Source organism: Argopecten irradians, chromosome 5 (assembly GCF_041381155.1).
Source record: "Argopecten irradians isolate NY chromosome 5, Ai_NY, whole genome shotgun sequence".
Taxonomy (NCBI): Eukaryota; Metazoa; Mollusca; class Bivalvia; order Pectinida; family Pectinidae; genus Argopecten; species Argopecten irradians.
The window spans coordinates 19,423,499-19,549,039 of record NC_091138.1 but is presented as its reverse complement, the minus strand read 5'-3'; the positions used below and the strand labels follow the sequence as shown (position 1 = coordinate 19,549,039).

Sequence of the window (125,541 nt, the reverse complement as noted above, 5' to 3'; positions counted from 1 at the left end):
TCATGTACCTGTTATTATAGAGATGGTGACAATGCACATCTTCTCAACTCCCATAGTGCAGAAGACTTAAAGTACAAAGTTAATAACTATCATATTTTTTCCCAAAACAAATTTACTAAAACAGAAATCTTACATTGGATAATTTGGAACGTCACTGAAGTCGTAGACAAATGAATGTTTTCAAATGAAAAATATCAATTTTTAAACATTAAAAAAAAGGATTGCCAAGTAATTATTCCCATACATTATATGTATAAAAATCATATAAATCAAATGAGATGTGGATGCATATACCTAAATATACAAACAACATGTGAATAACTAAGGCATGTCTTTATCATATAAATATACAAACAACATGTGAATAACTTAGGCATGTCTTTATCATATAACTAAATATACAAACAACATGTGAATAACTTAGGCATGTCTTTATCATATAACTAAATATACAAACAACATGTGAATAACTAAGGCATGTCTTTATCATATAACTAAATATACAAACAACATGTGAATAACTAAGGCATGTCTTTATCATATAACTAAATATACAAACAACATGTGAATAACTAAGGCATGTCTTTATCATATAACTAAATATACAAACAACATGTGAATAACTAAGGCATATCTTTATCATATAACTAAATATACAAACAACATGTGAATAACTAAGGCATGTCTTTATCATATAACTAAATATACAAACAACATGTGAATAACTAAGGCATGTCTTTATCATATAAATATACAAACAACATGTGAATAACTAAGGCATGTCTTTATCATATAACTAAATATACAAACAACATGTGAATAACTAAGGCATGTCTTTATCATATAACTAAATATACAAACAACATGTGAATAACTTAGGCATGTCTTTATCATATAACTAAATATACAAACAACATGTGAATAACTAAGGCATGTCTTTATCATATAACTAAATATACAAACAACATGTGAATAACTTAGGCATGTCTTTATCATATAACTAAATATACAAACAACATGTGAATAACTAAGGCATATCTTTATCATATAACTAAATATACAAACAACATGTGAATAACTTAGGCATGTCTTTATCATATAACTAAATATACAAACAACATGTGAATAACTAAGGCATATCTTTATCATATAACTAAATATACAAACAACATGTGAATAACTTAGGCATGTCTTTATCATATAAGTAAATATACAAACAACATGTGAATAACTAAGGCATGTCTTTATCATATAACTAAATATACAAACAACATGTGAATAACTTAGGCATATCTTTACCAACAACAAAGAGATACTTTAAAAAATGAAAGATTGAAGATCTTACAATGTTGTACTTATTTGTTATAAAATGTTAACGGGAATTTCAGTTGTTTGGTAAAGAATATAACGTTAAGAACACTGTCATTTTACATGCATTAATGGAACTATAAAAAAAAACCATAAGGTGGAGTAGGTTTTTCATAACAATGTCATTTTCACTGAATAATGATGCGAAAATATCATGGGAAAAATAATTGAAATTTGCAAGCATACTTTTCAAACGAGAATGCCTTTTTGTAAAAATTTTAAATATTCTCTACTGAAATTTGAGCTTGCTTACAAATATACTTTAAAAACCATTCAATTCCTATCTAGCTTTTGCAACGTCTTCTAACAATAACTAACATAATCGTTTTCATAAAATAGCTGCTTTAAATACACTTACAAGATGGTAAACATGTTCCTAAAAGCATTGAATAAAAAGGAATTATTTTTTTCATATTATATCAAACAGTCGCCGTAAACTATAAAGCACGATTAAAGAGATGTCGATATCATATTGGATGGGTGTCTTTTTTGCCGAATTTCTTATGTTGTTTACAAAACAAAACTGCAAACCTAGTTTTAACGAGATATGCCCTCCATAACAACACTCAATGTAAAAGAGATCCCCTTATCCATACCAAGCGAGTGTTGATGTATACTAAACAACTCCTCCCGACATTTCCATACCCATCCCCCAAACCAATTGAGTTTTGTTGGTGTGGCCTGGACGGACAACACTTAATGAACCAACTTTACTAGACAGGCGTCTCGGTAGGCCCACACCGGTACTTACTTCATTCTGTTGCGCCCGTAGACTCAATATTATGTTTGCAGTAGACGCTTGTGTCAGCCGTCGTGCACGTTGCTGACAAGGAACCGATGATCGATTATTGTCAATTTGTGATAATTTGTCTATGCATTGTTGTGGCCAAGGTATATTTATGTATTATTCAGTGGTATCATTTTACTAAATAAGCTAATGATTGCTATTCTAACTTATTATCAGCACTTACAGAAATACTTATTATATCAATTGTTGCGTAGAATTACCTTTTTTTTTTTATTTCAATGACGTTTTGACTCCAGTGTAATAAACGTTATTCATTCCCTTGGGTATTGTTTTTTGCAACTGGTGTATAGCAATTGTTCATTCCTTTACATAATGCTAATAGTATGTATACTTGTATATTTTTTCATTCTCATTTAGTATATAGGTATGAAATTATGATCTCGATAATTTTTGAATTTACAATAAGAAAATAGTGCAGTAAATGCCAAGCTCTATGTTCATATTGGTTATCTTTTTCATACATCCGACATTTTTGTCCTTATATTTATCACTAAAAGCCTGCGAAATGAAATATATGGCATTCAGCGTTTTCGCTACAAGATATGAAGTAACGAAGAGATATCTCAAAAAACATTATCGAACGTTGGAAATATCATTGATATCTTTATTATTTCTCTAAGATAAAATTTTTGTTTATATATGATATGATAATTCATCTTTTATTTAATCAGGCTTAGTAGATTGGGTAAACACAACTACAAAAACATACATTGATGCCATGATTCCTTTATTCCTTTCTTTCCATTTTAAATATTTCACACGAAAAATCTGCTCATAAATATTTCTTATTATGTGAATATTTGATAACATACAGTGTAAAAAATATAACATAATTTACATTAATTTCCAATAGTGTATTACATTATTCATACAAAAGTGTTAAATAGGTTTCAATGTTTTAGAAGTGATTGACAAAGCGTTGCTATTATCACATGTTTGCATTCTCTAACACTAAAATGAATATCAAATCTTTGGTTATGGGCTATTCTTTCCTGTTTAAAACGATAACATTGCTCAATAAACCGATTATAAAAAATAGTAGGATCACCTTTGTTTTCTCTTAGGACTGAGCGTTCAGCTGTTCCGTTTTGACTTTACTACAGTGATAAGAACATACTCTATCTGTTATCCGTCCGTTTTTATCTCTGTGCCATAGCCTTACATTTGTATCAGCATTCTTAGACTAATATCTAATGCCAAGGACCGTTCAATTACACATTTTTCTCACCGTAGGACTCATCAGGGATGTTACGGAACCCTTGACCTGTTTTGTCTTTCTACGACTCATCAGTGATGTTATGGACACCATATATTTGTGCCAAGGACACTATGAAAATTCCATAACCCTAGGACATGAATGGTACTTTATTTCACAATTTAGTGTTGCGTTGAAAAGAAAGTATATGTATACATATACTTTGAACTTATCAACTGAATAATCAATGTCAATAAATAAACAAAAGCTTAAATTACGTCAAGTGCTTGTAGTCTTATTCAACGTTTCTAAAATAACAATAAAAAACATAATTAGCAAATAATTCAATTGGGGATGGGTACTTAGATATTGTCCAATGGAATAAAATTGTTCCTTTTATGTAAGTAAAATCACACCGTGAGATAACGTAACTATTGTAGGGTACATGACATTTCGTTAGTTCTGATACAGAACACCCCGACCGAGGGGTCCAGGCTAGTATCCGGACAAGTCTCAGCAGTAATGTTATAAAATATGTAGATATTCTAACCCCGATTTTAATAAATCGTGTTTAACAACTCATTCTATCGAAAATTATACTGTAAATTTCTTAGTAGTTATATAAAATAATACATTTTAAATCATTTAATTTTGGTCGTATCTTGATATTATGTTGCTTTTATCAAACTCTAGTTCAAAGCATCAAATATGTAATTAGATAATTATTATAGAATTGTTTTAACGCGTTTCATAAAAGGAATTAATGCGAGTTGTTTGATTATTTAAGTAATCGTGTTAGTAATTAAGTGTTACCATGGACGGAGATATCAAATGTTGGTGTTAAATTTAGGTTGATTCATTAAAACGTGCTTTTAGAATTGTCAAATTAGCAAATATTGCACTCTAAAAGATGTTAAATACGCTACAAAAAGATACTAATTGTCTATTGAAATAGCGTTAACCTTTGCATGTTGCGTTATGTAACAGTTTTTTTATATCTGTTGTACATATCACTGGAACGTTATAATAGGAATTTCTCCACGAACAAAGGATAGACACATTTAAGTGATGGATCTACAGCAGATGCATCATTTTAGTCACGCCTTCGTAGTTTCTAGAGACGTTTTCATACTTTAAAGGTGACTAATTCAATTTATTTACCTGTTTGAATGGATACTTTTTTGTTCGTTTGTTTTAAGTCAAGTAACTAACAATCCTTATCTTTCCATGGTTGCTAAACAAAATTGTTTTTATCAAAGGGAATTCCCTCAAGATTATTGAAAATTAAAGTTTATAGGTCGCCATGCATGGCAATTTAATCAATGTTGGTGTTATGTCAAATTACTTTCAATTTACAAAATAAACCAACGACGGAACAAATGAATATATCTTTTTCATGATTTTCTGAAATGGATATCAACAAACTGAAAATTAATTAACATTTTGTGTAAAGAGGGTATTATATAACATGCATTGCACAGCTGTACATTGTACCATATACTAAATATGGTGAAATGTTCAAATTGTACTGTCTGAAAGAAATATAAGGGATATTTTCACAGAAATTTGACGTGACAATACATAGTCACATTGCCATGTTATAATTGTCATCTGAAGTAAAATTGTCCATTTGTAGAAAAATTCTTTACAAAAATCTGTAAATTGAACCTTTATTTGGAAAGTTTAGCAGATGAAAGCCTCACATTGGAAGTGATATGAGTGAAAGGCAGAAATCCATCAGCAAGCTAAAGCAGTTTAAGTACATACACAAGACATTGGGTTTCACTTGACTAGACTGTTTTAGACACTCTAAAGATAAGCCCTCTGTCCGTTTTAGCCCTTGCCATTTGATATAATTTATAAACTTTTAGCCAAGAAACCATCATTATTGTACATTTCATTGTGTGAGATAACATGACTAAACTAAATAACTTGACATCTTAAGTTAACGTTCAATGTGTCTAGTCTAAAACATCATGGAACAGCATTAAAATACAACAGTTTTAAAATTTATATAAAAAGGTCATACCAAAGATTGAAAAGAAATATATTAATGATGGTTTCAATGGAACCGATTAGCCATTTATTTTCTTTTTATTAAAAGGTTTTAATCCTCAGATGATAAATCAAAGGCATGTATAAAGAATAGCTATTGCAGATAAGCAACAATTATATGTATACATTATGCAGTTAATCTCACATCATCATCATCGATGTATAGCGTATATATTTTCATTTTTCATATATAAAGCACGGAATCTCCTTTCTGTTGTAGCTTATGTTTAAAGTTTTCTAACACTTTTCTTTTGACGTCCAGGTGTGAAAATTACAGGTATCAACAAATGTAACATGTGGATACTTTATACGATAAAATTTATTTCACTCGCACTTTTTACCTGTCACTCCTGTTTATTTTATTTAATGGTTGATATTTCACTCTGATAATCAGATGCCTCGTGAATGGAAGTTCAATTATATTTAACATGAAAGGCCTGGATTTAATTATACGTCAACCCAAGTGTCCATATAGAGCATAGTTATTAGGAAAATTTTGGAATTATCGTAATATTTAATTGTGAACATAATGAAGGGTAAAAAAGAAATTAACTGATAAAATTCAATAAATGTGTTTCAAATTACACCTGTGTACAGTCTATGGAGGTACAACTTCGTTAACACCTTAGGTTGCTGTGATCAAACACGTTTATTTTTAAGGAAAAACCATTAAAATTTATGAGCCAAATCCTCAAATACAGTTAAGTTGAATACATGGTAAAACGTTAAAATCGCTAAAAGACCACCAGGACTTATATCTACAAAACGATTTTCATACAATTTTATCAAAACTTATCGGAATAATCTTTAAAAGTTTTCTCAGTTCGACAGAATTCAAGTAAATGCTACAATTTTAATTTTTGATATCAAACATCCAACATGTTCAGCAACTTTTCATTCTGTGGTTTACTGAAATCGATACATCATATATGAATTATTGTGAATATTTAATCTATCAATAATTGATGAATAAATTTGCATTAATCAGTAATTAGATATTCAGTAGATTTATTAAACCCATATTTACAATAATTATCAATGTAATCTAATGAAAAAATTGTAGTGTGCTCGTCAAATTTAAACACTTTCATATTTTCATTATATTCAGATCCTGTCATAATATCGGCATAGTTACTTTAATGTAATAATTGTTATATAAATATTTAGCATTATGTTCATATTAATAAAAAACTTATTTCATTAATCTGTCAACTTTAATCGAATGATACAGTGACATATTTCCCAATCTAAATAATTTTAATTTGGTACATACTGTATCGTAAAAGTTTATTAGTCTGTTATAATTAGAAGCTATTGTTTTACAACATATGTGCTTTCCATATGCAATTATGTTAGGTAATTTTAAAAAGTGACATAATCATAAAATATGACAATAAATTAAACTACTTACTCTCCATATCAACTTTCAACAAAAGATGCCAGATTCTAGATTTAAATTATATTTATATATCTAATTGTAACCATGTAAGCAGTGATGTTTGACCATGTTGCACCATCCGTCATGATGTAGGATTAAAGGTTAAATGAGGTTATAATGATACATTTGTTAGAACTAAATAAAAAAATTTAAAAAAAATCCTTTTGATTATGATTTTAATTATTTACGTTTTTTATAATCATTTGGTTTCTTCAGAATTTAATTATTAATATATTCACACAAAATCATGTAATGTCTAACATCACATATGTTCCATTCCTTGCTAAATGCTATCAACAAAGCACTTCACAAAACTCAGGAAAGCGTAACTTTAATTCCCAAACAGGGTTATAAGATACGTTTAGATATCTGATTGTCAATTGCTTGTGTCTTCTCTCTTTGTTATTTTCACACACTGTCCTGGATTCGTTGATTGGCTAATTAAGTTTGCAACGTCACACATCCTATGACCTTTACACCTCATTAACGTAAAGTACCATAACACGAGCTTTAAATTTATTATGGCATAGCCTCATTAGTACCAATTAAGGAAATAATTGGAAGGCATTCCCTTCATTACCGGCATCAAGTGACAAATTAAAATTAAATCAGGCAATTTTCTTGATGGAGTATGTCATAATCTTATTTTTTACTCAAACAGATAGTTTAAATGTCATATCCTGACACAAAGTTAAAAAGTAAACAGCTAATTTTCTAATTAAAGCGAATTAACGAGTTGACAATATCAGCATGTGATAAAAATCAGAAATATTCTCTTGAGAAAATTTGTATGTTATGGAGTAGGTGATATAATTATTTGATAACTGAAACATTACACCTGTGGCATATCTTTTTGTTAACGCCGGAGGAGGAAGTGCTTTAAGGTGACCTTCACCGGACTCGAATATTTGGACCATAGAATGCATTAATTTTGAAATATGTTCAGGAAAAAAAACCCATTTTTCTTCAATTAAAATTTGTCGCAAATGTCTCTATAAAAGCTTACGATATTTCTTTATTTTAAGGTAATTTATTTTCGTGTATGTCATGATCAGTTTGTATCTTTTGTTATGATTAACCAAATCACTAACTGTCCGAAAGATAAAAAAAATTATGGTTTCAACACTAATTATGTATACAATAAACATATATTTTACAGATATGTAAATTACAGAACTGTCTATAAAATCTGAAAGTAATAGTATATATATAATCAATTTAATATCTTATGGGTACATGCAACAAAGCCCTATTAAAAAATCACAGAAATTTTCCGCGAAATTGCCAATGGGCATAATAAGTTGCAATGATTATGCAATATTTTATACCTTATACCTCTCCTGGAGATATGAATTGCGGTAAAAACATCTGGTGTGGCTCCGATTTATCACAGTAAATGTCATCAATTAGTTAGATGTCTTATCGATTATCGCGTTACCTTTGTAATGCTAACATCCTTTCGTTTATTACAGTGAGTATTAATTCAAAACACGGCTTATTACGACTTTCTTAATAGCTTTGATTTCAAAAAATGAATATATCGATAGTTTTGTTTAGATCTATATTTCAGAAGTAGAGTCATGACTTGCCAGCACAATAATTGTATTTATATTTCCCCCATACCATACACAATGGTCTAAGATAATCTAACAAACAATGGCGAAGACAAAATTGCATAAACACTGTCCAAACATTACAGAGCAGGATGCTCTCTCAGAAGCAGCGTTTTTAATTTCAACGACTACGCTTATCATACAAATCTAAGTCAAAAATCAGCAATGGCAACAGGCCTTTACGATTTCAAATGAAATTTTCGATATACTTATACGGATGAAGCAGAAACATAACAAGCTGGCTTAAAAATTGCTTATATGAATATCTATTATCATACAAATAAAAAAACTGGGTAAAAAAGGGTTCTTCTGAAATAGCAATGGTAACAGATCCGCAAAAGGGGAAAAGAACATCATTAAAGAAAATGTGTTTATTTTTAAAGGTTTCTAACAAACCCTTTTCAAGGACTATAAATGACCCTTAGCATATCTTAAATAATGACATGGATAAGTCATGAAAGGAGCTAATCGGAGTCGCATTCCTTCTCATAGAATACTTAATTAAATTAAAAACGAGATTTGTCTTTTCCTAGAAAAACACTTCTTGTTTCAAAAGAGTGACGATCAATTCGTTTTACAGCTATGTCATTTTATTGCAAAAATATATCTATACCAATAATATTAAGTTGTATACACCCGTTTATAAACCACGTGTTAGATTCCTATAAAGTTTGTGATTTCACTGAAAGTAAGACAATCTATGCAACAACTTTACCATGGTTCTGCCCTAATCTATTTGGACTTTGTTTGATTGTTTTTTATTCATTAACCTTATGTTCATTTAAGAAAATGTCAGAATTCGATGGTAGCTAAACACTGGTGCTCCTGGAGAAATGAAAACTAACTGCTGTCCTATGATGACCTGGAAGTGTTCTCAAAACTAGACATCCTCTCATTCGTTTATCGTATATATGATAATTTCATAAGTGTTCTCTGATATTTATTTCTATATAGTTCAAACACCGGGTATATATAGTAGAAAAATAAGCAACACCTACTATTTAAAGTAACTTATTTTGTCACCTTGCCCATCACTATAGAACTGGTAAATATTTGGAGCAAATTTCATTAAATTTCAAAGTCAAAACATGAAAGACTTCCGTGTTCGCTAATTATGTTAGCTAATTTGTGATATAAATATCTCTTCATTTCTATTAAAACTTTTGCGATTAACAGAAATACCTTTATTGGTGGTAATAATCGACCCCCAAACGTGAAAATTGCCGTCATCTTTAGACCTCATTAAAAATAGATAAACATAATAAATTCAGTCCTGTGTACGAATATGTATACAATTAAAAAGGTTCAATGTCATAACAGATCTTATAAAGTGAAGAGTTTCTTACATGTAAGGTATCCTTTTACTAATAAGGTAACATTTGGAAATTTTAATTGCCACTTAGAACGTATAATGGGGTGTGAAAATCACACGAAAGTCTATAAATTAGTTTTAAGACAAGTAAAATTATATGTATACAAGGGTAATTTAATTTTGTTTATTTTAAAATATCTTTTAATAAGATATTTGATCAAGATTGACACCATGATTGGATTCATTAAAATTCTAGACCAAATCTCTTTAATTTTCCTCACATGAAATATTTAGTTCTAACACCAATATCACTGCACAAATCAATCAAACCAATCCATTTGTCAAGGTTTTTAAATCTCATAGATATCTATCTATCTTTTCAATTCTGAGTAAATGCATCATATTATAAACAGGTAAAATACCCCCATGGAACAACCTATGACTTTGTGAGGAAAAATTCTATAATGAAAGGTTCGCAATTAGGATGCTTCAAAACTATCTAAAATAAATTGATAAACAGATAATGTTATCGACGAAATGTCGAAACACTAGCACTAAGGTTGGCTTACGTGTGACTTTGAACAAGATAATCACATAAAGATATGTTAAGTATTTGGGTAGGTATCATGTTTCAGATATGTGTAACGTACTGCAACTTTTCAAGTTTTAAAATTATTATAGGGGTAGGTTTGAATTTTTGGGAAATTTCGAAAAAAGCAGATAAGTAAGAGAGAATGAAAATAGTGAAATTAAAACAATAAGAAGATACTAATATAAAATAATGGAAAATATAATCATTCAAAACGTAACACAAATGCTTTAAGAACTACGATTTGTAAACATTACGTTGTGCCACCATAATTACAATAAAACACTTCTTTTCACCGCAATAAACTGCAAGCAAACCTGTAACATTAAAATCACTGTTTTGTGTTCGTTTCTTGACTGCATTGAAGTTGAACAATTTATTGACAAAGAAGCTATAAATCCAACAAAACCTTATCTAAAAAGTCATTGAGTACTACCCGACATCCCCGACAATAGTCCATAAGATAACAGCTTGCATATGTATTCGTTATCATCAAAAACAATAGAATGATATTTCACCATAAATCTTTAGGGTCGTAACGTTACTATGACATATTTTATCTGTGTGTCTTTGTACAGATGTTAAATATACATGTACTTGTGAAATCAATTTATCAAAACGAAGAGAAAAATATTCTTCAAAACCTAGAATTAATTGATTGTAGTATTTTCGAAGCCACAGCGGACGTCGAAAAGTTGATTTTAATTACAGATGAAAGGGGATAATTATGACGTTGATTTTTTAGATAAGACTACGAAAAGATATTCGTGTACTTGTTAAAATAAGGAAACCAATTGTTTGAGCTAAGTCCTATACAGTTTCATCAAATTTAGTGTAAAAACTTTCTCACGAAAAGTGTGCTTCAGAAAGGAAGCCGACTTATATAAGAAAACCATCAATTTCTCTCCATAGGAAATTATCAAATACAAAAAAGATAAATAACTCTAGTAAAACATGTAATGGCTGTATGGCCAACGTCTGTTTCTTCCATCAAATGACATGCTTGTATGATGCATGAATACCTTATGAAGAGCTCAAGTTATATTTTGAAGAAAACAACAAAAACATGTCAAAAGATCAAACTATTATCGTTTTGAAAACATTAATATGTGATATAGAGGTATGAAAACTTCCGAATTCACTAAATGACCAAATAAGTTTTTGCATGAACAAAAGGATCACCTCTTTGAAAATTATGATTATATTGCTATCATCGTCATACCTCTACATATGGAGGATAATTATTAAGTGATAAAAAAGATGGTCTTTTTGTGCAGATTTGTGTACAACAAAACTCGTTGCATATGACTTAAAATTTGCTGGTCGAAGTATAGTTCAATATAAGTGCATATCATTTGTTTCCTTACTTTTATTCATTATCATTAGTTATCCCGCTGTTGATTAACAAAAATAGCTTAAACTTGTGTTTTTATATACGTATGTTTCCTATTTCTACCTTAAAGTTTGACTCGCCAAATGCAATATGAACATTTCGGGCAGTACGTCTGCCGAGGCGTCCGCCAGTTCGGCACAATAAAACACACTGTTCAGATTGATCTTACAGTTTTATTCCCGGTTTCCATCAATTTAGCGGCTTATATTGTAGAATTATCCTTCTGAGACTTTCGAGCTATACATCACACCCCACATCATAAACCTAATATAAATTTGACAGAATCTGGCTGATTCCTTCAGTACAATATTCGATTATGAGATGGAGGTCAACTTCGTCGACATAGTCGAACGCGCCTGAATGCTAGCCATAATAGATTCGGGTTATATCTCGTTAAATTAATATCAAAATGTCGCTTAGATTTGTATGCTGGGTCGTGGTCGAAGGCTTAAGGTCTCAGAGCTTAGATAGTTTTTCAATGTTAATAGGCAGTTGTTTCTATTATTCTACGATCCATTTGAGAAAATAATTTGGAACGAGACATTTTTTAAACAATGCTTGAAAGACAAATCGTCATTACATGATACCGTTAGCCCCATAAACCATGCTTCAGACTGTTCCATCGGCGGAAAGGGCTCTCGCTTCATCTGTTGTGATTTCCACTCATCCTCTGTCTGCAAATCATCTCTTTGACTATATACGTCTGCTGGTGAATTGCAATAACAACTTCCGGAAGTCAGACTAATTTATAGTAAATCGACATCCGGTTTCACCAAACACCACACAAATAAAGAAAACTGCAAAAATAATCAGTGGACTGTGTAGAAAGATAAATAAATATAGACTTCTCACTCGTTTTGTTGAAATTATGACTAGGCTTTGGTTTCTTCTGCGTTCCTTTTATTGCTTTTCTTTGTTTTGATTAGATAGCCAATATTTCTCATTACTTAACAGATTTAAGATGCTTTTTCTTCAATTCTTTGTAAAAAGGCCGGTAAAGGCAGAACTTGGTCCAAAAGAATAGTAGAAGGAAGTCTATTTTCAAAATAATGAAGAAAGCATGAAGACGTGATCTATAGAAATACACAATTATCCAGTCGTTGTCTTCCGTTGTCTATCTGTAACTTTAAATGCCGGTCATCAAAAGGAGAGGCCATTACCATGTTTTAAAGTATATATCAATACTCACTGCAAGAGGGCAAAAATTAGAATACATCAAAGTCATTATTTGACAGACGGAAAGTGTTTTTAATAATTGTTTGTAAATTCTATCTTGTCAAAAACAGCATAGTCACCTTATAATATTCACTGCTCTATCACGCTCAGTTCTAAAGTTTGTGAGGAAATGAAAGAAATCAGAAATATTGATTTTGGTATTCCACGCCTATTTATATATCTCAGAAATTTCCGCTTTATTTTAAGAGAAATGAATGAAGTTCTAGCCCGACTCTTGTTGTTAATCTTTGCCAAATGCAAGCCTATTTCATACTTACTAGAGTGAACAGTGTTCTGTTTACAATATATCTAGAAAAGAGAGTCAGTATGTAGTTAATCATATCTGACCTTATATTTCAATAGTTATGTGTTGGAGGTGGTCAATGCGAATTCGTGAATATAGCGAATATATAGCGTATTTGTTGAATGAGAAAAAACTAGACAAGAAGTCTTTAAACATACATTATTGTAGATAAACTACCCTAGTGCTGTATTGAATTCTAAAAGACACCTTCGATTATTGCCTTGTTTCACATTAGTGTAAAATCAAGAAGAATGAATCAATAACATAATGAACACTATTTATAAATGTCGGATGAAAAAATTAATATAGGAAGACATTCAGAAACGATCAGGGCTGCAGATTTATATCATAATGGGATATTGGTAGATATCTTTAATTGATGACACATTGTCAGTATAGAATCTATTCTTCAGCTGGAATTTTCGATAAACTGTAAATACCAACTCAATTTAATCCGGAAAACTGCAAATATGTCCACCGTATGATTGTTACGTCTCGATAAAGCTATCTCTGATGTTTTGAATTAGTTTCTTTCAATCAAATGACTTGGAATAAGTCGCCAGCTTAGCCAATTTACGACTTGCCATGGAGTTTGGTTTGTTAATGTAAGTATGGAACCCTTGTCAGACATGTAAGCACCTTTGCCAGCCGGGGCAATGATACGGTTTAGCCGTTTACGGCGCGACTACAAGTCTGTAGAAAACGGAGTACATTTCTGTGATTGATTCATTGGGGTCCGTCCGCGGCGAGGATTAGGCAGAAAAGCCCCGTAAATGAAACGACACAAACAATAATTAGCTTTTTAATAGATTTCTTCTCGGAAACCGTTATTTTATATGTATCGTAATCTCGGGGATATGAATTGTATTAAAGCTCGTGAATTATTGAAATGTTGACTAGGAAATATTGTCTAGCGAACTGCATTACCGGGAGCTTCCTATGACAAAAATCTGATCACAATATTGGAAGGTAATTATTTTGGCTGTCACCATCTGGGGAACTTCCGTCCCAGTCGGATCAGCCCTCTAAGAGTAGTCTGACAAATGGACCCTCTACGCCGATGTGATACGACAAAAATCAATGTGAAGTTAAAACAATAACATGTTTGGTACTAGCCTCTCGGGTCGGGAGACGTACACACGAAAAATCCTCTTTGACAGCCAAATAGAATAGCAAATTTGAGATGTTGAGAGATAAAAGCTTCGACATTAATTCTGGATAAAACCGTCGTGTTTTCGTTTCCCAAGCCGATTTTGTCCTCGAGGGAGTCTGGCATTACTTTCTTCTGTTTCAGCTACAGAAGTCTTATGGGAGACGTGTAGCCGTTCTTAACAAGATATGTTTGTATTTCAGTTGAGAAGACGTTTTTACGAACACTCTTTACTTTTGTACTTTTGTAGGCGGGAGGTCCAAAATATTTTCTGAAGATGTCATTATTGGTTCTATGACAACCCGGTAACGTTTGGAGGCTTGTCAACTTTGATACAGGCTCGATCCGTGTCGTAATATGATAATCAGACACAAGGCGTGGGCTGTACGTACCAAGGATTGACGAAATATGTCTTACAACCTTTCCGACTTATTAATCATTGCCAATCAATGCACGCTAGATACAAAGAAACAGAGTTTTGACAAATATCTTCATTTTATTCCACATAAAGTGATAACATATATGATCCAACCCATTCATTATAATGGCATCAGTTTCATACTTACATTTGCGCCAGAACCCACTTTTATCAATATTCTTCATCGTAGGAGTTTCTCAGCATAAAATTCTTCATAGGAAAGCATTAAAGAAGTTAAGGAAAGTTCCTTAACATTTTTCAATTTTTCCGATGACTTTCTAAGAAGAATGCCAAGTTAAGGAATTTCTTAATCTTTTGGAATATTGATGAATCTGGGCCTTGGTGCAGAATCGTAAAAGGTGTCTAAATGATGGATTATATATTTAATTTCTTTCTTAATGAATCATCTTCCTAACGTGATGACAGTGTTTTAGTTATGAGCTGATGTTACGTCCAGGTGAGGAACGCTATTAAATCCAATCCTTTGTTGAGACACATTTAAAACGACATAAACGTAGTTTAGTAATCAGCATAAAGTGAGTTTGGGACTGGTGGATGCAATGTCGGTATAATGTGACCGTTTAGTGTCTTTAGTAGTATGCTTCAGTGAGAGAGCACTATAAAAGGGTCCTCTATTATCAGTCGATACGACAAGTATACAGGAGTTTCCCAAATCATACAAGGACGCCCACCTTTTAACATCATCTTAGCTGTTGGTAAGGTGTAAAACAAAATCAACCAACTATCGTTCGCAATGCTATCCTTCACGTGAAATGTTGAATGATTTCTGCTGTCTTATTACGTAAGTGGGAAAAGGCGACAAAATTCCGGATAGAATACTTCGTCCTAACGTCTTCCATTTACAATGCTTCATATTTTCACATCGACCTTACATGGAAGGATCGGACTTTTGTCTGCTGTCCGAGACACACCATGGTCTATAAAAGCGAAATTTCTGTTTCTTTTTATTTCTTTTCTGCTTGAAATGTAAACAAACACCGTCGTCTCAAAACAGGTTTGACATTAGGTATAGACAACGGGTGTTGATAGCTGTGTGATTAGATTGTATGTCCTGTAAACTGCGAAGGTTATTTGAGGACGGCTTCCCATGCATGCAGTGTGTTTCGTTTTTGACTGTTTGTTTTGGGAGGCTGCCGTGCCTTGTTTTGGTTTGATGTCATATTGCCAGCTAATGTCATTGTTATTTTTGTGTTGTTTCCTTGTAATAATGGATTTTTTGTGTTTTTTATAGTAATATACTACCAAATACAACCAATAACAGGTAAACCAGTCGTCCCACTCTTTTTATGCTGAGCGTTTGGCAAGAACAGAAACATATGGATGACACTCAACTGTAGCCAAGAAGTGCAGCGATATCAACGAAGATGTTCAGAAGAAGGAAATTAGTAAGTAAAACAAGAAAAGATAATATTCAATATCTAGTCGCCTTTTAACGATATAGCATCGACAATTTTATCGCCCTACCCGCAGGAGAGATAAGTAGATTGATTAAAAATTATGACACACTTCATATTCGACCGTCGTAGAGGGTTTCTTAAATAGCGTTGGCTACGTGTAATGTTTGATAGCGGTCACCCAGACACGTTTTGATTATGTACAGTGATAGACAGCTTGCTTCTGAATCGAGATTATATGTAGTTATAGACATGCCGTCATTTAAACGGATTTGGTATATATATCCATAAGTAGTCTTCCAGACAGATTTAACTGTAATCTTACACATGGTGTTTCCAACACGGTGGAAATGAGATATTTTTTACAAGATTTGACTGGGTGAAATAATTCATCTTTTTATATATCTTTCAGTAAAACAATTATCCGTAAGTTGAAAAGGTGACGATAAAAATAATTTGTATTTAACTTGAGGTAAGTGACCACATTGAAAAAAGAGAAGATCTAAGACGCTCTATACACATGAGGTTAATGTATTTAGCGGATACTTACCCATTTCGTAGATATGTTTTAATTGCACTTAAATGTCTTTATTTAGTTTTACTGAAAGTGACATCAAGTTATTGTGAAATTGACAACAGCCCCTTGTCGCGTGATCACGTGGGATACCAATGAGAGTGTCATCGTGTTTGTCTGGGGCTTGGTGAGATGGCACCAGGGTCTACTCAGGCTGATCAGTGCAGTTTGACATATACTCGTATTGTCTTTGCATTCCAATAAATCTCAATGTCATAAATTGTATAAATGCATAGGAAGCTTGCGTCAAAAGCTTGAATTATTTGATAATCTATTTTGCAATACCTCACAAGAGTTCTTGTTTTCACAACCAAAATACTACACCAATGTATAATTTAAACATTAACAAAATGGGTATTTAGAAATGATTTAATTGGAGTTTTAAATGATTTCTTCTCAATAAAGCTTCTTAGTTTCATTTGTAACATAACGATTAGTTACTTGGTTTAATTCGTACATACCGGCTTTAACAATTCTCGGACAAGAGAACAAAACTCCGCCACTACGACCCTCCGCGTATAATAATATAATGAACTCATGTCCGTTGAATTAGGTGTCACTAAATAAACATATCGGTCTCGAGTGCCGGTGGCCAATTATCCGGTTTCATATTATTTAAAAATGGATGGTAATATTGACTTTATACAAGCTTGAAAGAAGGAAAAGTGTGTCGCTTTGATATCACCTGCTAAATATCTTTATACTGTCAATTCAAAGTAACAAAATAGCCATCACCTGCAGCCCTTTATAAAACTTCTAAACGCGGTATGTAAATATTCATTTACGAAATTTAATAGCGAGGTCCGGATAATCTGCCACCGTCTTTGTTTCTATCTTTTATTTGAAACGTTGCGTTTCTGGCCCTAATAGACAGCTAGAGCTTCATTCCGGATACAGCAAGATTTCTAACTAAAAGGCCAAATGGCTTTCTTCGGTCACAATTCAAATGGAATAACTATATCAATATTTGTCGCTAACAGTTTATCAATTGATACTTTTAACAAAGAGGTTTACACCCTCTCCTATCCTAACACTGTTTGAAGAACTTTCTGAGAACCTGTCCATTAGTTCTGAATTGGACATACTTCCGACGCGCTCGAAATACTGTTTAATCAGTGGCCAGGCATACAATATGTGTTTGATATAATTAGACCATTATTGTGTTTGACAATAGTGTCATTTGGAACCAGAGAAAATATAAATCAGTGATTCAATAGTTGGTTAATCAAAGCTTCTCCAACTTGCAGTAGATGAAAATTATATAGATTTGATATAAATACACCTTTAATATTCAGATGAATATGCGATAAGTTTGAACAAATTGAATCATGATGATTTTCAAACTGTCCAAACCAATTGGATATTTAGGCGAGCATTTATTTGGATCATTAAGACATTGTTGAAAGTTGCGATGTCTTTTGGCACCAAGGCTAGAACATCATAGCCTATTTTTAATGAACTCTGTGATACAGCATGATTTACCTCCCCTTGGAACTAGTGATGAGAATTTTATCTTACCCATATGATAAAATTAATTTGACCAACCAGGGAGGCACTATCGGCTATCGTTGTCGGTGAATTTCCCTGGTGAGGAACAAATATAGATTTATCTCCTTAACTGTTTCTTTGTTTCTGTGAAATTAAATTAGCAGAATTGTTTAAAGACTCCCGATTATCAGGTATCACGCACAAAGTAAAATACATTTAGGGCTGTCTTGTGTTGCTACTCAGTCTCGTTTACTCGAACAATTTAGCTGTTTTGAAGTGCCTGACCATTTTACTATTATATGTTCAAGTCAATCAAACTCGAATGCTTTAATAACTCGATTTTTTCCTTGATTATACCAAGGTTTTGTTAGAAGCGGAACATTCAAAATATGTAGGTTATGGTCAAAGAAAACTTGCAGGCATTAGAGACAATACTTTTCCATGTGTGGAAACAATAGTGTTAACTACCATGGGGATCAAAAAATAAAGCAAAGCAATATCCTCAATACGATGGAGTCTTATGATCTTTACACAATTACTACAGTACAGCGGTGGCCGAGTGGTTAAGATGTACCGACATATTACCACATGCCCTCCACCTCTGGGTCGCGAGTTCGAATCCCATGTGGGGCAGTTGCCAGGTACTGACCGCTGGTCGGTGGTTTTTCTCCGGGTACTCCGGCTTTCCTCCACCAACAAACCTGGCACGTCCTTAATGACCCTGGCTGTTAATAGGACGTTAAACTAATCAAACAGTACAGTTTATTCGTACGGCGGTCATCTATCATAAGTGACATGGTTTGAGGCTAAATGCTTTGTTTTACAGTAAGTGAAATGAGTAAGTCATTGTTTTATTACAATAATGTACAATTGTAGTTATTCTACATCATTCAAAAGATACGAGACAAAATTGATGGTGTAAAGCTATTCTTTAAAATTTCATAATGACTTGATATTTCAAAGTTAATAAGTTGATTTGATTTGACCTCAGCAACTTTCACCTCGTATTACTTGCAAGTCCACCCCAATGCACTGATAGTGCATAACGCCACAACCAAGGACGTTTGTAACACATACATGCAAAGTTCCTTCCGTCGTTCCCTGGCAGATAGAATGATCGTAGGCGCAATTAGGGGCACCCATTATCATTATGTGGAATCGTAATCTAACAAATTTTAGTTCATTACCGCTCCTAATTGGTGCTTATTTCGCACATTATCTCGTTTCCCAACCAAAGTCCCCTTCTCGTATTACATGAGCGCTTTCAATGAAATAAATTGGTGAAAAGTTTACAAACTTTAGGATTTAACGCTCATAAATTTTCCTCGTGAAAATATAGAAAAAAAGCTTCTACTCTTTTCTTCACGGCAGATTTTTTTATTCTGGTTTTAAAAGAATTTGTTTATTTTCTTTAGTTTTGTTCAACCAGCACAAGGCTATCTGTTCTTCCATCATACATGCAGGCGTCCGCCAAGGTTCTCCGTCTAGGCCTTTCTGGTTTTAAAGGATTGTCAGCTTTAAACACTCGTGTGTAAATATTACAAACTAATTTTTGCACATTTAAAAATTAATTATCATTTGATAACGGTACTTTGATATATCTTATGTTTTATTGGGATTTTGTAATAAAAGTATTAACAACTATACCTCTTGTGATTTCAAGGGAATTTAAAATCTCATTTTAGACAAAACAAGGCTATTCCACTGTTTCCAAGTCCACCGTTAACTCAGAGTACACTTTAAATCCTGATGTTTCTTTACGTAATGGAATCCTAGTTGTTAAAGAGATGCTATCGAAACCCTGAATCAATTAAACCGTTTCTAATCTGCCCAATTGTCGACATCTTCTGTTGTAATTGAAAATTCTTGACGAACTTTAGACGGTGTCCACGTATTGAATGCCCCTGTGATCTTCCAAACACCAAAGGGCTGTGATCCCATTGTTTAACCATATGCTGCAAACAGATAACATTGTGTAGAGTTCAAACATGGCTGACATTGGATATGGCAACAAAAAACAACTTTCGTATCTACGAATAAAGTGATGGGAGAATTAATTTCTGCTATCTAGTCTTGAAACGATTAATTAATTATTTACGGTGATTGTGGTTAAATGAAAAATACTGTTAATGTTTACTTCAAAGATACGTGGAATTTAAGTGGATTCTCTGGTGTCTAATTTAGATAAAGATTAAATACATAATTTCAAGTTTGAATATAACTTTAAGTAAACAAATTGCATTAACTCTTCATAACAAGATGTCACATCGATTTACCATATATGAGCATGCGTCCGTTTGTAATTAATGATGATAAATATGATCTATTTATAACATGTTAAAAACACATTTTCTATGGGTTTTTTTCAAGAATTGTCCGCTGAAAAAGATATTTTTATTTAGTATTTTCGTATGTATTCACAGTTTTATATTCTATCGCAACAGATTTTAAACCAACATCAATATGACGTTCCTTTCACGTATCAATGCACTCTCCAGATAGATTCCTTTCAAATACAAAGATTGTATTCGTGGGAAAGAAAAGGATATCTCTTTATTTTAAATAGATTTGTCTTTTTTATGGTAGATCAAGACAATTACTTGGTACAGATGTTTTTAAAAAAGAAAATGTCCTGTTTTTTCTAGACCTAATCCCACTTGAATTCTTCTTATTTACATATACGGCATTTTAACGGTTAGTGGATTTTTATTCCATTCAAATCAAATCAATTTTCTATTTTCCTGGAATCTCGTCAAACTGCACAAAGCATTAGATTTCTATCATGGCAATAGAAAAGCTGTTTTTCTATTTTATTATAGATTTTGTAGTACCGCTGCATCGATTTAAAGTTGATGTTTCTAAAAACATGGGAGCTCTTAATTCCAAAGATCCCATTCTATCGATTGTCTAATGTGAACAAAGACATACAAAATGACCGCAGTGTAATTTGAATTAATAACCTCTCGCCAGAATCAAGCGTACATGTACCTATACAACATTTGTATCATTGCTATCTAGTCTACTGTTCTTCAGGTCCACAGTATCTTCCTACTTAACGTCTATGTTAACTTAAACAAAATGCGTCAGTAAAAGATATATGTTATTTTAAGTTCAACCAAATAGACTATATTTTCCAAAGGTGCTTGTAAATCTACAGTTCGTAGATGCAATGCAATATTATTTTCATGTATTTCAATGATATCAATCAAAATGGCGTTAATGATGATTCCAACAAAAATTATAAAAAAAAAAATAAAAAGACAATAGTTTGTCGCCTTATATACGCAGTTATAGTTATTTGTTTGAAAAGTTAACGTTTCTGATAAATAACCTGTATCATTGTGTAACCTGCATTGACCTGCAGTTTCCAAGTTAACTGCATATGTATCTTTGAACCTGTATGGTGTATTTCAATGAGGTAACATCACAATGTAAATATTGTTGTGATAAGGAGACATCCTAAATACACACATACATTGTTGTCATAAGGAGACAACCTAAATACACATACATTGATGTGATAAGGAGACTTCCTAAATACACACATACATTGATGTGAAAAGGAGACATCCTAAATACACACATACATTGATGTGATAAGGAGACAACCTAAATACACACATACATTGATGTGATAAGGAGACAATTTAAATACACACATACATTGATGTGATAAGGAGACATCCTAAATACACACATACATTGATGTGATAAGCAGACATCCTAAATACACACATACATTGTTGTGATAAGGAGACTTCCTAAATACACACATACATTGATGTGATAAGGAGACATCCTAAATTCACACATACATTGTTGTGATAACGAGACAACCTAAATACACACATACATTGTTGTGATAAGGAGACAACCTAAATACACACATACATTATTGTGATAAGGAGACAACCTAAATACACACATACATTATTGTGATAAGGAGACTTCCTAAATACACATATACATTGTTGTGATAAGGAGACTTCCTAAATACACATATACATTGTTGTGATAAGGAGACTTCCTAAATACACATATACATTATTGTGATAAGGGGACTTCCTAAATACACACATACATTGATGTGATAAGGAGACAACCTTAATACACACATACATTATTGTGATAAGGAGACTTCCTAAATACACATATACATTATTGTGATAAGGAGACTTCCTAAATACACACATACATTGATGTGATAAGGAGACAACCTTAATACACACATACATTGATGTGATAAGGAGACAACCTTAATACACACATACATTATTGTGATAAGGAGACTTCCTAAATACACACATACATTGATGTGATAAGGAGACAACCTTAATACACACATACATTATTGTGATAAGGAGACATCATAAATACACACATACATTGATGTGATAAGGAGACATCCTAAATACACACATACATTGATGTGATAAGGAGACAACCTTAATACACACATACATTGATGTGATAAGGAGACAACCTTAATACACACATACATTATTGTGATAAGGAGACTTCCTAAATACACACATACATTGATGTGATAAGGAGACAACCTTAATACACACATACATTGATGTGATAAGGAGACAACCTTAATACACACATACATTATTGTGATAAGGAGACTTCCTAAATACACACATACATTGATGTGATAAGGAGACAACCTTAATACACACATACATTATTGTGATAAGGAGACATCATAAATACACACATACATTGATGTAATAAGGAGACAACCTAAATACACCATACAATATCGTGATAAGGAGACTTCCTAAATTCACACATACATTGATGTGATAAGGAAACGAACAACATACTAAATACACACATAGATTGTTGTGATAAGGAGACTTCCTAAACACACACATACATTGCTGTGATAAGGAGACAAACAATATCATAAATACACACATACATGGTTATGATAAGAGGACTAATTACAACCTTAATACACATATACACTGTTGTCTGCTCTTAGTGTCATTACTTTACTTTGCTGCGCGCAAAACAATGAAACCCCTAATCATGTTTACTAGTTGGCCGAAAAATTCAAGAAGCTATCCGGAAATGTCGACAGATAATGGTCGGACAGGTAATTTTAGTGACTGACTAGTAACCATCACTATAACAGGAAAAGATATTTTGGGTACTGTTAATTCTTGAGGAAACATCTGTTTAACACTACACTATAAATTTATACGTTATGACGATGATCGCTTATCATAATTAAGTATGATCGATTATCATTGAGTAAATCTAATTAGAATAGCATGAATATTCATTACTTCTAAGAAATGTGATAGATTGTGATGAAACAAATCTTTAATAACTTTGGGATGAATATTTATTTAGCATTGATGTTCTTTATATGTTAATACGAGTATATTTGGTTATGTTTTCTTTTGAAATAATATTTAAATGTACTTTTAAAAGTGTTTTTAAGATTTTATTATGTTATTAACCGACAAAATTGAAATCAAAGTGATAGAAATGTATTGGTTTAGTTATTTAAACGACAAGATGTCGATGCAATCATTATCAATAATGATACTGAGCGAATATTTAAGTGAGTGAGATTTGAAGTTTAAAGTATCAAATGACATGTTTTTGTCTTTGAAGCTATTTTTGCAAATTAAAATAAAATGAAATATGTTTTTGCAATAACGAACAAAATGAATTATCTGTAGTTGCTGCCTTTTTTGTAGGATTTGGATATGTTCATGAAACAGAAATTAGGTTATAAACAAATCTCACAGAACAAAGTTATGGAACTAGCTTCAATATCCTTTTTATTATCCTTTTTTCAGTGATGACTGAATTCTTGATCTTCAAAATTCAGAATATTCATTGAAGTAATATAAAATGATGTTAATCGCTATGACATGAGAATGATCACTTTGTCTCTATAGACATTTTGCAAAGTCAATGACCTTCCTTGCGTATTTATTGTTAGAGCAAATGTTATGTGGTGAGACCACGTACTGTTCTGATCTAGCTGCATAGTTTATAAGGTTAACATCTTACACACTTTGTACTGTGGCTGATCGGGGTGTCCTGTTCGGTATCTTTGGAGACATTCTTTGTGAGATAGCACTATAAAAAGGGGTAAGAGTTCCATTATTACAAAGAAACACAAGACGAGTAAAACGCTATATCCCAAAAAGTAGGACGGATCACATCCTCCGTGTTATATCAAATTCACATTTGCTATAAGTGAGAGATCGCACTCTAAATCCCTGATAAACAACTGTGCGTACTGTACGTGTAATCGGACGCTTAATGATAATTAATACGAATGGATATGTTAAATATTTAATGAACCATCGATAGCGATACATAAACAAATTAGGGGTAATTATAATTAGACTATATCAACTGATATGTTGTCGTAGGTATATATCACAGTCGATATTATGAAGTATCGATGTGTGAAGAGAACTCGTCCCGACTTAAGGTCAGCTTTGATGTGATATAGATACATGTACTTTAGGTACTGTGTGATTTGGTAGGTTGTGGTATATAAATTTTCTCTTCTTATTTTCAGCGTTTCCTCAATGCTTGGCATCCAGACTACGATACACGCTAAATTATGATCCTTCGGTACTGGAGAACCGCACCATTAATAAGAAGGAAACAGGGTTTACCATATATTATGTAGAAGTCACCGACCAAATGTAATTTGAAATAATAACGAGGACATCACCTTCATTTCAATGAAGGATGTCGTAGGTCAGGTAATAGACTTACTCTTCAGGAACGTATGGCTCTATTAGTATTGCACCCGTTCAAGTATCTAAACCCAGTTGTTTATATTTTACATGTTTTTTTTTGTTTTTTTTTTTTAAATTAAGGTTTATTTTTGTCTAACATTTTTTATTATTTCGACAGTCATTTTCCTTGAATTGTTCTTAATGTCTGGTTCGTTTCTCGTTTCTTTCATTACGAATACTTTTTTTTTAAATCAATCAACAATTGAATTCATATTCAGATTAAGGCTCGGCATTGTCTGTGTTATAATGCTTTTATAAAGAGTAATAATTTTAAAAGTAATTACATCGAAATTAACTACTTAATTGTGATAAAATACATTTTTGTATCTAATTTCTTTTTGTGCGATTTTAGCAAGAAATCTATTTTTTTCAATATGTACAATTCATTTATTTGGGGAGCTCGATTTGCACCACCCAACTTCATCGTATATTGGGTAACATGAGGAACGTGCACCTGTTCATTCAGTAATGAACATCCTTTCTTTTGTTAAAGAAACAGAAATAAAATCAATTTCTTTTCAGAGTGTGTCACTCAGATGACAGACTCGTAAGCAGAATAGATTTGCTTGTGTAATATCAATACGAACAGTATTTTAAACAGCACCTATGACACTTTCTAAACATGTAGCACTGTGCTGAATAATCGGTACATTACCGTGCCACCGATTATCTCAATAGTAAATCGTGAGGTTTGGCTGTTTACCGGCATAATATATATTACATTCTATTAGTGAATACCCACCACACATAGTGAGCTTCAGAAAATTAAAACATGCTCTCTCCAGCTAATGTTTAAGCATTTAATTGACCGCTGACACATTCCAATGTTTTTTAATTTCGAAACCTAGATATACATATAATCCAAAATTAGAACGATGTCATTTTTTATCATTTGTTTAATTGTTTTCCAATTAAATCGGAGAAAAAGAACGTGTCGTCGACAAATACTTGATAAATTCAATATATCCCCTACTTCATTATACCGGCGAGGAAATAGACATCTCCGTATGAAAAAGACATCGATGTGAGGTTGACAGCTACCATTCATGGGGATGTTCCAGGGCTTTGTTTTCATACCCAGTATCTTGTGTGGTACGCCGAGACAAGACTTAACCAAGTAGTCATAAGTTTAAAATGTAAATATTTCTGACAGCGAAATCAAATATTTGAAGTATCTGACGTCTGAATAGATTTAGTAAATCTCAAGTTCTCTGTGTTTGTCAGATTTATTAATTGTCCTGAATTGTCTATTTATGCATCCGTTTTAACACTCTAGAAGGGATTTAATTCAATTAATGACACTGCTCGCAGTGTGTAGGTTTAAGTTTGTACGCTGATCGTGCCACAATCATATCTCTTACATGTATTTGTTAATCAAAGAGGTCACAAACAAACCCGAACCGACCCAAATCTACTGAAAGAGGTTATTGAACACACAATTACCAGCTCTAGAGAAAAAAAAATGACATTCGTATTCAAAGATATTAGAACGTAACTGCAAAGTCCCAAATACCTCCAATTATAAGCTAGGAAAATGAAACTAACTTCAATGGTTTACGCCAAAACAGTATGCATTTTTTTAATATTGACGAATGGTTTTAATTCCTTACCTTAGAAAGACATTACCTATATAATTATTGAAGTATATTGAATGTCTGTGGTTAATTAATGAATTGATTGTTGATATTCTAGTTAATCTCCCAATAATATTAAAGATACATGTAATTAACTAGGATCCTTGTCAAGGATACATTTTGAGTGGACCAAACATTGCGCCTTACTGTCAAAATATTAACTGGCACATATATACATATTTCAAGTGTCATTCAGGTTTCAAATTAAGATGAACGAAACTACCTTGCATTTGAGGTAGATCTCCTCCAATATTTTGATGAAAATCCTATTAACTGTTTAATAACCACTTATCATATATGTGACATAGCTTGTTATCAATATGTTTATAATGTATAGCTCAGTAATTAGAACATTGATTTATGAAATGAGAATATCATTTTTAAATGATTTATGAATGGGGAATACACAGGAATTAAGTTACTTGATATGGTTTTAATTCCACTGCAATTTCTACTAATAACTCACTCCAAAGTCAACCAGTGTTGTTATCGCAATATATCAACGTATAGTATGGCATGTCTGTAAATAGAGCACGGAATGGTGATTCTTAAAACACAGTGGGAACTAAAACTCTTCACCTCAGATTTGTTATTGGATAGAACCTAGCATAACATTGCTTTACTATTTTAATGTAATTATAATAAATGTAGATATTACCATAAAGATTTAAATAAAAAAAGAAGATAATAATACTGGATACATTTACACCATTTCTACCGACTTTAGCCATCCTTGCCCGACTGTTCACTTTAAGGATAGGAGGCTCTCATATGTAAAACCATGATTTTTATGAATTTCGCGAAACATTTTTTTGTGTGTGAATTTGGATGAATCTGTGAATTAAGTGAAATTAAATCCTTCGCATATATCAATAACTATAGAGTGTATAGTGAAATATTTCTTGATAGTTAGAGGTCCAGCAAAACCAAAGCATTAATAGAAAGGTGAGATTAAAAAAATAATATGTATGTTTTTTATTGGAAAGACGAATTCTAAAATTATGATTGGATAATGCTGAATAAGCATGCTTGAAGTCATCAAGTTAAGCTTGCCATGCTTGTAGTCTTGTTAAATCTGATACTTGTTTTTCAACCTTACAGGTACATGTAAATATTTACCGGTAGGTTTGACACTCGTTATAACGTTTTCCTCCAAGTTTGATCGGACATGTGTGTTTCCATTGTAATCGTTCGATAGGTTTATGCCTTCTAACCTAGCAATGCTATACAAATAAAAAAACATTGAATTTTACACTGAGATAGCAGATGTTGTTTTTGTATTTAAATTAAAAAACTCACACAATTGACCACAATACGGTTTGCCGTTTTAACATAACATTATACGCCTGAACAATTCGTGTTTAAATTTTAACAATATAAATGAATCACTAAAACTGCATCTGGTAAGATATTTATCTAAAATATTAAATATGACTAGCAGAGCTTAGCATTGGATACCATAACGTTATTTCTAATATGTAGATACCTTTTTGCATTCAAACTTATGTATTATGATCAAATGGGTTTTCTCTGCAAATTATTGCATTTTATAGCAGGAGAATATTTTTATTTCCTCCCACAAAAATGGGACAATCTCCCGCGGTATTCTAAATGTTAAAGATTCCCTTTCTTCTTATCTTCAAATAATTGAGTTATCAGCATTTTATATAAATTTAGATCTTATCATAATGTATATAATTTTATCGAGAGTGTGAAAATGTTTTTTTTTATTCTTTCATACAAGGGTTGTAGGATTTTACCATCAGATTTAGATAGAGATCTTTTATATTAAAACATCTACATTTGTAGAAAAGGAAATGTAATTTAGATAAGAGGTTTTCTCGGTACGTTTTATGATATCAATCAGAATGCGAAGTAACCAGATTCAAATTAGATTTAAATTAGCCAAAATTATGATGCGTTATTTGTAAAATATGTCATTTTTCATTTACACCTGACTAATTGAGACATTGCTTTGTCCCACTATTTTGCTCAATCTTGATCAGAGTTTTGTTGCCCTTCTGCAGCTAATTTTACGACCTGAAATGGAATTAAAGTAAAAACAAATATCATTTACTTAATTAAGCACGTCCAGAAAAGGCGATATCTGAACCATTTTATGCGTTTATGCACTTTTAACGAGACTGTGAATTAAAAGTAAGCATGTACTATAACTCATAAACATCTCCTATCGACTGGTCAGTGTGTCATGCCTGGCTGAACATGCTTGGTAACTTGTTGTTACTGTCAAAAACTATGCTACACGCACGCGTTTTTTTAGACAAGTATGCATGGCGATGTTTTTTATTCGGATTTTATTTTTGCATTCAATAACTCAACGAAATGAATCCCTATCCAGCTTTCTCTCCCAGTGCCCTGGTCAGATGTTAATTATAATGCCTTTGGGCCAAAGCGAACATTGGGAGAAAACTATAAGGTTACTGCATTTAATGACACGTCTTTAGGGTCCGCTATTCGTTGCCTGAGGCGCTGTTCTAATAGATTCATCAGCGATTTGCAGAAAGACTGGTGTTATATGATGTCGAAAGGAAACAAGGAGCGTGTTGTTGTTATATAGAACATTTGCTTTAGTTTGATGAACCCACGTTACTATAGCTACATATTTATTAAGTTGTATGGTCTATCTTTCGTTTAAGTGTTATACATATTTTTCTCCGTCTCTCCGAGGTTTAAACTTTCTAATTTTATTACTTTTTATAAAGTTGCAGCACTGGAAATGTTTTTAAATATAAAAGTAAAAAAAAAAATTAACGTGTACACATAAAAAATAGGCTCGAAAGATGCCGAATCATTTCGAACTCTTCCGACCATCGTCGCGACAATCTCGAGGTAACACTAGAGTTGTGAAACCAAGAGAAAATGTCAACAACTTTTCATAAACAAACATGTACCGTCGACCTCAGCAGACTGGATCTACAAAGAAAATAATGCTCGCACATTACAATATTTAATACGCACAATATTTTACGGCAGTTTGTGAATTAGATGTTTCAAATTTGCTCATATTAGCCAGAAGGAAAAAGTAAACAAACACATGTGCGCTGACGCTAGTTACCTGGCTCACCACGTGCAGGTCTTGTCGACGGCAGTCACGTGATACGATTCGGAATTCCGACAAAACACGAAGGTACTGAACATGGCGGTGGTTGAAGGCGCTTTATTCAAAACCAGGAATATATGATACCTATATTTCGGCTCTCTTATATGCCGACATATGCTTTTGGGATGCAAAGTCATCGAGTTACATGTCCATGTTCAAATATCAAATGTTTAAACGACATATCGTTACAGCGAAATTTGCAGGAAATATAACTTTAAAACAGATATCGATAATTATATTGTGATAAGCTTTAGAGCTAAGCATACTATTTTGGAAAAGGATATCTTAGGGTTAGCTACATAATACAGAAAAGTTATTTTCTCATTTGTTATATGCTGGTCTACTCTTGGCCATCTTGACTCCCAAAGACAAATATGTACGGATGTGGATTAAGTTAATTTTGGAAGAGTATCTGGTAATATGGGAAAATCATCCAAAATGGTTTGCGCCATTTCTCTCAATTCATTATTACTTTTAACAAGGAAGGGCAGACCATAATATTTTCAACATACGTTCAATAGTCCCAATATGTTATCAATAAATTTCCATGAAACTATCAATTTAAAGTGATAAAGATAGAGAGCGTGTCGTTTTTAATGATCGTTATCTTAATCTCCCATAGTGATCGTCTAAGTCCTTTAGGTATATAGATGTCATTCTTCAAAGTTTAACTAATAGTTGTGGTGAAAGGATTGAACCCTGCCTCACACCGCAGTACGCAAATAAAAGCATTAACGACAAATATATCACACGGTGAGTTTAATGATTAATTAATTTTCTCGATTATATCCTGTCGATTTGGCCAACCACAGGATTGTTAAGGCCTGATTGTGGGTCATCATGAATCCTAGTTTATATTTTGATTTATTAACGTAAATTACAAATCTGGTTTCAAGAGTCATCTCCGCCCACTCCGTCTAAGTGAAAAGGTGGGAGGCATCGCTAACAGAGGATAATAATTAGACTCCGCTACAAGGGGACAATCACAAGCGCTTGACCTACCCTGATGCATCCTGTTAATCGGGTGCTTTGCAGTTTGGATTTTGCAACGTGTCTGTTACACTGTGTGAAATACGGCTATGTAACGTGATCGCCTGCCCTGTTCTATTTATGTGATGGTTCAGTGACTTAGAACCCCGTATTAATAGTTAAATCTACTACAGATTCGCTTTTGATGTAACGATAACGTCCATTGGCTACTAATTGGTCATAGCCTCCGCTTGATCGTTCAATCCACCGGTGCTTATGACCGTAAATTGTATAAATATGGAGGCTTGTTATCCCCTTGCCGTACTAAATAGACGGAGCGTTACACCATATATAATCCTCCGATACTTTTACTGCAAGCAGAGCTGATAATACCCCCTGATCGTACTGTGGTTGACACTATTCATACCCTATCGATTTCCTCAAAACTACCCCAAAATTGGCCCCTTTAAAGCCACTTAATCCTTGCTGAATACTTGAAATGAACTTCGAATGAAAAGGAACAATAGAAATTCTATACACCATTAGCATAGTTTTAAGTATGATTGTATGAGCTTCGTTTTACGCATTTTACTAATAAATTTGAGGCTTTAGTGATCGTGTATCAATTTGTAAATAATTATCGCTGCTATACTATAGGTTTGTTGTGGTACAGTTTGTTTGTCTCAGGCAAAATCAACTTCCTTTTTTAATGATAGTTTTTGTAGAATAAAAACATGCTATCCTGAAAAAGACAATAACATTTTGCTCTGTTATATGTTCTTACAAAAAAGACATTCTTTGTTTCTTACATTACGAGAATCTTTAATTTTTGTTATATTAACTATATAAGTATATATATGGATCTAAGCAAGGCACATACACCACAATAATATATATCAGATATGAAAACTTACTAATATAAGTAAATAGATAGTTATAGAGACCCGTTAGGGTATTCATATAAGGATGCGAAATACGACGTACATTTATGATAAAGTAAATAATACGTGTCTAAACGTTAAATATTTTAATCAATTTTGAAACGAATTATGGTTAATTTAATGTGCATTACAGCAGCAGTCGGTTTGTTACTTTGAATTTTAAAATAGATTAAAGCAACCCATACATTATGAAGCGGGAACAGGCCAAAATCTATATCGAAGAAAGTCCAAGTGGATGAAGACATATCAAACCATGCGTTTATAATGTAGTTAATTATTGTGAAAGAGGAATTTGTAAAAGAATGTTGAAAATGTAGACTCCCTAAATTTCACTTAGCACGAAAATAATTATCTGGGAAACGTTCTGCTCTCTTAAACAAAGGACAAGAAACATTATTAAAATGTACTGTTTTTGCCTACAAAATGACCACAATGTTTTAATGGGTTTTTTTTGGACAAAAATGTAATTGACATATGTCGCCATATACAATTGCATATTTAACGCGATCTGTCACATGCGTCATAAAATTGCTGTTATACATGCGCATCTTTCATTATAATTAAACAATAAAATTGCATCAATTATATATCCCTCCAACTGAGGTGTAAAGGTAGGGGATAATGATATCATAGTTTATACAAATAATTTGAAAATGTATGCTAATTATATGCATAATTACGAGCGTATTAAAATAAAAATCGTCTTCATTAGTGATTTCTTTTTGTTGTTCTTACCATTGTGCATAAACTGGTAATTCTAGTTTTGCACACAATATTGATGCAAACAACGGTACCTCTTAACCAGAGAGGATAATTTGGCCAATTTGTGTGTCAATTTCACAAAAATAATTATGTTTTTACTCATTGGAAGACGAGATATATCAATATGATTTAACCATGCTGAAGTAATTATGGAAATTAGCACAAATGAGGGCAGACTCTTTTCATAATTTGTTATAAAATTGGCAATTTTGCGTGTCATATCTGTCTTGAAATCAGGGCAATGATAATAGGCGGATGCGTGTCTGTGTGTTTACTATCTAAGCGTCTGGTGAGTAGCAAACAAACCAACAACAACAAATGAAAACTTCAAGCGTTCTTTAATTGATGCCACGTGTTGGAATGGAAAGCATCATCACCCATTAATTAAGAGGTACATGTTATTGTTTAGATATCACAGATCAATTACAGAAATAATAACAGATAGAAACAGTTTGACCCTGGCTTCTGAACACTGATGTAATGAACAGAGTAGGTTCATGTTAAATTGGCCAAACAAGAGTTTTTCTTTAAACTTCCTATTGATGGTCGATATAGATTCGAGTATAACAATCACATATACTTTGGTATACACAGATTGAGGAAGTAGAGCGCTTCATTCAACCGCCAAGCCATAACAGACTCCTAACGAAGATCATCTTCGTCATCTATTGATTCAGTTGAAATTAAAGAAAATAATCAACCATAAGATTAACCACAATATACTGTCTTAAATGTTAATGAAGCTGTGGTATTTCATTAGATTTTTTTATATGGATTTTTTGGGGGATTTTTTCCTATTCTTCTCCTATTCTATATGATTATGGGTTCTCCTTTAGGCATGTATTGCAAAGTTTCATTGGCCTGCGGACACTCTATTTGAGTTATAATTTCTGTCAAGAAACGCTGCGAACTTTTTTATGCTGTTTGGTGGTTGTTTTTTGCTTTCTGGTGCTGTGTGATTTTGAGTTCTTTAGTTGGTAGTCCGCCATCATGAAAACCTCACACCTGCCTTTTCTTTACCGTTCTGGTATAATTGTAGTTTTGTCAGCTTAAACTCAATAAAAATATTGCCATTGGTATTACCGTTTCCTGTTTGGTTTCTGTGGTCATTTTTTACCTTTTGGTTTTTATTTGGTCAGCTGAGATCAAACACCACTTTCGGTAAGACAACTGACGATTCCTGGACATCATAATTTTCACAAAGGCCATGATCCTCGATCACACTGGTTGGATTCTTGGATGACAAAGCCGATGTAATGTTAATTTTTCATATTCAAATGTTCTTAAAAATCTTAAAATCGTATCTGTTTGTCTACTATAAGCAAGTGTAAGTGTGAGAGTAGCTAAAACTTCACATATTCTATCTCTATATGGCGTTTTTGATTCCTAAAATATTTCACAAGCGTTTTGAGTAATTTTGAATGTTGAAATTTTTCTCTATATTTTGTCTTCTCTTTTATAATTGTTATTTTTTCAATAATTTCGGAAGGGTTGCGTTTTCATAATGTAAACGGTTATATTAGACATACATTGTAGGTATCATAGTAAAAAATAAAAATACTGATAATGTTTTGATTCGAAACAACTTTGCATTAAAATAAACTTCGACGATAGATACAGGTAAGGAAGTTGGGCTTCCAATTTACCTATAAAGACGTTTTAAATGTTAATGTTTGTAATGTACTTAGAAAGACATACCGCACAATTCAATTTGAATTCTACATAATGTAAATATCGTGAACATCAGCAGTAGCAGAAGGAGAAAGTCATGCATAGTTAAGTTTGTCGAGAAAATATTTAATTATGAACACCTGTGTGTTTCCTCAGTATCTCCTAGATCTATTGTGTATGTATCTATATCTGTGTATGAATTATATCATAAAATAACTCACGTGGATCTCGTATCTACAAAAGTACTTGAATTGGTCGTAATTGCGTTATTCAAACCGCCCCAGATCAATTTAAGCACTCGTCCATCAACAATCTGTTTATCACCAATCTTTCCACCAACATTATTATATCTTCCAGAATCGCAATAACATCCCTTCAGAATAGCTCCAAGATAGATATGTAGAACAGGCGGACAGGAAGACAGCCTTTACATTTATCGCGCCTAGCGGGGAATAGTTTTGAATGGTAACATACAAAATGTCGTCTGCCTGCTCGTGAAGATTTTATGTTGCACCTCCGGACTTGGTTCACACGATGACCTTCGCGATAATAAAGTGATTGTTTTCTTTATCTCGGGAATTATTCTCATTGTTTTATACGACGTATAATCTAAAAAGGAAAAACAATTTTGCCCATCCTGGAATAAGAGATATTGAAATATATATGTATATGATTGAAATTCTTGTACGGTCAGCTCATTTTATGATATCCATGGGGCATATATATATTCACCGTTCAGGTGCCGCTATCAGCCGATATGTATTACACATTTCAGAGCCAGTACCATCCTAAGGCAATACTTATCATTGGTTTGAAAATAATCACGACTCTGTTTTAGTTATATAGAAATGGTTGTGTTGTTTATGTATTCCTCACGAATTCGATCTAAAAGTAAATAAACTATATCTCCGTATTTAGTATCGGTCTTCTGAGGGTAATTGAACCATTTTAACTTTCCTTTATATTTTCCATCAACGTTTCTATATATTGATTTATTTTACTCCTTTAAGCAATGCTAAAGAAGCAAACCTTTTTATCGATAAAACATTAAATTTCTATGAGATAGAAGCAAGAAGAATCTTTATCACTAATATTACGATTTAATTTGGATATACTTTCTAAGTTAAAAAGTAAGATATATCTGGAAAAACCACCTAGTTGCCATGGCGATGACCTTGTTGCTATAATAGGTAAATACGATATCAGCAGTGACATTGATGCATTTTTTTGTTAACCAAATTGATACCAGTATTTAAACACAACACTGACCTATCAACAAAAGCGCGCGACTTGTAATCATTAACATCTTAGAAAACTCATAACAACTTTGACTTTTCAAGGTAATTAAAGTTGTCAATTTCAACTAATTGAGTCATAAGTAATTAAATGTATACCCCCGTTCATTGTTACAGATTGTTTATTACTTTGTTAATTAATCCATTGGCCGAGAATTATATTCGACTTTCTGTCAGTGGAAACAATTCTAGAGACTTATTTATCCTTCTCTATTGAAAATGAGCTGTTTTGATACGTTGATTCAGTGATCCTTTGACACCATGCCTATTGTACAGGCTTGAACTAAACGGTATTTTGGGGGTAATTACAAGAACACGGGTGAACAGGTACATGCCCATTAACTCAGAATTCCTTAAAGGTACACGCCGATTCCTAACGATACAAAAAACGAAATACCTTAAACTTGTTTCCGTCTACTTCGAATATATATTAAGATACTTCTTTGAATTTGTTTTGTTTGACGAAAACCAATGTCCAGTTGACAATGTATCAACTGCTTGACCAGTTTCTGATACATTTTAATTATTGTTTATCTTGTAGATAACAAAAGACATATTTGAAATTAATTAAAGCAGATTATAAAACTAAAACCGGAATTACCAAATTTACATTTAGTTTGGTGTAAATTAGTTTTAATGTTTCAACAACTTAAATATTTATTATAAAAGTATGCTGACAATACAAATGAACCTTTCTTGTCCGAAGGTCATGAATTGGTATAGATCACCGGGACGAAATTCCTATGAACCAGATCGACTTTGCCAATGTTTTTGGAAGAGAGCGCAAAGGTAATGATTTGAGGGTCGAATTACCGTAAGACACTATGATCAAGGATCGACTAAGTACCGAGCCTATCAGGTCAGACCCAACAAAGGCGACCTGTGTTTAGCCATAGTCCCGATAGATCACACGTTCAGAGTACACACCATTCCGAGTGCATCCCCTCTTTTATGTTGCAATATAATCCCCAATCGAGTGCAGTTCATCCCCCTCCACCTGATGTCCAGTGGGTAGTATCATAAACCGGATGGTACACTACAGTACCCACTTCTTTATTCACTCACCATGTTTCAGAAACCTTGGGGGTCATAGATACACTGTGTTCAAACACTTCAGATAAAAACATAAAGCCAGAAAATATTCAAGAGAGAAACAAAAAATATGATAAAAAAATACCTGTCTTTTTATCTAAAATCACGATGTTGTGTGTTTTGGAGACGATTGTTGTGATCATTCAGAATTTCGAAACAGTGTTTTAAGAAGCATATCGTTTATTTCTTCTGTACGGAAACCTGGTGTATTTTGATATGGAACTGGAAGACACGTAGACAATGTGATATATGCTATCCTATTATTAAACCTCATAGGCTTTAAACAGACACCAACATTTTAATAAATTCTAGACATATAGCTTCCCTCAATGATTTAATACTTCATTTTGTTACATCCTATTTCGTCTTCAATTTCCAAATCTTCTTTTGGCATTAAACTGTTTTATTTCAATATCAGTGGTTTGTTTATCATTAGAAGTTCATATCGCCTTCTATGACGTTTTGCTAGATGAGACATGAGAGGAAAGACTTTCGTCTACCTTCAATACTTGAGTTAGACAACGGTGTGTGGTCATTGGAATCACTGAGCGCAAACCTCCATGTTATGTTCGCTCCTCCAACCTGTTATTATAACTGTACGCACTGACGCTGAAGCTAAATACCCGAGAAAGTTATCCAAGACGAAAATCATAAACGCATTGACTTATGAAGTTTTAAGTAAGTTTTAGAAAGAATGACATTTTTAGTATTTTCCTTAAAGCTATAACTGGAAAGGAAACCGCACGAAAGAGATATTAATAAACATGGTGGGATGATTAGTAACATCGGCATTTAGGATAATCTGTCACCCAACTGGTCTAACATCCTTGTCCGTATGTTCAAGGACCACCAATGTTGAGGGGTCAAACCTGGTGACTAGGAATGACTTTCGACTTTTTCTGGTTAAGTTCGAACCCATAATTATAGCCGAGAATACACTTAGGAACCAGAGCCTGAAAACCACAGAACACCAAAGTGATTAACAGAACGTACTCTCTGAACATTGAACTCCTTTATTAAAATATAGTCATACGAATCTCTTGAGAGACTGGCACAGGTCAAGTCAAGGACATGGAAAACATGCTGATCAGTCTTAAAGGGATTTTTTTTAAGGAGGATCTGCTAACTGCAGCGTATATTCTTTTTTGAAGAAGAGTTCAAATTTCAGCTATTTGTAAGCAACCTCAACTGTAAAGGCAACTGACATGTTACTCATACAATATACGTGGTTAAAATATCCGAATCAAAGCCATCTTGATATTTAATGTAGTCTCAGTAAACATATTTCAAAAGTTTTGATTGCATCCTATACTTTGTGATACCAACTGTTTTGTTTACAAAGTCCCTTGTACAAAGACCTATCCCCATAGAAGTCATATAACGTCCTCTCACGTCTACGTTATTTCGGGGATGTTTTCCCTGAATTTGAAATACATATAATTGACGTTTGCTCCTTTATTTTCAAGACGCTGTGATAGGGTCGTTTATAATTTTTGTCTTCTTTGTTAAGAACCCCCTGCGTAATGCTCCACTTATTGCCACCCTTTACGTGGACCTGTTACTGATTAGATTCCAGTCGTTACGTTGAGACAAACGTAAATCTAAGCTACGTATACAATGTAGTTGCTATTTAGCATAGCATCGCGTTATCACATTGAGCCATATCCTAAAATTAGTCGCCTCTTACGATCACACAATGTTACATCATGATAACGACAGTGATATGATAGTACCATGAACGTATTGCCCCGCACACAGTATCTCCATTCCCAGTTTCTATATATAATAGTTTACACTGTTTTATAAGCTTGCTTAAAGAGTTGTATTAATATAAAATTATAGTTATAAGAAGATATTTGTATTCAACTTATCAATAGGTAATGACGTTTGGTGAACTGATTCTTTCACAACCGGAAATGGACCGTCGTACGTGTTCTTGTGTCATAAGCAACCTTACACATCGTTCTACTGAACTGTTTCTTTGTAGGTCAGCTCTTTTCACATACATTTCAGCCGCGTTTTAAACAGTACTGTTCGCAATTTATATTGAAGATGGAAATATTTTAGTACTCATTTGCCTATTAATTTGTGTCTATTTCATGTATATAACTTAAATATTTCTTTTTTATGGTTGCATGCAAAATTTACAACAACGAATATAGGTAGCACCAGTTTATTTATGTTTGTGAAAGTATTGGAGTATGCTAACATGTCTATTTTATTTTGTTTTTATTTGAGGTTTCTACTGCATTTTATTTAACACTTTAAAACTCTTGATTAAATGGCGAATGGCGTCAATGAAAGTTAGATACTTACACTTGTACATCTGTTTATATATTCCCGAGATGTTGCTCAATACAGAACTATGTTTTTCATATTTCTCTCTCATTCTGTCAATTTAACATTTTTGCTTTTTCATTTTATCATGAAATATTTCTTGTGTTTTTGCATCTCATATAGATATTTTTATACAAAGGTATGATACCAATACTGTTGACAAAAAGGAGACCATTACAAATGCAACTTTTATGCATATACAAATGAAAATGTGACTCATTTTTTATTGTTTCAGTATACAGAATACAGTTTCACGATTGATTGATTTGTATGGTTTGTATTAAACGTTGCGTACTTATTTATGAAAGACCTTCTTATCAAACCATTTAAATAATATATCATTTTCCTATAGTCTCACATTCATCATAAACATTGGTGTCATTTTTTGAAGATATTGATCTCTGAATAATATAAGCAGCCTTTTTAAATATGCTCATTTACATCATGACAACATTATTTTATGAACCCGTCGATTTAAAAAAAATGTCATGAAATAACTATGCTTCAATCGAAAATAATTCATTTCATAAGGAATATCAACGAAGAATTCTAATGATGCAAATCTGTTGTAATCATGAAGCATAATATAAATGTAAATGAAAAATGAAAAATAATATACACAACACGTGATTTAAAAAATTTGATTTACTTGCTCTGACAAATTCATTAGAACATGCGTTTGTACCAAATGAAAATACTAATGTATTGCTACAAGCGTGATGACTTAGACAATAGATGAGTGGAAATTGTCTTGTGGAGCCAGTAGGGGAAGGAAATAACATTTCTATAATTCAAAAGATAAAAAATACGATAACAAATTGCAGTAAGAAACATTGAAGGAGATGCAGATGAAATCATATTTCCATAATGACACTATTAAATGAATAATCATTTCATCGGTGGCAGTACGAAAACAGCAGAAAATCATTTTTGATCAAATATTGTTTCTCTATTATTTTATTGAAATGATAACAAAGGAATAATGAATTGCTGTTGGACTCGCCGCGTGTGCCTGTGGCGTCTATTAGTTGACCATGTCTATTGCAATTTCTGTAGCCTGTTCACGGACGCTTTGCTCATATCTGAGATTGTCTCCCTCCGCCCTCGTCCGCCGATTACCGGAGAATTACATACGTCAAAGCTGGAGGAGCCATTTCCATCAGAATGACTATAAGGCTCCGAGTTTTGAATAATTCGTTGACTCTGTACTGTGTTGATTAATTCAAATTTAATTAGTTTAGACATTGATGTCTCGTCGTTTTCTTTGCGAGTATCACTTCAATTACATAGTTAAACAAAGCGTGCGGTGAATTTGATTGTACCGAACAGCACAATATGCAAATAGCAGCCATTACAGTGTTGTCGTCGATTGTTAAGATTGCTGGAGTTATGTGGAGCGCTCATTCCCGGGGATTAGGTGGTATCGCAACATCATGGTTTTGCCAACGACAAATGGTTTTAGTAAACATTAACCGTAATACGCTATCCTACTGAGATAGGGAGGATTCATCTTGTTCTATTGGAAAGCAACGGTGATTTACGATAACCAAATCCGTCTGTATCTTAAACACAGAACACTATTATTTTAGATGAAATATTATACAGGCTAATGAAATATCGGCAATTCACGAGTCTGAGTCGATCGAAAGCTGGCATCGATTTTGCATTGTTCCATCCCGCTCTAATTAAGTCGTTAAATTAAAAAAAATCTTAATGTTACATGTCAATTGAATCCTGTTTTAAATATTCTTTCTTTATCTCCAGATTGTAGAATCCCCAGATTTATTCTCTCAACTAGGTTTATCTTTTACGAGCAGTATTTAATTGTCATTTCTGATCAAAACGAAATATTTCATCCTACAAAAGAAAATCGAGTGAAAAGATATCTAAGACGTCATTTTTCACTTTCTTAATTCAAACTTAAAAAATAATTAAACGATTCAGTGCATGGTATGATAGTTGCATTGGGCATTTCAAAAATCTCACGACAGACGCTTATAATCTTAAGGATCAGCAAATTAATAAACTCTGACACTACTAATCAATTATGGCTAGGAAAACAAAGACTTGTTCCAACAAAAAACCACCACGAAGGGCACTTGATACATTGTGAGAAGAAGAGGATTAGCCAAAGTTGACTAAATGGGTCTCGAATTAGGTCAAGATAATTGACGTCAGACATGTATCTGTTCCTCGAAGGGTTCGGTTGGCTTAGTTTATTATCTAAAACATGCTTATATGATTAATAACAATGGAAGTACATAAACTAATTTCAACATGTTTTGTTTCGGCGTGTTAATAAGAACCATGCACGGACATCTCCCGTGAAATTCTTATTAATGCATTTTAACAATTATGTATTGTAAGGAACAGATTCTGTAAAGATATGCATGTATTTAAAATCAATCATAATGTTCCGGTACAGTTGTGGGTTATAATTAATAAGATTTTCCATAGATTCAGCACCTGGCTATTATTAATTTACCAATTTAGAATGATATTTTCTAGATTTGTTTATGTTCATTTGGTGCGAATATATTAATCACTTGCTTTAAAACTATACCTTTTAAATAGGAAATAATTATCTAAGTTATATGATAAGAAGTTCTAGCTATGACAAAAACGTTAATTACATTAACATTGTTCCCATGGTACCAATATATGTAATTACAATGTACTATACAATAGAAAAGATTGTTGATATATTTATGTCATGCGTACTAGAAGTATATAATAAAACAGAAGTGACATTTTGTTTGACATAACGAGACAATTTTGACTAATAATAATTATTTGTTGAAATTTTGCCTTAATAATACTCTGCATATTTCGATATTGATATTCAATGCATATCTTCACTTTCAAGAGAATTAATATTAAGTAATAGCATCGCTAAAATGGCTTTTAAATGGATTATTATAATTATGTTGACTTTTTGATGTTTTGTTGTATATGCCTAATATAAGTATATCTCTTAGTTGTGAATCTATATTTTTTCTTTGTTTACTTTCTTATTTCTTAAGATATTTTGCCATCATTATGACAAGATTATACACAATGAAATGGAAAAGTATGTGTTATTGAAGATTCAATGATTGCAATGTATTAGCATTTTTAAAAATTTATTTATCTATTTTCTTTGCTTATTCTCATAAATTTGTTGTTGGAATTCATTAAAAATAGTTGAAATGTTGGTCTAAAACCTAAGCAGTAATAAACGATTTAGATATGTCTTATCAAAACAAATACACTAGTTGAGAGAAAATAAAATAAAATAAATTCATAAATAAATACGTAAAAGTCTGGGAAATCGGTTTAGAAAAAAGTCATGAAGAAAACAAGGTAAAGCAGTCAAATTTCAAAAATTAAATTTTACTAACGTGTTGTAAATTTGTTCCGACCTACTGAGTATGTCGGTTTTCAAGCTCCCAAGGTACTGGGCTGTAAGGAGATACAGTTTAGGTTCTAGGCCTACTAAAGACCGACCAAAAACTACCCTGTCATTTCACGAAATCCAACACTGATTAAATACAACAAGCTCGTCTGGCTTAGAAGACAAACTTATCGCATTATGGGCTCTCGTAGACACCTTTAAAGACAAACTAAATTCCGAACATCGCTAGCATTACTAGTACCTAAAGTGTTCAAAGTTAACACTGGTTTTAGCGTGTGATTTCAACGTATACGGGATGGTAATTAAAATTTTTAAAATATATTTTCTTTGCGTGTTGATAGCAGAACTGGATAATTTCTGGTTATTTCTATCCTGATAAACTCAAGGCCGTGTTTCAATTTAAAGAAGGTAATTTCATTTTAATTTATTGCCCTTTGAACTATTTTAATTGTTACCTAACACAGATGTTCCTGCATGTAAACTTATTTTTTGAGTAAGATATTTTGTACTAGGTGACACCATTGGTATTGATTCTACCAGGCTGATTTTTTTCCTGTAAACATGAAATCGATTTTCCATCTCAGCTATTCTTCGCGTTATATTTTCCCTACATTCCAAAAGCAGTTTATTCCAATTTCACTTTCACTATTAAAGAGAAATATATGTTTAAGTCAGTTTATCTATAATAAAAATATAGCATACGTGATTTCAACACAAATGATACAAAACGCACTTTTGAATAAAATAACGATTATTTAATGCTACATCAACTGAGAAAAAAATAATTTCAATCGCCGTGAAATTTGAAATATAGCAAAAAAAATATATTTATTATAAAACAACAATATTTTTATATTCTTAAGTTAATTTTAGTAATGCCATATAATACTTACTCTTGGTCTTAATTAAAGATTATTGATGACATATAATACATTACTTTAGAAGGCACGGAAAGCTGTACAAATGCGCGTTTTTTCATTTCCCAAACTATTTATAGTATTGTATTTAATTTGCCAGCAAATATTGCGTCATAGTCTCAACAAGAGTAAAATATTCGATAAAAGTTTCCAAGTAAATAAACGTTCATGTTTATTCCGTTTCTTCCTTTGCTAGCGATATCAATAATACATATTAATTTTACAGGCAATATAAGATTTGATCAATGAAAAATGTATGCTTTGATCTTCTGAAAAATGAATGTCTTACAAGAAAAAAAACCGCATATCATTATCTTATCAATTTGTATGACAACGAATATATTTCAAAATATATGAACACGTTTACTAGTTGTTCTTAAACGGAACAGTTTACCCAATTTCATAAGAATTGTAATTCACTTTACTCTAAATAGGACTGTCATTGTTTAAGCTGAATTTTGTTTAAAAAGAACAAAATTATAAGTATTTATCGATTTTTTTATTATCGCATTTTATATAATTTTTGTCATATACATTACGATAGTTATAGCGACATAGAAAATCAAATTATTCGAAGAAGTTATTTCGATAATAACTAATGTTTCAGAGCTCACTTTTCATAAATTATACAGGGGTTCGCTAATGTATTGCTTATATAAAATTATATTCAATAACACTCAAACATTAAAAGACATTTATAACTAAAACTCGCATATATATTATGTTTATTTTATTTCAATATTCAAAGACAGTTGAAACATTTATCGTATGTGATAATAAGAAATGTCAAAGGATTCATCTCAATATTGAGTTGTAATCCTTAACTTTATGAGTTTTATGTTATATTCAATAGAAAGTTAAGACGATGTTAACAGTTGTGCATGAAATATATATGTTATGTAGAACTAATCGACTTTTAAGTTAAATCAAAACTAAAAATTAACTTTTATATTGTTCAACAAATTTTCCTACTTAAATAAGCTAAAACCTACCTGTTACTCCATTGTCCTCTGTTTCACAACTAAACATTATCTAAGTAAACATTTACATAACCTTACACGTTGTGCTATTAGAACAAAGCGACGCCAGTCGACAAAAGGGTTGCGTGCCTTTCATTTGATAAATGTACATTTGATAAATACATTTATTTCTATTAATGCCTATATCTATTTTTTCGATTCAATGGATTGACAAAATGAGTTAATTGAATTAAATTTACCAACATATGTAGGAAAAAATTATCAAAATATGTTTACTCCTGTTGGACGAAGATTACATCAGAATATTCAGATTTTTTGAAATATCATTTCGTCATCTACCTTTAATGAGGGTCATTTGCATTCCGTACCGCCCCTGCTGTCCCGCCCCTTTGTAGAAAAGGTTGAGATAAGTGTACGATTCCATACAGAAAAATAACTAGACTGTATGATGTTTAGATAAGTATTTCAGAATCTTGCCTGATCGACCATAATTTATTATGTCCCTAAAACTATAGTATTACACACTAATCACCCGGCCAGTCACACACACCGCCCTCCAAATCTACACCCTAACAATAAGGCTACCATATTTGTTTCATGCAAGTTTTTATTTGTGTAACACAATGAGTTAACCTCCCTCCTTCCCTCGACACAAAACCACACGTCGAACATACTTATAAAAACAACTATAAACCATTGTTTCAGACGGTCTTCGGGCTCCCGTGTTTTTGTTCCTTAAGCTTCTACATATACAAAAGAGGTATTTTGCACGCCATTTTCGGTCCTTAATGATTTCTCTCTATAGAAGACATGTCAGCGTGAAAAAGAACGCCGCAACACCACCATTCGTACTGAAAAAGGATGTTTACAGGGCAAACTAAAGCAAGCGACGATTCCAGTAAATTAGCCAAGGGCAACCGAGTCACTAACTGTGCGAGATTAGATTCTTTAGGGGATATGAACCAGGCTAAATTTGCCAAGCTAAGAGGATTTAATTATGCATTTTAGCATGCGGAGGTCATCTTCTGAATAGCGGTGTCACATCAACATACACACTTTTGTATAGTATGGTAGGCTAATTGAAAATCCTTCCGTCTAATCAACCAAACACGCCAGAAAGGCCACACAGAGCAGGTCAAGTTAAGAAACCTAAACTGATAAACAAAAGGTTAATTTTTATGAATCCTAAGGGGTTGTATCCAGCAGAAATCGTCGGTGGATTGCATTCAAGCGACTTAATGATATTGACAAGATGAACCACTCTAAGGGTTTTGAAAGGTGTTCTGGGAGCTCGGGATATCCCATGTCAACAGGAAAAGAGTGACAAGATGTATTATATAACTTCTACTTCCTGTGATATTTAAAACAAATAAAAACACTTTAAAAGAACTACGTATATTACATTTCAAATTTAAGTTTAAATTTGATTTGACTTTTGTGTACACAAAATGCCATCGTAATCATGACTAGTTCCCTTTCTTTACCGTTCATAAAATCGTAAAGGTCTTTGTTCTTTAGTGTGACACGCGCAAGTGACATTAGAATAAGTACAACATATCACCGTTACCGTCCATAGTTGACATCGTCATCATCGCAACCAACGTTGTTGTCGCCAATATAAGTTGCAGCAGCACCAACGTTAGCGCGTCACCAAATGCGCAATATTTAAGATCTTATGAAAATATATGAAATTAATAAAATTTTTAACTTATTTTTCAAAGATGGAAAACAAACAAAACATAAAGAACTATTTTTTTAGGAAAACATTTAATATCATGTATAAACTGCAGATATGAATGATGCTCTTGGCAACAAGACCTAAATCGAGAAAATTCATGTTAAATGTAAGATAATCTGGTCAGATAACGTTAAAGCCCCGAAGTCATGAATTTTTATACCAGGCGCAATAGGAACAAGGTTACCTACACGCTTGAAAAGTAAGTCACAATTTGGGATTAGTTTTCTACTTCTCATATAGGATAACATATTATTTTTAGAGGGTAGTGTCATTTGATGTTTTATTCAGATTAACGCAACGCCCATTTTGCATCAAAAATAATTTTCAAAAATTCAGCTTAATTTCAATTTGATATATGAAGATAAAATATATCAAAATATAAAAATAGATAAAAATATAACGATATGTTTAAAGAGTATGATTATTTTTTCATATGCGCAGTATAGGGTTTAATCAGTAAGATGAGAGATGACAAAATGTAAGTGATAACCTTTTAATTAAATGCAAAATGCAAATCAGTTTATAAATTGGATACATTGGCGGAGAGATTGTGGGTTAGGTGAAAGAAAAACCGATTGAATGTCAGCACGAATGCACTTTTAACTATGATCGTGACGAATGGAAAAAGTAAGAGAAGTTGAATGTAAATACATTTTGAGTGAAATTTAATGTGCCATTTAAAGTCGAATTTACTGGGTTACGTTAATTTCATTTAGCTCGTGTATCAGAAGTATACTAACGATATGTTTTAAACAGTCTTATTTAACGTGATCGATGTCGATAGAGTGGAAATGATGCGTACAGTTCAGCTTTTCCTTTTTCTAAAGTGCATATACAGTCATAGGCAACAAATGAAAGTACAATTCCAATTGAAGTGAACTCCCAAATGGATAGAAAATGCATAAGATAGAAACAAGAACGCTCTAGAACAATTTAAGAGTTGTGTGTCAAAAAGGAAATCAACAAAAATCTCTCAAATTATGTGACCTCTAAATTTGTATAAAAAAGTAAACAATATTTCCCAAAATCATAGTATTTACCATGAGTTTCTTCTGACGAATACTATGATAAATTAACCTTATACATAAAACTACTCTGTTCTATACATTTAAATATCTTACCCATTAGCATTAAATCCGCAATAGTGGTGACCTAAATTTATTATATAAACGCCGCTATTAAGAACCCGTTTTACCTATTCTTTGGCATATTCGTCATCAAAATCCTCAAAGAGTATTTGAAATCCTTATCACACTAAATGGTTAACTTGTGTGGACAAACACTCGTACATTTTGGATTGGTAATTATGCATAGATCCTCAGCTATACTTGGCATAATGAGAAAAAGGGACTGGATCACGTTGCAGGATAAGCTGATGGATATTGTCAAGATGAAGCTGATGTGGCCGTTTTGTCTTACTTGTATATGGTTTTGATGCAAGTTGTGTGGGTTTGGACGCGAGGAAAGGAAACAGATTTCCCCACCAGAAGTGATGTAACAGGTTATGAGCACAGCAGATGTGAAGACCGATTAGCCCTCATGTTGAGGGAGTGATCCACCCAGTCATCAAACCTCTACTTGACGTCACTGAAAACTGTTAAAAACAAAGTCATCAAACATCTACTTGACGTCACTGAAAACTGTTAAAAACAAAGTCATCAAACCTCTACTTGACGTCACTGAAAACTGTTAAAAACAATGTTAACCTAACTAGGCTTGGCATAAATTGTAACTTGTCATCCAGATGTAAATATTAAGAGTTTCAGATAAAAATCAATAATTCATCTATGTATTTAGCACCATTTTTAAGAAAAAAAAATATGATTTAAAATAACATACTTACAGGCACAGGTGCAAACTTCAAAGCTCCCTTACCTGTGCGATATTTAATTAAGATATAATACGACACATCATTTGTCCTGACGAACAACTAATTTGGTGGTAATATGAAAGATTCTGAAAAGAAAATGAAAAGTTTTCCCATTAACTAAACGGAATTGATTCAATCAAATAGTTTGTATTTAATTTTTCACTATCGTTTTTATCAGAAATATGAAATATGAAAATTATGATATTAAAAGTGCATCTGGGCATAAAATATCATGTAATATACTCTTGCTTGTTCAATTACAAATATCGTGTTGGTTAAAAGGTCTTTTGATGTTAATATTAAAAAAATGTAGTAAAAGTCATCAATATACCTTTGATGTCCTCTAACGTCTTTCTTAAATTGTCAATTTCATACAGAATTTGATTCCATCTCGCTTCGCTTCACTGAGATCTTTTCTTGAATCACATAATGGGATGCTCATCTCTACAACATCAGTTTTGAAGTATTAACAGAAAAAAGCCAGCTGTCAATCAAGTCAACATACCTCAACATTATCAAGATACCAGATTCCTTTAAAATGTCACCGCGAAAAAGTGCAGAAATTATTTTCCTCTAACATATAATATCTAAGAAATTTTGAAATATTTTCGTTAACAAAAATAGAAATATTTTCGCAGATGACACAGCATCTTTCCTCTCTTACAAAGTGTGGACTAGATAGCAGGTAAGATAAAAGCAAAAAGCTACAATGTAATCCAGCATTTATACAATTTATAAAATGATCAAAATAATTACAAACAAATTATGAAGGATCTTGGAAATTCCCTGTTTTGGGAAGAAGACAGTTCATTACATAGATCACAACGAAAGAAAACCCCAATATTAGTGCGCTCTAGTTTGAGCTGTTGATAAAAAACTTGTTTTCACATGCTTTTTTTGACAGATGTGACACTTCCTATATAAATTGCTTTTTTTTTAATTTTTCAGCTAAATAGGACAAAATACAAAATTTGTTATTTTTTTTATTTCTTGTCAAAATTTCAATGTAAATGCACCTGAACGCAACGGCTTAACGTTCTCAAGTTAGCGTTTACTATCATATTGTAACTTCTAAATATTCGTACCTGCTACATTCCATCAATTCACGGAAAACGATTGATGTCTTAAAAAATCTTAATCTTAAAAAAAGCTTACACAGACATTAAATTGATACCTGCAAATAGGCCCCATATTAATCTTCGGTGTTTTATTAACAATACATAACCCTTCCTTTTGAGGGCTTCCACAAACTATGCCAATTATTTTTTTACTTTCCTGACTAGATTTTTATATGCACTGTGTTCAAATCTTCGCGTCCAATTCGATTCGAGATAGCAATGATTTGATATAGGTAGTTTGACTCTGAAGTGGTTTACTTACCAGAAAGTTGTCAAATGAAGACAACTTTTATCACCAGGGAAAGGGAAACGGGTTGCGGTTACTCTGACGGGCAATGTGCCAGCCTGTGGGTCACAGAGATGCATTGGAAAATTGGTTTTCCTTGCATTCGTTCGTTTGTTAATTACCAAACAAATCTTGCTTCGTCAAGAGTCGACAAGTTATTGGCTATAACAATGAATTGACAAGGGGAAACAGGCAATTACATTATTTTAAATGATTTTCTCATTTCAGCAATTGTCAAGTTTGGTCTTAGTGAACACATAATAAAATTTTGTTTACGTTTATTCCGGGTCGTTTAGACGCTCTAACGACAACAAACCTTATCCCAGTTGATCCTAGAAGATCCCTGGCGATTTTTGTTGATCCCGTAATTATAAAGAATCGCCCGGACCGATCAGTAAGAAGGGAGGGTATCGTCGGGATCTCAGTGTCAAGAAAAAGGGTATCGACGAGATCGCAAGAGCTGAAGCGACTGGACCAATTAGCGGATTTTGGGAGACATCTGCTCAGTTGCAGACGATAGGTCAATGGATATAAGTCTGAACCAAAGACCAAAATGTCCGGAATTATAACGATAGACGACATCTGATTGAATCAATTCTGGAAGTGGGTATTATTGTTCATTGATTTGAAATGAGAATTGTTCCTGTGATGCATTAAAAGACGACAAGCAGAAACTGATTAAATCTTGTTGATGAATATTTTAATAACATATTATGACATAGATGATATAAGTACTGATTAATCGGTAGAGAATCAAGTTCCTACCTATACAATTGCATTGTACAAAGATAATGCCTATGCTATCGAAGTGATAAAAGCTAAATGCATGAGTTATTTTGTTTTTATACCAGGATTGACGACTGCCAGTTATCGATGACAGTGGCTTCTAGACAGAAACATTGGTACTGACCTTTGTTATGCAACGATTAAACTAGGGATGTATCATTTTCAAAATAGAGTCTAATTTCGGCATAACATATTTTTTATAGTTATAGTTACCACAAAATATATTGGAGTGAGAAGACAGTTTAGCCTTCCGTCGTTGAATGCGATGATATGAATTGGTGTGTATACTGCTGCATTTGAGTAAATAGTCGATCTGGTAACGTCTATACTCCAAGGCCATGTCAAAAGATCTTCCATGTGTTTTACAATATCAACTAATGTAAATGGAGAACGGTTTCCCTTGTAATTCACTAAACATCTGTCAAAATATATGTTCTTAATGCCTGACAACGGGCCAACAGACCAATTCACTCATTTCACTCCATTTGTGCTGAATAGTATATACAGGAACGGAAACTATTACTTTTAGACTATGGTGTGTCTCAGCCAAGAGACAGTACCCAGAGCTTTCCTTACACGGATATCCATAGTAAAGGCAGAATAAAGGGAGATGTATGAAAGACAAGTTAGGACGAAAAGGTGATAAAATATACTTAATTTGTCGCCCTTTACTATCCATGCAAGGAGTGTGGGTAGTACAATTCTTACGCCCTACCTAAAGTACAGATACATGCACAGGAGGTCGTGTTCAAAATGCTTAAAGAATGTTTAAGAGCTTAAATTCAAGTACACTAATAATATTGGTCTTTTTTCTTCTGTTTTTCATTTCGAAATCAATGCTGAACGAGTTATAGCGTCTCATTAAGATAATGCACAATTCAATTTGTGTCGGTATTATACGTAACCCCCTACCAAAGAGCCTGACTATTTTTTAATATAACACATATAAAAATATTGTTTTACAATTACACAAGTTTTGTGTCATATTTCTTTGAAACATTGTGGTATGTGAAGCATTCCGATTTTATTTTATAACAAGATATTGCACTCTTCTGTCAGTGTAGAAACCATCACACATTGTTAATCATGTCATGTTAATAACACAATGAAATAGTCTCGTCAAGGGAAAGCGCAGTTCATGGGTCAGTGAACACAGAATTAACTAGCCAACCTCATAAAGAGATGCTACAAGGAGGTAATTAATATCTTTCAGCCAACATCATTATCAATTACATCTGATCCTGTATTAATAGCTTGTCATTTTCTGCTCAGATGACATCACAGTATGACGTCACAAATGAAATAAGTCACGTGGAAAACTCGCCTTGATCAATTTCTATTGTACTTCTATGGATTCAATTTCGAGATGAAATTGTTTACGTAATATACTTTTGTAAAGGAAGAGAACAGAAAGTTAGTCAAAAAGGTCTTAAATAGGTCACATGGCAACCTGTTGTCTAGGTAACATAGTTCTTTAAAAAGTTTAATCAGGCGTGAAACATAATCATCATCTAAACTTCACAACAAAGCAAAGGGGCTGGCGTTGTTTTGAAATAGAAAAATCTAAATTCAGAAACAATGCTCGTACCAATTTTCCGGTTTTCCATGGTAGGCTGGTTACAATGATCTTGAAATAACAATCTGTCGCATTTTATCGTTAATACAAAAATCTTTTGTTGAGGCATCTAATTAGACCAGCGAACCAAGAAAAAAGTTATTGAAATTGTATTTGAATTAAGCAATATCACCAGTCATTTAGGGAGAAATTGATAAGACCAATTCCTTCGTGCATTGCGCTAATACGTTTGGAGAAGTTACTTTCAATTTAATGTAACGAGAACGATTGAGCCAATCTATGCGTGAAGCGGTAATGCCAACCCAACAAATTCCTGATAATGGCACGAGATGCCAATTTGTATGGTAAGTACCAAGCTGGATCCGGCACCGTTATATATCCCCGCTGACGTTAACGCTTAACGCTTCCGAGTGTGTCGAAAGAAAGAATTGTACTCGAAATAATTAGTATACTTGTTAGATTTAATGACAGAACAGGATTACAAGCAAATTGAAACAGAAGCATTTAATAAAACTGTTTCCGCTTTGAGCTAAATTACCGAAGAGCATCGCGATTTAATCAGACATCGCAATAATTCGCTGTCGCCGAGTATCTAGAATCGTTTTCAGTTGAACGGATTCATGAATATTGAAATGGTAGAGAAGAAAACCTAAAATTAATGAACACCCCGTAGAGTAATCAAAGACTTCTCTCGAATCGTCAGTCCTGTAAAGGTCAGAGCGCTGATATCAACTCTCACGGCCATCTCGAACGCGCCTGGTAATCTTCTAATACCGAGCAAATGGAACGCAGACTTCTTGGCTAGCGAACGACATCAGATAATAGCGAATCGAAGTCACCCGTTTTTGACATTAAAGGGATCAGTCGTTCAAAGTGATCGATATCGATTAAGTGAATGATTTATTGATTTAATGCCTAATGATACACATGGTGTATTAACATGTTTGTATGTTATTTTTATATATGTTTAATACTCAGAGATAGAGTTTTGAGTTTTCCATGTTTAAACGTAATGGCTAGTTCAATTATTTTTATTAATTATTAGCTAAATTCATTTAAAACGTTTAATAAAATACATTGAAATATCTTGAATATCTATGATCATTATCCCAGTACTATGGGCGTGTTTAATTAAAGAGGAGGAGCCGTTCTAAGATAGTATAGGGAGGTGGGGGTGTTTAACTGTGTGCTATCAAAGACTCTTGGATATTTAAACAAAACAGTGATAACCAGAAATGCCTGTGATCAATGCTTTGTCCTTGAGTATAATTATACTCTGCAATAAACGTAAATAATGGAACATGTAGAAATATAATCCGTAATTCTGGAAATTCAGTTGTTTGTTTGTTTTATTAATTAACGTCCTATAAACAGCTATGGTCATGTAAGGACGGCCTCCCTTGTATGCGGTGTGTTGCGTGTATGTTGTGCGAGGTGCGTGTTTTAGAAGACACAACATGAATATACCGCAGTCTCCCAAAACACGCACCTCGCACAACATACACGCAACATACCGTATACATGGGAGGCCGTCCTTACATGACCATAGCTGTTAATAGGACGTAAATTAATCAAACAAACAAACAATTTGGGAGACTGCGGTATGTTCATGTTGTGAAGACAATATACTTATATGACAATTGCAAATAATTGAAAAAAAGGTAATTATGATAAATGAAATATATGCACCGTCAGCAAATATGTACATTGATACGTATTCCCGATGTAGAGCAGATTTAAACAATTTTCCCATAGCTTAATGATCAATCAGAATGTTTAAGACTACTCTTATGCAAGACTGGTGAATTATTGAATAAAGTAGAAAAAAAACCGTATGGAATCTACATTTATAACACTTTCTTCTTGAAAACCTTATTCTCTTTAACGTTTATTTAGAGTGTATTTCAATGGCATAATAACTCATGCCAATGAATTGTAAGTAACTACAATAAATTTCGATACTTACATTTTAATTTTCATTTTTACTGCTTCATTACAGGAGAAAAGTGCCATCATAGAGAAAACACAAAATCTGCATGATTAACTTTACTGGAAAGGACTATAGATGAATAACGCGTAATCGGTTTAGCTAATTTCATTTGGCATTCCATCACTAGGTACGTAAATTTTCTGGATAGTGAATTTAATTACTTAAACGACTTTGAGGAATTTTTAGAATTTAAAAAATCCCTGTTACTTTTCATAAACCTTTTGCAACTAAGCGTCAAGCTCATCTACAATTAATGGTCGCATTTCATGACAAATCGCCATGTTGACTTCATCGAAACTGCTTCGCTACCTCCGCGGCATCTACTTTGCTCCATCTCAATAAATAAACTGAATTTTTTTCTAAATACTTTGCTAAAATGGGGTTAAATTCGACATTACATATTTGTTAAACACTGTGTAAATGGTTTGGCTTGTCAACGCGTATTTTCCTGCGAGAGAAATGACTGTAAGTTTAAATACTATGGACACAAGCTATTCGAAATATGGTCAATTATCTGTTTCATTAGCCTCGACCCCTGTGTGTCGCCAATGGCCAGTTATTCATGTGTGCCCTGGAATTGTGATAAGCCTTTACATGCTCATAAAGGCATACATAATTTGAGTAAGTTTTTTGTTCATAATGTTTAGGTGTCAATTACAAATATTCTAATTGATATACGTTAAAAACTGAAAATGTTTGATACCAATAGTAAGTTGTATAATACACCACATTATACTGGATGAAATGTCACGTTAAATAATTATTTCAATAAGATAAAAAAAATATTTATAACTCACTAGCAAGGCAATTATTCATTTGACAAAATAAATGCACCCTGTACGGATTTAAAAAGACATAGATTAAAATACATTTCACGGGGACTCAAGTTTGAGAGCGAGTCGGCCTGTTATCAGTTAGAGAGCTTATGGTCTTGTTAAGGTGAGTTCGTGCAGGGCTTTGTACGTTGCTCGATCCGATGTCAATAATTGCTTCATTTGTGCGTAAATGAACTGTGACCAGTGCGTTCGATTACATTGGTTTTCAAAAACGTCACAAGTATGTTTTTAAAATAACTCACCGTGGCGTCAGGGCTTTGTTTAATATCAAGCTAATAAACACGATGGCTTTAATTTATTACTTAGATATATACCTGATAAAATCAGTAAACACAAACTATAGAATTTTTGAACTTTAACTATGAAACTTATATTTAACGCTTCTTATAATCTACAAGTATCCTGATACGCCTTATATGGATTTAAAAAAACATGATGTTTCTAAGTATATTATTTTTACTTTAACTTTACTTCTTTGTAACAGTTTGTTCATAGCTGGGAACCATGCAGGCAAATAATATTATTCTAAAATCCTCGAACCTCACATTTGACTACTTTTTTAGTAGTTGATAAATAGTTTATCATGTTTATCAAACTCGAGTTTGTTAATTTTCAAATTTTGAAAAGACACGAGCTTTAGCAAGTGTTTTTCAAAAATTTGAAAATTAACTAACAAGTTTTGATAAACATGATAAACAACACTCACGCGTTGGGAACTTATTTATCCCATAACTTGAATTCTATATTTATACCGTCGTGACCATTTTCTCGTTTCATTCAGCTTACCACCATACAAGGTGTAGTGATAACTGCCCGCCAGAAAATATAGTACCTAAATAGAGAGCAAATAATCTATTGTTTAATACTTTGAATAAGCAATTACCTATTAAATAGTAAATACAATGATATTTAACAGAAAATGCGCTATGAAAAGTAGCCCGAAGTTGAGAGCCAATCGGAATCGAAATATCTTGGATTTGACCAATAAGAGGCGCCGTAGGTGTTTACACACTGGAGTGTGTAAACATATTCCAGTGTGTAAACATAAACGATAACCAACTGCTATGAAATGTATCACATGGGTTTTCCATCGTGAAACATGCATAGTTATGGGATAAAAAGCAATTATGAAATATGGGGCAATGATGTGTAATTAAACTGTAGATTTATGCGATAAGTGGCTTTTGTGAAGGGCGTTTTGGGAGACTGCAGAATATTCATATTGTGTCTCCTTTTAGTAGTTGGAATCCTAGCTAATTTTGTAGTGCTATCACACTGTAGCACACGGACATATCGTCCCCATTACCTTCCATACGGACATGTCGTCCCTATCACCTTCCACACGGACATGTCGTCCCCATTACTTTCCACATGGACATGTCGTCCCCATTACCTTCCACACGGACATGTCGTCCCTATTGCTTTCCAAAAGGACATGTCGTCCCCATTATTCCATGCTGAACATTAAGCAGAAGCGGTAACTGACTATAGTGCGTTTCCACCTGGGGACCCCACCAAACAATCATCTAAACGCTTAATAAAGGCTACATAAATAGAATGCTCAGTAGATAGTCCCTGGCTGTTTGGTTTGGTTTATTATATCTACGTCCAATGAAAACTGTCCTTGGATGTATGTTGTCATTGTTGTCTTGCGTGTGTGAAGTGCGCGGTGCGTACTTTGGGAGAGTGCGGTATATTCATGTTGTGTATTCTTGTATAGTGAAACTCTTCCCCTTTTTATAGTGCTATATCACTGAAGCATGCCGCCGAAGACACCATACAACACATCCAACCCGTCACATTACTCTGACAACGGACGAACCAGTCGGCCCAATTACTTAATACTGAGCTCTAAGCAGGAGCAGAAACTACCACATTTATAGACTGAGGTTGGCCTCGGCCAGGTGACAGAACCCAAAGGGTCCCTCACAAGGGCGAGCACTCAACCAAAGGCCAAACGTGAGGTGGTGTCAAAAGAGACGTTAAAGAAGAATAAAGTAATTTAGGAAGAAAGAGAAGATAAGATCTTAAGTTTAGTCCCCTGTTACGATCATCAGCAGTTGCAATTCTAACCTGCAATGCCCAAGCAACACTGGTCATATTATGCTTACAACGGGCGAACCAGTTGCCCCACTCCCATAATGCTGAGCACAAAGTAGGAGCAGAAACTACCACTTTTATATACTATAGGGCAGGGGACAGAACCCAGAGTGACGGGGTGTCAAGGGAGGTATTAGGAAAAATAATGAAGTTAGGAAGAAGAGGAAAGATAAAATCCTAAATTTAGTCACCTTTTATGATATCATGAAATAGGGCAGCAGACCTGTATAATTCTAATGCCCTACATGAAGGTCTAGGGCTGTTTAAGTGAAAAAATTATCTCTATTGTCAGTGTACGTGTTGCATGTTAAGAGTTATTGACTTCGTATCAACAGGACATATGGTTGTGCCTGTTACCCCCATTGCAAGGTCAACTTTACAAAAGGCGACTAAATTTGGGATCTTATATGTACTTTTCTTCCTTACGGGTCCATTGACAATGCTTCATGAGCATACGCAGTCGCGCCTTTGAAGGTTCTGTTCCCCGACAAAAACACACCATAGTCTACCATTGTGCCCCTACTAAGGGGCCAGCATTTGAGCAGGCCGACTAATTTGCCCATTATCATTACATTAATGTGACCGGGTGAGGAGTGAGGTTCGGTATCTTTGGCGGCATGGTTCATGTATACACTTCATGATCAGATCCCAAAACAGACAACCATTAAAACAAAACAACACATTGCGGACAGGTAAGTCTGTCCTTAATTAAACTTGTTGATAGGACGTCAATCTGATTAATCAACTAACCACACATTTATACTGAGAGCCAAGCAGGATTGAGGAATTATCACTTTTGTAGACTGTGATGTGTCTCGACCAGGGTACAGAGTCCAAAACCTTGGATGTTATGTCATGCTTTAGTGAAACATTACTATAAAAAGGTAAAAGTTCCACTACTACAGGTACATGTAAATACAATACGTATAACACAGCCTCCTAAATTAATATATACAGACATTGACACACACAGCACAGAGGAGACCATTACGCTCAAACAACCAACCAACAACCTCATAGAGTAAACGCTCACCTCAAACCCAAAAGGTCAAAGAAGACGTTAGGAAGATGAAAATACAATTCAAAGAAATAAGTTAAGATATCAAATTTTGGTCGTTTTTACGACCATGCAATGGTGACCGCATGTACATTTCAATGAACTATGTATTTGCAAGACAGGATCTAGTTTGAAGAGAATGGTTTGTGTAAGGAGTTATGGAGAAAGGTGTTTGTAGGAACAATATATTTACAAGTTATAGGCATCATACATACTTATGGTTCATCGTGTAATAGAAACATTGAAAAGTATGTCTATTTATATTCAAAATAAATAAATAAAAATCCAATTCCATATAAAGATGATTCTCTCGTCCACCATAAAGCGAGTTAGTATAGACTTTTAAACCCATTCTCTAATACGTCATACAAGTGTTCTATCTCTCTTATTTAAGATACCTGTTATGGTGATTTATTACCGCTTAAGTTGATCGATTTATTGATCCCACTTATAAAATCATCGATTATCGTCTAGTACTATATATAAACATTGTAAAATACCTTTCAGTGGTGCTGAATGGCTGTGTTTGTCACGGAAACCTCAAAAGTAACGACGCAGTATTTATGGATCATTTCATACTATCTAATTTATGGTTATTAAGACAAGCCAAATCAGAAGTCCAACATTTGTGCAGTCCTATGCAGAATAATTTTGTCTGTGCATGATTATATTAAAACATAAGTCTTTTTCGATGTCTGAACTTTCAATCCTAATAAAGTGTAAGAAACGCGAATTTCATTTTTAACAAAACTACCATATACATATAGATTAAGGTGTGAAATTCATTGATTCAATAGGACTGGGTTTAATGCTACGGGCAATTGGAGGGAACTCGTAGTTTAATGTAAAATGTCTGGATATTGAATTGTGTTTGTAGAAAACCTGCTTCAGGATTGAATTTGAAGGTACGATTTTTTCCCGATTTTCCTCCCATACTGGACAACGAATTTCATAAAAGTTGCGGTACATCCAAAAAAAATGATAACGCAATAATGAAAAACGCATTATAAGTACGCTTGTGGAGCCAATAAATTTACTTTTCTTGTTTCTGTGGAAATATTACGAAGGTTCTGACCAGCGGTTTCTTTTTCTCGAAGAGTTGCATTGAGTCGACACTCTAACAATAATTTAAAAGACCTGGTTCTCAGCTTCTGATATTTATATCTGTGCGACACCTTGTATGATAATATGTCCTGACAACACAACCCACGCATACATGGGAGACCCACCTTACATGACCATAGTTTTTTAGAGGACGTTAATTAATCAAACAAACAAACAAGAAAACGCAAGTAAATTATTTAATTTATTACACTTATCATTCTGATCTGAAAAGATTTGGATGTGACATGCATATATGTACATTATATAGGATGCATTTTAATTGATGTTTTAAGATTCTGACAGCTACCAGGAAAGATATAATACATTGTATGTAAATGTTTAAATTGTAGCAACTAATTTTACAGTATGTGCTGAATGTGTTGGGGTAAGAAAAGCCGAAAAACCCGGAGAAAAGTCACTCATGTACGCAGTACCTTACGACAGCCCCACCCGCAGTGCAAACGGGTGAGTATTATATAAATATTATCTGCATTAGAGGGTGCCTAGCGTCACCGCGAGGATATCGCTGTCACCCGAGACGAAGCCGATGGTAACAGTAGTCATATTACGAGGGGTGACACTAGGCACTGTAACCCTCTAACGCAGGTAGTATTTAATTAATCATTGCATTGTAAAAATAATACTCACAACAAGAATTCAGTGAAATATTCTTGTTGTCTTTTCTCCTGTTTTTGTAAATCTCAATGAATTTTGGTTTCGTCCCGTCGTCTGTTACCCACAAGATTAGCAATAGACAAATTATTTTGGCAAAACTATTACTGAATAGCTCCAGATAAATTTTGAAGTGTCGCTTAAAAAAACAAAGATGGCGTCGAGAAAAAGAAACGAGTGCGCATTTTTTTCAGGCGGTTAATATTTTGTACTGTGAAAAATACACTATCACCCGTTACTACGAACGTGTTTATTGTCTTGTCTTGTTTATTGTATCAAGCTGTGTGATAGTGTTAAATAACAAATATCTCTCGAGCAATTAGAATGCAGGATTCTCACTTGAGGTATAATAATTGTGATAGACACAGTGGCAATGCTGTCTTTTATGAGAGTACTGGCATTCTTACGTTATATCAAAACACATTAATCACATTTTGCGTACTGCGACCCCTTTAAATGGCGTTAGCTACGAAATAAAAAGCATCTAAACTATTCTATTATTTTACTCCTTGAATGTTGAACAGGGACATAATGAAATTATTTTATAGAGTTCGCTGTGTCAAGGGATAAGACCCATCCACAGTTTATACTGCTGTAATTAACTACCTTTAATAATTCCATACAAGTATATGAAAAAAAATCAGTCTGACCGTCCAATGTATTTAAAATGTGTGTTTTGGAAAACAATCCTGTCACTTCGTTTACATTCGGACAATGGAAACAATATTTAGCCTATTAACAGTATTGATTGGTACGTTTTTAGATGATTTCTTTTCATCTACTAGTATTGAAGAAACTTGTATTCCATTTTTTGTTCCTTACTAAAGTCTGTGAGTACTCGATTCAGGATGCACATGTCGATTTATCTATATAATCTTTATGTGTGAAATGAATGAACTGAATTAGTTTCTATGGTAGTATAAATAAGTATTTTGACAAAACCTCTGTTAGTACAGATGATTTCTGTCGCCATTTGATGATCCAATTTTCTAATTAACATGACTTGAAGTTTAATATAGTCAGCGTTTGTGTGTACTAGACCCGGTTTCTATACGGAAGTCTAGTTAGCAATGATTTAGGTACCTCTTTGCGTGATCTATAAACTCCGTGTTTTGAAATAATGTATTAAAATATTTAAGTATTTTTATCAAAGAAAATGATGTTATATCACGTTAGGCAGACGTGTGCTTAGCTTTCATTATTATTTTGGCACTACAGAATATCATTTTTACTCTTGTCAGTTAACAATTAACGTTCTTGTCAAAGTTGATATTATCAAAACATGAGGTATTTGGCGGGGCGTTCTCTTTAATCCCTGTAGTTTTGTTTAAATTTCTTAATTTGCATTTTAAAAAACGACTGCGATATGTTCAAATCCTTTGGATACTTTAGCTCCCACGAACAGGTACGATGACATTGCGTCCTATTGAAGTTAATGTTTTCTTTTCAAAAAATTAATAATCCTGGGCCCGTTTTCAGTACTATTATATGACTAATAAGCTAAACTCTCCACCCGAGGTACCGATTGTTGTTTTTGTTTGACGAGAAATTATATTAATTTGCTGATTCGATTCTTTTAATTGAAATACTACTAATCAGTTTATGAAATTTGAGCAAGTTGACGCTTCGGCTTGGAAGTCGGGTTATTTTACAAAGGTGTAATTGAATTACACATGAAAGAAACTCTCGTAAATTATATCACTGTCATCATTAAAGAAATAAAAGAAAAATAATTTCAATTAAATTTTGTGTATCACCAGTGATAGTGCCTTTATCTAAACCGTATTTAGGAGGCCATGAAGGGAGTTGTACCATGCCGTGATATCTCTTCATTTCTTTCTTTTCTTAAAATATAATATTAGTTTGCATATTTTATCTGTTCTTGATTGAAAACTTTTGATTTGGATACTGGAAATGTCTTTTCAATCAATCTATGCTTATGATAACATTTTGTTTGTTTTGTTGTCCCTATTGCCATAGTTTTATTGTTATTATTATTTGATATAGAACCCCTTTCGGAGCCACAAAATACCAGTTTGTGAAACTCTCCTACATTTACATCACGTGACAGGTCACCAGAGGCCACCCAATGTCAGATCAAGACTGATGCTAAATTGACTCATGGTGAGTGTTTGAAAGCTTGTTAGAAATGTGAGGGTTTTCCGAGGTAAGGTATACAACAGAGAGGTAAGGTATATTCACAGAGATCACCGAAATATTTTGTTATTTTTAATGTCCGAATTCCGAATATTCACATATGACGCATTCACACATTGTCACACTTACAATATACACTTTGTAATTGGTACTTCACTACATCAAGATTTTATTTTCCATTACGATCTAAAAATGTATGCCGTAGCATTCAACCAACCAAACTCATCAGGACAAATATTTTGTCTCCTTCAAAAGACAGCAATCTCGATTTCATCTGCTTGATTTTCTCACTGTCAATTAGGAATTCCTATTATAAGGTGACACAACATTAATATACCGTAGGCTACCAAAATATAGACATTAACACACAACATTAGTATATACCGTAGTCTCCCAAAACACAGACATTAACACACAACATTAATATACCGTAGGCTCCCAAAATATAGACATTAACACATAACATTAATATACCGTGGGCTCCCAAAACATTCACATTAACACACAACGTTAAAATACCGTAGTCTCCCAAAACATAGCATTTAACACACAACATAAATATACCGAAGTCTCCCAAAACATTGAAATTAGTAGTTTTATTAGTTTAACGTCCTATTAATAGTCAGGGTCATGTTAGGTTTGTTGGTGGAGGAAAGTCGGAGTATCTGGAGAAAAACCACTGACCAGCGGTCAGTACCTGGCAACTGCCCCACACGGGATTCGAACCCGCATCCCAGAGGTGAAGGGCTTGCGGTAAGATGTCGGGACATCTTAATCACTCGGCCACCGTGGCCCCCGAAAACACACACAGAGACCACTGCGTACATTGAAGCTGTCCTTCATTGACATTTGTTAATTGGACGTTAAACCTAAAGAAAACCAAACCACTCACTCAATCAATCAAACTACTTACTTACTTATAATTTTACTAAGTCATTCGTTTTTTGTTTTTTTTTTAATTATAAATACACATCAAAACATAAAATATATATCAAAACAATTATCAATAACTCCGAACGCCAACCTCGTTAGGTAGAAAGAACACCATATACCATTAACTGCTGGGATCGAGTCGAGGACATCAGAAATAATTTGCTCTTTAATTCTTCAACTGTATCTATTTCCACTTAATACAAAGACATTTAACTCTGTTATTAGCACATGATTAAAACTTATCCTTAGTTCAAACCGTTTTTTTTTAAAGTTTGCTGGAATTAATTCTTTAAAATATCCTGGTTTTTTATTTATGTAGAATAAAAAATTCAAAATTTATTTCATTTTTTGTCATATTTTTATCATGTAATCTTTAAATGTACATCTGATAATCATCAAATAAAGATCTGAAATCATACATTGGATACAAATCGAATGATGCCTTTGATAATAATCAATGTTCAAAACGCACTCTGAGTTAAATGGGGACTAAGCGATTGTATTTCTTGGTCTTTTTAACGTCATTTAATTGCAATAAGGATGAGAAAGGTAAAGTATAACAAAAGGAAACGGAATTTAAGTATTTGATATCCGGATTAGATATTTGATCTGAAAGAAAGAGGAAAATTGGAGTTCATTGCGGACTGGATATCGTTTATCTTTAGAAGTGATATCTTTCAAATTTAATATCAGATTTAAACATTATATCATTAGCTGATTTCAAATAAATTCCGTTAAATCTTACGATCATATACGTAAGACCTATTCCTTCAAAGAGGTTCATTTTCTATCGACTAAGTCATAACCATTCATAAATCATAACAACCTCATTTATCTTTTCTATAATGCTGATCGAACACATGATAAACATTTGTATGACAATTGTGTTTAAGTCATAAGCAAGCTGCAGTTTCACTACAAAGCAAGTAATACGTCCACTGCAATTTTACCACCATCCTTGGTTGCAAGCTGGTTTGACTTCTCAGTATGTTACGACCATGTGGAGTGTACTGTTCGGTGTCTTTGGTGGTAAAAAGGGAAGAAGGCAGCAACCAAATGACGCTTTCAGCTCCAGTATTAGTCGCACATCTAAATCTGGTATCGCTACAAAAATGAAAAATTACGTTATTATGTATTTACGATTATTGCAGAAAAGAGTCGTACAAAAGAATAATATATATACATGTACTATTTATGAATATATTAATTGTCTTTTTGCGCTTATAAGCCCTTGACAAATAATTTTAAAGAATATAGTATGAAATGAAAATAATATAAATAGTTAAATGCATGAAAAAATATTTGTTTAAAACATAATTGATAATTTTGGGAATGCTGCTGCTTGGTTTTTTTTAATAAAAATGAAAATTTTATAGGAGATTTATCCTCACGATCATAATACTGCAATGCCGTTCCGATAATTTTAAGGGACAGTCAGTGTAGCCAGTCTGATTTAAATTAGAAATTCAAGAAATCGATTGAAATTGATTAGCTCCCATCAATCACAAAGGTCAAATCCGAAGGTCACGATGACAGTATAAATATCACTTATACCCCACATGGGAAAGCAGAGCAGGATGACAGAGTTTCTAATTTAACAAACCCCGAAGAAAAGAGAGACATCATCTGAAAGCAGGACGGAAATCAGTATAGGATAGGGTATCACAGGTGGTCCCAAGACAGCGTCCGTCGTTAGGGGGTGATTTATGGTAACGAGAGACCACGCCCCCAACTCGATACTCTGTAATCTCCCTAAAAGGCAAGACACCTGGGGAGGGTCGAGTAGTCCCCCTCCCTACTTGTCAATGATCAGGAGGGAGGGGACGTGGTCAAAGCACGATATGTCACGAAAGGTTGCCAGGGCAGAGAACAGTATTGTACTCGATGAACAGTTCGTTATGTCTGGTTAGCTTTAGAAGCAATCTTTATGTAAAGTTGATATTGATTTTGTTCTCTGAAATATAAAACCAAGTATTTTATTTGAATAGTGAGAAAATTGTTTTGAATTATTTTTTGAAAATATTAATATTAGTTAATCTTTTAAGAATTTGAAAAGGAATCTGTTAACTGATAATTGGTTTGCAAGCTGACGGTGCTTAGTAACTCGGGTCGCAGATGCAAAGTAAAAAGCCCCGTCCTTGTGAACTAATAATAATTTTGTAGTATGAATTATTATTTCGTTTAAAAGGAAAATTAGCTTCTTATTATTATTTTTTATATCCCGTATGAATGACTTTGTTTGAAAAGAGAATTATCTAGGTGATCTCGTGTAGTTAATTAAATGTTGGGAATAATTATTATTATTCCCCTAACATCTAAAGAATACTTATCTTTATCATCCGGGATTACGTCCACATGTGGCCTGATATTAGTTAGTTTACATGTTAGCCGTCCAACTGGAAAAAAGAACTCTGAAATGCACAGCTTTTGTCGGTCCTCATGTATAAGGGCTGCAGTCAATAATTAGTGTGCAGAAATTAAGGAGTATTGTCAAAAGCCATGGCCGACACCATCATGTGTTATCAGTGAGTATAGAAAACAAACATAATAACGTAAACTGTCACTCACCGACTTTAATAGGGGAGAAAATAAAACAACGGGGAAACCAAGCATATTTCACACAGAAAGGGAGGCAAATGTTTGATTTTATTGCTTCGGGGACAAAGGAGCAGTGTTGTCAATCCTGTCTATTTCGGTGAAATACAGAAGCAAGTCGATCATTCGGAGTAAAACTAAGTTGTTTTCTCTATCCAACATGGAAATTGATGAATAAAGATTTTCATCAAACACTGACCTAATATGAATAAAAGAGTCTGGAGTGAACTTTACTCTACCGCTTACCGCTATTCAGTGTCAATGTGGCCGGGTGATCGAACTTTGCTCTGTATTTTGCGGCATATTACGGTGAGATAGCACTCTATAAATGGCAAGAGTTCCACTATTACAAAGAGGATACCACACGAATATACAGCAGTCTCCCAAAACACATACGCACTCAACACACCACATACCACAGGGGACCCTGTATGACCAATAACAGGAATTTCGATGATATATTACCAATAGATATTATCTCTACAATCCTCTTTAATTATGAAAAACGATATAAAATGAAAATATACATATCAAGATAAGTTTTACTTTCTGTTATGTTTTTAGTTAAATTGAATATTTTTTTTACTCTTAGAAACGAACAAAAACCAAATTCATACGTTTCATACCTTAAAAAGAATTGAATGTCGAATGCAAATTCATTTACCTTATCATGCAGTGTCTACAGAGAAAGAAAAACAAAAATATATTTTTGTCACTTTGCCAAACGCTCTTAAAGATGGACATGTATCTCTCTTCATAGCACGAAAACACTTTAACAACACATCCTCTGCTATAGAAGTCTAAAGCTATGGAGATGCGCGTCTCGACTTACTACGACGAGTTACGGAAAGTCCCAATATAGATCAAATTTACCGAGAATCTGGCCAATGTGGTCAGTTTTAGTTCCACAGAGTTACTGCTTAATTGCTGCTGTGGCCCATATGCTTTTAACGTTCGGTGATTGATACTCTTTCTACGAGGAAATGCAATCTATCTCAACGAGATGTTCATTTCCTTGGATTCGGATATGGCCAATTCGAATTGCGGTCGTCAATGTCAATTTCATGACATTTTATCTGTGATGAATGGGTTTTTTTTTTTTTTTTTTTTTTTTTGTCTTGTTAGGTTTTTTCCCGTTTGTTTAATTTTTACACATATGGGAACAAATTTACATTCACAACTACTGATTAAGGTCTTATTTAATTTGATAAGTAAATGAAAATGTTCAGTATGTTTATATCATTTTCTTAGAACTTATGTAAACAAACATTAAAGTGCATTTTTCGTAGGTTTTTTTTTGTTTTTTGTTTTTTTTTATTTTTTTTTGTTCATTGGGCAAGATCAACATTTCTTAATGAATAATGACAATATGGTCTGCAATACCAGTAGAACATTATAACCCAACTTCTCAGCTATTAAACTTCGCAATTTTCACTTCAAAACAAGATTAAACGTTGAATGGAAACTCCTATTGATAAATATGATGTTAAATTATTTGCATATTACAGAGTTATCTGCCCTTGCGGGTAGGTATTGTTGTGGCGTCAGATGGTTGCGATCGTAACGTCATAATTTTCGGCGAAACGACTTGCAAAGACGGAATATCGCGAGCGAAAGATAGTTGGTTTACAGTAGCCATAATTCAGTTAAATGTTTTAGATGTCTACATATCGTGCTATTATCCTTTATTTTGTTTTTGTAAATATAGCATTACAATAGTATTTTCTTCTTTTTATTCAAACCATGTTATGGGACCCCGGTGGCCGAGTGGTTAAGATATCCAGAAATATTACCACATCCCCCACCTCATGGTGGGGCATTTGCCATGTACTGATCGAAGGTCGGAGGTTTTTGCCACAACTTAAACTTGATACTTCTTTGAAATGAACCTGGCTGTTAATAGAAAATTTGCTCGACATTTTGTTATGTGTCAATTAAGATTTGGTTGTCTCAGATATATCGATATTACATGTCCCTGAAGTCTTGATGCCTTGTATACAACCGACACATAGACAATTAGACAAAATATATAATTTTACATATAATGTCATAAATTGTATTAACTTTGCAGAATATTAATGTTGAATCACAAATTTATAATGTTGATTGTGCGTTTGCCTCTTTATCATTATTTTAGATACCCACTGTCTATTGTTTGGCGGCTTTGTATCAACAGAATCAAAATCTAGTCAGAATATAAATGCCGCATATATACAATGTATAACATTAATAGTGCGTTTGCCTCTATGAGAATTTAGAAACTTGCTGTCGTATTTTAAAATTGCTTTAAAGCAAAACAATCAAAACTTAGTCATTGTTACCCTGCGATTTTACTTCAGTAGTACAGTGTGTTGAAGTTATCAAGTATTTGAAATATCAGTTTACAGTTACGATGATATGACAGGATTGATGAGCTGATATATTTTACCCTGTCGTGCTACAGCAATATGTATGTGTTAGTTATTTACCAAACACTATCAGCACGTTACAAAACTCCAGATGATAAGTACACTGTATGTATGCGTTATAAAATATATATCTACACCCTTTTATGAAATACTCAAGACATCATTCTTGTCAGACTAAAAGTACGCCAGTAAATAATAGTTTGACGTGTGTCACTTTCAAACTATGTTGACAAATTGATTTTTTTTAAATTTCATTACTTTTAATTATGACATGCATACTATACAATATACAGAAGACAGGTTTCACGACATATTAAACCCTTATACGTAAATTCAGAATACAAAACACTCCCGTAAAAAAATCCGGATTCGTCCCCATTGACGTTTAACCTATTGGCGTAAAATAACAATTATTTTCATTGGAGATCATTAAACTATGAAATTATTCAATTAGTTGAATTACAATGTATATAGCTTGGCGAGTTAATTTGACAAATATTTGACATATGAGCTGGTCAGCGTAGATATGTGTCTCACTGTAACCACTGAAATGTACCCAAGCAGTCGTAACCTTCCGCTACAAGAAATAACACTATAAGGTCGAAATATCTATTTAATCTTTCTTAATTTTCTTTGACAGTTTAATTAATCCTTCTTGGTAATTAAAATTAATTGAATATATAATATTCAAAGTTAATTGAAAATTATACGGGCTTTAGGCTAATGAATATTAATTTTTCACAAAGCTTTATTTGAAAGGATGTTTTTTTAATTTCCCACGATAGCATTAATTATCCATAAAATTCTTTAAGGGGGTAATTATTAATAGTTTTCTTGACAAACTACATAAGAAATACATAACCGATTATAAGTATGGACAAATAAATATAAAATGCATTGATTCGCTGATTTGAACAAATTATACAGAAGTATTGAAATGCATCGTACAAACTTAAATGAACGATTAAATAGAACTACTTAAGGATATATCGAGGTTTTGTTCCAGCACAGGTCGACCTTTCCTCTTAGTGTTGGTAATATATATCCTTCTTTCGAGACCAATATCATGACGTAATATACAGGTAACAAACAATACGGAATGAGAAATTCTGAACTGACAGGATCACCTATCAGTGCTAACATATATGACTATCTTCCTTTTTTATGTCATGGATTAAAAAAAAAGATATTTGGTAGAATTTTTTTTTTAATTCCATTTAAAATAAGTTTATACATTTTAATACATGCATAGCCCTATAGCTGTAGGGGTCTCATTTGCCACGCCTCTTCCAATACTGAATACATATGAATTTGAATATAGTTTTTCGTAATTCGAGTTTCGAACATTATGTTCTTAATGTACTTTATAAACATTAGTTTCATTTAGAAACGTGAATTATGTGTAATTATTGAATTAAAAAAGATACCAATTTTGAGAAGAAAACACAAATACACGAAATAACAATAAGTTCATGGCTATATGTTAAATACAGTGTTGAATGCTGTAAACTGATAATATATCATCCTTAGTTCGTCTATACAATGGTCATGCTGGTTTCAATATATTTATCCAATGTATTCATATAAGACTTTGGCCTTAAGTTTATCAATTAATCTACACTGCAAATATAAACATATTTTATTTGCTCAATATACCGTATATACTACATGTGTTATCATTCATTAAAAAAAAAACTCAGTATATACAGTCAACCTACCTATACAATTTGTAATTGCAAATTCAACTGCTTCGCACTTAGGAACTTTAAAAACGAATTACAGAAATATATAGTATGTAAGAATGTTGTTAAAACTGCATTGTTTGAAAATGAATGTGAAGAAATGAACGACTTTTAGGCATGGGTCTGTATAACATTAACTTAAAAGTGTGAAATACATTAGTAATAGACTTGGGTCATTAAGGCTGAACCTGTTCATAGAAATATACACCAAAACTTGTCAGATTTCACGAATGGTGATAAATATATCACCAGTTTCCGTTTCGACCATTGTGATTGTAGTATATTTTGACGTCTGTTATCATTGTAATAGACGCTCTTATAAAGGATGTCATCGTTTGGACACGTCAATTTTCATCGACACACGTTGAGTTTTAACTATAGTGCTATTAAATTATCACGATTATCTCAAGATTTTCTTTGTCATATTGTTGACACCGAAGATAGTATTATCAATAAAACATTGTCAACTTTGACAAATTTTAATTCAAACGACAGTAGCAAATTGTCAATAGACAAGACGCAAACATAAAAAATACCAGTAACGCTCTTACACCAGAGGGGTTGGATTTCTGCAATCAAAATGACTTATTGGACATTTTAGACCAAAGTAGAACGATTTCAATTGCTCATGTGACATATTTAGCATAAAGAGGGGAAATATATTCCAAGTCCTCAACTATCTCATTTCATGGTGACACGACGTTGTCAATTTCCTTTGCAGCGCGCGCATCGGAAGTCGGTCCATCGTCTTAGCTGTAAAACAGACTTGTACGCTTGTGGTCACTGCTAATTAACTGTCTTTAAATTCTGTAAAGCTTTCCTAAATCAATTAGAACTCGGTAAGGAGATAGCACTAGAAGCTGGAAAGCCTATACTTTTCGTATTATGTTGCCGTATGAATATTTCTTAATTTTCCATTGTTTTCCTATCTTCAATTTCCTATAGTGCCCTATGAGACATGCCCCGCCCATCGCATTGAGACAAATTAATGCGTTGAAGCGATCCCTTTATGTATTACAAGCGTTCCCCAGACCGGATATTGATTAAAATAGGATGAGACTAACAAATTGCAGGGTAGAAACCGGAAAAGAAAATTTCTTTCCAAACTGCCCAAAGATTTAAAACATTAAAATTACAACAATTATTTACGAAATGACAAATAAGAACACAACACTGTTATCTTTCCAATTTCCTTTCCGAACCAGTCTGCTTAGTAAAAGTAACGAAATAATTAGCAAGGTCGTAAACTTTTCATAATAGAAAAGGGCTTTAATATGATAATCGGAGCAGTGCCATAGAGATAGATCCACCGTGTTGAGTAAAGAATCAGAAGAAATAATAATTTGGATGCCTGGCGATTAATGACAATGCCATTTAGAAGCTGGGCTAGTTTGCGTGACATGTCAGCATGGTGTTGTTTTAAGCTCCGGTTTAAGGAATCAAAACACACATTAAAATCAAGACATCCATCGTTTAGCTGCTTACGCTTGTACCATTAGACCGACTTTACTTGTAATAAATTTACTTGCAATAATTCTGTGTGATTGTCTTTTTCTGTCATTATATTCCATCCATCCATTTAATTATATATTAGCATTTACCATACACTGGTTAATGAAAAGTGTTAGATCTAGCATGTTAAGATGTTCAGAAAACACAAAAGAAGTTTCAAACTTATTAAAATATTCTTATTAACCGGAGAAGAATCATGATGTACTAGATGTTTGCATGGTTTTATGCTACGGAGATATAACACAACAATCTTACCTTACTCTATGATGAGAGTTTATGATGAGAGTATACTAAGTTTTTTAAGTTAAATCTCCATAACTTAAAAAACAATCTATTCAAATCAATTAATTGTTATAATTTATTTTATTACATATAATCCCTTCAAGCTTCCAAATTTAGGAACTCTGTTTTTCTAATGAATAAATATCCCATTGCATTAGCCAATCAGAAGCGACGTTAAAAACGGAGACGTCATTTTCATTTTATAGAAACACATTACACTTCAGTGTTGAGAGCATTGTTTTATTCTTTTTACTAACATTGGCCATAAGCATTATTTTCTAACATAGGCTGTCTATTTCATTTCCCTAGTGATAATTGAGTCTTCAAAAAGACAGCAAAAACAAGCAGGTTTATAACTTTCAAACATTTGAGATATGGAGGATAAGGGTTAGTATGGTAGGCCACATTTAAGATGATTTTAAAACAAATAAGCCACTGACAACAATGCAATGCGATGATAATAAAATATTATTAAAATACAATGAACTTAAACCTTAAACATATAAAATATACATTTAGTCAGCAAAGTTTAATTGATACAGAAACGAAAGCCATCAAATAAATAATAATAATAATAATAATAAAATCTTTTATTTAACCAGGGTTACATATTTAGACAAGTCTAATTTACAATATGGCCCTGCATCAATATATACAGTTTAAAATTTAAATTTAAAATTAAATTGACACCCGGTATGATTTCCGTGTCCACGTTTTAAGTTGTTCGTGTTAACTATACCTACAACTGGATCATTTTATATATTCCGTCTTTGCATGTTGCAGAGTAACCTACCTTGTGGGTAGGTATAAAATTCGACGTCATTGCGAAACTCCGCAATTTTTGCTGAAAAAAAGTATGACGTTACGCTCGCAAACACATGACGTTACAACAACACATACTCCACAAGGGCAACGTTTTAATATGCAAATACGGAATTACCTTTACTGTACTTATGTAGTTTCATTATGGTAACACACAGAAAAAAAAATCAGCGCCGCGTAGAATTACAATATCATGCGTTTTATTTGTAACTTTAACAAGCTAAACATTTATTTAAGCAAACATAAATGTAAGCCCGGTATAAACCAATATACCAAATTATACATGCTATAATTATTTATATATTTATCATTCAAAGAAATTTTAAATCAAATTATATGCACGTTTTGTTTTTAAATAAATATGAATCAAGTTCAAACGTTATTGAAGTTGAGTCACTCTACTGACTCATCAGTTGAGCATACATCTAGACATGATTATATAACATTCAAATGGTATACCATAGAATTCAATCAATGAATGTATATTATATACGATACCCTATATTATTAATTTTTTATCAGAACAGAAAAGTCAGATTTCCCATGCAAGCGCTATTTCTTTTTCCTGGCACTATCTCCTGATTTTTCGTCTTTTTCTAAATGGTTCACCATATCCCCTTTTTCGGGAGATGTATATGCCAACAATCCTTTCTCATCTGTTCATTCCATAATGGGTTTCATCGTTCTTGCTCGTTTAAAAATTCCGCTTCAGTAGGTTAATTGGTTGCTGTTTATACTTAACGTCAATTTAACACAAACATACCGCGTATCCCAAAACACACACCGCATACATTGGAAGGCCGTCCTTACATGACCATGACTATTAATAGGACGTCTATTAATCAAACAAAGAAACAAAGGTTTTGCATGCAAAGATGAAGTTGCTTTATAGTTAAATTGCCCCCGGTGCAACAACAGAATGGCGACTAATAAAAACAAAAATAGATAGCGCATTTCCGTTATATATCATCGCCAATAAGTATAAGTTTGACTAATATGTACACATTTTACTTGCAACACTAATTTTTAAAAAAGGCTTATAAAGGAGTACCTTGTCATATAGCTGTCTGTATGTTCTGAATGTATTTGGAGGTTCTTGGTTTATCTCATATCATTTTACACTCATTATAAGCTTTAATATTCCAAAGTACTACCCGTATCTTAGCGTTTTATGGCCAGTATTTTTGTGCGGTTACGCTTTTTGATAACTTATTGTGAATGCGCGATTTAGACATTTCCATTTGCATATACATTTTTGACTATACCTTCCCGTGGGGATTTGTTGTGTTTAGTGCAACCAACAACTAGGTTATATAACTTAGCATTTTGGACAGAGCCAGCCATGTAAGTGACTTCAGTCATGATACATCTTATTTTTGTGGCCATCTTGCACCAGCTTTGTGTTATCAGCTTCGTCGGATCTACTGATCCTGAATGATGAACTCCTGCATATTTCCGAATTACTGGCAAATTAATTTTGCTTAAATAAATGAATGATTTTTTTCTTCATTTTTCGAGTCCACCACTGTCCATCTTCCCTTCATCAAATAAAAAGAAAAAGAACTCGACGTGGTGGAATATTTCATTATTATTATTAATTGTTACTATCCTTTTTATTTCCTTTGTATTAACACACCGAGTACATGTACATAGAAGGGGAAGAAACTCCTAATGATTTCGGCACTCTACATTTTTCATTTTCCTTGGTCAATTAATATATCGTAACTCTATATATATATATATATATATATATATATGTGTGTAACTATTTATATCTCTCAAAGTTTATCGACACGTTCAACATAAATTAAAACTTCAAACGTATTTAACACATTTTTTTTGTCAGTTAAATGTACTTGATATAGTTTCAAACACAAAGATGAACAAAACATCGCCTCGAAATACAGCTGACCTACCGTATGTTTTCATGATTCAAGCTCTTGTGTTTACTAATGCCGTAATAACATCTACCCGTGTGAGCCCTCTCTTCAATATGGCATCCCTTTGTGGTATGTGCCTGGTTTAGTAGCTCTACCAAGTTTACTGTCACACAAAGAACGCGAAATAGTTGTTGTCTTTCGTTTATACCAGTAACTATAACAAGAACAGTACTTTGTTCATGGAGCAATTTGGAAACGGTGTTAAACAAATTATATATCATATAATTTTATAAATAATATTTGACAAAGGATTTGAGATAAAAAAATGTATACAATCTTATTCTTATCTGATTAACTAATGTTATAAATAGGGTAAGTTCTTCTTCAAAAATCCAAACGCTCTCACTTCTCTTTGAATATTATTTTAAAGTGTCTTTTTTCTTCAACTAAATTTGGCGTAATATTTTTCCTCTTCTTCCTTACATCTCCCTTATCACCGCCGCATATTTTGGCCTTGAGTTGAGCGTTCGCCCATGTGAGGAAGGCTCTGCATCGTCCAACTGAGGCACACCATAGTCTATATAAGGTGGTGGTTTTTGTTTAAATTAATTGTGATGAATGCCTGGTTTACCGGTTGTCAACATGTCAGCTGGTGGCCGTCTTCGGTGCCATGTTGCAATGAGAAAGCACTATAAAAGGAGCAAGAGTTCCACTACTACAAGGAAACCCAAAACGTATATACCGCAGCCTCCCAAAACATGCAGACATTCACACCCGTAACACATTGCAGGCGAGCAATATCATAGCGTAAGCGTAGTATATATTGAAAAGCTAGTTTTAATTAGTAGGCCATCCTCGATATTCCAGGGGTTCCGATTACTTACGATCTCTACACCCCTGGACTATCTCATAGTGAAATTGAAGGCAACTCAGCTGAAAACATTTGACCAATCACAGGCCAGCAAAGATTTCCTTTGAAGACTACAGAGAGAGCGACGCCTAACATCAAAGCCACACAGTCAACCACAGTGTACCGTTGTACGGTTCTTTTGATGTACACTGTTGCCTCCAGTTTTACTATGAGATAGTCCAGGGGTGTAGAGATCGTAAGTGATCGGAAGCCCTGGAGTATCGAGGATGTTAGTAGGCCAGAGTCCATGAACATCTTTCTTTGATCAGATTTGCTATGCATGTCTCAGAATCTGTATCTTTAATGCTTTCAAATCCTATGAACATACATGTCCAATCGACAATAATCAGAGGTCCTGTGGTCTGTTTTTGTTTTCATTATTATATTCAGATGCTTACTGGAATGCATTAAGCCTTACATGCGATTCGTCTTCATCGTGTTATATTAATTTAATGAATGGCTTAGGATTAGTTATACATTATCGAGTATTACGCCTCGTCCACCTTCCACTCTACAATAAAATCGAGCCAGCGAAGCGAAATCAACCGTATGTAATGTGTTAGGATACCTTATGGTATTTGGATATATTTTCGTATTTATTTCCCAATAGCTTGGCCATTGTGTAATGAACACTGGTACATCTACATTTATATATTTTTTTTCTTTATGTTTACGAACTAGTCGACTGTCTTCTCAAGATCCCACGGTTTCCTCTTGTGTCGGACTAGGTAAAATACTATTTTACCGTTATTTAATTTATTGAATTACATGTTGATAATTAAATCCTCACTTGAATGCTCAATAGAAAATATTGAACTCGTTCGATAAATGCCATAATACATAGCCATTCACATAAGATCCCCTGTTTCAAATATGCATTGTGATTTTATGCAAGTCATAACAAAAACCTGGTCAAATTATGCCATTGCCAATCAAGCCTACGTATCAAGGTAAACAGACATTATCGAAGCTGAAGGGAATCTGTATCACTTTATCATTTTATCTTTCATTTACAAAAAGAATATCTGATATATTCACTTTCAAAGCAATCTACTAATACGTGAAAGGGGAGGAAACCCCCACCAATTTCGGTTCTAACTGAAACGTATACGACACGTTCTCTGTAGTTGAGCGAGTAAGAGTGGTTAGGAACAGCAATAGTATTCCATATGGAAATCAAATCTACATACTCCAAAGTTCAGGATATGGTTTTAGGTTTTGGTTTAATTAGTTTAACGTCCTGTAAGTACGTATTAGGTTTGTTGGTGGGGAAAGCCGGAGTACCCTGAGAAAAACCACCGACCAGCGGTCAGTATTTGGTAACTGCCCCATATGGGACTCTTACTCGCATCCCAGAGGTGGAGGGCTTGTGGTAATATGTCATGACATCTAAACCACTCGGCCACCGCGGCCCCAGGAGATGAAGTCTGCATATATATCTCTCTCTCGCATTACTTATTTTCAAAATTTTTCATTTTAACGGTTCACTTGAATGAAATAAAAGTTAATTGCAACATACTTTGTCATTCTTTTTAGGATGTGACAGTGGAAATAGTGTCACTGTGTGAACAGTTTTGAGGACCACTCTTAAAACCTGCCACAAAATGTTCTGCAGCAAGACCAGCCATCCAATGCAAGATGTCACATTCTCTATGAGGTATCTAACTGTGAGCAAGCTAAAGATCAATTTAATGTAGGAGAGTCCAAACAAGTCACTGTGGCTCATGATAGAACATCAAAATAACAATAATCATGAGTCTTTATAACGAGCGTACTACGAACATGCAACCAATTTCAAAGATACATCTCCACATGATATCAATTGTCTGACCCACCTGGCGATGGTGAAGTGGATAAACACATTTGACCCCTTCAGTAGGTCTTTTTGTACAGCTGGCAATGCCACACAACAGACCAACGCACCAAGTGAAAAATCCAATTATTCGTCTGTGTACTTTATAACCAAATCACAACATATTAAGCAAACAAAAACAAAAGCAATATAAATGGAAAAAAGCACAGATGATTTATTTTTATAACAAAAACATTCTTAATAGAAAACCCAATAAATATTTTGCCGTATAACGCACCACAAGGGCCAGACTATATATGTACCATTACTAATATCAATATTACACATACATGTATTAGGCCCAATTCCTCACACCGGATATTCTCTCCATTTTAATCATTTTCAAACTTAGCATTCCAGCAGCATAATGTTTAATCAAGGTAGCCTTTGAACCTAATTCTACCGGTATTACTTGTTATGATTGAAAATTAAATGTTTAAGTAACATCAGATGTCAGGTACATTGTGTTGAAGACTGCATTATATCAGTGTTTGTCCACTATTTGACTAACAATACTGGACAGATATCAACATTATAGTGCTATTCCAATGAAGTGTACTGATACTGCTAAATAACAAGATTTCCGGGGTGTAATACATTCGTAGTTTCACTTTCATTGTCAGTACAGTGATGGATACCATATGGTTAGGCTGTCCCACACAAGCCACATAATATTCAACAATAGTAAAGGCCTTTTCAGTCTTAGAGTGAAAGTACTGAGTATTTGATTAAACACAAAGTGGAATCACTTGTATTTTAGGAATCTGAGCTAGACATACTACAGCATCTGTATGGTTAATGAATTATACATTTAGTTATGCAAACACAGCACTTTCTTTGCTTAGAAGTTTGATATATTAAATATAATAAGGTCCTTTTTACCATGGTAGTTTTGAAATACACATGTACTGGACAGTGCACAGTTTAATCATTATAAATTAATACATTACAAATAGATTTCAAATTTTCTATTGCCTAATAATTGATGTGGAAATAATTAGTGAGGCATCATATGTACTGGTATATGAAGGATAATTTCCAGTAGATAAAAAACTGACAACAACTGTCAACACTACATTTAGTGTATTAATGAGAATGGTATACAAAATAGTTCACCACTGTAAAACTGTACAAAAAATAAGAATCAAAGTAGAACATAGTTCAACAATCAGTAAAGTAGACATCCTTCTAAATATCTTATTTATTTTTTCTATCAGTAAAATTATTTATAATATCACAACATGCAAAGAAATCTAGAAAATCTACATGCTTACTTGTAGAATCGAATGAATTGTATTCAAACATATTCTTTTATTGTTAATATCAGCTATAATGAGGAATATGAAACCATGTTGAATTTTTTGTGGTTGTTTAATCAGAGCAAATCTGTATTCTTACTAGAATCATTGCACTACTGATCATCCCTTCGTTCTGTCTTAATATTTTCCCATAGAAAATGTTTAATTCCAGTAGTAACAATATATTGGATTTGTAACATTCTCAATAGAACATTTAGCATGTAAACCCATATTTAAGCTATGATTTTGTTGCAATATGTTTTATAATACATGAAAATGTAATATTACAATAGACTGTATTTTCCAAAAGAAGTTTTTCATTTCCTACCAATTGATAGCTTTCACAAACTTATTATACTTTTCAAGTGTAACACTTGAATATTACTTTCAGTAAAACAATATGATAAAAATTTGAACAGCTATATACTAGTTATAGTCATAATATAAAATTCCATTATAAATCCAAAGCAATTCATCTAATTGTTCTATTGATGAACCTAGACAATTGTTTCACCCATCTGTATGAACATCTACCTCTATGGACCAGCCACAGTGATTAACATATACAATTGTATATTGAATATGGTACTGTACAAACTATATTTGCATAGCTGTTATTTTATAGTTAGTATCCATAACTACGTCAAATCTGAAACTAACATTAAAAAAATCATTGCTCTAATAAAATTATGCATTGTGATTAGAAGTAAGCTATGAAAATCCAAATACAGATTTCTTGTTAAAGTAATCCAGATATAAATATGCTTTTCACAATTCCGAAAATAATTTCTTATACATTGGTCTTCTAGCTATAGAAAAAATGCATATTATCTCATCTTAGGATTGTCAGTCTGTACTAATTGTACTTATTGGAAGGTAGGTAGGGAGAACCAAATCTTGACAGACAAATATAACATAAAACATTCATGTGTTCTTAATTTCCTGGTTTAGAGCTTTCAAATAATTTCGTTGATAGAAGTATTTGTGATTAGCCAATGGAGCAATAGTGAAAATATATGCGATATAGATTTGTTGCTTCAATATTCATGGTTTCAAAACAACCATAAAAATAATAGTAGTTTTTACACGATGAAAAATTTCATGTCATACAGTTATTGTAATGCAAATGAAATAAATTATACTATTAGACCCAACCATAACAGGCAACTGTATTGTGAGTTATTTACACATACTGATAAATGTAAAGAAATGTATTTAACATCAGCATGAAAAGAATGTTCAACATAAACTGATAAAACTCTCAAGAAATTTGTTGAACTCAAACTAGTAAAATATCAAATGTATTGAGGACTTTCTGAACATTCTCAGAATTAATATAAGATCAAATGATCTAGATACTTGTACATCATTTATGATGAAGAATATTATACTCACATACCTTGAAGTAATTAAAACTAAGAGCAAACATTTATTTTCTTCTAGAACTTGAAACATTTGAAGCCACACAAAAACTTCAGAACAGGCATCTCAAGTGACTGATTTTCACTTTCTATGGTGTCCATTCATTCACTTTTAGTTTGTGTGCATACCTTCTAGTTAACAATCACATACATAATAGATATAAATTTGATAATTAAATGATGTGGTTGACTTAATCAAGTTCCACTTGGTTGATTTCCTTTGAAGTGGTCATACTGCTGCCCATACTTCCCCAGCTTGAGGAGGATACCTGCATCATATCTTCATCCTCATCTCCCCCAGAAAACAGACTCTGGATCAAGTTACCTGCAATAATGTAAGGACGAAAATGCACTATACTGTTACAAATTAGTATTCAGTGTTAGAAAGTGTATGTTTGGATTTTTATAGGAGTTCAGTGCCTTGAAATTTAAGTGAAGATTCTTTAAGGACAAGATTCAAAGAAATATGGACAGCAATAAGCATATAAATATGATTTTACAAAATGGTTTGAGTATATGTATAATATAGACCAAGTATTTTACATATACATGCACTGTACATGTTCTTGTGTTAGAAAAGAAAACATATGATTTGTTTAATGGATGTGGTAATACTTTTTTTTTTACAAAATACTAAATGTAGTTCTCCTTATGCTACATATGGGTAGAAATTCCATGCAGTTTTAACTGAGTCTATCATTTTCAATGAAATACCTTTGCATCAAAATTAATTAAGATATCTTCCTGAATTCTGGACTCCATAGTAAGACTTTTATATCTACATGTATGTATGGTACCCCTAACAAAGCTCTTAGTTCTGGGATGGAGTCGATGTAATACTGAAATTGTTCTTATCTAAAATGAATGTTAAATTGCGTTAACTATATTGTAGATTGTCTTTACTTACCAATAAGTCCCTGAGATGGTGCTCTTGGCGGAGGAACTCCAAAAAACACCTGTCCAATTTTATCTAAGTACTGAAAAAATAATATGAAAATTGGCATATCATTAATATTTGTTTGAACAATTATAATGACAATTTTACATGAAACACTCGCATGACATTCTGATAAATCAATTTGCTAATTTTAGTTTATGATACTGTTAATACAAACATGTTGTACATGTAACATCACTCTTGGTTCTCTTTATATATAAATATATATATAAACCAAATTAAATGAAGTAGTCTAGGGTAAATAGTAATGTATTTACTGCAGCTTTTATAAAAAATTTCTCACATCAAAGTGAAAAGTCAAGAGTGAGCTACCAAGTATGAATCAAACTCAAAATTAATTAAATAAAGAATTTATGAAAAATATTATTCTATTTATCAATTCATTACCTCTTTGTATGTAGGATCTCTTTTTATAGATGTTTCATATTTTTCACACAAGATAGTAAACACTGTAAGGCGTCCCCTGTAAAAATAATGCCAATATGTATAATATTATTATTAATCTAAGGCTATAATGCATAATCATGTTTAGTGTTCAAACTTTGTCGTGTAGCAAACAAAACATTCAAGACTATTCTTACAAAATTACATTACTTTGATATCAAAAGTTCATTGAAAAGTTTGATATATTGCACATAAGGTATTTAACTTCGGCGCGATAAACATTTTTAGTCTGATAAAATCAAAGTGCCAAGGCCACTCATAGATGCTATGAATGAAGGACTCAAACAAAGGAATAAAGAAATTGGTTTTTCATTTAAATATAGAGTTTAGTAAACTATACATAAGTGTGCAGTGTTGAATTTCGGAGTTTAATAAAAAAATATTTACGATATACCGTATTTATTTTATGATATTTGAAGTTTTTCAAGAACAATAAGTTGAATAACTTATTATCCTGAAATATCTGTAATAAATTTTATTTCTAAATTATTTTTGAAATAACGATTTCAACACCAAAGAAACCGTTCAGAATCTGAGTATCGTTTTTTTATAATTCTTTATTAATTGCTAAATTATCAATTTCATCAATGTCTCTTCAAACACAAAAAAATAATAGTAAACATTTTCGTATCTTAATATCCACTTAACATTGAAGAATATTTTCGGAAAAAATATAACATTAGAAATATTACCATTTCCGGATATGTTTTGGTTTCCTGAAAACTAACATGGGTTGCTTTGACGACTTTTGACTAATAAATCATGGCCAGATACTTTTGCCAAATAAAAAGTACATTATTTCATTACGTATATCACTCGGATTTCTTTTTAATTCACAAGAACGCTAGCCGTTAACATCAAGAAAACTTCATGTAATGTATCTCTTTTAAATTCACAAGAACGCTAGCCCTTAACATCAAGAAAACTTCATCTAATGTATCGGACTTTAGCAAGTCTTCGTAAGCCTAAGAGTAACTGGTTGGTGAGATATTATCGTGCAGAACATTTATCGTGAGTTTTGCTTTGCCGACTTTTGACTTATAGTAAAACATGGCCATATATGTTTGTGAAGTAAAGGGTACATTATTTGGTTACTTATAACAGTCAAATTTCTTTTGAATTCATAAGAACACTATCATCAAGAAAACTTCCTGCAACACATCGGACTTTAGCAAGTCTTCATAAGGCCACCGTACATTACCCGGCAATATAAGTTCATTTGTTCTTTTAAGTTGCTAGTACATAAATAGATCTATATTATCATTATATTTTGTAAGTTTATGTTGATAGATTTGGTACTTTTTCCCTTTCAATATCCCGCAGTTGTCGATAAACATAAGACAGAACTCCCAGTGACAGATTAAGGGAGGAGGCACGTACTCAAAACTATTAACTTTTACTGCGCAATAATATCTCAGATATAGTTCGTCAATACAACCAACACAAAAAACTTTATAAGCGTTATAATAACTTTCTTTTGCAGTTACCTTCCTAACATTTGATTACAATAATCGATCATTAGCATGAATTACGTAAAATTTAAATAAACATACACAATCCAAAATCCACCGAAAGTCGGTGGAAGACAGCGAAGAAGGCGTTGTTCGTGATTTTCGGGAGACCAGTGTTCTCGGAGTAATACAAATATCATAGAGTCCCAACTGAACACTTAAAACACTCCATCCATGGTGTATACATATGTACAAATTCTATGTCTGTGGTTTTGAATATTGGGGTTTTATTTTTTCATACCATCAAGTATTACTTGAAATGAACAAAACAACTTTTAATTTTCATCGCAGAGTGGTTTCATTGTTTTGATATGCACAGGCTCTCCGAGCGTACCTAAGAATGCTGTTTCACAGCATCAAAAATGTCTTTACATATGAATATAATGGTTAAGTTTATGAATAGGACATATTAGATTAGAGATTCCCCTTAGCCGACAGAGCATAAAAGATACTCATAATTTTAACAATAATTGGTGTTTAATTTTGTATACATTTGTATATATGTCAAATTAACACAATAAATAATATAAAATAATCTATTTTGATTTTGGTGCATTCAGCAATCAGTAGTTCATTCAATATAGGACATAGTGCCACAGAATTTTTCGAGATGCAATTAATTATTTATAATTTTTTTTATCTGGAAGTAAAATTAGAAGCTCGAACTTTTCAGTGGTGATATTAATGTAAAGTAAGTAACTTTTGTAACTAAAAAAAATAATCATTTGTCTGCTTGTGTTTTGATAGACAAAAGATATCATTTGTCAGCTGTGGTCAGTGGTGGAGCATCTTAAATTATAAGATACTTTAGTTTTATGATGTTTGTAAAATTGATGTTCAGAGATAAAATATGTAGACAATATTCAGAACAAGTAAAAGAAATTTAAAGACTTACAAAAATAAACTAATTCAAAGACATGAACATTTATATTGCTAGATATTGTTGTTTTCTTTCTTTTACTTACCCATCCAGAGCCAACAATAGGAACCATATAAAGTTGAGAAGTGGATGGACATAGGGTGATCCTCTTCTCACCTGAGGATGATTCTGGGTATACGTCTGAAACGCATCATTCGCTGTTTCTTTATTCTGGAGACACAAATATCTGAAACAAAACAAAAGCAGTATTTTTTTTATATACAAGACTTCAATTATAACTTTGTATATTCGCAGATACCTGATATACCGGTAAGTACACTATCTTAAGGCATACATGCGGGACGGGATTCAGTAGACATAGGTAACACTATACATATGCCTATTTCATGGAAGGGGCATAAAATGATGCATATCATTAGGATGTGATCTGAACATTTTTTGTTTCTTACTTTTGAATTAACTACTTTTTACTTGTAAAGTGACTTATACTTTATTTACTGCATTATCATTTTTATGATGAATCTCAGAATTATGTCGAATTAACCTATGTCTGCTTAAATGAGGAACAAAAATTTGCACTTATTTCCCAATGTTAATATATTTTTCCTCCTTAGACAATTTCAATGACAACTTACTGTAACACAGCCTGCGCTATAAACATGTCCACCTCGGAGGTATATCCTTTCATAAGGTGGTACTCAATCAACATCGTTGCACAGCCTTTACCATCTGTTGAATGGAGGAAGTGATACCTGGCTTGGACATAGTTTTTCTCTACAAAGACAAATTCAACAAAGAATTATCAGATGAACATAAAGAGTACATATATATGGAATTATTCGTTCTTTGTCCTATTGGTCAGCTTGCTAAAGTAGGTCAAACTCTACAGAAATACATGACTAAAAATTGATTTGAACATACTGTGTTCACCTTACAGACATATGTACATACTGATGAATTTTACATAACATGAATTGTTTACTCTCGACTAGCGAATCTAAACATTTCCTTCAATTTTTTAAATGTGTCAGATTTTGAGACAATAACGTCACAGTGCCTTTTTATCAAATGTTCACTTATTTGACTATAAATGTAATAAAATCATAATTCACATCATTCCATTATTAAGATTTTCCTTTATCCAGATCTAAACATTCCAATAGAACAATATTGACCTTCCCAGAACAGTCTGCCTATCCTCTGGTGAAGCTCGGGATGTCCTAGCTTGTGCTGCTGGTTGTCTGATTTTGTTGACCACCTGATGGAGGATACCATGTAATGGTGACGCTCTGGGCAGTCTGGGTTCATGGCACGAAATAATCTCACTACCTTATCTGAAAGAATGGAATCAGATCAGAACATCATTAACGCACTTGGACATGGATCAGACTAAGATCACAAAACCATTTATTTTCTAAATTTATTTAAATAATTTATAATTTAATTTACAAATTTTAAGATAATTATTATCAAGGTTGGTGGAACAAATAAATATGATCTAATTTGACTATTTGAGTTTTTAAGTGTACTTGAATATATCAGTGTGGAGAATCCACTCGATCAACGATACCATACACATCAAACTTCACATAACAATTGTACTATAACTAACAGTTTATTGAACCGATTGTTTTGTGGTTTGATACATCTTTTCTGCATCCTATATATTTGTATAAGTGATTTCTTTCAAGAGCAAGTTTTTAGTCAACTTAAATACTGTGGGTTGTAGACATAGATTAGTGCATGGATTGTCAGTTTTGACATGTCACTACTCTAGGAATGTATCCACTGTATTGAGGTTGACAAAACTACACACTTTTAAATGAAATTGTTTTTCCAAAATGTAAAGAATCCTAATTTTGATGACATGGCTTCCCATACTGTATACTATTACTATAATAGTGAAAAGTCTTGTTGGTGCCATCAAAACAATTAGGTAAATTAAAACAAGTCAAGAATTTGGTACAAGTTCATCACGAGTTTCAACTGTTTAGTATTCTTTTTATAACAATCTCTAAATATTTTTCCTTTTCTCATATCCACCCAAGCATATTTGTTTAAATGAACAAATTTCTGATTTATCAATGTGTTTATCTTATGCAATGAATTCTACAATGAGGTTTATATGAGACAACAACTGGCACCACTTCATGACAGCAAATGAGATCCTATATATCTACACACCAATGGTATCCTCAGTAGCAGGAGTCATGGATGTGTTCAGAAGCTCAATCATCAGCATGGCTAAGTCTGCTCCGCTGGAATGCTACAATAAATAAATGATGTACTATAAATATGTGTGACTGACCAGGATGACAAACAAATAAATTAATGAATAAAGCGTTTTTGTGCAACTAAAAGGTGAAGCTCTGGTCATTTGATATATGTGCATGGAGTGAATTATATAATAGAACATTAAAAGTACCGTACAATCGGACAAACATGTTCCAAGAAAAATTTGCAAAGATAAGGTATGTTGCTATTCAATTACACTTCATAGTAAGCTAAGGCTATAATCAAATAGTTCATCCAATGGAAAATTTATCAATTAATATCTGTCATCATAAATCAATTTAATTTTAAATACTTTTAATGATAAATCAGTAGGTTATGTGTATTATTAATCCTTTTAAAGTTGCAGTATTTAGTATTTGATCAAGATCTAGATCTCCATACTCCAAAGATATTTAATAGCAATACAAATTATTCGGTGCAGTTATGCAGTTCATGAGGTCAATCTAGCAATTAAGACAATCCAAGAAATACGAAAATACCTATACTTCTATGTACCTGGTTGTGTTGCAGAAGAGTCAATGATCCATTGTAAAGTAAATTCAAGGCCTCTGTGTATTTCTTTTGCCCCTTATACCTGCAAATAATACAAAAAGAACATTGGACTATGTCTACATTGGTTACATGTTGTTGTTTTTTTGTAAAATGTCAATTCAAATTTGATCCACTGTATATATATAGATTACAGTCATGTGTCTCGCATAAAGCATTAATCACATAGGCAACACTTAACGCAAAGTCAAAAATGAGGTGTGTCATATGTCAAGGAAAATACGCTAGGAAGGATGAAGTCAGTTTGCAATGTGGAAGAATGGTTGGGCTGCAGTGGCTGAATTCTCAACATATTACCATGGCCACATGCCCTCCACCTCTGAGTCTTGATTTTGAATCTCATGTATATGTGTGGCAGTTGCCAGGTACGTACTGACCGCTGGTCAGTGGTTCAACGTTTTTTCTCAAAGAACTCCGGCTTTCCCTACCAACAAAGCTGGCACATCCTTACATGACCCTGGCTGTTAATAAAGGAAGTTAAACTAATAACACCCAAAACATGGGAAGAATGGGGTATATGTAGGCATAAAATACATGTACCCATGATTCCAGTAAAGTGTGCCAACCAGGAATCAAAACAAGGTGTAAAAAACTACGACTCTAGCTAATTGCAAAAGAGCATGCTTATTTGGCTCAGTCGTTAGAGCCATAGTTTTTCACAAGGAACCTGGGTCTCATTCTTGGTTGTGGCACTCCACATGTACAGTAATGAGTACTTTTCCCTGTAAAATACCAAGGTGGTGGTATAGGGCCAGGATCTTGTATGTCTTTGAGGCCGAAATAGGAGAGAGGAGTGTAGCAGGATTGAACTGACTCAATCGTCAGCTAACCAAGTAGTTCAGTCGGCATTCAGTTAGTGTTTGAAGGTGCTGTGTTTGAATCCCGGTCTGGTCAGTCACTGCATTGTCTTCTCTCCTGTTTGTTGACACTGCGGCGATTGTTTATTTTTTGTACACTTTTAAGATTATGCACAACATGCATATATGCAATAGGGGCATCAGGTATAATTCTAATACCCTGCTCGAATCCCACATTTTTTTTTTATCATTATTTTTTTGTTAAATCTTAACTGATAAAAGCTGTTTTATCATGTACTATGAACCTATATAGCTGCCGCTTTAGAATTTTCAGTCCAGAAATGGAGAATGACCTTTAGATATAGTTCATAGTCATAGTCCTGGCTGCTCACGCTAACTCTCAATTTTGCTTAGCAAAAAGGATTTTTTTCCTTAAGCAAATAAAAATTTCATTTAGCACCATTTCTTAATGAAAACATAAATCACTCCAAACAGGGATCAATCTAGGTTTTGGGGAAAACTACCCTTTTTTCAAAATAGGGGAAAAGTTTAGCAAAATATAGGGGAATTTGAATCTTCTTATCTTGGTCCAAAATTATATTCATTTTGACGAAAAAGTACTGTAAAACAACTAGGTAATTTAATTTTTAAATTTAGTAAAGCAAGATTTTGAGCTCAATAATGAAAAATTTGAATTTATTATAAAACTGCAGTAGCTATATGATAAATATGAAGAAATTTGCAAACAAAAGTCTAAAACATTTCATGGAAAATAAGTCACAGGGGAAATTTTGTTTCAAAAACGATAATTTTTTAGCTTCAAATGGGGAATTTAGGCCGGTAATAAATCAGAGCTAGATTTATCCCTGCCAAAGTCAGAGCTAGATTTATCCCTGCCAAAGTACTAAATATTTTTAAATAATGTATCTTTATGCTTCAAATGAAAGCACATACATAAAAGTAAATTACATGAAGCCCAAATCATTCATTAAACCTAAGCTAGCTACTGTTGTAGCGGAATAAATATCACCTTCTGATTGACTTTTCCACTACTTCAAGCTCCTTCTATAAAGGTGTGAGAAACCCAATCAGACGCAACGAACCATTGATTATGTCTAGTCAAAAAATATTCCCATCAAACATGGCTTTGACACATACCTGAATGTCAGTAGGGGATGTTATTCTTGCTGTAGACATGAAGTTTTTAACTTTGTCATCAGTATTTAATCAGATCTGAATATTATATTTATCATTTAACTATTCCGTTGTGCGTATTGTTTGCGTCGTTTCAACGTTAAACTATATATTGTACCGCAATCTTTCGAATGTTTGGTTTCTGTTTAAATTAGGCCTAACAGTTATATCATGCTTGACAATCATTATGTCACAATGACATACTAGATCTACTTTAAAGTACATCCTTTTAAATTATGTCTTCTACAAGTGTATTTGAAACAGAAAATAAACAAGGAGAGCTTCGCTATTCCCATGCCGTGCATGATTCATATTATTTCTTCCTTTTTTAAACCCAAACCAAAAATGTTGTTTGTATTCTGCCATATTGCAACATGGGAAATGCTGTTTACTCTACAGAAACTTTTTATTTGTCACTATATAGTCACAATAGATATGAACATACGAGTAAAGGCTTGATGATGCCAAGTTATCGCCAACTTTCAGGCTATGTCGCTTAATCTGAAGCCACGTCTCGGATATAGAACATGCCAGAAAAAAGTTAGCAGACGTCACCAAAACAGCCAAAGCCAAATGCTATCCGTTGACCTCAAATAAAACGAAATTGTAATCAATCCTGGGTATCATAATGTAAGCGACATTTTCAAAAAATGTTTACCTAAAATAAAGTGTTCTATACATCTGGTGAGCTTCGTAAAAGTTTCCTCCTTCGACACATGCTCTGCATTTTGCAAGAACACGGTCGATGCCTCCGCTTTTGGTCGCCATCTTTTGTGGAAATACAATTTACAAGTATAATATTCAAACGAAAAGCAATCAAAATACACATTTTATTAAAATAGTTTGTTGTTCAAAAGTAACATTTCGAATCCAATTTGAATTAAAGATAAATTTTAAAATCAATTTTAATCGTTCAAATATATGTAAAGAAAACGTAAAATTAAATATCACATAAGGTCCTTTCCGAAATATATTTGTTAGAAATATTTTCGTTTCACTTCCGGAAAAGGCAAAACTCGCCAAACAAGAAGAATGGACAAAGATATCGTGGTATTTGTTTATGTTTTCATATTTATGATATGATTTTCGGAGTGTGGATTAAATTAACAAATAGCAAATATATGAGATGTTTGAAAAATAATGCAAACAATATAGTTTGGACACTTCGGTGCCCATTCAAACATGTGCCGGAGGTACTGTAATGTGTTTTGAATTGAAAGACAAATCGTCCATTCAATTATGCATTATTTTAAAGTTATCGCCAACTTTAAGGCTATGTCGCTTAATCTGAAGCCACGTCTCGGATATAGAACATGCCAGAAAAAAGTTAGCAGACGTCACCAAAACAGCCAAAGCCAAAGGCTATCCGTTGACCTCAAATAAAACGAAATTGTAATCAATCCTGGGTATCATAATGTAAGCGACATTTTCAAAAAATGTTTACCTAAAATAAAGTGTTCTATACATCTGGTGAGCTTCGTAAAAGTTTCCTCCTTCGACACATGCTCTGCATTTTGCAAGAACACGGTCGATGCCTCCGCTTTTGGTCGCCATCTTTTGTGGAAATACAATTTACAAGTATAATATTCAAACGGAAAGCAATCAAAATACACATTTTATTAAAATAGTTTGGTGTTCAAAAGTAATATTACGAATCCAATTTGAATTAAAGATAAATTTTAAAATCAATTTTAATCGTTCAAATATATGTAAAGAAAACGTAAAATTAAATATCACATAAGGTCCTTTCCGAAATATATTTGTTAGAAATATTTTCGTTTCACTTCCGGAAAAGACAAAACTCGCCAAAAAAGAAGAATGGACAAAGATATCGTGGTATTTGTTTATGTTTTCATATTTATGATTTGATTTCCGGAGTGTGGATTAAATTAACAAATAGCAAATATTATGAGATGTTTGAAAAATAATGCAAACAATATAGTTTGGACACTTCGGTGCCCATTCAAACATGTGCCGGAGGTACTGTAATGTTTTGAATTGAAAGACAAATCGTCCATTCAATTGTTGCATTATTTTAATGGGACGAATTGTCTAACATAAGCTACCATTCATTTATGAATCGGAATATGTTTCAGCATGAGTAGTTATATATAATTATCTATCATATATATATAAATCAAATATCTTATGTCTAAGATTTTCTTGTGGCAATACACAGTCTAGGTATTGATGTGATTATTGTGTAATTTATTATTAAAATATTATATACATTTTAAATTTAATTTCTAAGTAACTTTTAAAAAAATGTTTGCCAGTTATCTAACAATGTTTGGACTTATATATCTGGGAATAATAATAATAACAGCGGTATTTTGCGGATTTTATTTTTCATTGAAGTCATTGTAGAAGATCAGAGAAATCAGAGATATATGTCTCTGGAGAAATTTATACATATATTCATTGATTGAAAGGTAATTAAAGATAGCTTTCATTACATAATTACATCCAGGTGTATGAAAGATTTCTTCATATTCATTAAATCTGTGTTATTAAATATAGATATATACAAAGACTCAAAGAAGATAAATATTAGAAACCTGATTTATTAAAGTTACAAAATGTATATATCTGAATATAGATTATAATGTTGATGTTAATAAACCCTTTAAGGGCGCTGTACTATACCCGAGCCAAAGTCACGCACCGTTAAACAAATGAACTACATAACCACTGCGAAGGTGATTAAATTATTTTGAGGCAAGATAATTCACCTAATAAGTAAACAAACTATTTTCAGAGCGATTTGAGCAGTTATAGACAAAGTTATTACCCTGACAATAGGGAAACAAAAAATTTGTACAATTTGTTGTGTTAATTGAGTTAATGTTTTATGTCACAAATATAAACACAAAAAACTATTTGTGTAATTATTAACAGCAGGTACGCATAGATGTAGATAATAAAATGTACATAAATATGTACATGCATACACACAAAATCGTGTAACTTTTGTGAAAACAATTAACACAAAATTCATTGTGATACAAAATTCATTGTGATCCACAGATAAAGAACATATAGAGAAACTGTGTAGTTATGTAGAGCTATATAAGATATTTATTTCTGTTTTAGAAAAAAGACATTGTGGCTTCGAATCCAAACTCGCCTGTTACCCCCATCATCAGTAACCCAGGCACACCTCGATCTGACGGTGAACAACAAGTGAGAGCCACGCCCCCACCAGGTCCAGCCCAACAGATCCGGCTGTCACAACAGCAGATGATCGCTCAGCAGCATCAGCTACATCTACAGCAGCTGTCACTGGCTAATCAGTCAAAATATACCCAACTATTGTCGGTTATTGAGGAAATGGGTCGAGACATTCGACCAACATATGCTGGTAGCAAAACATCATCGGAGCGACTCAAGCGAGGAATTGTACATGCCAGAATACTTGTACGCGAGTGTTTAATGGAGTGTGAAAGAAGTGCCAGGACATGATTACAGCAGGATATTAGAACATTATTTATTGGCCTTTCAGTTTTTATGCCATTTACTCATGATCATAACATCATCATACTTCATTAATATGATAATTCATATTCTTGAATTGTAAAACGTGAATCAATGTAAACTTGTGTATAAGAGGGAAGGATATACACATTATAAACAGTCATAGTGATCCATAATGATACATGTGATAAGATCATTAATCATTACAACACCTGGATTTACGGAGTTCGCGAAAAATCTGAAATATTGTTTGTTATAAACTGTTGTCAGTTTGCCATTTGACATTATCATCTGCTGGACACAACCTGTGTGAAATCATGTTAGAGTAAATAACATGTATGCATTTATAGTTACTGCTCTAGATAAAGAACACAAATTCTCAGAAAAATTGACCAACACAAATGACCACAGCTATATGATGGATCCTGGCCGATTGTCATGGATTCTCTTGGATGGCTGCCTAAACAAAGATACATGGACAACACAAATTTTAACAAAACGTTTCTTTTGTTGTATTGACATCAGAATGGTATGGTACTTGTACCTACATATAGTTTGACCATGGCCATAAATGGAAATCTGACCAGCACATTTTTTGGCACGCCTCATTCCAAAGTAATACTGTATTAAGTTAGATATGCACTGGTTTCATTTGAATTTGATCTATATAATGTATCCATCGACCATTGTCGTGTTGAATTATATTTGTCTCCAATTTAAAAAGTAACTTTATGACAGAAAATCTCATTGTTAATTTCTAGTAGTTTTAAATGCTGTGCATTATATTTTTTTCCTACTCAAATTTGAGCTGTACGTGTTAGCTTTTAATTTTATGTTACACAAAATGAAGTATACTTATATATTGATTATAAATTTAGCAATGAAATTATTCTTTGAAATTGTAAAGTGGTAGTTGTTGACAATTTTTACTGAATTGTTATAATAGACTTACATTGAATCTTTTTAGTTGTTGTCCTTATACAATGGTTATTGACTAGCTTTACTATAAACTTTTGATTTACATTGTTCATGAAAATCTAATTAATTTTTAAAATTGTAAAAAAATACATTTATCACAATTTACACTACCTGGTTGCACTGGTGTATCAATGGTATTGTTCTAAATTATTTAACAACAAAGAAGTAACTATAGATGAATGAATTTAAGTTGCACAGTACTTTATATTGATTAAATAATTAAAACTAGTAAAACAATTTGTATGCTACAAACTATACGAATGAATGATAAAGAATGAATAATAAAGAAAATAATTTGGATTTGATTTTCTATCATTATTCATTAATTTGTCTGTATATTTTCAAGTTGCAACACCATGGCCACCGTGACATTACCAAATGCATCGAAGAATATATAAGAGATGTAACTCCTGAGCCAGGTACTGAATGGTATATTCTAGGTTCATCTGATGCAGCTGGTTGTTTAGACCTTAAAGGCAGGCCGTCATTAGGGCACAGCTTACCAAATGCAGTTGGTGTTGTTCAGTGCATAACTTACCATTTACTTATTTTGACAGATGTCGTTGTAATTGTGACGTCACAATTTTCATGCCAAAAATCAGATTCGCCAACTTTTGCCGCATACCATGAGACGACTTCAAACGTGTTAAAATCTTATGTCACTTGAATAGAAACTGTCTCTCAGACCATCTGTGATACAGTAACTAGGTACATGTACTTATAATGTCTGCAATGAAACACAATACCAAAGATCAGTTCAATAAATAATTTATTTAACATAAACAATATCAAATCATATCATGCAAATCAACAAGTACTAAACAGGTACTACATACTGTAATATGCACTAAAATGTCTCTCTGAATTGTTCATGGTCACACAATATATATAAATACTGTCATTTACTTACAAATATATCCAATCACTGAACTGAAGTGTCTCTGAACAAATAAACCACATTAATCACAGGCTAACAGTCACAATGTTCACAGATAATCCTCAAAACACAGTCACTCTGAACTCCATTAGTCAATGGTGGGGCATCAGGATCCTCCTCTGCTTGGCAGAGGCCCACTTGTGAAAAGCAGCATCCAGGTCTATGTCTCCACTGTGGATTGAGATTCTCATCAAGTTCTCCAGAGACTTTGGGCCAAGGCTGTTTCGTAGATTGGTCTTGATGAGGTTCTGTCTGCACAATCCACAGTAGAGACAGGTACAACAAGGAGCCGCTCAGCAGCCGCAGCCAACAAAGGAAATTTATCCCTACACCTAATTGCTAAATTAGCTACATCCCTCCGAGTACCAAAACACTCACTATTTGACTCTACCTGAACCTTAGCAAAAGCCCTGAAACCTGAGACCTGCTGCCTACACTCTAGATCTGACCCTAACCCACACCTACTGACATAACCTGATACATCCTCTACTACATCCACAGACACACCTGACAAACACAAACCTGGAGTGAACAACTTGCTAACACTGGACAGAGTAGCTGCATCCTCCTTCTCCATGAACCTATCCTTCCGATTTACAACTACCTTGTCTACAAACGCCTCACAAGCACTAACTGCCTCTGCCCTCTGAGCACTACCATCCCTAATAGTATGACATTTGAACTCAAATGTAAACAACCCTGTATCATCTACAATTGGCTCAGGAGCACTACCTGTAAAAACCTGACCAAATTCTCCCCACACTTCTTATCCCTGATGTCATCAATGACCTGAACTGTAGAATGGAGGAGTGGGTTGACTACAGTGAAATCTATCGCTGACTGCTGATAAGACTTGCACACAATGGAAAGATGACTCAACACATCAGCCAGAAAGTGAGCCACATACAGGAACTTGAAAGTAGTGATAGGCTTGTGCATAGACAGAGCCTTAGCCGGCTTGTCCTCAAGAAAGACACTAACTAGTACTGAGAAATTATCAACAACTGACTGTACACTACCTTGAAAACTTAACCACCTAGTGTGGAAAACCTGCTTTAGCCTTGTACACCTCATATCCTCTAACACTGCCTGAACAGCCTCTAACCTAGCCATGTTCTTGGGAGAAAACTCAAAATACTTGAACATGCTGTTCAGAACCTCCTGAAACTTGACACGATACCTAATGCTATCAGCTGCAGAACCACTAGCTAAATCTAACCTATGTGCAATACAGTGAATGCCTATCAACCCTGGACAAACCTCCTTCAACTGAGTAACAACTCCCTTCCTACATACTACCATCACAGAAACACCATCAGTAGCAACTCCCTTCCTACATCCTACCATCACAGAAACACCATCAGTAGCAACTCCCTTCTTACATCCTACCATCACAGAAACACCATCAGTAGCAACTCCCTTCTTACATCCTACCATCACAGAAACACCATCAGTAGCAACTCCCTTCTTACATCCTACCATCACAGAAACACCATCAGTAGCAACTCCCTTCCTACATCCTACCATCACAGAAACACCATCAGTAGCAACACTCCCTTCTTACATCCTACCATCACAGAAACACCATCAGTAGCAACTCCCTTCTTACATCCTACCATCACAGAAACACCATCAGTAGCAACTCCCTTCTTACATCCTACCATCACAGAAACACCATCAGTAGCAACTCCCTTCTTACATCCTACCATCACAGAAACACCATCAGTAGCAACTCCCTTCTTACATCCTACCATCACAGAAACACCATCAGTAGCAACTCCCTTCTTACATCCTACCATCACAGAAACACCATCAGTAGCAACTCCCTTCTTACATCCTACCATCACAGAAACACCATCAGTAGCAACTCCCTTCTTACACCCTACCATCACAGAAACACCATCAGTAGCAACTCCTGCCATGTTTCTAACATCTAAACCCTTGTCAGCTAACAACTCTAACAACTCTGACCTAATACTATCTACTGTTGCCGAAGCCAACTGCTTAATACCTAAGAAGTAAGTTGAAGGCTTTAACGTACCTAACACCTTCTCCAAGACCCTAACATACACAACCATGTTCTGATGAACTGACACATCTGTCGACTCGTCTAGCATAACACTAAAACACCAGAGTCCCTAACCTTACCAACTAAAGAATCCTGAACAACTTCGGCTACCGGGCCTACTATACCTTAGACGACATCATTATCTGTCTAGAAGTCTTTTGAGCTACAATATTGCATATAACAATGTACATGTATATTGTAACTAATTTTCAGATATATACACCCTCTTTTGAGTCTGGGAACCCAGTTGATGCTGAGTGAGGACGGAATGGAATATCACATATAAAACAATTCTCATACATTTTGCGGTAATAGAATTTCAAGATAAGAAGGCAGGTTAACAAGTAGCCGCTCCCATTTCAGATTGGTGCAGACTGCCACGATTTGTATGCATTGTTTACACATGGGTACTAAATTCCAGGCGTGTCGAGTCATTCTTTAATACGATATTGATTAGGTATAGGTATAGACAATTCGAGCTAACTGTCCGTTTGGTTCCCAAATCCATTAGCAATAAGCAAATGGCAACCATCTTCTCGTCATCGAGCATCAGTATATTTTGTTACATCTATACTACAAACGGTTTTTTTCATTGTTATGACTCAATATCGTCAGTAAGACTTGGGTTCCAGATGACAAAAAAGTACATGACACAATGTGTTGGCAAGGTAATTGCCACAGTATGTTGGAAACCAAAATGTGTTATTATTTTACTTAAGAGAAGTACAGTAACTGGAATGTACGTTTACTAGACCAGCTGAGAGCTGGAAAACGCCGAAATAAACTCTGAGGAGGGTTTGCTACAACATGACAATGCGAGAGTCCGCACTTACAAAGTGGCAATTGAGGCTGTAGAGAGAAACGAGTATAGAGTATTAAAAAACAACATCCTATTCGCCTGGTTTCTAGCTATTTCTTCCTATTTCCAAACTAGTAAAGGAGCATGTGGGCATCAGTCGTGGCGGTAGTTGAAAAGGAATTGGTTAATTGGAAGGACCAAAACTTTTTCATTTCTGTGCTGATGACACTTGAACACCATAGGTTTAAATATATCACACTCATTACAGGACAGTTACATCGAAACAGAAGAGATGGATAACGATTATTTTTTTCTAATACAGGTAGATGAATCACACAAACAACGTTGAAAGCATACCAGGATTACCATGACAACGTTTTTAACCAATCAGACGCTAGATACAGAGTTCAGTGCAGATTCTACAGAATGGTGTCCCCACGACAGCCATCATGACATTCTATTGTGTGGAACATATCAACTGGACACTTCTGAATCAGAATCTAAGGTAAGTTGCTCCGATTTCATTTGGAGGTAGAGACATTTCATCCTTGAATAAAGGTGAAAATAGTACTTCCTTTATTTATCCCAAGAAGCATTGCTTATATTGTCCGCGGTTCTCAGAAAAATACGTAGAATCAAGCGCCATGCTAATTGACATAAGATTCTTTTTATCGTGATATATGATGTTTTAAATAGTTTGATGTTTGATACTGAATATAACAATTAAAATATTCCCAAGTTTTCAATCCATATTTTCTTTCGTAATTATTTCAGACGTCTGACGATAGCACTGCATTACAGCGACGACAGACCAGACATGGCAGATTGTATGTGCATAGACTAACCAGTGGCCAGCAACTGACCACTGAGACCACACTGGACATGCCGGGGATTCTGGACATCAAATGGTGCCCTAAGCCCTTCCCTCAGGGATCCTTTGTGGCACTCGTCAACTCCATCGGCCAGTTACGGATCTACACAATGATTACAAACAAAGATGGCACTTCCAGCCAAACAGTTCAGATGTCTGAGGTCGCGACCTTTGACCTTGGAGATGATTGTCTCGGACTCTCGCTTGACTGGTCAAATCGTGTAAATGGGTTAGTATCTTTCTGAACAATTAGAGGACAACGATATGTACTTGCATTGTAGCCAGTGAAGACTTTGCAATTTTATTCAAATTGTTCAATGGCTCATGACGATAAACTTGATGTTTTTGAAATTCAAATGTTTTCTTTTTTTCTTCAGGTCTTCAACACACATATGTAGTTCGACTTCCACAGGCGATATCCACACACATGTTGTAGACGGGAGTGACCTTCGACCTCTTACCAGCTGGAAAGGTCACGACTTTGAGGCTTGGATTACTGCCTACAACTACTGGGACACAAACCTCATATATACAGGTAAACGTCAAGGTCGCACGGTTAATATCAAAGTCAAATAGCTAAACGTCAAGGTCATATGACTCATCATCAAGAGCAAGTTGGCAATCATCAATGTGTTTCAGAACCATATCTCTCTTCTGAAAATAAAGTCACGCGCATACTTTTACGTCAAAGGTCATTTTGGCAGATCTTTTCTGAAGTTAATGATGTTTAATGTCGAGATAATTTTACCAAAACCGAAGGTTGGCGTTGCCTTGATCCTTGACGTCATTAACAGCACAGGTGTCGATGTATTTGCGTTTTAACATATTACTCAATGAAATGGGACGTGTAAAACACACATAGGGAACAAATCAAGGAAAATGATCAGATAAATCCGGATAGAGAGGAACAAAGAACATTCAAAAGGATGTACCAACACATCCTGCCATTTACTTTCTATTTAGTTTCTTTATTTGAGTTGTATTCAGTAGTGTTCTCCTACTACATGTTTTACTGCTTTATTATCTATGTATGTTGACTTTTGGTCCTCCAGGTGGCGATGACTGTAAGTTGAAGGGCTGGGATATGAGGATTGATCCAAAGCAGCCAAGTTTTGTAAACAAAAGGTAACCTGGATTCTAGCTTTATACTAAACAGTTAAAATTCAAATGTCATATACAATAATCTTAATACATTTTATTTGTAAAACATTTTTGTGTATTTTTTTCGCATTGTTTAGCATTGAAATTAATCGCTTGTCAGTAAATCTATAATAAATAGTTTCGTATCCCTACAGACATTCCATGGGTGTCACAAGTATACAGAGCTCGCCACACAGGGAACATCTACTCTGTACTGGAAGGTAATACAATAGGCTTTTATAAAGCAAAACTAGTTTATGTCACAATAGTACTGTGTACTGTAACAGTTATTAATATTTATATGCTGGGAGAAGTAAAAACAATTTTCCCATTTACAGGACACCCCACCTCCCGATTAACTAAAGGGATACTATTATTTCTCTTGTTGAGTTACTAAGCCTTATATTAGTATCTGATGAGATATATTTCGTTCGATATGTAAATATATATGATTGAAGTATATTTCCCTACTCATATACATTTTTCTATTTGGTAAAGGCTTCATATTTACCCTTAAAACTAATTTTCGCCCAGGCAAATGAATTTGATGTAAATTTGTCATCGATCGAGTAACCTGGTTTACATAGTCAAGCATGTTATTCAAATGGTGAGTGCACACAGTGAGAGAGAGTTGTCTGGCACACAGTGAGAGAGAGTTGTCTGGCACACAGTGAGAAAGAGTTGTCTGGTACAGAGTGAGAGAGAGTTGTCTGGCACACAGTGAGAGAGAGTTGTCTGGCACACAGTGAGAGAGAGTTGTCTGGCACACAGGGAGAGAGAGTTGTCTGGCACACAGTGAGAGAGAGTTGTCTGGCACACAGGGAGAGAGAGTTTGTCTGGCACACAGGGAGAGAGAGTTGTCTGGCACACAGTGAGAGAGAGTTGTCTGGCACGCAGTGAGAGAGAGTTGTCTGGCACGCAGTGAGAGAGAGTTTGTCTGGCACACAGTGAGAGAGAGTTTGTCTGGCACACAGTGAGAGAGAGTTGTCTGGCACGCAGTGAGAAAGAGTTGTCTGTTTGTTTATGCCATTGTCCCATTCCTCTGTTACAGCTATGACGAAGACTTGATGGTTTGGGATACCCGAAAGATGAGGAGTCCATTAGTAACCACGCCCCTGGGAGGGGGAATATGGAGGGTGAAGTGGGAGCCCGAGTTTGGACATCATATCCTCACGGCTACCATGTACAACGGCTTTCATATTGTAGACGCCAGCAACCTCACAGGTACGTGAGATTATAGAAATGATAGTCATGGTAGAAATTAGAAATTGAAAATGACTGGTATGACAAACTTTCTAATGTATCTTATGTACAGAGGGTATAACTGTAATTAATTCAGTGGCTTGCCCTGTGTGGTGTAAATCGTGCTAATGTAGATACCAAAACGTGTGGATACCAACTATCCTAATTGATTTTTGAAGATGCAATTTTACTGTTGCCACTGCAATAACAGTTATGTTTACGTAAAGCCTTATTATTTCTCATTAGGGCCATTTTTTTTGAAATTATTTTGAGCATTATTCCTTAACTGAGAAAATAGGAAAACTGAAGGAAATCTTGTTCAAGGATCATGAAACGTTTCCAATTATGCTTATCATTATTTTTTAATGGCGTGATTTGGTCATGTACTTGATTGAAAAAAAGTGAAGTATCAAATTGAAAGAATCGTTTATGAGACGTTCTAGGGCCCAGTCTACCGTCGTCATGTTTTCAAGCAAGGACATGTAGACTTTGTACTTCCTGTTTTTTCAGAGGAACCTCTTCCGATTGTTTGTCATTATGATAAGCATACCTCGTTGGCCTATGGAGCTGACTGGTGTTATACGGACCCGCCCTCCGTCTGCCAACAGACCTCCGGAGAAGTTAACAAGGACCTGCTTCCTTCAGGGAATACAGATTGCGAACGGCGAGGGAGCAAAGACTCTAACAAATCTGTTGCAACATGTTCCTTTTATGATCACTCGCTTCATCTGTGGCAGATCAAACTGTGATATAAACACTGATATGGAATATAGAACTAAAACTATATACACGCTAAAGTAACTTGTTTTCATTTTGTCTGAATCCATTGGCGTATGTCAAAGCAGTTTGGTTTCAAACATTTACTTCCGACGTGGAAACCGTTGATGATCGGGATTGGGCTCTCCAAAATTTCAGTAGGATTTTGGGACTGATCGGTGGACAAGATGGGCGACAGACAACCATCTCAGATTTTGATAGTTATACATTCCGTGGAGATCAAGATATGATTTTAATCAGATTGCAAAAAGTACTGACGTGATTCGTCTGAAATTACACAGGAACCCTTTTGTCCCTAGTTGTGCGTACTGCATTTTTGGACTGGTTCGTCAATCAGATGGCATTCTATGGTGGGCGCTAAGATCCCTCTGCGATGTCTGTAAATCTTTAAGAAATACATTAATCTTTTCTTTTTTTTTAATTTAAAAAAAAGAGTTTTCATCATCTGAATTACTGATAATGCAGTGAGGTTACACTGTAAATAAAAAACACAGGGGTCACTCTGCTGTTTGTAAAAATGACGAAGGTTTCAATCTCGTATGTTTATAAATGATATGATATGATAACCAAAATATCGCCTCGCAGTAGACCTGTTATAGTCATACTGAACTTTGAGTATACATGTATATCTATGTATCTGTATTTATGTTCTTCTATCTGTTCATATCTGTATTGACGTGCATGTGGTATCATACTGCACCTGGCAATCGGTCGATTGCACAACTTCCAGGAATTTTCAGACTAGGTCACTTGGTCACAATGAACCAATCACCACCCTCTTACATAAGCCTACCTGTTTATTGACATCAGTAACAATAACCTAATCAGACGGAGGTTGTCGAGGTAAGTTCGTCGTTATGCAATATATATCTACTGTTCTTCCGAGAAATAATGTCTAAATGTCAGTGGCAGGATCCGAGTTTGCGTAACTTGTTATGTTTTTAATGGTTGTTAATATATATGTATTTAGTATCCGTGATGATCGATAGTCACGATTTCTTTGTGATAATTTTTAGCATAAGTATAATTATAAAGATAACCCTTATATGCTATATAAAAAGGGGGATTTATGCTATATAGTATAGGGTAAATGTACTACTGTGGTGCCGTATAGGGCGGTCTTTGTTGCCGCAACTTCACTTAAAACAACTTTGATTTTTGTTTTTGAATTTGATATTGGAAGCTTAATGATTGAATAAGGTACGAATTACGATTTACTAATTTTTACTTAAATCGGACACTGGAATCTTATTAACAAATAAGAACAGGCGCTAGCTGCACTCGCTATGTTCAAGTCACCCAAAAACTGTTTCCCCGGAATTTTGAACACATAGACAAAAACTGTCCTGAGTGTATTTTTAATGCAGGGTAAAATTATGAACACACCTTTTATAACAGGTGAGATGACAAAGAGCTATGTTTCGCTTTTTCCCCAAAAGTGTTACTTTTTTGTAAAAAAAATAATTTATATCAAACAAAATTTTTTGTTTAAAATCTAAAAAAAATGGTTCAAATATAAAGAAGATATACACAAATGATTTATGAAGATAACTTGTAAAATATTTAGCGAAGGATATCACCCTTACCAATATTATTATTACTATTTTTTGTTCATAATACATATACAGCTATTTACAACCACACAAAACTCTTTGTTTGTTTTTTCAAAAGATTTGCAAAACCAATTTATCAAATATAGCAGTTAACCAAAATAAATCAAACTATTGGGTTTTTCATACTGACTCAGCATGCTAGGCATGCTATGTTATGTATTTTTTCTCACTTTTTGTTTTTGTGTGATACAGATGTTATCTTTTTGTCCTGTCATGTTTATTTTTATCTCCCATATATGTGGAAATATGGGGGGGGGGTTGTTAAAATATATATAAAAAGCGTTTTTATTTATGTAAGACAATCAAATCTATTCGGGTTAATAGCATATCTTGTCCAATTTATACATTATTTATGAAGGCAATTAATGTAAAGCAAACTGATCCATGTACTTAATTAGATATATAACAGTATCAGTTGTAAGTGAACATCTTGTACGTGCTTCCATATCATACGAATAAACGACTATGATTATATGTATATACCACGGGCACCTGATGTGATACGTACAGGTAGTTTGGTGATAAAATAAATATGCATGTGCGCTGTTATCAGCGAACTAAGTAAATATGGTATATGAAACATTACATATAACGCTGTCATGTTTAAAAATAGGGCTTATGTAAAATCGTGTCACTAGGTTTAACTTCTTGTCTACATTTATCATTCGTTCGAAAGGTTTATTTTATATTTATTCTCTGAAAAAAACCGACTTTGCATGATTTATTAACAAATGACCATTTATGTATTAAAACAGATTAGAAATTGTAGTTCTTGGGAAACAAAACTTGAAACAATCATTATAGTTTAATCAAATACAAGGGCTATACTTGTATATCTTTTCTTTAACATTTCTGATAAGCCTGTTAATCATACTATATATATATATATATCCATTGGCCAAGTGTTGAGAAAACAATGACATAGCGAAATATATCTGTTTATAAGGTAGTCTAGTATTTACATCGACAATGTTTGTTTTGGTTCGATCAGACTGCTGTAGAGATTTATGATATCTGAAGGTACATTGAACGAAGAATTCAATGGGATAAGATTGGTCTCAAAGGACAAAACATTTCATACTTACAAACACACATACTTGTAGTGATATGATAATATACATGTAAATCAAATAGGTGTTTGTTGTGATCGTTTGTGATCAATGTGGAAGCGGGGGGTGTGGGTGGGGGGGTCAAGTGAGTCCAAATGTTAAGTTTGGATTCGACCGAATACCATGCGTATCAGAGAGTTTAAGATACATAATTGTTTTACTTTTTCGTACAAGGCGTAATGTGTTTTTGCAACTGAAAGGTTAGGCGTGTTAACTGATCACCAGCAGTTTACTGAATCGCTCAATCGCTGAAATGACATCTTTGATAAGCTTCTGGGCTTGTTTGATGTACGTTGATGCTTTCTTCAACTGGTATAGTACTATTCATGCGCGTACTATTTGTTTAAAACTTCCGGTTGAGTTAAAAGGTGTCTATATTTGACACTTGGTAATCGTTCGTTAGTTCCTGTAATATTGATTTTGTACATATACGGTACATCATGGTGACCGTATTGGGTGTTAAACATAACCTCTCCAATTAAAATGTTAGTGGTTGTTTAACAGTTCATACTACCAATACACAGCTCAGTTGACTAACTCACTAGTAGAACGATGGTCGAAATTTGGTTGGGTGGTTGACCCACAATTTGTTCAGTCTGGATTTGAAGCAATTAAGCGTTGGTGATGTAACCACTTCCTCTGACAGCGAGTTCCATGTCTTAATTACTCGATTACTGAAGAAATTTCCGGTTGAGTTTAGCCTAAATCGTTTTTTGAAGAGTTTTTTTCGAGTGTCCTCTAGTTGCTATAACCGTTAGTTCTCTGAACATAGTTGTTTAATCCAGAATGTCTATTTTGTTTAAAATCTTGTAGACTTGAATCACATCTGCCCTGTTTCTTCTATATTCTAAACTTGGTAGCCCGAGTTTCTTGATACGCTCTGAATACGATAAGTTTTGAATTGATGGTATCCTTTTAGTTGCACTTCTTTGTACGTTTTCCAGTGTAATTTTATCACGTGTCAACATTGGTGACCAGATTGTAGTTGCGTACTCCAAATGGGGACGAATTAAAATTTTGTATAGAGTAATAAACATGGTCGAACTCATATAGGTGAAGGTGCGGAACACTATTCCCAACATCCTATTCGCTTTTAAGGCTGCTGCATTACATTGTGCTGTGAATTTGAGTTGGTTGTCAATAGTGACTCCAAGATCCTTTTCCATGGTTACTCGAGAGATAGTAGTAGTGTTGCCTTGTGTTGTAAGGGTGTAATTGTGATTTCCCAGATTGTTTCCAATTTCCAAGAATTTACATTTGTCTGTGTTTAGGCTCATTAACCATGTCGACGTCCAGACACACATTTTGTTGATATTTTCTTGCAGCTTAGAACGGTCATCATCTGATGTGATTTTTGCTGATAGTTTAGTGTCGTCTGCAAATAGCTTTATTGTGCAGTCCAGCATATCTGACATATCGTTAACGTAAATTAGGAATATGATCGGTCTTAGCACACTCCCTTGTGGTACGCCACTGGTGACGGGTGTGACACATTGAACGTTGTTGGCCAGGAATGCAGTTATCCAACTTAGAATTTTTCCTCCAATACTGTAGCTTCTCAATTTGTGGATAAGAAATCTGTGTGAAACCTTGTCAAACGCTTTACTAAAGTCTAAATATATCACGTCGATGTTACTTCCTGAGTCTAGTCCACTATACCAATCTTCAAGTGTTTCTAATAATTGTGTAATGCAAGATCTTCCTGGCCTAAACCCATGCTGGTGTGGAGTATAAGATTATGGTTGTCTATATGCTCAAGAAGAATATCTCTGTTTATTCGTTGCATAATTTTTTATGGTACTGAGGTTAGGCTGATGGGCCTGTAATTATTGGCTTCTTTTTTTGCTCCTTTTTGAAAATTGGTGTAGCTATTGCTTTGTTCGAGTCTTTTGGTAATGTTGATTCATCGAGTGATTTCCTGTCGATTATGGATAGAGGTTTTTTGATGACATCAGCAGTTTCACAAATGAATTTAGGGTGTAGATTATTACTACTTTATAATCTACGAGCGTACTTTTTTTGCTCGTGCTACGGTAATTGTCCAATCTTTTCTAGGGTTCATTGCGGTCCCCACATTCACCTCTGTCAACGGCTCACGAACTGGCCGTCTTTTGACCTCGGGTCACATAATATTACGTCATGCCGATTGTTTAATACATTGCGCCCCATTTACATGTGACGTCAAAATGATTGTTTTTGAAACGACGGACGTCGTATGCAAATCGTGACTATTTACTTACATGTACAAGTAAATCTAGTGTGTCCGCAAAAGAATCCGTTATTGATTAATTTTATATTAATGATCAAATTGTGTTATGTCAAAACTGACAGTTGTTTACAGAAAAAGGATACGAAAGGAAGCTTACAATATGTATTTGAGAATTTAATATGCGTCCGAAATACTTTTTTCGAGAATCTTGAAATTTCACTGGACCTTTTACAAAGGTGAAATTGTGGGGACCGCAATGCACCCCGGGACAGATAGGTAATTGTCTGTGTGTAATCGCTCGTTAAATAATTAAACATTCCGCATATCGATTACATTTTATAACATACTTTGCTTCATTTGATGACTTATCGACGCCAAATTATGTACTTTATTGCTTATAAACTAAATTCCAGGGACGGATTATGGAGCTTGCAGAGCTTGAAGAGCAATTGTCACTTCAACAGGTCACTTTGAAGCAGGAACTGTCACTTATATTTCCACACGCTAGTGATGACGTACTATACGATACGGTTCTTGACCACACAAATAAAAATGACTTAAATAGATGTATCAACCATCTACTGGACAAATTCCAAGACACAAGACATCCGATCGACGATGAAGATAGTCCACAGGAACTTGCTACACGTTCTAAAATTAAGGTTTGCTTAATACTTGTTATTGATTACTTTTCCAAAAAAGTGTCAATGGGAAGGGTTGTACGCTTGTGCATTATAACAGAGTTAATATGACTATTTATATAAAAAGCTCGAAAATACCTACATATTATGGTAATTAAAAACAAAAACAAGAACAAAAAATAGCTTTTAGAGGAAACATTCAACGGGAATGGATGAATAATTTAAAAATGCTTGCTCTTATAACACTTCATGCAATCATATATATGGTACCGAATTACCGAATACAAGCATAACTTTCACTACTTCTCCTCGAGGGAATATTTCTTTCCATTCAATTATTCTTTGCTCGCAATAAGGGAATCCTCTTTCGATGTTTTCACTTTAGGGATGTTCGTTCTTGCTTCAACGAAAAGTTAATATCAGTTTCAATCCTTTCAATAACTTTTGGGATATTATCTAACTGACTTACTTCATCGAACATAAATACAAACAATGAATTTATTTTAAAAAGGCACATGCTGAACAGAAGAACAACATACTTTAAGAATCGTGATTCTTGGTAAGACCGGATCTGGAAAGAGTGAGACAGGAAACACCATTTTAAGGAAAGACGTATTAGAATCAACCTTTGCAGCTTCATCAGTTACAGAAAAATGTCAAGATGCTACAGCTTCGTGGCTTGGAAAGAAGATATTAGATACCCCAGGAGCGTTCGATACAAGTATACCCAATAAAGAAATCCTGAAGGAAGTTGCCAAATGTATCAGTCTGTCCTTACCTGGTCCTCATGCCTTTCTGTTGGTACTTAAGATAGGAAGATTCACTCCAGAGGAAAACGAAACTGTCAAGCATTTTACAGAAGTTTTTGGGGAAGACATGTTTCAACATATGATAGTAGTGTTTACGGGGAGAGATGAGCTGGAGAAACATAACCAGTCAATCGAAACTTTTCTGAAGACAGTCCCGCCCTCATTGAAGGAAGTCATTGAAAAATGCAACAATCGTTGCTTAGCAATCGATAACACTTCAGACAAGGAATCCCGTAACAGAGATGCAAAGGAAATCTTTGATCTCGTCAATGGTCTTGTGGAAAAACATGGCGGTAACTACTATACAAACGAAATGTATAAGAAGGCAGAAAGAGTTTGTCGTGAAAGGGAAGAAGAAATAAGACGTCAAAAAGATATAGAAAAACAAAAAGAAAAAGACCAAATGAAAAAACAAATAGAAAAAGAATTTCAAGATGAACGACAGCGTTTGGAAGCAAAGAGTAAATCCGCAGAAGAAAAAATTAAAAATATCACCAAAGAGAAGGAAATGATGGCAAGAAGGTTACATGACAAGTCATTGAAAGATGAAGAAGAAATCAAAATGATGAAAAGAAATTTGAAACGAATGGAAGAGAAGGCTAAGAAATACATGGAACAAGCTGATGATGCAAAACAGCAGCGTCAGCTCTGTTTAAGATTCAAACGTTATAGAAATAAAATATGAAAGAAGCCTCGGCATCAGATTAGCAAAGACAAAAGCTGAAGCGGTGTATACAGCAATCAAGGGGGCTGCGGACTTGGGATGGGGGATCTGGCAGTGGTTAACTTTAATGTAATAACTTTAGACTGGGCGAAGTTTCTTCAGTGTAAGACATTACTGGAATAGCGTCTGGATGATAGGGTGTGGATTTGTACTATTTAACATAGATGGAATAGCGTTAGACGGATAAAAATGTATAATGAACTAAGGTGACCATCAATAATAACGGCGAACACTGCCTAACTAAGACGATGAACCTATTACACATGTACAAGCCACAAGCAGGAGGTTAAGAAATACAAGGAGCAAGCTGAAGATGCTGAACAACAGCGTCAACTCTGTTTGAGAAACCGAGACCAAAGAATACAAGAACATTCAAACGTCGTAATAGAAAAGAAATATGAAAGCAGAGTCATCGTCAGTTTAGCAAAGTCAAAGGATGAAGTGGTGTTTACAACAATCAAGGGGGCTGCCGAAATGGGATGGGGGCTTTGGCAATGTTTTTCTTTAAAGATTATGAGACAACTAAGTACACTGTATTGTAATGTCTTTTGATAGCTTGACCCTATAACCTTTGGCTAACACAGTCTCCCGACACTCCTCAGTTCTACATAACTACATTTAGGCAATCTAGACAGATATCCAGATTTTTTCCAAGAACTAGAAAGTAAGTTTTTTTTCTCTTAATCCCGGACAGGAATATCCGCAATTTTTCTATCTTATCCTAGTGTAAAAACAAGCTACACGAGACTGTGTACGTGCTAACATTGATTAATCATTAAACGATCTTCATTGGTACCCCGGTGACATCACATTAGATACGTTACTAAAAGGAGATGCAGATTTAGAAAATGATGCTAACCTTGATATCGCAAAGGCAGTCCAAATTTATATTGATAGTACTGGCAGGTTTTGACATTTTAAGCATCCTACCCCATTTCCTATATCTACCCAGTATCTTAGTTTATTAATAAATTACATGTTATACATATGTCAACAGTATAAATCAGCTGTATCTGCTGCCTGGTGTAGTTGAAAGGTTTTCAAGGAAAGGAACGGTTTCGAGTGGATCTCCAGTGCAATGTTTTCTATGGAATGTGTATAACGGACAACGTTTTAAGGAAGTAACCGATCGGTGTTTCCCAGCCAGTCAGATAACTATGTACACAATTGTCACGTTAACAAATATTTATAAGTTGATAAATAACAAATAACTATTCTCCCCTCCCATACTCCCCCATCTTTCCCTTTTCTCCTTCAATCTTATAATAGAAAATGTTTATTCATATCATATATATGTATTGTCTTCACTGCTGTCCATTATGTATATATTCATATTATGTATTCGGAAGAGAACGTTACTATGTTGGCAAAACTTGTGTCCAATCCCTTTTGTCAATAATTTACGACAATAGAAATATGTTTAAAATCAACCATTGGGTAATAGAAAAAAAGAATCATTTTCCCTCTTTGGGGTGAGACAGGAGATCACAACCCTCGGAATAACACTTGTTTGAGATTATCCTGTCTCACACCAAAGAGGATGAACGATTCTATTAGTTCATAGATGAGAAATTTCAAATGTTACTTCCTTCAGGTTTAACACCCCGCTTAAAATAGATTTTTTTTATGCCTATATATCAATTTTTACATGTAGTTGAACAAAACTTAGTTACTTAAATGTGTCTATGCATCGTAGATTGCTGTGTGGTTTGTATTTGGCAAAATATACTTTAATAGTGAGAGCAAGGAATTGGCCAAGGTTCCGCTAGATCGTAGTGAGGTTTTTTTATTTATATGTAGACTTGGCGTGTCATGCCATCTTGTGTCAAGTATCGCTGCCATCTTTGCTGGTATCGACGTGAAGAATAAATCCACCAGAGAGAAAGTGTACAGTTACATTTGTAATAGTTCATTGTCAGAAACTTTACCATTCTAGTCTTTCCTTCGATAAAAGTATAATAGCGCCATATTAAGTGAGGATTTACACAGCGTTGTGAACGGGTAACAAACTGATATACCTGGTATAATGATTTATTCGATTAAGGCAATTTAAAGTTGTTAACTCTCATAAAACATACAATGTGTGAATATGGATGCTTATATATGATGGTTCAGATCCATGAAAGCACCAATATACTTTTGACATAGCGGTAAATGTCGCATGAAGTATCACACGTTTTGAAAGAACCGCCACTGTCAACGCCATGATTCAAACTTTCGGGTAATATTGGAAAACAGAGTTGCATCATGTGATCGACATCGGCGATATCGTATAGATCGGAACCTCCGTATCACGTGGTCAATATCGGAAATACCTGTACAGATCGAAATATATCGGAACAGTTCGGATACTTCCGAGCTATTTTAAACGTGTAAACGTTTAATTTAATTCTTTAATAACTTTGCGAATACGAACTTAACAAAAGTCGGTAAATATCGAAATTTTAAAACTTAGAGAGGCACAGATAAATATGTAAAACAATTTAAATACTTTTCTATGCCAAAATACAAATCATAGACCATACAACTTAAGCTAATTAAGTGTATCCAGATATTGTTGTTTCTATGGCTGTAATTGTTGTTTTTATGTTTCTGAATAGAACGATTTACTAATATTCTATTATGAATTCATTTGTCAGAGCTGTATTTGCATAGGAAATGTTTTAATTTGGTGTCACCGTTGTCAAGTTAGAACTACACTCGCAGACCCACGTGTACCTATTTCAATGTCGTAGCGAACATAATGCAAAATTCTAAGTCACGTGCAGTACACGGACGTGTTTGATTGATAGCTGACGATCCGTAAATAATACTTTTTTTCCTACTTATTATAGGAAACATTAACTGTGCTATTGGAATCATTAAGCGCGTTGGAGAGTCAGTTGGTGTTTTACTAGTTATTTGTTTACGTGCGGGGCATTATTACACGTGTTTGTATTTGTTGATTTCGCGGTGTGATCACCGCTATGACAGTTTAGGGAGCCTATTGCAGACGGTGGATAGGAAAGGACATGAATAAAAAAAGGTATTGCGTTTGCAATCATTATTTCGTAACTGTTTTGGGTGTAATAAATATTGCAAGTGAACGTAATACTTTTGCGTGTGAACGCAATATACTATTGCGTTAGCAGAGAATCATGTTTTCGCTTGCATGCAATACTATTGCGTTCGTACACAGCTATTATTGCGTTAACACGCAATGATTTTTGCGTTCGAACGCAATAGTATTTTGCGTTTCTACGCAATAGTATTGGGATCACATGCAATGCGATTGCCTTCGTACACAGCAATTATTGCGTTAACACGCAATGATTTTTGCGTTTAAGCGCAATAGTATTTTGCGTTTCTACGCAATACTATTGGAATTGCATGCAATGCTATTGTGTTCATACGCAACATTTATTATTTTTGGTTGTATAAATTTAACTTCTTATTATCATATGGGACCATTTATGGACGTGTCAGGTTTTGTTGGTGGAGGAACCGAAAACCCACCGATCAGCTGTTAGTACCTGGCAACTTCTCCACATGGGATTATAACTCGCGACCCAGAAGTGAAGGGCTTGTGGCAATATGTCGCAAAAGGATTGCGTTCGCATTACGCTTCTTTTTTTCATGTCCTTTCCCAGTCACCATATTAAGTTGTATGTTCTGTACTGATATTTATAGAAAATGGAGGAGTGCAAGAGAATATTATAATGTAACTCTTTATCAATTTATAACTCTTTATCAAAAATAAACATTCGGCCTTAATATTGAAGTTACTGGTTGTTCTTTCATTTAGTGTTTACAACATGATTGGCTATTGAGACATTTATAATTTACAATTTGGAGTCGCGCGGGTGAAGTTATGATGGTCCGCATCAGAAACCTTTGGTGTTTTCAGTACTCTACTGATCGTACGTTCGAGGAACATGTATCAAAATAGGTTTGAGCACATCTACGTATGTAAACACAAATGTAGAAAAGTTACATTGTTTATGTTACTACCGTATCTCTTTGAGCAATATGCTTTCGTGCGTATGATAAATATACAATGTTGTACAATGTACAGTTTGGCAAATTCCGATGACGTCGCAATGTCTTGTGTCAGCAACACTACATGTTGTTCGCTACAACAGGTACATCATATTTGTGTTTTTGTTGTACGCAAATGGATAAGATATGTCAGAAAAACAACAGTCTTTGTGTAGGACAAGTTTTACCGAAACATGTCGCACGACAATACAGATCGATCAGGGGAGTCCCGGGACTGACAAGTCCTGTTTGTTAGACTATCTACGGTGATCGCCGGAGACTATCCCCTACACAATGTTTCATGTGTTTGGGTGCTTCGAAAAAGCTATTCATGAAACTGAATCCTACAGTTGTAGCTTTTACAATACTTAAAATCGATATATGTAGGATATATTGAAGTGATTGAAACAACGATGCAATTTTATGCTAACACACACGGTACAGTGTGGGCCTACATGTGTTTGTACATGTTCCTCGGCCGATGTCCAATTCATTTGAAAATCACCAAAATCCGAAAATAATGACATGTAACCATTATAAAATCCGTGTATTCAAGTCATTTAAAACGTGATAGTCGGTTCGATATGCTGACATGATCACTGTGGAAATTGTCAAATTAAATCTTTGTATCAACAACACATAGTGCATTTGATAATTATTAAATATCAAAGAAACACAATTAAACAAAGCAAGACGATTTATTGAATCGTGCCCTATCCGGGCCTCGATCTACGGCACCCAATAGCTAAACAAACCTGCGCCTTCTACCACTGCGCCACATCCACGATTCCACAGTGATCATGTCAGCATATCGAACCGACTATTCGTCATAGAAACGTCTTTTTTTCGGGGACGTGGATGTGGCGCAGTGGTAGAAGGCGCAGGTATATTTGGCTAGGCGATTGGGTGCCGTAGATCGTGAGTTCGAGGCCCGGATAGGGCACGAGTCAATAAATTGTCATGCTTTGTTAAATTGTGTTTCTTTGATATTCAGTATATCCATGTATATATTGGTCACACATTTTAGCTGATTTTGTTACCACATAACTCACGCGATTTGTAATAGAAACCGAGCGCCATCTTTTCTACTACTTGATACTACTTGCAGGTTTGTAATATTGATGGAGGTGATACATACATGTACCAAATAATATGTTAGTTGCTTGTGCAGTCACACTGGCAGCATGAAGACTTATTTGCAAAGACTCTTGAGACAGTGACTTCTGTCTTTGGAAATCAATCAGGGACAATATTGCAGAAATAAGTTATGTAGCTCTTTGATATTTTTAGCTCACCTGGCCCTTTATGTCATGGCGCGGCGTCCGTCGTCCGTCCGTCCGTCGTCCGTCCGTCAACATTTAATTTAAATCGCTACTAGTCATAGAGTTCCGCATGGATTGTGACCAAATTTGGCCACAAACATCCTTGGGTGTAGGGGAACAGAATTTGTATAAATTTTGGCTCTGACCCCCGAGGGGCAGGAGGAGTGGGGCCCAATAGGGGTAATAGAGGTAAATCCTATAAATCGCTACTTGTCCTAGAGTTCTGCATGGATTGTAACCAAATTTGGCCACAAACATCCTTGGGGGAAGGGGAACACAACTTGTATAAATTTTGGCTCTGACCCCCCGGGGGCAGGAGGGGCGGGGCCCAATAGGGGAAATAGAGGTAAATCCTATAAATCGCTACTTGTCCTAGAGGTCTGCATGGATTGTAACCAAATTTGGCCACAAACATCCTTGGGGGAAGGGGAACACAACTTGTATAAATTTTGGCTCTGTCCCCCCGGGGGCAGGAGGGGCGGGGTCCAATAGGGGAAATAGAGGTAAATCCTATAAATCGCTACTTGTCCTAGAGTTCTGCATGGATTGTAACCAAATTTGGCCATAAACATCCCTGGGGGAAGGGGAACACAACTTGTATAAATTTTGGCTCTGACCCCCGAGGGCAGAAGGGGCGGGGACCAATAGGGGTAATAGAGGTAAATCCTATAAATCGCTGATTGTCCTAGAGTTCTACATGGATTGTAACAAAATTAGGCCACAAACATCCGTGGGGGAAGTGAACAGAACTTGTATAAATTTTGGCTTTGACCCCCCGTGGCAGGAGCGGCGGGGCCCAAAAGGGGAAATAGAGTTAAATCCTATAAATTGCTACTTGTCTTAGAGGTCTGCATGGATTGTAACAAAATTTGGCCACAAATATCCTTGGGGGAAGGGGAACAGAACTTGTATAGATTTTGGCACTGACCCACCGTTGGCAGGAGGGGCGGGGCCCAATAGGGAAATAAGAGGTAAATATTCAAATTCCTTCAGAAAAGAAACAATGAACCTGTATTCAGAACATAACTTGACATTACCAACCAGGTGAGCGATACAGGCCCTCTGGGCCTCTTTTTCAGAGATGCTGTCACCTTTTCGTAGCTTCATAGAGGTACATAAGAAAAGCCAATTAACCAATTAGAATTTCAGTTTTATTATGATAACAAGGAAAGTTTTGTTATGATTAACAGAACTTCACCTCAGTCATGACGTTTGTCACTGTAGGCATACTGGACTTTGGCCTAGATTACTTATCACCTCATATTCGTATGGCGGTACGTGTAGCAAACCAAAACAAAATATATTCTGGATTTTCCCGTGCTTCTTTGGATTTTCAGACTATGTCTCAAGGACATACCCAACCAATCACCAGCCTCCTTATGTACTTATATAAGCCAGTAAGCTTACATACACCATTGTTTTATTTATATGACATCTGTGATCAGACGTACAGACGTAGGCCTAGCTATATATGGTGGCGATAACGATGATATAGTCAGACCGAGCTTGTTTAGTTACATTACTGTCTTTATGTGTAGTAAGATCTGAATGTGTGTACACTACGTACACTGAGTTTCCGAAGGTGAATGTAAGTGGCAGAATTCAAATTTGTCTAACTTGATGTTATTTGTGTGATAAAGACGATTTTTTTCTTCGATTTTATATTTTCGTGGTTATCAATATGATCTACATGCATGAACTCCAACCAAATGTAAGCGTACAACCACAGGAATGTGACGGTATGTCAATAATAACAGAAACATAAATCTACATTTTATATACATTGTAAGATGCATACACATATTTTATAGATGTCTATATATTTCTAATAATATTTAGCATAATTAATTTTTAAAACCCCTATATTTACTATATATAAAGGGCCGAATTTGGAATGCAGGTTAATGTTATACATGGTTATTCAAGTAAATTGACTACATTTCAGAAAGAAACGGGCATCAATTAATGCTTGAATAACGAATCACTGTTGTTTTTGTTGTTAGTTTATAATCCTTATAATCCAATCTATTATTTTAATAATAAGGAATTGCACACACATTATTATACAATATATATACCATATGACTTCCGTGTTTTCCCATTCAATAAAGCTATTTCATAGATTGTATTTATTACACGCGTGTACTATAACCTGCATTATGAATGTCGCATGTAAGTCGCTTATGTGCTACAAAATTAATAGATTTCAACATTTCCCCTTGTACTCAATTTGTCGCTTCAGTTAAAAATCATTAACATGTATTAATGCTATGTCACCGGGGCGTAGCAAATATAACCAGAGACAAAGTTCAGTTGATTTCCTTTTATTACCGGGTGGTATGAAAAAGCCTACAAAGACAAAACAAACAGTCACTCACCATGTCTTTCATATAGAACACACCCAACCGATACCAAACGCGAATGTCACGCACCATTCACCATTCCTACCATGTCAAATTCTAAACTCGTTACATAAATCTTATATGAAGGGAACCTCATGACAGATTTTCTATGTATCTCTGTATCTCTAAAATGTATAGAGACGTTTGTACTGAAATGTATAACAGTATCGGCCGTAGATGAAAACATTGAGCATTTTACCATATCAATTTCTTCGCTAATAAAAAATGCATGTGAATTAAGCACCTGTGGCTTACAATGACGTGTGAGATATTTAGAAATTCAGATATAACGCTGTCTGTTTTAAAATTAGAACTTACGTAAGTGCAAAATTTCACAAACTGCCGGGAAATTATAACGTCTATCTACATAAGTCATTCGTTCCAAATGTTTCTAGTTTGAATCCGTATCTTTCAGGGCTCGTAAAGCAGCAAAAGAAAATTATGGTACCTATAATACAATACATTATTAACTTTTCCAAAATTACATGTCAAGAAAGTCCCGAGTTCAAAAGATATAAATGTGTAGCGGGATTAGAGTGGGTCGATCATCGATGACCAGGTAGCTCAGCAGCTGTAGAGCATTTGTTTGAATTTGTATACCGCGCCCATTTTAATATGTAGACGATTACATGACTTTCAAAACTTTTAATTATTTTTAACTTTGGACCTCGGAACTTTCTTGACTTGTAATTTAGGAATAGTTGATAACTTTTAACAACAACTTAGTTACCATATTTTGTCGTTCTATGTTCTACGGACCCTGAAAGATACGGATTGTGCGGCTTTAAAGTTGTATGGTCTATCACTTTCGCTCTTTTTGTCATAGTGAAAACTGTATAAGTGCTATACACATTTTTCTCCGTCTCTCCGAAGTTTAAACTTTCTAATTTTACCACTTTTTATAAAGTTGCAGCACTGGAAGTATTCTTTATTATAAAAATAAAAAATCTTTAACGTGTACACGTAAAAAATAGGCTCGAAAGATGCCGAATCATTCCGAACTTTTCCGAACATCGTCGCGACAATCTCAAACACATTGAGCTACTTGAACACCGGTGTTTTGACAACTTAATATGCTTGTATGGAGCTAACGCGCCCCATAGAATATTTTCTTAGAGGAATTGCTCCATATAAGCATGGTTAACATAAAAGCGAAATCCACTCCCTGTATGGTTACTATAGAAACATATTCCAATCTGATCTAACACATCACCAATCGATCTAGATAGCAAATATTAAAGGTTCTACGTCAAAATATATTACTGTGGGCGCAGGGAATATTGCTTTTGTGGCACCATGTTGACCAATCGTCAAAGTCATGCGTGTAGTCGTGCGTTAACATCACCTTGTGAACGAGATACTTAGTCTTTATAACGAGATAAGTGAGTCGTTATAACGAGATAACTAAGTCGTTATAACGAGATAACTAAGTCGTTATAATGAGATAACTAAGTCGTTATAACGAGATAACTAAGTCGTTATAACGAGATACCTAAGTCGTTATAACGAGATACTTAGTCGTTATAACGAGATGACTAAGTCGTTATAACGAGATACAAAGTCTTTCTAACGAGATAACTAAGTCGTTATAACGAGATACTAAGTCATTATAACGAGTAAAAAATATTGATTGTGTGTCCACAATCAGCCACCATAGTACGCTTATCCGTAATGCTATGAAAAATTAAGCAGGTATTTGGTTATGAACAAGAATAACAGAAATGAGAAACCAGAAGCTAAATTCAAAACACAATTTATTTTTATATACAATATTATACAGAGATGGAATACAATATCTAAAGTAATCGGTGGTGGTACAAGAGTAATACGATAATTTAAAGTGTTACTTATCTGTATGTGAATGTCCTGGTATAATTCTTAATCCTTCCAGGTTCCTAATTAACAATATTCACAACTCTACGAGGAAAATGAATGTCCACAGATAAATTGTAAAGTTCCAGGCAATATGAATCAATCCACACAATGCGTTGTAACAATCCACAGATAAAGTCACAATAACTCTCCCAATAGAATCAATTCTTGATATGTCTAATTACAGGTCTCATTACAGTTATGATTAGCCTTGGGAAGCTGGAGTATATATAGTTAAACCCTAATTCAAGAGTATTGGAGAACCTTCTACTTCTAGAAATATCTAACTAAAACAGTAAACAAATAAACACACAGAACTTTCTGGAAATAGATCATTCTAGATCCCTACTTATAATCAACATGTTTACAAACATGTATGTTTATACATGATATTATTCTAGAAAGTTCTATAACCTTAATCAATGACATAACCTTAGGATGTATTGATAATATAGCTATATGAGTTATCTCCCCCTTATTTAATAACTACATGTAACTAGTGCCATACATAACACTGGGACCTATTCGGATCTTTGGCGCTTTGTTTCAAATGTACGACGGTAACATTTTGTGACTGTCTGTTGTCATTTCTCTGCAGCTCATTACTTAGGGCATGGTATTCGACACAAGTAAAATATATACGCCTTAAGGCGTTTAAACTTATCCTAAAGCATACAAGTATTTCTCATTATATAAAGCATATATAGAAAACGGAGTGTTTTTTAACATGTGTTCTAAGTTCTTGTTAAAGGCTCAAATTACAAGGTGCTTTTGCTACTGCACGAATATAATAGCGTGTCTGGGCTTGTCACTTCTGATACAAGACATTCTGAGACTGACCACCTGCATTTTACTTACTAATATTCTACGAGCGTGCGCCATTTTTTTCAAGAAAAGGCCATTGTCTGTGTGCAATCACTTGCTGACAAAATGAAACATTCCGTATGACGATTATATTTTAAACTATATTAGGTTCATTTGACGACGCTAAATATGTACTTAATTACTTATGAACTGAATTCCAGGGACGGATTATGGAGCTTGCAGAGCTTGAAGAGCAATTGTCACTTCAACAGGTCACTTTGAAGCAGGAACTGTCACTTATATTTCCACACGCTAGTGATGACGTACTATACGATACGGTTCTTGACCACAGAAACAAAAATGACTTAAATAGATGTATCAACCATCTACTGGACAAATTCCAAGACACAAGACATCCGATCGACGATGAAGATAGTCCACGAGAACTTGGTACATGCTCTGACAGTGAGTTTTACATCTATGAGTAGAGAGTATCTTGTTATGCTCCGGTAACTATTTGCTTACCTTTCCTAAGGTCAAAGGGAAGAGTTGTACGAAAGTACATTATAACGTGCAAAAATATGCACACAAAAATATCATTATAATTCTAAATTAGCACAGTACATGTAATTATGTTGTTGTACTTACGATGTTAAATGATTAAGTGAAGCGTGAAATACGGCAATGTAATTGTTAGAAAAGAAACATAACCGGAAAATGCTTTCCTTCTTACATAGTTGTTACTGAAGATATGGCATATGACACTTGTCTGCATACTGGCGTTACGAATACCCATGGCATAGAACAGCAGATAGAAGTCACCGCACCAGGTAGGTACACAATTCCATAAAACACTCTTCTCTATCGTTATCTAGACCACGGAATGGTCATAATAACATCATTCGATACTATTGAGACGGAAAGTCAACAAGTTTAGATAATTGATCAAAATTGCATACTATATTATGTATATATTAATATCTCATACCAAATCCTAAGTTTCTCTATTATTCTTACTTTATTCGCAATAAGGAAATTCCGTTTTACTGATTTATTTGTTCTTCGTCGTTTCAACGAAATGTTAATATCATTGTTTCAATCTTTCAATAACTCTTGCAACATTATCTGACTTCCTTTGATTCTGTTATATATATATACTAACAATGTATTTATTTCAAAAAGGTGTCTGTAACATAGAAGAACAGCATACTTTGAGAATCGTGATTCTGGGGAAGACCGGATCTGGAAAGAGTTCGACAGGAAACACCTTTTTAAGAAAAACAGTATTTAGATCAACCTTTGCAGCTTCATCAGTTACAGAAAAATGTCAAGATGCTACAGCTTTGTGGCTTGGAAAGAAGATATTATTAATCGATACTCCAGGAGCGTTCGATACAGGTGTACCCAATACAGAAATCCTGAAGGAAGTTGCAAAATGTATCAGTCTGTCCTTGCCTGGTCCACATGCATTTTTGTTGGTACTTAAGACAGGAAGATTCACTCCAGAAGAGAGCGAAACTATCAAGCATTTCACAGAAGTTTTTGGGGAAGACATGTTTCAACATATGATAGTAGTGTTTACGGGGAGAGATGAGCTGGAGAAACATAACCGATCAATCGAAAGTTTTCTGCAGACAGTCCCGCCCTCATTGAAGGGAGTCATTGAAAAATGCAACAATCGTTGCTTAGCAATCGATAACACTTCAGACAAGGAATCCCGCAATAGGGATGCAAAGGAAATCTTTGATCTCGTCAATGGCCTAGTGGAAAAACATGGCGGTAAATACTATACAAACGAAATGTATAAGACGGCAGAAAGAGTTTGTCGTGAAAGGGAAGAAGAAATAAGACGTCAAAAAGATATAGAAAAGAAAAAAGAAAAAGATCAAATTAAAAAACAAATAGAGAAAGAATTTCAAGATGAACGACAGCGTTTGGAAGCAAAGAGTAAATCGGCAGAAATAGAAATTAAAAATGTCACCAAAGAGAAGGAAATGATGGCAAGAAGGTTACATGACAAGTCATTGAAAGATGAAGAAGAAATCAAAATGGTGAAAAGAGATTTGAAACGAATGGAAGAGGAGGCTAAGAAATACATGGAACAAGCTAATGATGCAAAACAGCAGCGTCAGCTCTGTTTAAAGGGACAATTCACTCAGGCTAAATCTTTTACATAACCAAGAAGCAAAATATGGCATAAATGTATTGTTCTACATTTCTTATGAAACATATAACATAAGATATTGACAAATTCCACGTCATTGTTTAGTAATTTAATTAATACCGTTGTAATTACAAATCGTTGATCAATACGATTAAGCAGGTACAATATGTACGCTGTACCAATATCCGAGCCAAAGTCACGCACGTGAAACAAATGAACTACATAACCACTGTGGAGGTGATATAATGATTTTTTAGGCAAAACAGTTCACCTAATAAGGTAAACACACTTCTGTCAGAGCGATTTGAGCAGTTCTAGACAAAAGTAGCATTACTCTACGAGTAAGGGACTGGGTTCGGCATACAAGATATTCGACCACAATGTGTAATGGCGGACAGCGAGTGAGTTTGAACATTTCACACGCATTTCACCACCATGGGATTTTCTGACATATCACAGTAAAACCGACTGATCTAATTTCCATTAGAACTGGGGGTTTTCCGATATATATACAAATTTTAATGTTATCGTAGAATGAATTGTCCCTTTAAGAAACCAAGACCAACGAATACAAGAACATTCAAACATTATAGATAGAAAATATGAAAGAAGCCTCGGCATCAGATTAGCAAAGACAAAAGCTGAAGCGGTGTTTGCAACAATCAAGGGGGCTGCGGAAATGGGATGGGGGATCTGGCAGTTGTTAACTTTAATGGAATAACTTTAGACTGGGCGTAGTTTCTTCTGTGTAAGACATAAGTGGAATAGCGTCTGAATGATAGGGTGTGGATTAGTACTATTTAACAATAACGACGATCAATGCCTAACTAGACGATGAACCTATTATACATGTACAAGTCACTATAAACGGCGTGCTTTGGTAAGTTGATCACAGACATATTAAAGATTTAGTATTGAAAGGAATTGGCGCATTTAAATAATGTCATATTATATTTTTGCTTGGTTTTCGTATATTCCTTTCCTTCTTAAAAATTGTTATTAATTTCTACACAAACAGAACCAATATAGATTTATAATTACTTTAGTACCATTTTTAATGTATGAAAAAAAAATGTCGATAAAAATATAATATAACAAGACGCAGTGAAATGATACACTATATCATTTTTTTTCTTCCTTCGATTGAACTGTAATTTGTGTAGCCAAAGAGACAAATGGACGTACATATGTGATGGTGTATATGATAGATACTTCGAATATCTCGATATAGGGCATAACAATGTAGTGCTGGGTATGTTATAAACATAGTATTGTGTGTCTGCCGTCCTGCAGTCAGGACCTGATATTTGTACCTCTTGTACCAAACGTATAGCCATAACATATTTGTCTTACGTCTGGCCTAAGCACATCGTAGTCTATAAAATGGTAAATTCTTCTCCTGTTTAGCGGTCAGCAGAGAAGGAGTGCTAGCTAGTTTACCCGTCGTTTGTATGATGTGACCACGTTGAATGTGATGTTTGATGTTTTTACAGCATGTGTTAGCGAGATAGCAATAAAGATGCATATGTCTCCTAATTTAAGTATTATTTTAGTTTGATGTTAATAAAATAAGTTGAAATTGCTTCTTGTTTCCATAAGGATATATTCCACTTCACAGTTCATCGAAACAATGGTTTCATTGTTAGGTGAAAACCGGAGGGGACTATATTCTCCGGCTGTCTTTCCAGATATTGGTTTCAAGACAATAAATTATGAACGAATCGGTGGATTTTGTTGAAATTTCATACACCGGTAGTTTATGAATAACACTTATTTGTCTATTAGCAATTGAATAATTAGTCAAACGAATAACTACAAAGATCATTGTTACTACACGTATATACCTATAGAAAACCTTTGTCGGCTTCATTTCTTCATTACTTTCCTCCAAATATGTTTTAAAAGAATAAAACTCTCTAGGATGCATTTTAGATTCATAATTGGATGATCACGGGCACCATAACTATTTCCAGACAATCTTGACTTAATCTGCTTCTTTTCTTCATTGACTTTCTTCACCACACAGATTGTAGTTACAATGTATTTGGGGCTATTTGGAGTTTTGTATTGTCGGAGGGCTGAAGTTGGTTGCGAGTTCCTAGTTCCTAGTTCCGTTTAATAAACGGAACTAGGAACCAGACCCGAGTTCCGTTTAACTTAAACGGAACTAGGAACCAGACCCGAGTTCCGTTTAACTTAAACGGAACTAGGAACCAGACCCGAGTTCCGTTTAAGCTTATACGGAACTAGGAACCAGACCCGAGTTCCGTTTAACAAACATACTGGCCAACGAGCCGAGTTCCGTTTATTAGGATTCCTATCTCTAACTGCATGTTCAATTACCTATTATATACAGGAATCGAACTTAGAGCTTCCATGAATAATATAGAACAGAATTAATATCTATAACACAGATTTCCTTAAACGGATCTGATACCTAGACCTCAGTTCCGTTTAACTTAAACGGAACTAGGAACCAGACCCGAGTTCCGTTTAAGCTTATACGGAACTAGGAACCAGACCCGAGTTCCGTTTAACAAACATACTGGCCAACGAGCCGAGTTCCGTTTATTAGGATTCCTATCTCTAACTGCATGTTCAATTACCTATTATATACAGGAATCGAACTTAGAGCTTCCATGAATAATATAGAACAGAATTAATATCTATAACACAGATTTCCTTAAACGGATCTGATACCTAGACCTCAGTTCCGTTTAACTTAAACGGAACTAGGAACCAGACCCGAGTTCCGTTTAAGCTTATACGGAACTAGGAACCAGACCCGAGTTCCGTTTAACAAACATACTGGCCAACGAGCGCAGTTCCGTTTATTAGGATTCCTATCTCTAACTGCATGTTCAATTACCTATTATATACAGGAATCGAACTTAGAGCTTCCATGAATAATATAGAACAGAATTAATATCTATAACACAGATTTCCTTAAACGGATCTGATACCTAGACCTCAGTTCCGTTTAACTTAAACGGAACTAGGAACCAGACCCGAGTTCCGTTTAAGCTTATACGGAACTAGGAACCAGACCCGAGTTCCGTTTAACAAACATACTGGCCAACGAGCCGAGTTCCGTTTATTAGGATTCCTATCTCTAACTGCATGTTCAATTACCTATTATATACAGGAATCGAACTTAGAGCTTCCATGAATAATATAGAACAGAATTAATATCTATAACACAGATTTCCTTAAACGGATCTGATACCTAGACCTCAGTTCCGTTTAACTTAAACGGAACTAGGAACCAGACCCGAGTTCCGTTTAAGCTTATACGGAACTAGGAACCAGACCCGAGTTCCGTTTAACAAACATACTGGCCAACGAGCGCAGTTCCGTTTATTAGGATTCCTATCTCTAACTGCATGTTCAATTACCTATTATATACAGGAATCGAACTTAGAGCTTCCATGAATAATATAGAACAGAATTAATATCTATAACACAGATTTCCTTAAACGGATCTGATACCTAGACCTCAGTTCCGTTTAACTTAAACGGAACTAGGAACCAGACCCGAGTTCCGTTTAAGCTTATACGGAACTAGGAACCAGACCCGAGTTCCGTTTAACAAAAATACTGGTCAACGAGCCGAGTTCCGTTTATTAGGATTTCTACCTCTTATAAGATAATAAATTACATATGTTATAAAGGAATCTAGCTCTGAGCTTCAGGAACGATACAACTTATATAATTTATCTCTATAACACAGATTTTCTTAAACGGATCTGATACCTAGACCTCAGTTCCGTTTAATTTAAACGGAACTAGGAACCAGACCCGAGTTCCGTTTAAGCTTATACGGAACTAGGAACCAGACCCGAGTTCCGTATAACCCATCGCTTGCATAGACATTTGTAAAGCTCACCTGACCCGAAGGGCCCGATATCGAATATAATAATATGAGATATCTTATATAATGCGATTAAATTCTGGATGGACCTTGCTCCTTCAATAAATTTTAAATTGGCTTGCCATAGCATTTACTCATTTTAGCTCAACTGGTCCAAAGGACCGAGTTAAGTTATGCAATAGCGCGACGTGCGGCGTTGATGAATGAGACCGGAATTCCGTTGAAATTAAATGGAAATTCTAGGCAACAGACCGTTTAAGCCCAGTACATACGATTTTTACAGATATCTTTATCTAATCCCCATGGTAAAAGGATTTTATTTTAAAATTTAAATCTAACAATGTTTTCTCGAAATATTCAGATTTCCAGATTATGTTTCTTCATTTATTTTTATTTTTATTTTTATGTGAAAGAGTATTTCAAATTTATATTTTTCTGATATTTTAATATTCTGTTAAATTGATGTGCATTTTATCGAACTTCAAGCATAAACCAAAACTGCCTTTGAAATATACATGTATATTGTACCTATTGATCTTGGTTAAGAATATCCTTCCATGAGTCAACAAAATAGATCACAAGGAAGCACCTGTTTTATGAAGTAATTGTCACAAAAACAATTGGAAATAGTAAAACAGGCTCCACGATTTGCAATAGCGGTAGTACGGCGGCGTATTAGGGCCACTATATAATTTAATTTATCTTGTACGTACAAGTTATTTTCTTGTACGTACAACTTAGTATCTTGTACGTACAACTTAGTATCTTGTACTTACAAGTTAGTATCTTGTACGTACAAGATAGTATCTTGTACGTATAACTTAGTACTTGTACATACAAGTTGAGTTGAACTGCTGTTCATCACCGCAGAATTGAGTCCTCTGCCTGATATTTTTCGTAATTAAAGATAGTCTGTCTACTTTTCATTGCTTCAAGCACGATCACAGGTTTATTAAAGATGCTCCACCGCCGACAGAGCATAAATGATATTCATCATTAGAACAATAATTGGTGTTTAATCGTGTATATATATGTCTAATTAACACAAAAACTAACATAAAATAATTAGTTTTGCCTTTGGTGCATGCGCAATCATTACTCCATTCTATATAAGATATAGTGCCACGGAATTTTTTCGGGATGCAATTAATTATTTTTCATATTTTTAACTTGAATTAAAATTAGAAGCTCAAACTTTTCAATGGTGGTAATGGTGTAAAGTCAGTAACTTTTTTAACTGAAGAAAAATACAAAATCGTCTGCTCCTGTTTTTGATGGTGTAAAAAATACCATTTGTCAGCGGTGGAGCATCTTTAACTTATTTGACAATATTCAAAATTATAAATATATATTAATGAGGACAATATCTTTTTCACAATCATAATTTGAAATTGCCGGATTATGAGTTGAAACTGTATAGTCACTTGCATTATTTTGAAACTGACACTGTATAGTTCCTTTCGAGGAAACTGTATAGTCGCTTGTTTTATAGATAAGATATTTTAGTGATGAAATGTATATGATACATCTCCGATAAATGATAAGTTTTATCTATTAAAAAGAGGAGAAAACAAATTCGTAATTTTCTTCAGTAATTAAAGTTAAATACTTCATACTGGTGCCATTATTGGAAATGTTGGAGCATTTATTTTACATCAGAATATTAGTATTGAAAATAATTAACTGCCTCCGAAAAAAATCCTAAGCATTATGCCCTAATTCGAACGAGTTACTGATTGCACTGATTGCAAAGACAACAAAGGCAAAACAAATTATTTCATATGTTTTTTTGTGTTTATTAGACATATATACACACATCAATTATTGTCCAAATGATGATCATATTTATTACTCCGTTATAAACATTTACATGTACAGGGTGTCCCAAAAAC

General features: G+C 34.0%; 5 protein-coding genes and 1 pseudogene across 6 annotated transcripts; 4 read left to right on the top strand and 2 right to left on the bottom strand.

Moving 5' to 3' along the window:
* Positions 1-76,610: 76,610 nt before the first annotated feature.
* On the bottom strand, positions 76,611-88,586 carry LOC138323135 (Golgi to ER traffic protein 4 homolog). The gene is made up of 9 exons (XM_069267521.1): positions 88,465-88,586; positions 85,762-85,840; positions 85,156-85,237; positions 84,147-84,305; positions 83,607-83,745; positions 83,057-83,197; positions 80,524-80,599; positions 80,086-80,155; positions 76,611-79,503 (listed from the first exon to the last, which is right to left on the bottom strand). Exons 1-9 carry the CDS (start codon positions 88,572-88,574, stop codon positions 79,370-79,372), a joined length of 990 nt encoding a protein of 329 aa, XP_069123622.1. The 5' UTR covers positions 88,575-88,586; the 3' UTR covers positions 76,611-79,369.
* A 222-nt stretch (positions 88,587-88,808) lies between these two features.
* LOC138323134 (diphthine methyltransferase-like) lies at positions 88,809-100,613 on the top strand. Of its 2 annotated transcripts, none has more exons than XM_069267520.1 (8): positions 88,809-88,856; positions 96,385-96,567; positions 96,837-97,162; positions 97,311-97,468; positions 97,986-98,058; positions 98,229-98,294; positions 99,125-99,297; positions 99,826-100,613. In XM_069267520.1, the coding sequence occupies exons 2-8, from the start codon at positions 96,430-96,432 to the stop codon at positions 100,062-100,064; spliced, it is 1,173 nt and encodes a 390-aa protein (XP_069123621.1). In that variant the 5' UTR covers positions 88,809-88,856; positions 96,385-96,429; the 3' UTR covers positions 100,065-100,613. The 2 variants fall into 2 exon arrangements, with proteins under 2 accessions (XP_069123621.1, XP_069123620.1); XM_069267519.1 differs by lacking the exon at positions 88,809-88,856 and adding an exon at positions 89,579-89,642.
* Positions 89,120-91,268, top strand: LOC138324307 (cyclin-dependent kinase 2-associated protein 2-like). Its single transcript, XM_069269384.1, has 3 exons — positions 89,120-89,132; positions 90,438-90,505; positions 90,900-91,268. Exons 1-3 carry the CDS (start codon positions 89,120-89,122, stop codon positions 91,266-91,268), a joined length of 450 nt encoding a protein of 149 aa, XP_069125485.1.
* Positions 93,386-94,722, bottom strand: LOC138324306 (uncharacterized; annotated as a pseudogene).
* Positions 100,614-100,761: 148 nt separating the features above from the next.
* On the top strand, positions 100,762-110,950 carry LOC138324305 (GTPase IMAP family member 7-like). Its single transcript, XM_069269382.1, has 4 exons — positions 100,762-100,935; positions 105,437-105,746; positions 106,191-107,071; positions 107,483-110,950. The coding sequence occupies exons 2-4, from the start codon at positions 105,446-105,448 to the stop codon at positions 107,747-107,749; spliced, it is 1,449 nt and encodes a 482-aa protein (XP_069125483.1). The 5' UTR covers positions 100,762-100,935; positions 105,437-105,445; the 3' UTR covers positions 107,750-110,950.
* Positions 110,951-114,682: 3,732 nt separating this feature from the next.
* On the top strand, positions 114,683-120,485 carry LOC138323133 (GTPase IMAP family member 7-like). Its single transcript, XM_069267518.1, has 3 exons — positions 114,683-118,079; positions 118,352-118,444; positions 118,797-120,485. Exons 1-3 carry the CDS (start codon positions 117,845-117,847, stop codon positions 119,789-119,791), a joined length of 1,323 nt encoding a protein of 440 aa, XP_069123619.1. The 5' UTR covers positions 114,683-117,844; the 3' UTR covers positions 119,792-120,485.
* Positions 120,486-125,541: the final 5,056 nt, after the last annotated feature.

Excerpts from the sequence above, each read along its gene's own strand:
- LOC138323135 (XM_069267521.1), bottom strand. The coding sequence starts at position 88,574 with ATGGCGACCAAAAGCGGAGGCATCGACCGTGTTCTTGCAAAATGCAGA. Across the intron at positions 85,841-88,464 it reads TATAGAACACTTTATTTTAG|GTATAAGGGGCAAAAGAAAT; the intron begins GTAAACATTTTT and ends TATTATTTGCAG. Across the intron at positions 80,600-83,056 it reads CTATTGTTGGCTCTGGATGG|GGGACGCCTTACAGTGTTTA; the intron begins GTAAGTAAAAGA and ends TTATTTTTACAG.
- LOC138324307 (XM_069269384.1), top strand. Across the intron at positions 90,506-90,899 it reads ACTACATAACCACTGCGAAG|AAAAAAGACATTGTGGCTTC; the intron begins GTGATTAAATTA and ends TTTCTGTTTTAG.
- LOC138323134 (XM_069267520.1), top strand. The coding sequence starts at position 96,430 with ATGACAACGTTTTTAACCAATCAGACGCTAGATACAGAGTTCAGTGCA. Across the intron at positions 98,295-99,124 it reads CATCTACTCTGTACTGGAAG|CTATGACGAAGACTTGATGG; the intron begins GTAATACAATAG and ends CCTCTGTTACAG. Across the intron at positions 99,298-99,825 it reads AGACGCCAGCAACCTCACAG|AGGAACCTCTTCCGATTGTT; the intron begins GTACGTGAGATT and ends CTGTTTTTTCAG.
- LOC138324305 (XM_069269382.1), top strand. The coding sequence starts at position 105,446 with ATGGAGCTTGCAGAGCTTGAAGAGCAATTGTCACTTCAACAGGTCACT. Across the intron at positions 105,747-106,190 it reads GTCAATGGGAAGGGTTGTAC|AAGAACAACATACTTTAAGA; the intron begins GCTTGTGCATTA and ends CATGCTGAACAG. Across the intron at positions 107,072-107,482 it reads TGAAACGAATGGAAGAGAAG|GTTAAGAAATACAAGGAGCA; the intron begins GCTAAGAAATAC and ends CACAAGCAGGAG.
- LOC138323133 (XM_069267518.1), top strand. The coding sequence starts at position 117,845 with ATGGAGCTTGCAGAGCTTGAAGAGCAATTGTCACTTCAACAGGTCACT. Across the intron at positions 118,080-118,351 it reads ACTTGGTACATGCTCTGACA|TTGTTACTGAAGATATGGCA; the intron begins GTGAGTTTTACA and ends CTTCTTACATAG. Across the intron at positions 118,445-118,796 it reads GATAGAAGTCACCGCACCAG|GTGTCTGTAACATAGAAGAA; the intron begins GTAGGTACACAA and ends TATTTCAAAAAG.